At 38.9% G+C, this 144179-nt stretch overlaps 1 protein-coding gene and 2 pseudogenes across 6 annotated transcripts; all 3 read right to left on the minus strand.

The window, feature by feature from the left end:
- LOC149189470 (3-ketoacyl-CoA synthase 4-like) overlaps window positions 1-1012 on the minus strand; it is a 1790-nt pseudogene extending 778 nt beyond the window's left edge.
- A 973-nt stretch (window positions 1013-1985) lies between these two features.
- Window positions 1986-7656, minus strand: LOC149189471 (serine/threonine-protein kinase STY13 pseudogene; annotated as a pseudogene).
- Window positions 7483-99500, minus strand: LOC149189472 (pentatricopeptide repeat-containing protein At3g26782, mitochondrial-like). 6 transcript variants are annotated; one of them, XM_089413225.1, is made up of 6 exons: window positions 99319-99500; window positions 99067-99177; window positions 98668-98739; window positions 98254-98345; window positions 97829-97905; window positions 97679-97737 (listed from the first exon to the last, which is right to left on the minus strand). In XM_089413225.1, the coding sequence occupies exons 1-3, from the start codon at window positions 99368-99370 to the stop codon at window positions 98684-98686; spliced, it is 219 nt and encodes a 72-aa protein (XP_089269351.1). In that variant the 5' UTR covers window positions 99371-99500; the 3' UTR covers window positions 97679-97737; window positions 97829-97905; window positions 98254-98345; window positions 98668-98683. The 6 variants fall into 6 exon arrangements, with proteins under 6 accessions (XP_089269347.1, XP_089269346.1, XP_089269351.1 ...); XM_089413223.1 differs by having other exon boundaries at window positions 97829-97902; window positions 98668-98695; window positions 99319-99480; XM_089413222.1 differs by having other exon boundaries at window positions 98668-98695; window positions 99319-99479.
- Between the last annotated feature and the right edge of the window lie 44679 nt (window positions 99501-144179).

The raw sequence follows: 144179 nt of genomic DNA on the forward strand, positions 1-144179 counted from the left end.
CAGAGTCATCCTCGAAGTCTCTATATTATTGGCTTGAGATGCAAGTTCTTCTTAAGCTCATCAATCACTGCTCTTCCTCCAGCATGAATACAGAAATGCTCAAATGCAAGCTTAAAATCTGGAATATGGGGTTTGATCTTCATACTGAAGACCTTTGCTCTTCCTCCAGCATGAATACAGAAATGCTCAAATGCAAGCTTAAAATCTGGAATATGGGGTTTGATCTTCATACTGAAGACCTTTCTTCCAACAAGGGTGGCAAAGAAAAGTAATCGCTTGTTGATGGGAAGAACAAGAGGTCCCAGAGTTGTGATATTAGTCTTCAATGCTCCTCATGCTATGGCCATAAGTTCTTTGGATAATGACACACCAAGCTTGCCAAGTTCATCTTGCTCTTGATAAACATAGTTGAATTCTTTATCATCTGCTCCTTTATGAGTTTTCGCAACATGGACAAGATTGTACTTTGCACGCTGGCGGTCAGAGCGCTTATTTGAAAGAACTGTAGATCCCCCAACACGAAACAAGCAATTGGTATCAACATTGACTTTTTGTTGCCAAAATACCAATTCTAAGTAATGTTTTCTATGCTCACAACTATTGCATATGTGCTTCTATGAATTTGTAACAAATCCTTGGCAAGATCAATGGCAAGAACTCATGCACTACAACCCATTCCACCTAAATAGAAGCTTTGAATGTTCCCTCTCAACTTATACCTATTCACAATCATAGCAGAGTGTGAAGGAGTTGGATTGAATAGACTGCAGTTCACCACAAGAATCCCAATATCCTTGGGTTTCAACCCTGTTTTCTTAAAAAGATTGTCTAGGGCACCAAACATGACCTGCTCGGCCTCTTCTCGTGCTATGGCCATGGAGGGCCGAGGGGGAATATAATGCACTACAGCAGGAAGATAAGTGTTGTCTCCTAAACTCGATCGTTCTAGTATCTTTGCCCGGAATTCCAAGGATGAATCTTGAAAATATCTCGAAAGCTCAGAGTGTTCCATAAAGCATTGGAAGCTCACTTTGAGGCTTTCAGGGGGCTTGTAGCAGAATTAATCCACAGGAGACACAGGTCGAGGGCAAGACATCATATAGACTGTGCACCCAAAAACAAGAATGGCCAAACAGACAAGAACACTCACGAGATTGAACTGTAAATGGATCCAGAGCTGCCAAATATCTTCCGGGTTCATCCGTCCCACTTCAAGAAGCATACCCACCATGAGAGGGATCAAGAGCAAAGTCAGGAGATGGGTTATAAGATAATGATAGCCGAGTTTGACATATTTCAGATTGACACTTTGGAGGAAATCAGGAAGTATACGTGATGGACTGATCTAGACAGCCACTACATTAGAGACGTGATGGTTGGTTTGGCTTGATGGGTGGTTAGTTTGACCCATTTTGGTATTAGGGTTCAATCAACCTGGGTCTAGAGAAAAACAAATGGGGACCAAGAGAGTCTCAGGTATAAAATTAAAAACTAAGCTATAAATCTAAGATTTAAGAGGACTGAAAAAAATCTGTTAAAAACAAAACAAAGGATTCCTACCTTGGGCCAAAAAGTTTGAGGCTAAGTGATGCCTGTAAGAAGACAAAAGTGATCCCAAATAAACTCAATGGCTACCAATGTCCACTGATTTTCCGTCAAAATCATGCAACCAGAATGGCTAATTTTGACGAGTCCACCTCTGCAAATCTTTCTTTCTTGCATGAACGTTGTGGCAGCTCAAAACAACAACACCTCAATTCAGTCATTGAATCCTAGAAAACAGCCATATATATCATAGCGATCAAGGATTTGAATTGAAGAATCAAATTGCAGAGTCAAGAGTCTGAGTAAGGAAATTACGTAAGAAGCATAGTACTTTAAAAAAGAAAGCAAGTCACCATAAACATAAACTCTAGAAAAGATCAACATGATAAAAAGGGGAAAAGAAGAAAAAAACTGGATAGCAAATCAGGACAAGATCTAGCTTACAACACCATCCAGCAGTATGTCCCAGTTTCTGGAGTCATGCCCTCCGTTTGCACTTCAATTCTAGCAACCCCAAAATCCACAATCTTGACAGACTTGTCTGTAGCTATGAGCAAATTATCAAACTTCAGATCCCTATGAATAAACCCATCAACATGATAAAAAGGGGAAAAGAAGAAAAAAACTGGATAGCAAATCAGGACAAGATCTAGCTTACAACACCATCCAGCAGTATGTCCCAGTTTCTGGAGTCATGCCCTCCGTTTGCACTTCAATTCTAGCAACCCCAAAATCCACAATCTTGACAGACTTGTCTGTAGCTATGAGCAAATTATCAAACTTCAGATCCCTATGAATAAACCCAAGACTCTGCAGATACTCCATGCCCCTTGCCACATCCAACGCCTGCTTCACTGCTAATTTTAAAGGCACTGGGCGGTTTTGTCTCTTTGCCAGAGACTACCTCATAGAACCCTCCTTGGTATACTTTGTAACAATACACCAAACCATAGGTTTCTTACAAACCCCTATGAATCTCACCACATTTTGATGCCTCATAGTGGCTATCATCTTGAATTCTTGTGTGAATTGTTGCTCCAAGATTTGGGCTTTCTTTGTATTATCCTCCGACCTCTCAAGGATCTTCACTACAACATCCTCGCAATTGTAGGTACCTTAATAAAGTTTACCAAATGCCTCTTGTGCAAAAGGAGGACTGTTCTGAGTTTTCTTAAGTCAATGGTCCACTCATCATATTCCTCAAGACCATTAGTAGCGCACCTGTCATCCATAAGTGCATGTGGAGGGACATATTCTCCAAGGGTATGGTGCTCAGTGGGGTATAGTTTTAAAATTTTGTTGGCAGGAAGGAAGACAAATCCATTAGGCAGTCTTGTTGGTGTAATCAAATTAATTCCTTGTAAGAGGGTGAGTGTAATAAATTAGAATGATGAAAACAACACATAGAGCATCAAACTGTGGGATGAATTCTAAATGTTGTTTTAAGAGGAAAACATAGACTGCTTGGCCAACTATATTAGAGCATTTTAAAATGAATTCTGAGATAAATTTTGGTTCAACCAAACATGAAGACAAACATTCATGACATGGAAATAACATAAGACAAACTTACAACATGAGAAAAGCACAACACCATCAAGAGCTGACACAAGAATCCCTGTAAATTCACTGGAAAATCAAAAATACAATATGCACAGTCTTCTTTCTTCTCAAACATGTCCAACCCTTTGCTCAATTACAATTACATCATGAATAGACTAAAAACAATTACTTCCCACCTATAGGGACCGAATTCCTCAAAAGGCTTTTATGTTTCTAGTCAATGCAATGAAAATATAACTGTTTTGAGAAAACTAGAGACTGTTTGACTAAATCTTTTCCAAACATATTTACATTAAATTCTCAGTCCAAATCGAGCCTATGAGTCCTTGGATGCCTCATAATATTTACCATGATCATAAAAACAAATTATAAGAGGTTTTGACTTGAATAACTCGATAAAAACGATGACTATGTGGAAGCGCAGCGCAACCTCCTAGTCCATTAGAAACACAAAAACACAGCAAAAAAGCGTAGCGCTTGTATTTTTTGAATATATCCTAAACGGTAAACCAGATTGAACTGACTTTTTGATAGCAAGTTAATATCATTTTAACCTTTCTCCACACAAATTTTGAGCCAAATATGACTCACGAATCTCAAGGAAATCCAAAAATGGTTGTAGATGACAGTGGCTTGTTTCTCGAAAACCGTGAAGCATTTTGACCTAAAATTAAGTGGGTTTAAACTTTATTCATCTCACCCCCATGCATCTCCTGTAAAAATTTCATGATAAATAGGTACAAGGTTTAAGAAATATGGTGAAAATACAGTGACTATATGAAAACGCAACACTCCAAGCTTATACTATCTCCGACCATCATTTGACATGCTGAGGGTATTGGGATGGCATGGAATGGTCCATACAACATTTCAAATCCATGAGAAACTGTGAAAAATTGGAGGCCCAAATTTCTACTGCAACAACTGATTAAGTTCCTTCTATTTGTTAATTACTGAACAAATTATTTACTGCATCCTACAGCGAATACCGAAACTAATACATTGCAGTCTTCACCAATTAAATTAAATGCGGAAACAAGAAATTGAGCAAGAAAGAAATACACAACACATTATGCCATTATTTTCGGACAAATATCCCCGGAAAAACCCAATGTGGGAGAACCGGTGCAGCAACTGAGGGTTTGTATTATTGAGCAGTAGTTTTATCAATACAGTCTTTGGATGCCTTGTTGGCTATCCAATATAGAGAATCTGATTGACAGAAGATTAGTGAGAAATACCTCACACTATCATTGGCGATCCAACACTGATCCAGCCATTGAATGGCTAGCCCCTAGAAGCCTCTACACAGTTTTTGTGCAATCACTGTGTTGGTCTGCGTCACTCCTTCTGGCTGATTGTTTTTCTTTTGGAACTTCGACTTCTACCATCCCGGTCTCACACCTCGGCTTTCGGCTTCCGCCTTCAGAACTCGACCTCTCCAAAAAAATACGGATCTACCCTCAAGCTCTGCGTTGTTTCTGCATCAGGCTATGCTGCCTAGCATAGCCTTTGTGTTGCCTCTTCTGGATCTCTCTCTGCCTCCTCTGCGATGTATTCCCGAATCAGGAACTTCTCCAACTGAAACTATCCCTGCCCCTCACTGTAAGAAATCTCCTTAATCGATTCTCTAGCAACTATTGCGCTGCCCTCTCTGAGAAATTCGATCTCTTGATCTCTCTCCGATATGTTTTCTAAATGCCCATCAAGTCTCCTCTTATAATCTTCTCATTGAGAACCAAAGGCCCGGATTAGATTCTAATCAATGGCTTAGATAATTTTGGCTTGATCCTCGTCTTCTTCTAGAAGTTTCACCCACAGTTTGATTAATACCCTTTAATTATTTTAATTTCCTAAGTTTAGACTTAAGCACCCATTAAAAATAATCAATTATTATAATAAAACCTTCTACGGGTGGAATTTCCCAAAACGATTTCTTGGTATTGTGGACTACATGTGTCCTAGCCTCCCTGCAAATTTTGAGGCTTAGATCACATCCGATGCTACCAAAAATCAACACTCCTTCTCATCGAGGAATGTGCTCTAGTAATGTATCTTGCTGAAGCATAACCCTTCTTTGTAACATCTCCCTCTGCACTCTTGATGTCTGACATCACTGCCCACCAAATACTGTGCAAATGTTGCATATGTACTGTTGCTAACACTACCACTCCCAACACTGCATCTATACTGCAACCTTCTCCAACTGTTGTTGCTACTGCATCAGCAACAGAAAAGCATCCAAAATTACTGAACAGGTGTTCAGCATGATGCATCTATTGTTGGAGTTTTGACTGTTGCTAGTCTCTACACTGACTCTCTGAAGCCTTTGCGTTGCTACTGTGACTGTGCACTGTTGTTAATCCTACTCTGCGCTGCTCAGTTTCTGGCACCCCTAGCCACTGCAACTGTCATTCTGACACTCCTCAGCAGCAACTGACACTCATCCATCTTGCTACTTCTGATCTGGGCTCCCATAGCAGGGTATTGATCCGAGAGGTGGACTCCTCAACGATCCTGCCCATCCGTAGTTCTTTCAAACTTCCAGTTCTATATCACCCCACCTCTCCCCTGGAGGTATCTAAGCAACCATGGCAAACTCCTCCTCGATCTTTGCGGATGCAACCTTCAGATCATGCTTCTCGTCCTCGTCCTTCTTCTTGAGAGGACACTATGTAGCGTAGTGACCAAGTTCACCACACTAGAAGCACTTGATCTTCGAGAAATCTATCTTCTTATTTCGCTACTCCTTTGATGCAAGGGTTGCATTCTCTTCCTCCTCCTTGGGCTTTGTTCCACTACTACTGCTGCTATCAAGTTTGCACTTGACCAAGTCTCTCCCCATCTCTTTCTGCTGAAGAGCAGCCCACATCTCTTCCTAATCTGGCAACCTTTCTCTGCCTAGGATGCTCTAGACAAATACTTGCCATTCCTCTGAGACTAAATTCAGGGCTAGCCTCACCATCTTGGTAGGTTGAGGTATTGACCCCACAGCTGCCAACGAGTCTCAGATTTCCTGAAGCTTCATTAGGAACAGATCAATGTGTTCCCCTCCTTTCTGCTTTTGGAAAGCTTCAATCTGGACATCGAATTTCTCTATTGACTCACTCAAAGAAATCGGTTTCTCCTCAAAACTTCAATCTTATGACTCAAGGACTGCGCTGCCTGCTAAGGATTCGAATTGTTGCCTCTACAGTAATTTCGAACTCCTCTTCCTCTCTTCTTCTAAGCTCTTCTGCTCATGATCTGTGCTTTGATACCATGTGAAAAATCGGTTACCAGATTCCTACTACAGCAGTTGATGTTAATTCTTCTAATTGTTAATTCGATTAAACAATTTACTTGTTGTGTGCTACGGCAAATATCAAATTAAATACACTCTAACCTACACAAATAAAAACTGCGGAAACTAAATACAACACAGGAGAGAAATAAACATCACACACATCTACATAGTTATTTTTGGAAAAACGAGTGTGGACAACCTGTGCAGTCATTGAGGGTTTGTATTATTGAGCAGTAGTTTTCTGAATACAATCTTTGGATGCCTTGTTGGCTATCTAGTACAAAGATTATGACAGATAGAATATTAGTGAGAAATACCCCACACTATCACTGGCGATCCCCATTGATCCGGCGATAGAATGGCTTGTCCCTTGCTGCCTCTGCACTGCCTTTACGCAATCACTACATAGGCCCAGCGTCACAACTTCTAGGGCCAACGTCACCCCTTCTGCTGATCAATTTGCCTCTGAGACTTCGATTTTGTCCTCCCGGTCTCACACCCCGGCCTTCAACTTCATAAATTGACCTCTCCAGCAAAAATACAGATCTCCTCAAGGCTTTGTGTTGCCTCTGCTTTAGCCTACATTGCCCAACATAGCCTTTGCATTGCCTCTCCCTCCTTTGTTGAGTATTCCTAGATCAAGAGAAAACTCCAACTGAAACTATCCCCGCCCCTCACTGCAAGAAATCATTTCAAACTTTTCTCCAGCAACTGTTGCACTGCTCTCTTCAAAAATTCGATCTTTGATCTCCCTCTTGATGTATTTTCCAAATGCCCATCAAACCTCTTCTTATAATCCTTCTATTCAGAACCAACGGCCCAGATTAGGTTCTAATCAATGGCTCATATCATTTTGGCTTGATCCTCATCGTCTTCTAGAAGTTTCACCCACGATTAGATTAATACCCTTTAATTATTTTAATTTCCTAAGTTTAGACTTAGGCATCCATTAAAATAATTAATTATTTTAATAACACTGATTCTGGGTGGAATTTCCCAAAACGATTTCTGGGTATTGTGGAATACATGTGTCCAAGTCTCCCTGCAAATTTTGAGGCATAGAGCACATCCGATGCTACTAGAAAAACATCCAACTCAGAGCCAGTTTTGACTATATGACCATGAATCTCTTTCCCCTCTTGCAGAGATAATAGCTCGGCACACGCCTTCAGTATAAAGGTGAAGGTGAAATTTTCGGGTTGTATACCTGCCTGCTGCATTTGGCAATATATTGCAAAGGCTTCCCCCCATGATCCATTCATGGCATACCCTCTGATCATCACATTCCATATGAAACATTTCGTTGGGGTATTTTGTCAAACACATTGCGTGCATCCTCTATGCAACTCCACAAGGAATACATGTTAATGATCTTGGAGCCCAGAAAGATGTTTTGCTCAAGACCAGTCGCGATAATTTGGGCATGGACTTTCTTTAGTGTTGTGATACTATTGCAAACCTGCAAGAGAGAAGCATATGTAAAGGAATCGGGTGACTTATCCAGGTGATGTAATCTATAGGTGATCCAGTGAATATCAGGATCACCATTTTGCTTGTGTAGCACGTTTAGCGCTGGAAGAGAATGACAGTTTATGTGATGGATAAGAGCATTATAATGAATAACAGAAATGATTCTGTAAAGATGTTTGTAATGTCTAAATTTGTTGTGGGGATCATACCGCCAGGGAAACAAAAGAGTTGACATTGTTGCTATTGAACATGTAGGCAAAGAAGATATAAATATAAATCGTAATGCAAAGTCGTTTTCGTTGATAAGGTTGACTCGTGAAGCATTTGCATTTTAATGGAAAACTGTGACTTGAGCTTTGCCCTTTTACAGAAAAATCTTAGCAGGAAATAGTAATTATTGCATTTGGTGCTGGGACTGGCCTCTCACTCTCCAACAAAAATGACTTGGCATGAAAACATAAATGATCAAGAAATAACAAATTTTTAATTATTGCAATCATTGTTCATCAAAAAGTTTCACTAAAGACAAAATGTTTTAGTAAAAATATTTTTTTTTTTTACTTCTCACTAAAGTTGTTGGTAGATCTCTAATTGTAACTAAATATTAGCATTACATGTGAAGTATCCCCTATAGTGAGAAGGATGGCTCTTATCACATTCCCAGTTTGTTGATGATAGCCATTTTTATGAGTGAATCAACTATTTAGTGGATAAAAGAGTTTAAATTTATTTTGTTTATGGGTGAATCAACCATTTAGTGGGTAAAATAAGGAAAAATCTCAACTATTTTTCTTAACACTAGGGAAGATATTGAAAGAACTATAGGAAGGTTCACAAATTTTCAAATAGACTCATTTCCTTCCAAATGCATAGATCTACATTTATTTGAAAAACAAAATAGAGACATCTCTTGGGTGCCTCTTATTGAAAAATTGAGAGATAGTTTCTCTAGTTGGACCTACCACCATCTTTCTCTAGTGAGTCAAATTATTCTAGTTAAATCTATCCTACAAGTCATTGTTCTAGTTGAATCTATCCTACAAGTCATCATCTTTATTTGTTTTAGTCTTAGTGGCGCCTTCAAAGGTCTTAGAATCCATTCAAAGAATATGAAAAAAATCCCATGGGAATGGAAAAAGTAGGAAAGGAAGTGACCTCAAGCCACTTGGTTTAAGATTATTCATCCTCGTGATAAAGGACAACTCAACATCTATCCTTCTAGAAGGATTGAACTCAACAATGTATAGGAAGGAACTATGGTTTTGGTTTGAAAACAAAAGGTGGTATTGTGTTGGTTGAAGAACAGAGATGCACTCCAAGGTAAAATATGGAGATCAAAGTATGCAAGGGGAGTAGAGTAAGATCATTTAATAAGAATGAACCAAATGTCTCTAAGCTCCTTCCCGTGGGACAATGTAAGATGACACTTCGCCCTCATTCAACAATAAAGCTTCTGGGACATTGAGGCAAGGGATGTAACCCATTTTGGGAATGATCTCTTGCACAAATGGATCCCTCTTTTAGTGGATCCAAATTATAACTCCATAAGGTAAGGTTTCAAGCTCTATAGATGGAATAAGGTTAAAAGCTACTTGGAGTATATCTATGAGGAAGACATTAATTGTTGGTGGAAGTGCAGGGATTATTGACCGTGGTCAACAACCCCAATATCTCTAGAAAAGAGCATGTTATAAGAGATCCTAAGAAATAATTATAGTGAATAGATGATATATCATTCTTAAATGGGGGATGTGGGCTGCAAGTATATATAAGGTCAAAAGGGCCTATGAACTTCAATAGTGCGGCTTGTGGGACCTAGAGAAGATATGAATCTAGAAATTAATATGGGGGGCTTATATGACCCAAAACTAAGGCCTTACTTTGGTTAGTAGCACCATAAAAGTCTTAACATGAAAGAAATTGTAGCATAGAGGCTATAAATGGCCTTATACATGTCCAAACTAGAAGGAAATAACTTAATGTCATCTCCTCAAGAATTGGGCACTTGCAACATATTTGTGGGAGATGGGTAGGTATATCCTCATTCAATTCCTAGAAGTAGGGGAAAAGCTAGCAAAGTTTTTGGAAGCCCAACACCCATCTACCTTTACCAATAAAATAGCAAGTCATCTCTAGAAACCTTTCCAAGGCTTCTTCTAGAAAGAAAGAAGTGGAAGAACCCACAAGGGTGTACAGAGGGGCAAACAATAAATATGAAAAGAGAGAGAAAAAAACCAATGTGAAATAATGGTAGTTAGCAAATTAGGGAGTGGAGGAACTGAAATTGATAGAGAAAGAACATATATCATCCAAACCATTCACATTAACATGGAATTCAATCCTCAAATTACTTGTAACCCTCTGGTGGGCTCCAGTATTGTAGCAATAATGCTACAACTCGTGGAGCTCCCTATCTCTAATTTTATCAACCCGGTAGTTCGTATAAACTTGGAAGCGACGGTGCTGTATGCACAAGTACTAGCTCTTGTCGCAGCTATCACTTGGTCAGCTGGCACAAGTCCGCTAGGGCTCAAGCCAACTTCTATATGCTGTCAGAAGAAGCTTGCTAAATGATGGACGAAGGCTATCTTAAAGGAAACTAATCTATTTTGCAAAAATGAACTGAAAGCCAACAAAGCATGGAAACCCTAATAAACCCTAATTTGACTAGCTTGACCCTTACAATGCAAAATGTGAATGAAACTTCTACCAATGATGCCATTACTTGCAGCGAGTTGAAATGCATGAATCTAAGCTACTTGCATCTGAAAAGACATGTTTTTTGTATTTTTTTATTAAGTGGTTGGATTTATTGTGATGGTGCTTTTGATTAGGATTTGACTGTGCAGGAGCGGTTCGAAGGGAAGGAAAGCATGGGAAAGGTTAGGGGGGCTAGGAGAGGTCCCAGGGGATCCTTAGCATTAGTCTATAGAAGTCTACAACGTTTGGATGCTCGGCAACCAAGTTTGCAAGCTCCTACAGGATGTCTGCAGGGGATCCTACAGGAAACTCAGGGATTCTACAGAAAGTCTGTGAAATTCTACAGGATGTCCGACCGTGGGAGTTTTAGGTGGTGGTGAGGTGATGGAGTGGTATGGGTGGATAGGTAAGATTGAGATGGAGCTGGTGATGGCTCAGGGGCAGAGAAATATGGTGGAGGATGAGTGCATGGAGTTGGTTGGTGGATGGAAGGATGGGATCAACGAAAGGTCAAGATAATGGAGCTACGTGAATCATGGAAGAGCTGGAAGGTATACGAGCTGAACAGAGGTCGATTAGGTGGCTTTAGGTGTGGTTGACAAGAAGAGGAGGGAAATGGAATGATGTGGAGCAGTGTAAATAAAACAAATTACTTATGAATGTCACCAAAAACGAGAACTCATTAACCTGAGCTACTTGTGATATAAACTCAATGAACAACAATGTAAATTGTGAAGGAAAATCGTGCATGGAAGTGGAATAAAGAAGTGTGATTCAATATCAAAAGTGCATGGATGGATCTTCAATGAAAATGACTAAGTTGCAGCTTGCATGGAAGTGAAAGACTGCGTTCTTTTTGGTGGTTTATATGGACTGCACCCCAATCCCTAAACAGAGAAGGCAGTGAAGACACTAGCAACCCTTTTCTTGGAGCTCCAGTGATTACAAACCTCCTATTCTGATCTAAACAACTGAAAGCAAAGTAACCATAAGCTAATCCTACTCAATCACATAAAAACTAAATCAGCAGACTGTAAATTCGAATTGAATGTCAAAGTAAAGAAACAAAGTGCTGGAACGAAAGGCAAATAACACTACAAAACAGAGGAGGTCTATTGCTCTCAGGTTGGGCCCTAACCTGAGAGCTATAGCTCCCTTAAAAACTCAGAATTAGATCCAAATCTGCTTGCCTTTATTCATAACTAAAAGTCTAATGTCATGCCAAAACAGGCTTACAAAGCAACAAAAACCGAGCTGTAACTCGTGCTCAGAGATTACAATAGTAATTCCAAAAGTCAAAAAGCTTCTAACAAAGGCTACGGCCTTCATATTTATATAAAATGAGGATCAAGCTGGTTGCCTTCATTTGTGGAGCTTGGCTATCCAACTGAAAGTCAAATTGCTGTGAAACTGCTGATCTTGTAGAACGTGTTGGCTGCCTTTAAGCTCGGTGGGGAGAGCTGTTAGAGCTCAGAGTTAAGGTGAAAAGCACGAGGGAAGTCATTTAAAGCTGTAGACAACCTCCCTATAAACATGCAATGCCACCTTTGCTGTCTCCTTGTCTCCTTTTGCGTGGTCTTTTGCTATCTTTAATGCCAAGAACCTGAAATCATCATGTATTAGACACATAGATATAATGTCTGCCCTTCTTCCTACAAACAACACGAATATACTAAGAAATGAATGCATAAGTGGTAAAAGATGAATGGTTGAACAAGGTAAGTGGCCAATATGACCCCAAATTGTACCAAAAAATGGGGCTCATCATCACCCCCCAGCTGAAATATTTGCTCATCCTTGAGCAACTTTGCTCAGGCTCCTCGTCCTTGGCCGAGAACTAGAGCCCGGAGCATGCTCTTCCTTTCCTGTTTTTGGTGGCCCTGCCTTTTCTGCCCCTGGTGCTGACGAGGGTGTCGCTTCTTCCCTCTTTTCCATTTCCTTGAGCCAGGCTTCGGAAGGCGATTGGCCTATTTTTCGTGTCCAGGAAGTTATTTTTGGGCTTCCCTTCTCGGGGGTGGCCGATGGTTTAGAGGGGGTTCTTTCCCTGGGCGAAGTAGGGACATCGCCTGAAATGGTTTGACTGCTGGGTGGAGACTGCGGCTTGCCCGTATTTATTCTCTTACTTCTCCTGGCTTCAAAAGGTAGAGGGATCTCCCTCTCTCTCTTCTCCTTCGGCTTTGGAGGCGTACTGAGGGCTGCCAGCGCAGCGGCTGCCTCCCTTTCAAGAATACCAGCCTTCTCTTCCCTGCGTTTTGCTTTCTCAAGGCTCCTTGTAGAGGGCCCCTTCTTTTCAGATTTCGGGCTTCCTGTAGAAGCCCCTGCTTTACCCACTTCCGGGCCTTCGGTAGAAGATCCTTTCTTTAGCAATTTTGGGCTTCCTGTAGAAGACCTTGTTTTAGCCCCTCTCGGGCTTCCTGTAGAAGCCCCCGCTTTGGAAATTTTCGGGCTCCCTGTAGAAGCCTCTGCTTTGGAAATTTTCGTGCTCCCTGTAGAAGCCTCTTTTTTAATGATTTTCGAGCTTCCTGTAGAAGACCATTTTGCCACTTTCGGGCTTCCTGTAGAAGACCCTTTCTCTATTTTCGGGCTTCCTGTAGAAGCCTTCTTCTGCTTTCCTGTAGACACAGGTGTCCCCACCTTTGCTTGCTTTGCTGTCTGAGTTTTACTTTTTGGTTTGGTTGCAGGTGCTGACGAGGTACTTGGGCTGATGTGGACCACCTTAGCTTTGTTCGTTCTGCTCTTCAACCTGTTTTCTCTTGCCGATAAGATGGGTGTGCCACCTTCTTCTTTGTCATCCTTTTCCTCGTGCTTCTTCTTTTGTTCCTTCTTCTGCACTGTGGTCGGGGTCTTCTGGCCTTTTTCTCTCTTTCCCTCGGCCACGGCTTCTTGTTCCTCACTGCTGGAGGAACCACTTTCTTCAGTGAGCATCCTTATGTCTCCATCTCTGGTTAAATTCCTGAATGATTCCCATGAGAGGGGAACCTTATAGGAATGAAGTGCATCCTCCACAAGAATTTTGATCAACCCATGGTGGGCTATCTGATCTGGTATGCCCTCTTTTAGTTTCGTAGCACACTCCATCAAAGACTGTAGCAGGAAATAAGGAATGCTAAGTTTCTTTTCTACAAGAAGATCAATTTGGTGCCTTAACTCAGTGAGCAACTGAAAGTGATACTCGTAGACGATGCTATAACGCCCTTCACATGTTATATATTTCATGATTTGCAGGCTAACTTCGTCCCATGGTGGCAACAAACTCGTTCTTCGCACTCCATTTTTGTCCTCCGAGAATTCCTCCTCAGGTGGAAAGAATTCTTTCTTGGCTCAGCTTCCGTTCTTCCTTATCCCACGGCAGACCCATTGGGAGTCCAGTGATTCGACTGATATACTGCGGGGTGGGCTTGAGGCTTAGACCCCTGAAAGTCACTGTGGCCATTGTTTTGGATTTCAGCCTCAGAGCCTGGAAGTATTCTTCGGCCACTTCATCGTCATAACCCTGCAGCTTATCACAAAAGGATATCCATTGTGCCTGTGTGAAGAGCTCTACCACCACCTGGTTTTCCCTTAATTTGGATGAATCAGTGGGTTCTCGCCTAATAAACCCACCCGGCATGAGGATCAAGCTGGCTGGCTTCATTCGTGGAGCTTGGCTGTCCAACTGAAAGTCAAACTGTTGTGAAACTGATGATCATGTAGAACGTGTTGGCTGCCTTTAAGCTCGGTGGGGAGAGTTGTTAGAGCTCGGAGTTAAGGTGAAAAGCATGAGGGAAGTCATTTAAAGTTGTAGACAACCTCCCTATAAACATGCAATGCCACCTTTGTTGTCTCCTTGTCTCCTTTTGCGTGGTCTTTTGCTCTCTTTAATGCCAAGAACCTGAAATCATCAGGTATTAGTCACCCGCCGGACCGTTGGGTGATGTCACCCCATCATTCAACTGCGCATTCACTTGCTGCCGCACCAATTCCCACAGATCTGCCACCGCCTCTTGGGTTAAACTCGTTCTCTGCGACGGGATCGTTCTCACGTGCATGCTGCCTATTCTGTTTGTCATGGCCGCCACCCACACATCCAACTAGACCATTAACTGGTCGACGTGGCCGGCCAAATGGCCACACAACCGCTCAACCAATTCACCTTTACACTTAGCAATCAATCAAAGTAAAATTCATGCAGTCTGATGGAAGGAAGGGTCGAGACACCTACCTGCGCGGCTGCACACGATGTTTTGGCTCTTTGGACGTTGATGAGTCGATTTACCTACTGCTGGCGAACTTACACACGCCCTGAGGTCCATGTTCACGAGCTGCCGTCGATGGATGGAATGCTTCAGTTGCATGCGCCCATGTTTCTTTGCATATGCCCTGTGCTGTGAATGGCATCCACTTTAGCAGGCTCAACTGTTACAGGACTCCCGCGGGATGTCTTGAAATAGTTCTCCCTCCTTGGGTGCATGCTGCACGACGATGGATGGCCTCACAATCATGCTCTCAGGGCTTCTGGCTGGCTGTATTGAATATGGTGTGAGATCTCTAGCGCTTTTTTCCATTTACAATTTGCTTTTTCTCGGGACTCGTCATTTTTCTTTGCTGGTGCAGGTAACTTGGTTGCATGTCGACAAGGATGGTGGAGCAAGATAACAACAATGTGCATGGTTGACAAGAGTGGCATGCATGCGTCCAAACCGATCCTTAGCCTTTAGATCTCTTCATGAAATGAATTTTGGGCCGTTATGAGCTTCTACAGGAAGTTTCTTGTAGAAATACAGGGCTTCCTGTAGAAGATCTGCATCTTCCTGTAGAAACTGTGCATCTTCCTGTAGAAGACTCAAGCTGTAATAAAATTGCACATACCTTGAAAAAAATGCGTATTCTTGGAGGGGGTGTTGGTGAGGTGTCCTGAATGCATGATGAGGACCCTTGGCTTTGAGTTGAGAGGCTTCATCTCCTCCATAGAACACCTGCATGCAATTTTACATAATGAATCTGCTGACCTTGTTTTTGCCTTTTCTCTTTTTTCCTTTTTCTTTTTTCTCTCTTTTTGTTTTGAAAGATAACAAGGGCGCCTCAATGAGGTTTTCACCCTTGCCATCTTCCCTAAGTGCCTCGGAGAGGTTTTCACTCAAGGATCTTTTCAAATCTTTATCTTTTTTTCTTTCTTTTTTTGAAAGCCAATAGGGGCGCCTCAATGAGGTTTTCACCCCTACCACCTGCCTTGGGTGCCTCAGAAAGGTTTTCACCCAAGGATCTTTATTATTATTATTATTATTTTTTTTAGATTCTTCAGGGTATGCCCAAAACAGGGGCAGAACCCTTCTCTATGACCAACACTGCCTTCTCCATAGTTTTGATGAACTCTTGTCTTAAGAGAGGCTTCCTGTAGATCTTCAATCGATGCCCATTGACAAGCATGGGGATGGCTTCCTCATCAATGGTCCGAATAAGAACAGATCCATTGTCATGACATTTTTCCACTGAATATGGCCCTAGCCATCTGGTTCTCAGCTTCCCCTTGAAATCTTTGTATCTGGAGTCATACAGCAAAGCCCAATCTCCCGGCTGAAATTGCTTGTCATGCAGATGTTGGTCATGCCACACCTTTCTCTGAAGTTGAACCACTTCCGTGAAGGAGGGCCTACATTCGGTGCTCATCCAGTCCATTCAGCTGCAATAACCTCTCTTGTTGTGCATGGCTAAGATCTAGGTCCAGCTGAGCTGCCATCCTCAAAGTGTTGTATTCAAACTCAATGGACAGCAAAGCTTTCTTCCCATAGACCAGCTCATAAGGTGTGAAGCCGGTGGTGGTCTTCCAAGTGGTGTTGTAAGCCCATGTGGCTTCAACCAGGCGATCTGCCCAGTCCTTTCTGCTGCTGCTCACCACCTTAGTCAAGATCCCTTCTAATGCTCTATTGGTGACTTCCACCTGCCCATTTTCTTGAAGGTGATAGGGGGTGGAAGTCCTATGCTTGATCTTGTGATGAGCTAGTAGATCTTCAACCAGGTTGGATGTGAATTGGCTCCCTTGATCGGTAACCAGCTCTCTCGGATAGCCAAACTTATAGAAGATGTTTTCTCTTAGGAACTCGGCCACCTTTTCTTCTGTTGCTGCTTTGATTGCTTTAGTCTTTGCCCACTTTGTCAAGTAGTCAGTACACACAATGATGTAAGACCTTTGCCTCGAAGGAGGGTTGATTGGGCCCACAAAGTCCATGCCCCACTTCTCAAATGGCTCGAAAGTCACTTGAGGTTGGAGAGGCATCTCATCCCTTTGGGTCGGTTTCCCCATTCTTTGGCATTGATCACACTGACTGACATATCTTCTGACATCTTGATGAAGTGTGGGCCAATAGTAGCCTGCCTGCAGGATTTTTAAGGCAGTTCTCTTTCCTGCAAAATGTCCTCCACAAGGCCCATCATGACAAGTGAGGAGGATGTCAAAGACTTCCTCCTCCCTTACACAACGCCTTAAGATCTGATCGGGGCCAAGCTTGAACAGATTGCCCCCGATCCCAGTAAATGAGGCACTTTTTCTGATGATTCTGCTCTTCTCTCTTGAAGATAGGTGCGGAAGGAATTGTGCTGAAACAAGGTAGTTTGCTATATCAGCAAACCATGGAGAGAGTACTGAAATAGCAAACAGATGTTCATCGGGCATCTGGTCATCCACTGTTCCATCCTCATCTGCAGACAAATCCAATCTAGATAAAAGGTCAGCAACAACATTTTCTCTACCTGGTTTGTCAACAATGGTCAAATCAAACTGTTGCAATAAAAGTAACCATCTAATAATACGAGCATTCACATCTGGTTTATTCATTAAATATCTAATTGCAGCATGGTCTGTATGTACAAAGGTTTGGTAGCCGGTAATATAATGTCGGAACTTGTTCAGTGCATGGACCACAGCCAAGAATTCTTTCTCGATTACAGTGTAATTCAGCTCAGCTTTGGACAAGTTTTTGCTAACAAAGTAAATGGCATATGGAAGTTTTTGCTCAACTTGTCCTAAAGCTGCACCTATGGCTTTGTTCGAGGCATCAGTGTGGATGTGGAAAGGTAGGGCCCAGTTTGGACCTCTCAGAATTGGGGCTGACACCAACTTGTCTTTCAATTCATTTAAAGCCCTCTGACAATCGTCAGTCCATTTAAACTCCACATCTTTTGCCAACAGGCCAAACAATGCCGAGGCTAGCTTGCTGAAATCTTTAATGAATCTCCGGTAATATCCTGCTAATCCCAAGAAACTCCGGACATCCCTTACCTTTTGAGGAGGTGGAACCTTCTTGATGAGAGCAATTTTGTTAGGATCCACCTGTAACCCTTGGCAAGAAATGGTATGGCCTAGCACGGTCCCTTCAGTCATTAGGAACTCACATTTTTCAGGACTAAGGGACAAGTTCATTTCAATGCATTTGGTTAGGACTTTTCCCATATTGGACAATGCTTCCTGGAAGTTGGCCCCATAAGGAGTAAAGTCATCCATATAGATTTCCACTGCATCATGGACCAGCTCCGAGAAGATGCTCAAGACAGCTCTCTGGAAAGTAGCAGGAGCATTGCATAGCCCAAAGGGAAGAACTCGGTAGGCAAAGGTACCCCAAGGACAAGTGAAGGTGGTCTTATCTTGGTCTTCCGAGCTGATTTGGATTTGGTTGTACCCGCTAAACCCATCCAGGAAAGAGAAGAACTTCTTTCCTGTCAGTCCATCCAACACTTATCTATGAAAGGTAGAGGGAAATGGTCTTTCTTGGTAGCTTTGTTCAGTTGTCGGTTGTCCACACAGATTCTCCATTTCCCATTTTTCTTGGGAACCAACACCAGAGGGGACACCCATTCACTATCTGAGATGGGGTAGATGAATCCTGCATCCAACAGTTTTTGCAATTCTTCCTTGACAATGTCCTTAAGAGCTGGATTCATTCTCCTCTAGGGTTTCCGAACCGGTTTACAATCCTCTTTGATGTATATATGATGGGTACAGACCGAGGGATGGACTCCTTTCATCTCCGTATAGCTCCAAGCAAAAGCATCTAGGTGGTTGGCCAACAGACTACACAGCTCCTTTTCCTGGGAAGGAGAGAGGGAGGAGCTGATCTTCAATGCTTTCTCAGGGCCAAACTCCACATTCTTGACTCTGGGAGTAACAGGGTTGGTTGTACAAAAATCCACTAAGGTGCTAGCTTGGGCATCCTCCACCAATTTTTCTAAGGGTAGTGCACTGGAAGGTGGATTCTGGATCAAGGTCTCGATCAAGTCATCCTCGGTTGGGGGGTCTCTTCTAGTGGTATCTAAGGTGCACAGAGGTGCTGAGTACACCTCATCTTCCTCTCCTTCTTCCAACCAGAGTGGTAAGTCATGCTCTTAGGAGAGTTGGGCAGGAGGGTATAGGACTAGCTGCTTGGACATGGGACCATTTTTTATGGTCATGTTTCCTGCACGACAACTTATGTAAGCATCTGCAGTAGCTAACCAAGGCCTTCCTAAAATGAGAGAATATCCAGTAAGCTTTGCCTTTGGTTACAGAACCAGGAAGTCTGCAGGGTATTCCCAAGAGTCAATAGAGACCAAGACATCCTCCACAATCCCTTCGGGAGTCACGGTGGAGCGATCTACTAGTTGCAGTACTGTCGAGGTCTTCCTCAAGGAACCCTGAAGATTGAGTTTGAGCATGGTATCCCTGGTCATCACATTAATGGCAGCCCCCAGATTAATCAAGGTGTGAGGTATGATGGTGCCATTGATGTGTACATCTAATACAGGACTTCCAGGATCTAGGTACTTTGGGCAGATGACTTGTCCTAGCATCAGGTCAGACAGTTGTCCTATGACATTAATGGTTGAAGCATCTTTCTTCCGCCTGCCTGGGTGTTTGAAGCACTTTTCCTTAACCAGTTTGTTGTATATTGGCACATCCTTGATGGCTTGGAGAAGTGGTATTTTCACACACAACTGCTTGAGCTCACCCAGAAGCTCATCCTCCTCTGGGTTGGGTTGTGTGGTGGCTATTAGTCTCTCAGGAAAGGGTGGAATAGCCTTTGGTTCACTTTCCTGTCTATCTTCCTCATCCTCTAGCAACAACCAGAACTCAAACGTCATATTGATAAGGTGCTCAGTATTTAGCTCAAAAATCAAAGTGCTTGGAATCTCTTGAAACCAGAACGATCACATCTGTCTCAGCGAAACGATCCCAATGCAACTCGTTTCACTCAAAATAGAGTTCCTATGAGGAAGATGTCACATTCTGTCTGCTTTGCCAAACAAAAGAATTTTTGAAAAAGAAGGTACAATCACTGCACAGTCAGCAGTCCATACTGCTGATGTGGAAGGTGACTAGGCAGGTCAAAGGGATGGTCAAGGGCCATTAAGGTTTCACTAAGTGCCATACTGTGTTTTGTCGATAGATTGATGATTTGGCTTCATTTAAGTGGTCAGAGGAAGGACCAATGAGGAGGGGACAAGTGGCAAGCCCAAAGGCTGCCACGTGTCCCTCCCCAAAGGTCGGGCTATCGGCGCACAATGAAACAAAATATTGGGCAGGTCGATGGAGTCGAACCCATGACCTCACCTGAATAAACTCCATGCTTTACCATTCTACCATCGCTTGTGACTTAACTATATATGGTTGATGACTCTATTTATGGTGTAATGGTTTGTAGTTTGGGGGAGGAGGGAGCCAGCCCCCTCCCATGTGAACACAACCACTAACCCTGGAAGATATGGTTAAAATTTAGCAAAAAAAACCACAACAAAAAACCATAACCGTAATTGTTAGAATTTATGTCATCATGTGACCTCCTCCGCGAAAACCACAAGCCAATTGTTACCATAACTGCGCTTAATGCTCTAATTACGGATTAGTCTGTAATTAACACAACTTATCGTTAATTAAACTTGGAGTTAAGTTGGCAGAAAAATTGGTGGTCTGATAAATTCAGAGATTCCTCCACTTTTGGCAGGACTAACTAGAGTTCTCCAGTTTTAGTGGAGTTTTACTAGGAGAAACAGTGATTTCCATAACTTTTACAAAATTCGACCAAATTGGGATCATGAAAAGGTGTTCCTAGATGATTTTGATGTTTTGAGCACATTGAAGTAGGTTTCAAGAGCAGTAGAACATTGTAAACATCACTTTTTCCATTTTGATCTAAAACAGATGCATAAGCCATAGACGCTCGACCAAGGAGATGTAGTCTAGGAGGGATGAACTCCTTCATCAAAACATTGTGTTAAGTCATTTTGATGGTTTGTTGTACATTTTATTGCTATTGTTCATCACTTGTTTTTCATTCTATTTTTCTCATGAATTTAACATAAAACTTGACAAAATTACCTGTTATCATTCACATACACCATAAAGAAACCTATGTACATGAAGCAAATGTTTAGAAGTTGTTTTTAAATTTGAAGTTGAAATTTGTACAACAAAACTAAAATTCAACAACAAATCAAGTTGGTATCAAAGAAAAGGTTATTTTCTTGATTTCTTGAGTTTTGTGCAAGTAGGGTTTTAATGGTTGCAAATTTGTGATGCTTACAAGGTGAAAGTTGCAGAGAGGAGAAGGGAAACTATTGGTTGCAACTCATGAGGTAATGCCCAGAAGAAGGAGAGCCACAAGGCCACAATCTCCACCCAAAGTTCCAATCCCAGCTGCACTTGAAACACCTCAAGTTTTACCTTCAATTGAGATTGAGGAGGTACAAGCAGTACCAAAAGTTGAGCTTGAATCCAAAGCCATCATGTATGGAGCAAGAGAGACTGAAGGTCTTTCGGAAGAGGAAGCATTCAAGAAATTGTTTTATGACTTAACTGACATGGTTAGAATCCTCTATGAAGAGATGAATACTAGAATGATTGGAGAGAGTTCCAATCCTCCACATGGAGAGGGAAGCTCGGAAGATAAAAAAATATGAAAAGAAGGATTCAAAGGGTAATGAAGGAAAGCCTCCTCCATCTCCACCATCTTCATCTTCCTCATCATCTTCATCATCCTCATCTTCCACTTCTACCACAAAAATTGTTCATACTAATTCAAAAACCCCAAAGGAAGAAACTCCCTTACTCAAATTGGACATTAAGTTTGAACTTCCCATGTACAATGGTGAGGTGAATGCATAAAAATTAGACAATTGGATTCGACAATTGGAGGTTTATTGTAGAATTCAGATCCTTCAAGAAGATGACGTAAAGATTCAGTTGGCATCATTGAGGCTAGAAGGAGTAACACTAGTTTGGTGGGAAGCAAAGGCTCAACAGGAAATGCGAATTCATGGTAAGATATCCATCTCCTGGGTTGAATTTGCTTCTACAATTAAAGGGCAGTTTTATCCTTTACCCTATATGCAAAAATCCATTATGAGTTGGCAAAATTTAGGCAACTCAAGGGTCAAACAGTTCAAGGCTATACCCAGGAGTTTAGGAAGAGGGCTTTATTGTTAGGAGTAAACTTGAATTCCCAAGATACATTGTTGAAATATATTAGGGGTTTACATTCATACTTAAAACATATTATCCTTATGTTCAGTCCAAACAATTTGGATGAGGTATGTGTACAAGCCACACACCTTGAAACAAGAGGAAAGAACATTCAGGAAGAGGGTAGTAAGAAGAAGCCATTCAAGGGAAAGGAGAAAGAGAAGGGTGGAAAATGGGAAGGAAAGAAGAATGCAAGTGTGAAGAAAGAAAGGGAGAAAACTATATGCCAACATTTTTCCAAAGCAGGCCATGATGAAACCCACTGTTGGAAAGTACGTCTCGAAATAAGGTCTAAGAAACCAAACAATAAGGGAAAACAAAAGACGACAGTTACCACACAACATGATCTTGGATCAAATTCTGGTGATGAGACCAAGATTTCAGCCATGGTTACAAAGATTGATGCATTATTTGATAGTGGATCACAATCAAACTTAATTTCAGAAGACTTGGTCAAAAAGTTTAACCTTAAGATTGCACCTCATCATAAGCCATATCCCTTGGGTTGGATAGTCAATAATGCAAATTTACAGGTTACAAGGAAATGCTTATTCAAGTTTACCATTACTAAAAAATTCATTGATGAAGTTGAATTAGATGTAGTTCCACTTGACATATCAGGAATCATTTTGGGAAGTCCTTATTTGTATGATAGGAAAGAAATATTTTATCACCATGAGAACAAATATCTGTTTCTCAAGGATGGAGTGGAGTACATTGTGAGAGACCATCGCAAAAAGTTAAACATTTCTTTGGTTAATGTAGGGCAGATGAAGATACTAGTAAATGCAAGTAAGAATTTTGTGCTTCTCATGATCAAGAAAAATAATGATATCGATTATGAATCTTTTAAAGGTTGTGATGATAAGTTAAAATCTGATTTGTTTGATTTGGTAAGCAAGCATGGCGAAATGTTTCAGGAACCAAAGGGGTTACCTCCCAAGAGGGGAATTCAACATGAGATATCGCTGCAACAGGATGTTCCACTTCCAAACATTGGCATGTATCGCATGTCGATCATGGAGAGAATGGAAATCAAGAAGTAAATTCAAGAATTTCTGAACAAAGGTATCATACACTCATCTACTTCGCCATGTGGTTCACCCATTGTCTTGGTGCCAAAGAAGGATGGGACTTTGCACGTGTGTGGATTTTCGTGTACTGAACAAAATTATAGTAAAGAATCGTTATCCACTCCCAAGAATTGATGATTTTCTTGATCAATTGAGGTATGCAAAGTATTTCACTATGTTAGACTTATGAAGTGGTTATGATGAAGTTAGAATAGCTGAAGAGGACATTTGGAAAACCACATTTAAAACTAAACAATGATTGTTTGAGTGGCTTGTTATGCCTTTCGGTCTTACAAATGATCCAACTACTTTCATGAGAGTTATGAATGATGTATTGAGACCATTTCTAGATGAATTTTTCATTGTTTACTTAGATGATATTCTCATATTCAACAAATCCAGAGATGAACATATCATGCATGTGAACAAAGTACTTGATGTCTTGAGAAAAGAACAGTTGTTTTTAAAGATGTCGAAGTGTGAATTTGGCAAGACTTTGTTAGGTCCCTATAATACTAGTGATTCCCCTATTACTATTGTCATTGTATCCCTTATTGTTATTGTTGTGCCCCTATTCTTCCCATATTGTTATTATTGTGCCCCATAGAATCCCTCTATTGTTATTTTGGTGTCTTTATATTATTATTGTTAGGTTGGCTTGGTTATATTGTGACCCCTTAGACTCCTATATATAGAAAGGAGGTTTTGTCATTTGAATCATCCAAGAATTGTTCATTTGTGTAATGTAAAGGAGGTTGCCCCTCGAAGAGGCTTATTTCTAAGGCGTTCATCTATCTTTTCTATCCTTTTGTGAGTTGGTTTCATAACATTTGGTATCAGAGCTTTGGATTCTAGGGTTTCGCTACTCCAAACATGTCATCATGGAATTTTCGCTATAACTTTTTGCTGCGACATTTCAGAAGCTAAAACAAAAACCCATTTGAGACAAAATCGCGTTGAACTTCCGGTCCGAATTTGAGATTTTGTCTAGCTATATTTTCGGAGATATGATCTAAGGAAGTTAGGGTTTTTGCAAGCTCTAGAATTTCATCTAAAACAGGTCATCGTGGAATTTTCACTATAACTATTTTTCTACAAAGTTTTAGAAGCTAAAAAAAAAACCCATTTGAGAAGAAATCGTTCTAAATCTCGGCTCCAAATTTAAGATCCTATCTTGCTATATTTTCGGAGATATAATATGATGAAGTTAGGGTTTTTGAAGACCCCCGAATTACATTCCAAACAGGTCACCTTGGGAAAATCGTCATAACTTTCGCTTTGAGAATCAAATTGAATTTTCGTAAAAGGTTACAGAAAGAGAATAGACTGTAGTTGTTTTGGGGATCATTTTCAAAACCTAAGGTTGAAACAGTAACCCGTGGCACGTCGTACAAGTTTTCTCTACTAAACCAGTATATACTCAGGTCATTGTGGGAGATTTGGAATAACTCTTCATTGGAGAATCCAATCTTGATTAGACTTGCGGGGTTAGAAAGATTACTTAGAGGATTACCACAGGAAGAAATTTCAAACCTGGGAGATCTAAAATTACAGAGATACCTAATATTCAATATCGAGCTCCTACAAGGTGAAAAAAGGTGTGTAGTTTTTTTTAAATTTTTGCATAAGATTGGTTTGAAAAATTAGTTTGATGGAATTCAAGGGACATAGTGAAGCCTTATTATCGATAATTGATACCCTGAATAAAGAAAATGGAAACGCCTAGTAAGAAACCTGAAAGCTCTAGCATGACTCATGAAGAAGAGGAAGAGATGCAACATGATATATCAAAATTACGAGACCAAGTGCAACAAATTTCACTCGCACAAAAAGTAACAGAAAATAAGATGGATGGTTTAAAGAAAGACGTAGAAGCTAAGATAGATGGTTTAAAGAAAGGTGTAGAAGCTAAAATGGATGGTTTAAAGAAAGGCATAGAAGCTAAGATGGACAGCATGGAAGCAAAGATGGATGGCGTGAAAGCTAAGATGGATGATTTAAAGAAAGGCATGGAAGACTTGCAAACAAATTTAAGACAGATTTGACAAAGTTTCTACAAGAAATGCTTACTAATGGCGAAAAGGTAGGAAAGGGAACTCATAATGAGAACAAAATAAATGTTAATCATGATTTCATAGACGGTAACGTTGGATCAAAGAACCACCACGTTCCAAAGATCGATATGAGGAAGTTTGATGGCAAGGATCCCGGAACATGGATACTACAGATGGAGCAATTTTTTGATCTCCATAATGTGAAAAACACACAAAAGGTATGCATTGAAACTTTACATTTGGAACCAAATTAGTTCATATGGTATCGCTAGCTTTGCTCTCGTAAACAAATTGTCACTTGGGCTATTTTTACGGATGAAATGATAGAAAATTATGAGGATACAAAAAGCAACACTTTTTTGAGCCAATTGATAAATCTCAAACAAAAGGGTTCAATGATGGAGCACATTAAGGACTTCCAAAAATTGAATATAAGGGTAAAAGATATTCCAGAGGAGCATAGGATTGATGTGTTCATATGGACTTTAAAAGATAACATCCAACATGAGGTTCACCTTTGGGAACCAAATTCATTGGAGAAGGCAATCAGGTTGGCAAGAAAAATGGAAAGAAAAATTATGGCAACAAGGAATCCCACCACTCACAATCATAAAGATGGAAGTGTTACTGCCCCTAGCCATCCACAACCTACAAGGTTGACACCACAACAATTGGAAGAAAAAAGAGCAAAAGGGCTTTGTTACAGTTGTGATAGAAAATACACTAAAGGTCATAAGTGTGGAGAAAATAAATTATTTTACATAGATTGTGAAGAAGAGGAAGAAAAGGAATAAGAAATGTCAAAAGAAGAAGATATACACCAGGAACAAACCCTAGATTGGTTGGAATTATCACTCCTTAAACTATCAAGATAGAAGGGCATATCAAGAAGAAAAAGGTAATAGTGTTGATTGATTTGGGAAGTACCCATAATTTTATTCATTGTAAGATAGCCAAGGAATTGAATTGCTTCCTATATCCAACACTAGAGTGTCAAGTGATTGTTGCAAGTGGAGGAACCATAAATTGCTCAGGAAAGTGCCATAATATCAAGCTATCCATGGGAGAATATGTATTGAATAGCCCAATGCTTTCCATTCCAATGGGTGATGTTGATGTTGTACTAGAAGTCCAATGGCTACAATCCTTGGGTACAATAGCTTTTAATTTTCAAGAACTCTTCATGAAATTCTCTTCAGAAGGAAAGGAAGTTGAATTAAGGGGTATTATAAGGAAACTAGGAAAGATAATCAACTCTAACGGAATGACAAAGCTTCTAAAGAAATAACAACGAGGCATAATTGCACAATTATGTTCACTAGAGGTTCCCACATCGAAATCATCCATTTCTCCAGATCTCCAAAAAGCCTTGGACAATCATTCCAAGGTATTTGAGACTCCCAAAGGCCTCCCACCTATTCGTGATCATGATCATGCTATTAATTTGATTCCAGGAAGTGCTCCTCCCAACATCAGGCCTTACAGATATCCCTATATCCAAAACAGCGAAATTGAACGTATGGTTGCAGAAATGCTAGAGCCTGGTACAATTCAGCCTAGTCAAAGTTCTTTCTCTGCTCTAGTGGTATTGGTTCACAAGAAGGATGGATCATGGCGCATGTGTCCAGATTATAGGGAGCTCAACAAGCTCACTATTAAAGATAAATTTCCCATTCCTGCCATTGATAAGTTATTGGATGAATTACATGGATCAATTTACTTCACCAAGTTGGGTTTTCGTTCAAGATATCATCAAATCAGAATGAAGACAGAAGACATTCCAAAAACAACATTTAGAACTCATGAGGGTTATTATGAATTTTTGGTCATGCCTTTTGGCCTTACTAGTGCACCTTCTACATTTCAAGGTTTGATGAATTCCATTTTCAAACCCTTCCTTAGAAAATTTGTGTTAGTATTTTTTGATTATATACTAATCTACAACAAGTCGTGGAAGGGATATGTCCAACATGTTGACATGGTGCTCAAACTATTGGAGGAGAAACAATTATATGTAAAAAGCTCCAAATGTTTCTTTGGAGTATAAGAGGTGGAATATCTAGGTCATATTGTATCTCATGAAGGTGTTAAGGTAGACCCTAGCAAAATCAAAACCATTAAGGAATGGAAAATCCCAACATCCATAAAGCATCTACAAGGATTTCTCGGGTTGACAACGTATTATCGCAAGTTTGTTAAGAATTATGGGAGAATAGCAGCACCTCTAACAACATTATTGAAGAAAGATGCATTTTCATGGACTCCAGAAGCAACGAAGGCCTTTGAACATCTTAAAGAGGCGATGTGCCAAGCACCAGTCTTAGCTACACCAGACTTCACAAAAACCTTTATTGTGGAATGTGATGCCTTAGGAAATGGAATCGGTGTTGTTTTAATGCAAGAAGAAAGACCCATTGCTTTTGAAAGTCGTCCAATCAAAGGAAAGTATTTACACAAAGCTATTTATGAGAAGGAAATGTTGGCAATACTACATGCACTTAAGAAATGGTGACCCTACCTAATGGGAAGACACTTCAAGGTAAAAACAGATCACGATAGTATTAAATACTTTTTAGAACAAATATTATCTTCAGAAGAGCAGCAAAAATGGGTCGCAAAAGCTGCGCAGAGGTAGCATGGGGATAGTAAAAGAGCCCCTGATCAGAGTATGATCTCCCAGATTAGTGTGAAATTCTTCTCACTAACTTTTTTCCAATATTTTTCTGTATTGGATAGCCAGTTTGGGCATCCAATGGATTGTACTCAGATTTACTACTACATAATACTTAAAACCCTCAACTGCTGCACTAGTTCTCCCAAGTTGGGTTTTTCTGGGAACATTGTCCAAAATCAACTGTGTTGATGTGTGAGTTTATTTCTCTCCAATGCACTATTTAGTTTCCGCACTAATTTATTTTGTGTAGGCTACAATGTATGTATTTCAATATTTTCTGTAGAAAAATGCAAGTAACTTGTTCAAGTAATTTAACAAGTAGGTGAAATATTATCAGTTTGCTGCAGTAGGAATCGGGTAACTGATTTTTCACATTTCCCATGAGGAATCTTCTTTTGGAAGCTTTTACCATTTGATGAGGTATTCTCTAATAGTTTTGGAATGTATTACCTTTTCTCGAGTAGCGAGATTTCCTTTAGGTTCTAAGACAATCCTTCCTTCGTCATGATCTTTTGGTATTTATGTTTGAGCCTATTGGGTTTGACCTATCATTTTTTTCAGACACGATACATGGAATGCATTATGGATTCGACAATTATTTGGAAGTTTGAACCCGTAAGTTACATCATTGGTCTTTCTGGTGATATGAAAAGGGCCATAGAATTTTGGAACCAATTTTTTCTTCCCTTGTTGCTTCAGCGATAATTGTGTGTAACGCTGAAGTCTTACAAAAACCTAATCACCTTCCTTGAATTCTCATTCTGTAAGGTGCCAGACGACCTGCTGTTTCATTCAATTGTTGGTTTTTGTTAAATTTTCCTTCAATATTTTAATTGTTTTTTGGCTTTCCTCTAAATGATTTTTCATTTCTTAAACCTTAGAGTATTTCAGTGCAAAAAGCCTTCCATTTCATAGGTTCGTAACCATGCAAAGCTTGGAATGGGGACATTTTAGCTAAGGCATGGTAGGTGGAGTTGTACCACCATTCTGATAGGTGCAACCATTGAGACCATTTATTTTGCTTATCAGTTACAAAACATCAAAGGTATGTTTCCAAACAGTTAGTCACTATTTTTGCTTGTTCATTTGTTTGTGGATGATAAGTTGAGCTCATGTTAAGGGATATTCTAGCTTGATTGCAAATGTCCTTCTAGAAGTTCCCTTTGAACCTTACGTCTCTAACACTAATGATAACCTTCAAAAGGTCATGCAACTTGTATATGTTTTTACAAAAGACTTATGCAATTTGTTTTGTTGAATCTATCTTCTTAACAGCCATGAAATGTGCATATTTAGTTAGTCTATCCACCACAACAAATATTTTGTATTTACCATCAAACATAGGTAGTATTTTAATGAAATCCATCGATATTTCCTCCCATTTATGATTTGGAATATGTAAAGGGTAAATTAACCCCAAGGTTAGGATGTTCTCACTTTTATTTCTTTGATAGACATCCCATTTAGTGACATACTTTTGAATTTGTATACTCATTCCCTTCTAGTAAAATGATAGGCGAGTGTTGTAGTATGTTTTGAAAAATCCAACATGCCCAACTATAAGGGAACTATGTGATTATTTTACTGTCAGTTTTGAGACGATATATATAAAAAACAAAAAAAATACATAATTTGAAAACTCGTGAAAAATAAAGTACCTCTGTCATCCCATTGTTCTCCTTGTGGAAGAACCATGTCCGGATCACCTCGAAAATCTATTCCGACATACGGAAAGTCCTGAATCGCAAACACCTGGTCCTCTAACCAGTGAAAATAACTGTCAGTGAATCGAACAACTGTCGCACCCTCGTCCGGATGCCGGGCCATCACCGCAACCCATCGTACCAGCTTTGGCTCCTGAGGACCCGAAATATCAACAGTGAGATGCTGAGGGATCAGCATTGGAATCCTCTCTAGGGCAAAGCTCACGACTATAGGCCCATATCCAAAGGTCTTTAGTCTCACGGTCTTTGCCCTGGTCAGTTGGGCTTTCAAGTTAGCCGAAAACGCATCACACCAGTTGAAGATGGTACCTTGGAGACAGTCAATTGCCATCCGAAATTGAGACCCAGTAGCAATATGTAAAGTGGCTGAGCCACAAATCCTGGTCACAGTGAAAGCTAAGACCATGAGTTCACGCCGAGAGACATATTTGATCTCTATGCCTTTCTTATGGTCTCGATCAGGTAGGCACCAATCTGCTCGGAGACTATCAAGGGATTGGCCACCCGGCCTAGTCCCAGCCAGATTGAGTTGCTCACTTCTGTTCGGCAAGCCAGTGAGAAAGTAAATATCAGCAGGCTCTATCTCGAGTTGTTGCCCGCCGATATAAAAGCATTGCTCTTGAACATTCCATCTCTCGACCAGCCACTCCAAGAATCTTACCTGAGCTCTCATGCCGGGTATGGCCCAGTATTTGTATAATCCACATCCTCTTAGGGCATCGAGGGAAGGTTGATGATTGATTGCAGCTTCATCAACCTCCTCATGCTCTCTTTCTCTCCAATCCAGCATGATAAGTGCCCTACACATGAACAAACAGGCATTAAAATAAATTTTGGGTAATTTCAATGGTTAATTTGGGAGCTTGGGGTTTCAAAATCCGTGTTTTGCGGAGGACGCACCCCGCGTTTGGCGCACAGTGCGCCGGGACGCAGGTGGCCTGAAGGTAACCTGCGTCCCCCGACCTTTTCCTTGTGTAGGAAAAAGTCGGGGGACGCAGGCCAGCCTTTAGGAAACCTGCGTCCCCCGCAGAGCGGTTTCCAAAACCCAAAACCTTGCTATCCTATTGAACAGCGTTTTTGTTCAACAAATTTGTCAGAGGTGTGGTAAAATGAGCATAATTTTTTATAAACATTTCGTAATACTCAATTAATCCTAGAAACCCTCTTAGCTTTGATATATTTATTGGTTTGGGCCATTCTTTTATTTCTTTAATTTTAGTGGCGTCTACTCTGACTCCTTATTTGGAAATAATGTGCCCGATGAATTCAACTTCCTATTTTCCAAAGGTGCACTTTGATAATTTTGCATAGAATTGATTCTTTTCCAATAGGGAAATCACTTCTTCTAGGTGATTGAGGTGCTCCTTCCATGTTTTTCTATAGATAAGGATGTCATCAAATAATACTAATACAAAATTCTGCAAGTGTGGATGAAAGATCTTGTTCACAGTTGCTGGGAATGTGGCTAGTGCATTTGTTAACTCGAATGACATCTTCTTAAACTCATAATGTCCTTCATGAGTTTTGAATGTGGTTTTCTCGATATCTTCTAACCTTACTCGTATTTGATAATAACCTTATCTAAGATTTAACTTTGAGAAATAGTCTGCGCCATGAAGTTCATCTAGAAACTCATCTATAAACGGAATGGGAAACTTGTTCTTAATAGTTATCGTTTTTAATCCTCAATAATCTATACACAATCTGAAGGATTTGTCCTTATTTCGGACCAGTACCACTGGGGTTGCATAGGGCTTCTGATTTTGTAATGACTACACATTTTATAAAATCTTGGATTGGTCTTTCTATCTCTATCTTGTGGTGATGAGTGTAGGGATATGGCTTGATATTAGCTGGCACAAAATTTGGTTAACTTCTATAATATGTTCAATCTTCCTTTATGGAGTTAATTTCATTGGTAATTCTTGGAATACCTTATCATATTTTTGGACTATGGATGAAACCTCTGGTGGTTGTACTAATCTTATATTTGTAGATAATAGTTCCAACTGTTGACATTGAGTATTGAATGCAAGTGCTCCCTTTTGAATGAGTTTTTTCATCTATTGTGCTGATACAATCTAAGTAGGAGGGGCTTGAAAATGACCAATTTATATTTCATTCCAGCCCATTTAAACTTTATAAATTTCTTTTGTTGATTTGTGAAGTATGTTCCTAATGATTGTAACCATTGTATTCCCAAGACAACATCAAAAGGGTAGTGTGTAGAAGATAGATTCCATTTTGTAATCACTTAATTTCAATTTGACCTTGTGACATTTTTCCAAATCTATTCTCTTACCATCTTCCACAATAACTCTTATATTTGTTGCAGGGTGTGTAGAAGATAGATTCCATTTTGTAATCACTTAATTTCAATTTGACCTTGTGACATTTTTCCAAATCTATTCTCTTACCATCTTCCACAATAACTCTTATATTTGTTGCAGGGTATACAAATAGGTCTAGTCTCCTTGCTATGTTAACATCTATGAAATTGTGGGTGCTTCCTTCATCTATTAATACCATGCCATTTTCTTTCTTTATATGTCCTTTCAACTTTAGGGTTTGTGGTTATGTTCTTCATGTGATTGTGGCTAGGGAAATTCTTGGCATAGCCTCTTCTTTTGGTTTTGTCTTTGGAGCTCCATTTTACTCATTACTATATTTGTTTGAGTCACTACTCGAGGAGTCCTCTTCTTGTTCTGCTTCACAATTGTAGAGTTTTTGTGTATTTCATTTGTGTCCTGGTGAAAATTTGTCCCCACACTTCCAACCTTTTCCATCCTTCTTCCTTTCTGAGCTTGAATATCAGTTACCTTCTTCTCGTAATTGAGGTGTTATATACTTGTTAGGATTGTCCACGGAATTCCTACTTGGTTTTCCCTTCGATTAGTTGCTTGATTTTTCGAAACTAGTATATGATGACTTATTGAATTTAATTTTGTGTTCAATAAGCTTTGTTTCATGTCTGGCTTCTTCAATAACTTGTGGTTTGTACAATTTCAATTTTGCATGAATATAATATTTAGGTCCGCATCTATACATTTTAAGTAGTTGTTCATCAAAAAATCATCTTTGTCGTGTAGCCAATACATCCCATTCGTGGGTATATTCCTTTACAGACCCCTTTTGCTTGAGATGGGAAAAGTTGTTGTAAACATCATCTTCTTCTTCGTCAAAAACAATTTTTAGTAAGGCATACACAAAATTCTTCCAATGAATAAAACGGGTGTCACATTTTCCAGACCACCATAGGAACCAATCATATGCTTATGCTTCCAAATTGTTGGATGTTGTCATGATCTTTTCATATTCATCTAATGGTGGGTTTGATTCAAATATGACTTCCATTTTATTAACCCAAATAATAGCGCCTTTATGGTCTTTACCTGTTACACTAAAAACTGTCACCATGGCTATTTACAGTTGGTATGGCTCTATCAACAGTCATACTACCCTCTTGAGCAAGTCTTATGCCTCTGCTATTCATGTCAAACTCCAAAAAAGAGAGAAAGTCTTTATAAATATGTTTATCTCTGGGTACGCAGGTTCTCTCAAACCTTGCCTGCGGGTACGCACCTATTGTTCATAAGGTCTGCGTCCAAGGACGCTCTGTATCTAAAGGGGCAGGTGCGTCCCTCTGAAAAAGTTAAAATGCGCAAGTTTTATCTTCAAAAACTTACTTGTGGTCATTTCTAGAGCATTCTAGAAGGTTGTTTGATGTGTATTGAGCGCCTCCAGATGGTTCATGCACTCCTACCAAAGAGGAACTTATCCCATCAATAAGGGAGTGATCCCATCCAAAAAGGGGACTATCCCATTGATGGTGGACCTGATTAACTTCCTCTTGAGCACTATAAATACAGGCATTGGGCCAGAAGGAGAGGAGGATGAAAGCTATAGATTTCTAAGGGTAAATGCTGCAGGAATTAGGACTCCCATTTAGAAGCTTGTGAGGAGAGATTGCCATCTTTACTTGTTCTATTTGGAAGTGGGTGAGCTTTGTCAAAGTAGAAGAAGACTCTTGTGGACCCTGGAAGGAGCTTGCACAACACCAAGGCTCAGGTTGTAATGGTTCCTTTTGATTACCTTCAATGCAAATTGGTCCATTCTTCTCAATAACTTGTTGTTTATGGGTTATTTCATGTACTCCTTGGTCTATGTGTTGAATATGCTTTGTTTTATGTTATAATCAGGTGCTATTTAATTGTTTGACTGTTGGTGATTGCAGGTTTTGGAGAAAAGGAGGAGCTCATCCAGATCAACAAAGCTTGGACTTCTACAACAGCATTTGGACAAAGGTAAGAACGAAACACTTGATTTCTCATATCATAATGTATGTTTAGAGAAGGATAGCTCCAGTTTGTTTTGTTTGTCATTAGAATGTCTTAGACTTCTAGGAAGGTCAGTTGTGTCCGCACCCTTGACTGATTCCGTGTGACATTATCATCGTATTTGGGTACTTCCTTTTTAATTTGTTGATAGTCCTTTATGGAAATTTCGTGTAATATTGGATACTTGAAAAGCATATCTTAGGCAGATAACCATGTTCATGCACATTAACTTGTTGTTTATGGGTTATTTCATGTACTCCTTGGTCTATGTGTTGAATATGCTTTGTTTTATGTTATAATCAGGTGCTATTTAATTGTTTGACTGTTGGTGATTGCAGGTTTTGGAGAAAAGGAGGAGCTCATCCAGATCAACAAAGCTTGGACTTCTACAACAGCATTTGGACAAAGGTAAGAACGAAACACTTGATTTCTCATATCATAATGTATGTTTAGAGAGGTTTTGGAGAAAAGGAGGAGCTCATCCAGATCAACAAAGCTTGGACTTCTACAACAGCATTTGGACAAAGGTAAGAACGAAACACTTGATTTCTCATATCATAATGTATGTTTAGAGAAGTATAGCTCCAGTTTGTTTTGTTTGTCATTAGAATGTCTTAGACTTCTAGGAAGGTCAGTTGTGTCCGCACCCTTGACTGATTCCGTGTGACATTATCATCGTATTTGGGTAGTTCCTTTTTAATTTGTTGATAGTCCTTTATGGAAATTTCGTGTAATATTGAATACTTGAAAAGCATATCTTAGGCAGATAACCATGTTCATGCACATTTTTGTTTTTCGGGATGGATTTTGGTCCTTGAAAATTTTGAAATATTAGCATGTCCACCTTCTCCATTAATTGATTAAGTCGATCGCTATGGTTGTCAAGGATTTTGGTAGTTTCATCAATTTTTTTTTCTCTTTGTAGTATTTTATTCATGATCAATGTTACTTCTTCTGACCTTCATTAAATTCTGTTTGCACTTTTTCTAAGTGTTGATGGTGTTGCAAATCCGTCAACCAACGGGGTCTCCCTGATGTGAAGTCCCAATTAGACCTCACACCATTTGGAGTAGGAACCCCATTCGGAGTATCAACTTGACCACCATAACTTAAAGGTTTTCCTTAGCCGCAATGAAAACATAAGGGAGTGTGAAAATAACCTTTGAGATCAACAAATAAGTTGACACTGTGAAACACCAATTATAATATGTAAACAGAGACTTTCATGAGAGGGAAATAATAGTGAGCCTCTATAAGGAAAGTAATAGTACTATCCTAAAAGAGACACATGATAGAAAGGAAAGGTTCATTAGCTATCGAGCGAAACAATTCACATAGAGACAATGAACATTAAATCAAATACAATAAACCTTCAACAAGATAAGCACCTAAGCCACCGAAATAGTTCAATTTATTTAGTATAGATTAGAACAACATATATCGCAAACATCACAAGAACAACCTTACAACATTTATGACATACACATGAAAGTGTGTGGGCTCAAACGAGCTTCTGATTATTAGGTGAAAAACCCAAGTACACAGTTACAATGGTGATCCACTAGCTCCAATAGTGGAACATTGAGTCATTTGTTGCTTCTCCAAAGAATGGTCTTCTCTCCTGTGCTAAGCTAGAAAATCCAAGGCTAGCTCTCTAAAGGCTAAGAATCCAAAATCCCCTTGCTTGAGTTATGAGGGTGTATTTTTAACAAGAGGAATGATCTTTCATATCCACATGACTCTTTAACTTCCATAATGACTCTTCAACTTCTAATGTGACCTTTGGACTTCTATATGACTTTTGGACTTTTCCTAAAGACTCTTTTGTCCATATATGATTATGTGAGTTTTAATATTCCACATATGACCCTTGGACTTCCACACATTACATTTTTCCCTTTCTTTTGATAATTACATCATTATGTCCACAAATGATGTGGCAAGACACATGGACACACATGACATTGTGATGTCATTGGTACAAATAACAACTTGACAATGCTGATATGAACTTCATGATGAAGTGGAAATGCCAAGATGTTTCTCTCATTTTTTATCTTCAATCTTCATGAGAGGTTTATTTAGTACTTCATATTCATGAAATAATTTCTTTTTTCTTCATCTTCACCCTCCAAGGGGCTGAATGGTATGGAGTTTTCATGTGGTCCTGATCCTTGGTCTTTTGTTGTAAACTGGTATCCCTTCATCTCCTCACTCAATGATCATCTTGTCTTCATAGCTTCCCAAGTGTCTTATAACATTGTCTCCTTCTCCTTCTCTTCGATCATCATCCTGTCATGTCAAGATAAAGTACCTACAACTAGAAATTACTCAAGGCAAAGATGAAATCACTCTGAAAAATCCTAGTCTAACTTGCTTCATGAAAATGCAGATTGAGATGTAATTGGGTGTTGGACTGAGATGCAAACTCAGGGATTGCACATTTGAGGAGCTCAGCAAGGCAAGCTTGAGCCTTGAGACTTCCCTATGCACAACACAGGAGAATGAGGGGTCAGGGGTTTATGCAGTGCATATTTCCAGAGGCCAGGACTAAGGTACTAATGCTTGTGAATTGGGAAGTAAGACTGTACAATTGAGGGTCTCAATGAGGTAGGATTGAGCCTTGAGACTGAAAAATCACAGTTCTGGAGGGAGACTAGTCAGTGGATTGTGCAGTTTCACAATTCAAGGACTCAGGGAGACAACTTGATGACTGAGACTACATAATGCGCAGCAAGAGACAAGATGGTAGGCAGGATTGCACAATTTCTAACAACATGGAGGAAATCCTTTATTACTGTGACTGTGCAACGTGTAGTCCTTAGAGGCAGGAACTATGCATTGTGTAGTCCCAAAAGGCAGGGATGCATGCTTGAGGCTTGCCATGGTGCAATGCACAATTCAGGGAGGCTGAGTGAGTGAAAGTTGATCGGGCAAGAAGTTTTCCATAATTTGACTAAGTCTCGGAATGATGAGGCAGAGATGAAATCAAGATACGATTTAAACATGATCACACACCCAGAACAATCGGAAACACAACATTGAACATTCAACACCCAGAGTCAACATGATCCCTTTGTTGCAACGACAAAACAGCACTTTCCCCCAAGTGTGACACTTAAGATACACTTTGCAATGAAAATGACGACACTAGTACAACAATGCTCAAGAGTTTGGTAATGAATCTAATACATGTCTATATGATAAATAGGACCCATTGACACCAAATTTCCCCCTTGAAATGAATCATAACTCTACCTTTTGCAATGTGTGACACTTCCCATGCAAAAAGAAGACACTTGCAAAAGTAAGTGAAAAGTGTAAACGACACTTGAAATATCTTAAAGAAAGTGGAAGCGACACATTATAAAGCGAAAATAACATGAAAACAACACTTATCAAAGTGAAAGAAAGAAAAAATTATAGTCGTGAAAGTGAAAGAAACACTTGCGAAAACGAAGGTGTGTCGAAGCGACAATTGAGAAAACTTACCGAAATAGAGGTATAATTGCAATCAAAGTGAGAGAGACTGTCAATGGAGAGTGGACACTAACTGTCAATATGTGTTGCATAGTACATTGTTCTTATAGATTGCATAGTCATTGTCATCAGTGATTGTGCAAGCTTTATCTTTATGAGTTGTGCAGTGCCTATGTAAGCTTGCATTGAAAGAAGTGCACTTGTAAATTCTTCAAAAACTGAGCATGCATAAGCAAGTGACTTTGACACTTTGAAGAAGACTCAATAATTTAAAAAGCATTAGATGACCATGAAGTCACCATATAATGATATATCCAAAGATCCTTAGTAGGCTCCAAAATTCAAGTGTAGCAAAATTTTGGAGGGTGTTTGTCACATCGACAACGCTTGGCGACACACTGATAGAACTCCAATTTCTCTGCTCAGGTTTCATCTTTTAGTGCAAGGTCCCAATCTTTAAGGAAGTATTGATTCATTGCATGGATTACCTTGGTTCCCCCATTTGACCCGATTATGGACATAGTCTCTTTTATTCCTTTTCTTGGCTAAACATATTGACAAAGCTTGCCAAATCACAATTGTTTCGATTAAGGAGAAGGGTAATATAAAATTGTGATTTCAAGATAATCAAAGTCTTTGTTAGGCCCCTATACTACTAGTGTAACCCATTATTGTTATTAGTACAACCCCCTTATTATATTGATGTACCCATGTAGTGCCCATATTATTACTCTTGTGTCCCATAGAAGCCCACTATTGTTATTATTGTGCCCTTATATTATTATTGTTATGTTGGTTCTGATTATGTTATGTCCCCTTAGACTCCTATATATAGAAAGGAGGTATTTCCATTTGTATCATCGAAGAATTGTTCATTTACGTAATGTAAAGGAGGTTTCCCCCTCGAAGAGGCTGAATTATAAGGCGTTGATCTATCTTTTCTATCTTTTCTTGAGCTGGTTTCATAACATTTGGTATCAGAGCTTTGGATTCTAGGGTTTTGCTGCTCCAAACAGGTCATCGTGGAATTTTCGCTATAACTTTTTTTATATGACGTTTCAGAAGTCGTAAAAAAAACCCATTTGAGAATAAATCATGCTAAACCTTGGGTCCGAATTTCAGAGCTCTTTGAGTGATATTTGCGGAGATATGATCTGAGGAAGTTGGTTTTTTTGCAGACTCTTGAATTACATTCAAAACAGGTGACCTGGGGAAAATCGTCATAAATTTCTCTCTGAGCATCAGATTGAAATTTCGTAAGAAAGTATAGAAAGAGGACGGACTGTAGTTTCTTGTATATATTTTTCAGAACCAAAGGTTGAAAAATTGAAACGTGGCACTTCATACAAGTTCAATCATCTGGAAAGGTCTATAATCAGGTCAGCTTGGGAGATTGTGCATAACTCTTTCTTGGAGAATCCAATTTGGATCCGACTAGTGGCATTGGAAAGAGAACACAGAGGGCTACTACAGGTAGAAATTTCAGAACTTAAATATCCGAAATTACAGAGTTACAGTCGTTTCAAGATCGAGGTCCTAAAATCAAGAAAAAGCAAGATGAGGAAGTTTGATGGCAAGGATCCGGTAAATTGGATACTTCAGATGGAGCAATATTTTGATCTACATGGCGTACCACTGTTACAAAAGGTATGTATTGCATCTTCATATTTAGAACCAGATCAATTTTTATGGTATAAACGGGTTTGTTCTCATAAACAACTTGTTACATGGTCAATTCTCACGGAGGAAATGATAGCACATTATGAGGATACAAAGAGCAACACCTTCTTTAGAGCAACACCACAACAATTGGAAAGAGTAAAAGGGCTTTGTGACATATTGGAAAATAAAATTATGGCAACAAGGAATTCTACCCCTCACAACTGTAAAGATGGAAGTGTTGTTTCTCCTAGCCTTCCACAACCTACAAGGGTTACACCACAACAATTGGAAGAAAAAAAGAGAAAAAGGGCTTTGTTACAATTGTGATAGCAAATGCACTAAAGGTCATAAGTGTGCCGAGAAGAAGTTATTTTACATAGAGTATGAAAAGGAGGAAGAAAAGGATCAAGAAACATCAAAAGAAGAGGATATATGCCAGGACTCAACCCTAGAGAAAGAACAAAAGAATCAGACCATATCTTGTAAAATATTAACAAGAATGACCACTCCTCAAACTCTCAAGATAGAAGGACATATCAAGAAGAAAAATGTGAAAGAAGTGAAAGATCACGTCAATAAAGATGAAATGAATCCAACCATATCTTGTAATTCATTGGTTGGAATTACCACTCCTCAAACTATCAAGGTAGAAGGACATATCAAGAAGAAAAATGTTCAAGAAGTGAAAGATCACATCGAGCGTCAAGAAATGAATCCGACCATATCTTGTAAAGGATTGGAAGAAATTACCATTCCTCAAACTCTAAAGATAGAAGGACATATCAAGAAGAAAAAGGTTCAAGCAGTGAAAGATCACATCGATCATCAACAACAAGTTCTCCAACTTTTAAAGGATAACGCCGCTTTGGTGCAAAATCAAATGAAACAACAGGTAGATCAACATCATAGTGAAAAATGTTTTGATGTAGGTGATTGGGTATTTTTACTACTACATATAAAGAAAACTATTTATGAGAAGGAAATGTTGGCAATACTACATGCACTTAACAAATGGCGACCTTACCGAATGGGAAGACTCTTCAAGGATGAGGATGTGGAAGCATTGTTTTGTGCTATTTCTATTATCCAACCACATTGGATAAACGAAGCAAGGGATGAATGGAAAAAGGACAAAGAAGTATGACCACTTATTCAAAAGTTGCAAAAGATTCCAATACAAACAATATTGCCAGAAATTGAAGAGGAAGGAAAATCATATTGGAACCTGGAGTGGTCACAGAAACAAGAACCTGACAGCTACGAAATCAATCAATTTCAAAGTATCTCATGAAGTGGAAGAACTTACCTGCTAAAGATTCCACATGGGAGGACAAGAATTTTATACGGAAGCATCAAGAACTACTCAAGCGTTGAGGACAACGCTTTTTGAAGGAGAAGGGCATGTTAGGCCCCTATACTACTAGTGTAACCCATTATTGTTATTAGTACAACCCCCTTATTATATTGATGTACCCATGTAGTGCCCATATTGTTACTCTTGTGCCCCATAGGAGCCCACTATTATTATTATTGTGCCTTTACATTATTATTGTTATGTCGGCTCTGATTATGTTATGTCCCCTTAGACTCCTATATATAGAAAGGAGGTATTTTCATTTGTATCATCGAAGAATTGTTCATTTATGTAATGTAAAGGAGGTTGCCCCCTCGAAGAGGTTGAATTCTAAGGCGTTGATCTATCTTTTCTATCTTTTCTTGAGCTAGTTTCATAACATTTGGTATCAGAGCTTTCAGGTTCTTTACTAGGTGTTTGCATTTTCTTTTATCAGGACATCAGTTACCGATAATAATGCTTTACTATGCCCTTTGAATTCCTTCAAACCAAGCTTATGCAAAAATTAAAAAAAAACTACACACCTTTTTTCACTTTGTAGAAGCCTGATATTGAATTCTTTTCTTGAGCTGGTTTCATAACAGTGTTTGCTTTCATCTCTGGTGTTTCTTCGCTGCGAGTAGGCCTAGACAATACCTCGACGGAGTCATTATAGGAACACACGCATTGCTTCACTGCCAGTGAGCCTAAACATTACACAGACAGAGTTACTTGCTTCACCTCTCTGTGCAGAAAGCCTTTCTCTTCTTTCGCCCTTTATTTATTTATTTATAGGATTGTGCTTATGCACTTATTTATTTCATTAGGGAAAAAGAGGGACCTCGACTTATTGATATTAGAAGAGGTTTTTCCCTTAGAGAAGGTTATATATACCTCTGATATTAGTTTGCTCGCTATTTATTTTCCCCTTTCCCTTATTCTACTCTATTGGTTTAGCAGGAAGAACACCATTTAATCACAACAACTGAGTCAAGGAATGAATATCCTAGAATAGATATGGGCTTTATGGTTCAACCTAAGGCTCTCCATCCAAATGGCTCGTATTTCTCATCCAGACATCATTGAATTTAGAGATATGTAAACCAAAGATAGAGAAGAGGATAAAAAATAGGCTAAGCATTGTTGTTCATCACAATTTCCATTTTCAAGTTTCGCCACATTCTCTTTTGAGCCAAACAAGAGCATCCTTCATGCAAAGAAAAACACAATTAAAAAAAAAAAAAACAAAGAAACAAGACCAAAAAGGTAAGCAAATGGGGGCTAAACCGAAAACAGGATGGGAGATAAAAGTAAGAAAACAAATAAAGGCTATAGAGAATGAGCATAGGATAAGTGTGCAAGGGGAACTAGTATGCAATTAGACCTATTCCTAACCTAAAAATCTAGAAGGTCAAGGTCACTTGTAATGAAATTTCCAATGAAGCCACTGTAACTGCTCCCAACCTGCAGTCACAACAAATTGAAGGTCTTTCCTCTCAGCAGAAAGATGTGTCATAGCTACTAATTCTAGACAACTTGCAATCTTACCTTTTTGAGAAAAACCACAACCAAACAAGCCTCAAAAGCTTCTTATGAATGCATCTTCATCTGTACTATCCTCCTTAGCAAGGATGGTAAAAGATCAAAGCTTGTTATTAGAAAAAGGGCTTGCTAAGTACAATACTTGCAATTGATCATAGATTGGATCATGAAATTCGAAACAATCCTCTTGAAAACCATGAAATCCTTGAAAAGATGGCTTTTCAATTAAAGGTATGGGATTAGGAAGAGAATCTTGGGAGGGAAAATGAATGTGATCATGTTCAAAAGGCTTGTCAAGATAGTAAGGGCTTGACATAATCATCAGCAAGGGCTAAAGTGCCTCAACTGCTTGAAAAGTATCCTAATAGTGAGATGATAAACCATAAAGATCAAAGGATGTAGAAAAATTGTCATCGGATATGCTAGTGAGACAGTGATAAGTTGAATGACAATCATCAGGACCATAATTATGATCAGATTGATTGATTAAAGCATAAGATTCTTGATTAATAAACAATAAAGATAGTTCAGTTTGAATAAATTTACAAATTATTTGAATAATAGAATCATATTCCTCCTGTGATGAATGCAACAAATCATTCCCTTGTAGCTAGTGACAAATTGTACTAGCATCATAATCATTGAAAAAATGGAGAAGGAATGTCAGTATAGCAAATACATGAAACCAGTTAGGATGTAGTGGATGAAAAAAAAGAACTTGATTCACCAAATAACTCAAGCACTCAGTAACACTCATGAGGATTTCTGGTCCGATGAAGAAAAGGATTAGTAGTACAACATTCACAAGAAAAAATAGGAGCTGATTATTTTCAAAAGAACCTTATAAGCATGATTCTTTCGGCTAATGATGATATTTAAAATGATTGACTTCATAGCTCTGTGCATCCATGAAAGGTATACATTCCAAACCCGAATTTTGTAAAATATATTTGCATGAAGATGAAATCACTGAATTAGAATCTTCAATTTGATTAGAAATAAAATCTTGAAAGTTAAAAGGGCCATATCCAAAATACCAAACATATTTCAAGAGACAGTTTACATCCATTGAAACAATGTTGAGGAAATAATTTTGCGAGAAAATCCAAATAGTTCAAGGATATTACCAGAGTTGCAAGAACCTGATATAACCATCAACAAAAGTTGAAGTGCCTCGAATCCTTGATGAGTCCCAGAACTTTCAAAGATTGTAGAATCGCGTTGTGAAGATTGAATCAGATCATGCATGGTGTGTGTACAACTACCATCAATAAATTCAACTAGATCACTACTATCCAAATGACAGTCATCTACATCACTGATTTGATTGGATTTTACAACTTCGACAACCAGCTTACTCAAGTCAAAATATTCTTTTGATTGCACATCTAAGGATGGATAGGTTAGATCAATATGATGAGTAACCCGAACAAAAGAATTTTCTTCGTGAAAGACTAGAAATGACAAGGGATAGAATGGATACTCAATGATTTGATTTCTCACTTCTTCATCATGGATTACCTCACTACCCTGTGACAATTCATAATTTTGCTTATCAAGTGTGAGATCAGAAGAGAAAGACATATAAGAAATATGACAGAAGGAAAGAGGAATTGAAATAGAAGCTTCCATGAGAACATCTTCTTTGACCGAAACAAACTCTTGATCTAAATCTTTCAAATCAAAGTTTTCTTGGGAAATTAAAAGATTAATAGGTGTACTTGGGCATTGATCATCATATACATCAATGGAATCATCATCATTCGAATGGTTGTTTCCCAAGGCTTTATATTGATTAAGAAAACTTATTTCATTTGATTGACTACGAAGATTACTAGATTCAAAATCAGCGAAGAATGGAGAAACACCATATCCACATGGAGTACTTTGAAAAAGAGAAGAAATATCAAAATAATCATCACTTTTTTGCTCTTCTACCTATGTAATGTAACCGCTTGTACTTGATCACAATTTGAACCAACAACTTGAAAATAAAGAGAGTCTGAAGAACTAGCTGGTGGAGTAGATTGAACAATCGAGTCAAGGTACAAAGGTTCATGGCATGTAGATGATAAAGGATGACAAGTGTCCCTTGAAGGAGCAATACTTCCAATGGAACCAAATTGAATATTGGGGTTAAAAGTGTTAATGTCATCTTGAGGAATGGAAGGATTAATCTTCACCCTAGGCTCCAAGAACCATTCCAAGGTTTCCTCCATTGAACCTGAATCATGGGAAGTGGATGAAGGTTGAAGAGACAGATCAACAATCTCATTATTATATTTTTTTGATTTGAATAGGTTCACCACAAGACACAAAAAAGGGAGGAGGTTAGGAAAAAGTAGGTTCATCCTCTGAAATTAGCGATGTCTCATGTATTTAAAAAGTTGGGAGAGCATAATCATCAAGGGGTTTAGACTCTCCATGTAAAGATATATAAACCAAAGACTCAAACATTTATTTAAAGAAATCCAAATCCATATCTTCCATAGGAAATTCATAACATAGGTGAAGGAATCAATTAGAAAAATCCTCAATTGATGCATTAGGCTTCATTCTTAGTTAATTGATTCTTTCAAAAACATCCCCGTAATCATACCTCTTAAAGGATTGATGAAGCTCTTTGAGGAATTGATCAAATGAGTGGATGGAAGAAGATGGTAAGGTATGACACCAACGGTTAACTTGACCTTCAAGGGTGAGGAAGAAATGTATAAGAGTCTCATCTTCATAACCAATTTCATGAAATTCACAACAATAGAGAAAATTAGATATATATATACCCGTCTATGGATATTTCACCCTCACCATCAAACTTTAATTAAGACAAGATATGAAGAGGTTCCTTGGGGATTAAAAGTTGACCATAGGATCTATTTGAAAAACACCCCAAGGGTATGATTTGGGGATGAACCATTTAAGATAAGAGATTCAAAATAGACTCAATGGACACAACTTGTCATCTGGCCCTCCTTCTAGTGCCAATTGTTGAAGACGTTGGAAATTTGTCAACCAAGGGGATCTCTGTGATGTGAAGTCCCAATTAGATCTCACACCATTTGGAGTAGGAGCCCCACGCGAAGTATCAACCCGACACCATAACTTAAAGGTTTTCCTCAGCGACAATGAATAACATAAGAGATTGTTCACATAACCTTTGAGATCAGCAAGTAAGTTGACACTGTGAAACACTAATTAAAAAACGTAAACGGAGAGTTTCCCGAGAGGGAAATAATAGTGAGCCTCTAAAAGGAAAGTAATAGTACTATCCTAAGAGAGAAACATGGAAGAAAGGAAAGTTTTGTTAGTTATCTAGCGAAATAGTTCACGTAGACACAATGAACATTAAACCAAATACAACACACCTTCAACAAGATAAGCACCAAAGTCACTGAAATGGTTCAATTTCTTTATTATATATTAGAACAACATATATCGTAAACATTCAAAGAAAATTATTATAAAATTTATGAAATACACATGAAAATGTGGTGGCTCAAACAAGCTTCTAATTATTAGGTGAAACGTCCAAGTACACAGTTACAATGTTGAGCCACTAGCTCCAATAGTGGAACATTAAGTCACTTCTTGCTTTTTCAAAGAATGATCTTCTCTCTTATGCTAAGCTAGAGAAGCTAAGGCTAGCTCTCAAAAGGCTAAGCCTCCAAAAGCCCCTCGCTTGAGTTATGAGGGTGTATTTATAACAAGAGGAATGACATTTTATATCCCCATGACTCTTGAGCTTCCTTCGTGACTCTCTAACTTCTAATGTGACCTTTGTGACCTTTGGACTTCCACATATGACTCTTGGACTTCCACACATTACATTTTGTCCTTTCTTTTGGTATTTTTATCATTACGTCCACAAATGATGTGGCAGTAAACATGGACACACATGGCATTGTGATGGAACTGGTACAAATCACAACTTGACAATGATGATATAAATTTCATGAGGAAGTGGCAATGCCAAGTTGTTTCTCTCGTTACTTTGTATTAAATATTCATGAGAGGTATTTTTAATACTTCATCTTCATTAAAGATCTACTTTTTTATTCATATTCACCCTCCAAGGGGTTGAATGGTGTGGAGTTTTCATGTGGTCCTATTCTTTGGCCTTCTGTCGTAAATTGGTAACCCTTCATCCTCTCGCTCAATGTTCACCTTTTCTTCACATCTTTCCAAGTGTCTTCTAGCATTGTCTCATTCTTCTTCTCTTCGATCATCATCTTGTCATGTCAAGATAAAGTACATGCAAATTGAAATCATTCATGAAAAAACGACATCAGTTTGAAAAACTCCTAGTCTAACTTGCTTCATGAAAATGTTGATTGAGCTGAAATTAGGTGTTGGACTAAGAGGTGGACTTAGGGATTGTGCAATTGAGGAGCTCAATGAGGTAAGCTTGAGCCTTGAGACAGCCGAATGCGCAACACAGGAGAGAGAGAGGCTAGGGATTTGCCTAGTGCGCAATTCCAAAGGCCAGGGGTTTGCACAGTGCGCAATTCCAGAGGCCAGGAGTTAGGTATTGATGCTTCTGATTGCGCAACGTGTAGCGTTGGAAGCCTGGGAAGAAATATTGCATAGTTGAGTGTCTCAGTGAGGCAGTATTGAGCCTTGAGATAGTGCAATGAGGAGTTCTGGAGGGACAATATTGAGCCTTGAGATAGTGCAATGAGGAGTTCTGGAGGGAGATTGGTCAGTGGATTATGTAGTTGCAAATTTCAAGGACTTAGGAAGACAACTTGATGACTAAGACTACGCAATGCACATCAGTAGACTGGCTAGGAGGCAGGATTGCATAGTTTTTGACGGCAAGGAGGCAATCCTTGAGCACTATGATTGTGTAATGCGCAGTCCTTAGAGGCATGAATTTCACATTGTGTAGTCCCAAGAGGCAGGGATGCATGCTTGGGGCTTGCCACTGCACAATGTGCAGTTCAAGGAGGCTAAGTGAGTCTAAGTTGATCGGGCAAGAAGTTTTCCCTAATTTGGTTAAGTGTGGGATCGATGAGGCAGAGATGAAACTAAGATAAGAATTAAACATGATCACACACTCAAAATAATCGAAAACACAACTTTGAACAATCAGCACTTAGAATCAACATGATGCCATTGTTGTGACAGAAAAACAACACTTTCTCCCAAGTGGGACACTTAAGATACACTTTGCGACGACAGTGATGACACTAGTACAACATTGCTCAAGAGTTTGGGAATGGATTTTCTAAATGTTTATATGATAAATACTACCCATTGACACTAAATTTTCCTCTTGAAATGAATCATAACTCTGCCTTTTGCGATGTGTGACACTTCCCATGTCAAAAGATGACATTGAAATGAATCATAACTCTTCCTTTTGTGATGTGCGACACTTCCCATGCCAAAAGATGACACTTGCAAAAGTAAGCGAAAAGTGCAAATGAAACTTGCAAAAGCTTAAAGAAAGTTGAAGCCACACATGCCAAAGTGAATGTAACATGAAAATGACACTTATCAAAGTGATAGCAAGTGAAAACGATAGTTGCGAAAGTGAAAGCGACACTTGCAAAAACAAAGGTGCGCTAGAGCGCTAGTTGAGAAAGCTCACCAAAATATAAGTAAAATTGCAATCAAAGTGAGAGAGATTGTTAATGGAGAGTGCACATTGACTATAGAAATGTGTTTCACAGTACACTGTGCTTATGGATTGCATAGTCTCTTTCACCAGTGATTGTGCAAGCCTTATCTTTAAGAGTTGCGCAGTGCCTATGTAAGCGTGCATTGAAAACAGTGCACTAATAAATTATTCAAAATTGAGCATGCATAAGCAAGTGACTTTGACACTTAGAAGAAAACTCAATACTTTACAATACATTAGATGACCATGAAGTGATCATAGAATGACAGGTTGCATGATCCTTAGTAGGATCCAAAATTCAAGTGTAAGCAAAATTTTGGAGGGTGTTTGTTACAGCAACAACAATAAGTTACCAAGACGATACTGCACATTATTGACTTTGTCTCTGTAGCGATTTACATCATATTGTAATTCCTCGTTGCTTACCATTTTTTTTCTTTTTCTTGACGGAACCCACCCTTTTATTTAGATTATAATAATAATAATAAATTAACTATGTAATAAGCTATTATATAACTTATTGTAATGAATTACATAATAAAGTATTATATAACTAATGTAATAACAATCCTACAATGACACAAAGGGAGGAGTACGACGTTTACCCACACTACAGCATATGCGTTCAACATCTACAGCATGTAATTTTCTGAAATTAATGGAAATTACGAATTCTCTTCTTCGGAAATAAAAACAACCAAGAAGAGAAAAAAAAACCAAAAAAAAACCCAACCAAAAAAAAAAAAAAAAACTGGCACAAGACATGAAGAAAAGAAGTTGGGGGAGATAGGCAACTGGATGGTCATAAAAAGGGTGGGTGACTTAATGAATGACATGGTTTTGATTTTGAACGATGGTCGGGGGTGTCGGGTGGCAAGGGTTAGGAGGTGGAGGGCATGATAGAGGGACACAAGTGTCAACGTTGGATGTTGTGATCGATTGTGGGGTTATTGTTGTGCATGGTCGAATGGGCAGTGGAATAGATAGAGAATGGTGGAAAGACTTGTGGACAGGGGTCAACAGGATGATAGAATAGAGATTTTTCTATGGAATTTGACAATGGAAAAACAATGAGGGAGAAGTGCCACAATAGTCGAAGGGATGAGTCAGGATGAAAGAACGACGTAGGAAATGGTGAGGATACATGGGAGATTGACACAAAAAGTACAATGGCACAACGAAACACAAGTGAGAGGAATGTTTTCTCTGATACCAATGTTAGATGCAAAAGCTAATTGGAGAACACATTGATGTGCTTGAGAAGTAATATATATTTTATTAATGAATGAATGATGATACAATTGTCTTCGTGACGGTTGCATATATAGGAATTAGGCATTAATTGGTCACGAAGGCGATTGGTCATGTCCTTTGACCTCGTAACCTTTAATAATGAATAGTTATTAACAATTAATCAAATACTTAATAAAAAAATATTTCTTTTATTATTATATATTTTATTTTGTTTTGATCAATTATTATATTAAAAATTATTTTATTTGTAACACACTACGCCCATATGTTCTCCGAAATAGATGAACTTATCTCTCCCTAGAGATTTCGTGAGTATATATGCAACTTGTTGCTCTGTGGGAACATGTTGAAGTTGGCTCTGTGGGAACATGTTGAAGTTGGCTTGATCCATGTTGCACACAATCTCTAATGAATTGGTATCGTATGTCTATATGTTTTTGACCTATCATGGAACATTGGACTCTTAGAGAGCCTGATTCAACTCTAATTATCATAGTAGATATTGGTTGCCTCTATCTTTTGATTGAACAGACTCGCTAGCAGCTTCTTAAGCCAAATAGCTTTGCATGCAGCCATGCTAGCTTCCATATACTCTACTTCTGTAGAGCTCAGTGCCATGGAATTCTGCTTCTTGTTGCACCAAGATACAACTCTTGATCCAATGTTGAAGCAACAACCAAATGTGCTCTTCTGGTCTATTAGACTGCCTACCCAATCTGCATTAGTATATCCACATAACCTGACATCATCACCTTGAGTATACTTCAATCCATACTCGATTGTGCCACACAAGTACCTCAAAATGTGCCTCACTGTTGTATAATGCACTCTCTTAGGTCCCACCATGAACTGACTGAGAGTGTTGACTGCATAACAGATATTTAGCCTAGTGTTGACCAAATACATGAGGGATCTGATAAGTTGTGTATACAAGGTTGGGTCAATGTCCTCGTCCTGTGATGCATCTATTTTCCTCCAGTTTGTAATCATAGGTGTGGGCGTAGGTCTATAGTCCTGCATCTTGAATCTCTTCATAATCTCTATAGTGTATCTCTGATGAAGGTGACAAAGTACTCGTACCCTCCGAGAGATCTAGTGGACATAGGCCCACAAATCTTTGATTGCAGTACAAGCTACAACACATCGTCTGATCTACTGTCACTTCTTGGGAAAGTTTCCTTGGAATACTCCCCAACTACGCACCCCTTGCACACATCATCATGTTCTGTGCTTAATTCTATAAAACCTATTATTGTATCCCTGAGCATCTTGAGTGCTCCTGGTGTAAATGTCCCATTATTCTACTCCATAGTTCATTCAGGTCTCTCCTACTACTACTGCAATTACTATTATTGCTGCTAACTAGTGCCTTTGGAGAATCGAGCTTCAACTTGTACAACCTATTGCTACGAACTCCAATCTGCTTCACCTTCTTTTAGTTTTGGTGTTTGATGAACACCTTCTTCCCTACAAAGTGGACATCATATCCCTTATCATGTAGCTGAGATATTGAAATTAGGAACATACCTAACTCAGGCATATGCAACACATCTATAAAACCAGTAGTTGCTCTAGACTCCCTCTGAATCTTAATGGTACCTACCCCAACTGGAGTACATTTAGTCTTGTTTCCCATCTAAATGTGGAAGTCCATTTGCTCCTCCATATATTTGGAGAAGTAATCTCTAACTCATGTCATATGAGTTGACGCTCCAATGTCTATATACCAGACACCATGTGAAGTTGAGCTAGAGAGGCAAGCTATCTAAGCAAATTCATCCTCCAATTTACAAGACAATTCCATAGCCTCTTGAATGTTAAATCTCTCTACGACCATACTAGAGAAATATGAAAATTCTATTGGATACATCCTGGGTATAATTCAATGTGCTTTCCTCTTCCCATCCCTGCACACATCTGCATCTGAAACGTTCGCTACAAAACTTCTAGCTTAGATTTGCTAAACTAATCAACTGATCTACTCACAGAAACCCTCTATTTGGAAAATCCACTGCCTGCAAATTCTGCTCCCAAGGCTTTTTGAATTTCCTCCACATGGACATGGAAATCGAACCTCACTACCTCTGTAATTCGTACTCCTAGCTGGATTGTGTAGATCTAGAGAAATTGTGCCTAGATCTCCCTTAAAGCCGCACCATTTTTCTCCTCTTGCTTCTGATCCTACAATATGATCTTTAATGCTCTTATACCATGTGAAAATTCCTTGATTGCAATCATTGGAAATTTATCTCCTAATTGTTCTACAATTTTTTTGTTATTACGATAAATATTGATAAACTAACAATTAAAATCTTCACCAAAAATAAAATACTCAGTGGAAAATAAACTGGAAGTTGAGAAAATAATGCACACACACAATAACATAAACACCAATAATTTTGGACTTATAAGTCCTTGGAAAAACCCTGAAGGGAAAACAGATGCACATATGACAGTTTATTTTATTATTATGCAATAGTAAAAGTATGAGTACAATAATATGGATGCCCAATTGGCAATCCTCTGGAAATAATCTGGTAAAAAATAATATGGAGAAAAAATCTCCCTCTACAAAATAACCTAGCCTCCCTTTGGCCTACTCGTTCTCTCTTCCCAGCAACATGGCCTGCCTAAACCTCACACTACTGGTTTGGGAAATTGTATAACCTGCAATTTTACTCCAACTGATCTATCCAACCTCTCTCTGCCTCTGGAAATGACTCACTCTACCTTCTGGGTGATCTCCGACACCTGAAATTACTCCCTTTTTGACACCCACACTAGGATTTTTGGTTGCTCGCACTGGTTATTTGGACTCTCTGCAAAATAATTTTGGCCTCCCTATTACTATCTCTCCAGCACTGGAAAACTGTTGGGAAACTCCTTCGAAATTCTCTCTATTTATCCCTCAATCACTTATGCTCTCCTTCTCTAGCTTGAAGTCACTTCCTTGTTGAATCTCTGCAACTGGATAGCTTGATCTTCCAAGAAACTCACTCCCCTCTTGTGTCTCTCTCCATCCCATCAATTTTCTCTTATAATACCTCGTTGGAGCTTCAATGACCATGATTAGATCCTCATCAACGGTCAAGATCATCTTAGACTTGATCCATGTGAGTCTTTAGAGCATTTTTTGATCATCCTTAATTAATTCTCATTATTTAACTAGTTTTCTTAAGTTAGAGTTAGGAGTAAATGATTTTTTTTAAGTTCTTTCTTTCATTGGTTGTTGATGGGGTTGACACTTATCTCCTTGTTGAGCATTTCATATTTTGCATTAGATTTTGTTACCTCACCTTGTGAGCTAGATTCACCTTCAACAGTTTCATGAAAACCAAAACGAGATTTGATGGCAAGAGACTTTTGACTACTAACAGTATCATCCAAAATCTTAGTACTATCTTGAAATCGTAAAAGTTTGTCATTTTCATCTAGTTTACCTTTTAAGATATTTACTTCAACCTGATATTGCTCTTCCTTTTCCAGAGATTGCTTCTTTATGATTTCTTCAACTTTCATTCCTTCTTCCACTTGTTGTTTTAATTTGAGAATCTCAGTTTCTTGTTCTTCATCTGCTTGAGGTAGTTCTTCATTCTGCTAATTTGAATTTTCAAGATCTTCTTTTAGAGAGACTATCTCATCTTCAAGACTTTTATAGTAATTGGATCTTTCTATAAGTTTCTTGATTGTTGTATCCTTCTCATTTACTTCATTTCTCAATGATGTTACTTCATCCTGCAGCCTTTGACATTGATCTTCCTTTTCCTTGTACTGCTTCCTTACTTTGTTTCCTTCCTCCAACTGAGCTTTTAATCTGGGAACTTCTTCTTTGTAGGCACATTCCCTTTTATCAATTAGATATTTTTGATCTCTAATTGTGTCTGTGATCTTTTTAAATTTTGTCTCTATTTGATTTCTTTCTCTTTCACCCATACGAGAAAATTCAGTTGTTTCGCTGTCACATTCATTATCTTCAAATCAATGAAGAAATGTATCACCAGAGGACAACAAATTCGTACCTAATAATTCTTTTGCTTGTTCATCTTCATTCTGAGGTGATCCTGAATCTAAAGAGTTGCTTCCACATAATGGCCAATCATCTCTCCCACTATCATAGCTCCTTTGAGATGTCTTCTTCTTCTTTCTTCTTTTGCTTCTTTCCCATTTGTTAATACAGATCTTCTTCAAGTGATCAAGCTTCTACCAAAGGACCTGCTTTGATACCAATTGTTGGGAATAATACTGAGAGGGGGGCTGGAGGGGGTGAATCAGTGTTACAAATCAATAACTTTTCCCATTTCATAATCAGATTTATATATGCTACTTCAGTGAAGGGAACTCACGTGTGCACACACAGTTCTTACGGAAACCAGTGTATTTCCAATGAACTTTTGATTCAGTTAATTCATCATATTTTGATCTTTAATTAGTGCATCACTACTCTATTAAACTTTAAATAGTAACCATATGCAGTAATAACAGAATAAACCATCACACATAAGAAACACACATGAACACCAAGATTTAAGGTGGAAACCCAATGCAGGAGAAAAACCACCTGCTGCTCTTGTCTCTGTCTTCTTTTTAATATAAAGAATAATCTGTTTACAATCTTGTACTGGTGCAGACTCATACCAATATGCAGACATCCAATTGTAGAAGGCTACAACCTTCTCTCATTCTCTAGCTTCTACTGGAAGGGAGCTACAACTCCCTAGCTCTTGTACTAGCCAATATGTTTACTAGTAGCAAACGCTGACCTACAGAAGGCTACAATATTCACTCTTTCTCTAGCTGCTACTGGAAGGAAGCTCTAACCCCCTGATCAAATCACTAGCCAATACTGGCAGGAAGCTTCAACTTCCTCACTTAAGGCTCCAACTCTCGATATCCTCCAGGGATGATGTTTCATAAATTTTCAAACTAGATACTCTTGGTACACAACAACACAATATGAAGGCCACAGTTCATTAAATTTTCACATTGGACCCATTTGTAACATTGAAGCTCAAAATCAATCACCACTGTAAAACAACCATCAAATACATCTGCATCAAACAATCACTGAAACCCAATCATTAATCTCTGAATCAACCAAAACTAAATCAATCAATCACTGAAACCTCTGACGCACTCAATCAAACAATCATTAAACCTTTGACACAACTAAATCAACCATTCAATCAAAACCCAATCAACCGTTACTTAATCAAAATTCAACCAATCAACTGGAACAAACAAATCAATGTAACCAGTACACAGATCTAAATCCAGAACACTGTATCAACTACTAGAACCAACTGCAACCTCAAAAATTATGTGTCAGAATGTATACGCTACTTCAATGAAGCCATCCTGCGTGTATACACTACTTCCTTTAAACCAAACTGCATATACCTCTAAAAATGCTGAATCAAAAAAGCATCTGAATCAAAACTATATCAACTAGTAACATTCTGAAGATCTACTGTCAAATTACAGATATCTAAACAAACATCAGCAAAGATCACCCTTCTCACTTAATCAATCAATCAATCAGATTCAATCTCTTTATACATTCAGTTCTACATTCAAATCTAAAGAAGACGACATTGATAGACAACAGTAAAACAACAACACTGATCAAATAGATCAGTGATCTCTGAACAACAGGATTTTCTTTTGCATACACTACTTGGAAGAGTATAACCAATGTGTATACGCGCCTTCACCAAGGCGAACCAATGTATAAATCTGCAAATACAAACATATAACTTCACAGCTATTCCAAACTTCAGATATACCCATATCATAGCATTTAAAGGAAAACACATTTGTTAGCACTCAGATCTAACCTATCCATTATCAGATCACATAATGATAAGTCATTATGATCCTGATCCATCATTAGATCTCATCCATCATCAAAACACTCAGATGCATACTTAGTCTAGATCAAGCAAAGCATCAAAAACCCATAACATGCATATTTTCTTTTGATCTAACACTTCATAAGATATTCATTACTTGTGCACTTATCCCTTTGATCTTCTCCTTCTTATATAGTTTTAGCCTTTCTCAATACTTTGGACCAAAACAACACTTAGAACCTGTGGTATTCTTAGATGGGATCAAATAATCATTACTCCGCTCAAACTTGTGGGCTAATACCATGGTATTGACCCTTGGTATTCTTTACTCTTGGGTTTTCTTGATTTTCCAACCCATACGCGCTTGTCCTCTTTTGAAAGTGCGTGCATACGTATACACTTTTTTTGTTTCGTGAACTAGCGTGTACACGCCGCTTTATCAAGCTGAACCTGCGTATACAACTTAAACTATCTGAAAACATCATCTTCCTTTAACTTCTTCATTCTGATCAGTAGACCTTTGTTCCAACTTCTTGTTCTTCTATACCAATGCCCTGTGACCTCTGAATTGACCTGTTACGCTGTGAGTTTCCTTTTATCAAATCTGAGTTGTCTTGTGAGTGAGTTGCCATCAAGGACAACACCTGTATCATAATACTGACACTCATGATGTCGCACTTGTCTTCTTTGAGGAATATTGTCACACATGTGGGTGGTTATTGGTGGTTAAATGAAGCAGCTTGAATTCCACTAGACCAATACCACTAGATGTCAAATGGTTGTGGGATTTCTAAAAAGTTATTATAATAAAACAATTGACTTAGTTATGATGTTTTTAAATTTATTTCAAGAAATATATGGCCTCATTTTGACCACTCATTGTCCCACTCGATTCCACATGTGGATTGTTAGAGCATCTTCTATAGCACACCTCTTATCTTTGACTACTTCACTCACATTTCAGAGTTAGTGGAGATGGCCATTTCATGATATATTTTTTATTGACCTCACATAAGCTAGTTAGCTCACTTTTAGGAGGGCACATATGTACATGCATTATTTTATTGCCTCATGATTGTTTTAGACATTGGCTTTGTAAATAGCATAAAATTTTGAGGAGTTGTATTTTTCATCCCACATATTATATTATATTTCTCTCTAAGTTTGTTGGAAAGATTCTATGTTGTCCACGAAGGCTTCTAGATCTAGAATAATTTACTCATGAGTTAGTTGAGGTTTTCTCCCATATACGAGACCTTTCACTCATTTGTATTTTATTGGAGAGTAATGGGAAGAAAATCATTCTTGTTTTTCCAAAGATATTGTGTAGCCTTGTTTATCTTGAGGTTTTATTATAGGGTTGTATATTACAAGATACTTTGTTTTTGCAAGTATGCTAGTGTAAGAAGCTACTACAAAATCAAGGGGTGCCAACATGCCACATTGAGAAGGAAACTAAGGTATATCTCTACTTATGTGGTTCCTTGTGTTCCTTTAGATTTAATTTTATTACATTGAATGTAGACATCCCAGGGTTCTACTCTCTTCCACTATACTAGGTTTAGAGTTCACCTTGTAATATTTAGGATTGGATTCTCATAGGACCAACCTCACCAATTATACTTGAGGATTTCAATTATCATTGTTAAGGATTGTATCATAATCATTTTATGATATATATGACTTCAACAATTTAGATTAATTGAGAAATCCTTCAAGGTAGACATGTGACTCCATAGCCAAGTGGGAGTGTCGCTAGTATAACTCACATTTTTTCAAACAAACTTATAAAATTTTCCTTCTTTTCATTTATTGTTCTAGGAATCCAAGGTTTTGCATGCGTACATATAGATATTTAGGATTGGATTCTCATAGGACCAACCTCACCAATTATACTTGAGGATTTCAATTATCATTGTTAAGGATTGTATCATAATCATTTTATGATATATATGACTTCAACAATTTAGATTAATTGAGAAATCCTTCAAGGTAGACATGTGACTCCATAGCCAAGTGGGAGTGTCGCTAGTATAACTCACATTTTTTCAAACAAACTTATAAAATTTTCCTTCTTTTCATTTATTGTTCTAGGAATCCAAGGTTTTGCATGCGTACATATAGATGTAATATAGACTTGATATCTCATGCAAAATTGTTCCATTGCCTTATTATTTCAATTATTTTCATTTTTTTTATTAGATATACTACTTCATATTTTTTTCTTTCATGGATCTATACAACAAATGACTAAATGTATTGAGATAATTCCTCATGAATTATTGATTTATGGTCTTGGATCCATTTAGGATTTATTAATTTGTTGGAAATTATCCTTAAAGGTTTAATGAGCTAATTATACACAAGCTTTGTCTTGTGTTTATGTAGTGTTTCACAATTTTCATGCTTTAACTCATGATACTTAGTAAATCAAAATACCAAATAACTCAATAACTTGCATATAAGATGTAATGATTCATCTTAAATATGGTCAACTTGCTTAAATTTATCATTGTTTGAAAAGATAGATAGATTTGGTATTCTTATCTTTAAACATTTTGCAAAATCTATTGTTTAATTACTATTAAATACCGAAAGGATGTTCTTGAATGCAAAATGATTCACTTTAAATGCATTTTATATTGGTTAGTGTAATAATTCCATAAGGATTTAACGACAAGTTCAATAGTTTAGAACCTAATTCAAGCAACACTTTATTTTTCTCTAAACATCTACCACATTAAATTGGTGCTTAAACTTACTTACTAAGTTGCAAACTCAGGTTTAAGCTTCTTATCCATTTTAGAAATTTAATGTTGGTTATTTCACTGGATTGAGTGTTTTATGAGTGTTCCACTCTTTTTTGTACTCTAGCAGACCATAACACTGTTAATCAAAGCAATGATGATCTATTTGCCTAAAATGTTCAAATACCTATTTCAAATTGCAATATCATTTGCTAGATTTTTTTTCGAACAAAGCTAAGTATCAACAATAAACTAAACTTACTTTGGTATAATCAGTAACTTTTCATTCTCAAGGGATTAATAATAGGATCTAACTCTATCTTACATATGGTGGAAGGTATCATAGTGTAAATGTTTAACAAACTCATTTGAAATCACCTAATCCATGTGATATGACAAATTAATGCAAAAGTACTCAACATAATTCATGCTAGAAATGTTTTCTTTAGATTTCATGCTCTCATCTTCATCATACATTATTAATATGAAATTTTGTATAAAAGATTGACACAATTATTGTTTTGCAAACAAATTTCAAATTTGAAATCTAAATGCTAATTGATACAACTTAATTTTAATATGCCATGTTGTAAGTCTCTTTCAATGATGAATTATAGACAATAACTCTATAACATTGGCAAAATTTCACAATTGGACTATATAATCACTTATTATGCATTTCAAACAATATTTATGGGACAATATAATGATATTTAATGGATGGTGTGTTTCAAATTTAATCACTCTAGTAAATTGATCATGGTCAACTTCAAGGCATTAATGGATGGATCTTAAACTTGGCATTTAAAATGTTCCTAATAATTTTCATAACTTCGTGGATGTTATAGTTATAAAAAAATTAGGCACCGAATGCAAATCCTCACAAGGTGTAACACCCTCCTCATAGATCTACCCAAGTAACCAGCTAACTAGGGTAAACATGCGACGATAGGCTACTATGATTGGATTCACCCTCCTATGTGACCTTATGGTAGTGGAATCAATGGAACACATCAACCAACCTATCCACATTAGCAACAAATAACTCAGGAAACATGTTAACCACTTAGACATCTTGTCCTTGGTCCTTGGATCCCACTGATGTTTTGGACATTTTAAGGCTAAGTCACTCTCATGTTATAGGCATGACAATGTCCAGAAAGCCAAATTCGCTCTCACAAGCTTGTCTGTTAGCGTCCGAGACCCAATTTGCTAGTGCTATGCTAGTGTCCTCGGGATTTGAGCCACTATTTCAATCTTAGAGCCCAGGTCGCTACCCAGAATGGAATGATAACTTAGGAGCAATAAAATAACAGGGAAACAATGATGCATGAGAAATAAGTTAAACAAGACCTTAATCAGACCCCTACTAGCCATAACAGAAATTTCGTCAAACATGTCGCAACCGTGTAACCTATAGGTGTAACAAACATAATTAGACACAAGGATCTTGTACTTATTTGAGGATCACTACGAACCATTGTTCCATCATGCCATTTGCTGCATTACCATATATTAGGCCATAGATACATTATCCATTCATTTATAAGCAAAAACATGATGAGATCCATACATAGATGTTGTCATAAAACACACATATAACCAGCGTAATAACAACAAAAATAATCATGAAAGTATATCCATATAAACCACATATGATCCATCAAAATGCTCATAGAAATACAAGGAGAAATTACCTTTCATTAATGATGCAAAAACCAAATCTGGAATGTGACTTCCACATTCCACCCGGCCATAGAATCACTAAGCCAAATCTCTCTTCGATCATTCACCCCTCTACCATATTCCAAGTATGAATGTGAGACTTAAACCAAAAGAACCAACCAGGGCATACCAAGGCTAAACCACCTCACCCTCATCAATAGAAACCTATTTGTACCGTAATCCATCTCGGATCGCTAGGCCAACACAATGAACACATCATAACAGACTTTACTGTGATTTCCACCCGATCACCAAGTCAAACAAGTATGGACGCCATCGAATTTCTCCTCCTACACCGTGAGGAATTTTCCTGCCTCCTAGTACATCAGGCTTTACCACAATCCAAACTCGGATCACTAGGCCCTAAACCAAGACCCACTCTCCAGGGTTTACGCATATCCCAAACCCGAGATTACTAGGCCCAATGAAGATCAAACCACCACTTGGCTTTACCGTATATTCTGCCATTCACTGACAAGGATTCCTAGACTATTCGAGGAAACACAAAATCCGGCTTTACCACAACCTACAGTCTGGTTCAGGGGTTACTAGGCCATGTGTTTTATCATTTCAGAGATCCACGTCACTTAGTTTCGAATCCATTCGACAATCCAGCTCAACCAAAACATGAGAATCCCATCACACCATGACTATCCGAAAATGGAAAGGCTAGGTCGAAAATATTGTTACCCCTGGCAAACCCATGCCACAACAACAAAAGAACCACATGCAATGCCATGCATGCCAAATCTAGCAATCAAAATACACATGAAAATTGATACCTGCAATGAATCCTGTTGTAGCTGCTTGATCTTGCCTTTCCCTACTTGATCTTTGCTTCCTCTTGTCTTCTTTTGCCTTTCTTGATCCAATGCAAAACTTCTCCAAGAAAACTCTAAGTGTCCAAGAGTGAGAGAGAGAGAGAGAGAAAAAAATAATTTGAGAGCTCCAAAACTCAACTGAAAAAAGGTTACCAACTGATCTTCAAAATCCTTTTATGAATGAGGCCTCTATTTTCTTCATTTTCCATTATTTTCCTTCAATTTCCTCCTCACATGCAACCTATAAACTTTCACCTCCTTTTTCTCCTAATTTTCGTGATTTTTATAAATAAATATATCAAAAATGCCATTTTTCCTTTCCAAAGCCTTAGCCATTGACTCTGCCAATTTCTTTAGCCATAATAAACCAAATGAACACCCCCTAGGACGTCTTTCCCAACATTCAGCTTGGAATAAGTGTCCCCTCAACCATGGTTATTATTTTTGCATTTATTAATTTTTATTACATGGAATTTTCACTAGGGATGTTATAGAACCCCCCATTAGGGAACATCGTCCTCGGTGTTAGATCTTAGCAAAACCATTGAAAAGCGAACATACTGACCATGAAGCTTTATAACATAGCTCAATGCAGTATTTACAATGATCATCCTACTGAAAAGCAAACCAACATAAGAACATAATAACATGACATCATAATGATGTGACACCCATTCCACTTATTAGAGCTTTATAATATAACTCATGACAATATTTACATCCATATACATATGTACATATACATACCAAACATCATCAAAACATATACCAAAACACCATACCAAAACTGCATTGCCTCAACCGAAAAACAAAGAATGACACGTAGCCCGCATCTGATATGCCATCTCCCATGTAGCTTCATCAAGCCCAAAGTGCTTCCATTGCACTTTAACTTGCTCGACTGCTCAATTTCAGAGCATAGGCTCCTTTTTCTGCAATATTGACAGAGGCTCCGTTTGGAATTCTCCATCTGGTTCCACCTACAATATAGATCAGTCAATCACATGATCAACATCCTTAACATACTTCTTAAGCAATGATACATGGAAAACATCATGGACTTTCACTGTCAGAGGTAGTGTAATTCGATAGGCTACTGGCCCATTTGGCTTCATTTTGACCACTAGGTACCTGCTCAACACGTCTGCATCCTCGACCTCCTAGGGGCCTAACCACATAATGTGTGACCATATCAATATTCTTTCACCCAAAAGAATGAAATTGAAAAAATCATCAAGGAACTCCTTGAAGCAGGTGTTATTTGTCCTAGCATCAACACTTATTCATCACCAGTGGTCATGGTTCTCAAGAAATATGGGGAATGGATCATATCTACGAACTTTTGGGCCTTCAACAAGCTCATTGTCAAAGACAAATCCCCTATCCATGTTGTTGATGATCTGCTTGATGAACTACATGGTTCTCAATTCTTTACCAGGCTAGATCTTCACTTTGGCTATCACCAAATCCACATGAAGGAAGTAGACATTCCCAAGACTGCTTTCTGCACTCATCAAGGCCATTATGAATTCTTGGTCATGCCATCTGGTCTCTATAATGCTCCATACACTTTTCAAAGCCTCATGAATCACCTGTTGAAACCATACCTTTGAAAATTTGTCCTCATGTTCTTTGATGACATTCTCATTTACAACCTAACCTAGTAAAAACATCTCCATCATGTAGACCTGATCTTGCAACTGCTCCGGAATCACAAATTATTTGTTACATTGTCCAAGTGCTCTTTTGGAGTGGAATATGTTGAGTATTTGGGACACATTTTGGGTCATGAAGGTGTCAGGGTTGATCCCAAAAAGATACAGGCAATGTAATATTGGGCCCAACCAAAAACCTTTAAGAGTCTAAGGGGATTCTTGAGTCTCGCTAGCTACTATCACAAATTTGTCTGCAATTATGGTCACATTGCTAGACCCATCACTAGCCTTCTCAAGAAAAATTCATTCCTCTGAACTGATGAAACACAACAGATGTTTGTGGCTCTCAAACAGGCCATGTGTTCCACTCCAATATTGGCACTACCCGACTTCACCAAATCTTTTGCGACTGAATGTGATGCTTTAGGTACTAGTATTGGTGTTGTATTAATGCAGGAAGGTCGACCCTTGGCTTTCACCAGCCAACAACTAAGTGGGAAACATCTGGGACAATCTACCTATGAGAAAGAGATGATGGCCATCTTACATGCAGTAGACACCTGGTGACCATACTTATTGGGATGGCGTTTCCAAATTCGCACAGAAAATCAAAGCCTCAAATATTTTTTGGAGCAACGTCTATCATCGCCACAACAAAACAAATGATTGGCCAAAATTATGGGATATGATTATGAGATAATTTACAAGAAAGGGCGTGACAATGTAGTAGCGGACACTTTATCACGCCAATTTGAGGATGAAAGCACCCTACTATCAATCTCTCTTCCCATACCAGCTTGGATTGAAGAAGCCAGCAAGGAATGGTTTTTACACCCCTCTCTCTTCCAACTCATTAATATATTGAGAGTATATCCTAATTCCTCAGTTAGATACTCTTGGAAGCATGAGATTCTTCACTACAAGGATCGAGTAGTGATATCGCCGACATCCACCCTCAAAACTCGCATTTTGGTAGAGTTTCACTCATCTCCCACTATCGGTCATGCATGATTTCAGAAGACTTATGATCGCACACATCGTTCTTTCTTTTGGATAGGCACGAAGAATGCCATACTTACCTTTGTAGCTAAATGTGATGTGTCTCAACACCACAAAGGAGAAAAAGTCAAGTAACCAGTAACCATACAAACATTTCCAATCCCTGCCTCCACCTAGACAAATGTTCCTATGGATTTCATTACTGGTCTACCAAAGTTAGGCAACAAATCAATCATCATGGTGGTTGTGGACAAACTTTCTAAATATGCTCATTTTTGCGCTCTACCCCACCAATTTACCCCCACTTTGGTGGCTCAAGCTTTCATGGACCAAATCTTTAAACTGCATGGCATGCCAACTTCCATTGTGTTTGATCGTGACCCGAACTTCACCAGCAAATTTTGGCAAGAGCTTTTCATGCTACAAGGCATCCAACTCCAACTAAGTACTGCCTATCATCCCCAAACAGATGGTCAAATTGAAGCAGTCAACAAATGTTTGGAGACATACCTAAGGTGTTTCACTTCAGAAAAGCAACATTAATGGGTACTGTGAAACCGGAAAGTGTTCCCTCTGCGGACAGAGGCAACCCCTCTAGCCCTAGAGTGGGTCTAGTCACAAAAAAGGACAAATCAACAACAATTCCCCTTAAATAGTTCGAATTAGAGGCCTACCTCAACCGGTGGTCGATGAAGTTCCTTTGCGTCGTTCCAACTTCCGTTTCCTTCTCCAAATGAGTAATCAACCTGAAACAAAGCAAGGAAATACAACAAAGCACATAACCGGATAACAACAAAGAACTATTTACTCATAAGGTCAAGAAATCATGAGCTATCCAATACATTGCATATGAGATATAGGAGAAAATCATTGATTGTATTAAATATGAAATAAAGTAAGCTTACAACCCAGGTCTTGACGTCACAAGCCTTCTCAAGAGGGTCTAGCCAGCAAGTTCCTCAAGCATTCACCCTTGAAGATAGATCTCCCAATACAAAGTCTCTCTCACTCACAAGCCTCACACAAGATCAAAAACACTTTACAACCTTCCTCAAGCTCTATAACAAACCCACACTTGTCACACCAGCTACCTATCAAGCTCACAATACTATCAACAACACTCCAAACACTAAGAATTCCAACTAGCAGCTCATAGCAATGGTGGAGGCTTAAATAGGAGGAGTCTCCATGAATGGTGGGAAGATGAGCTTATCTCCATGGAAGGTGGCTCAAATGACGAAACAGATATGCCAGAGAAGGGAGTGCGACATAACCAAGACCAACAACCAGGCCTAGAGCTATCTGGAAGGCCGATTGTTAGAACAAACTCGCCCAAACTAGATCAGCGCGAGTACATAACTGCCCTGGAGCGCTGACATCACTCCTCCATAACGAGAAAGGTCGCATTAGCGCGGTAAAATATTGCAACTGTCGCGCTTCTTTGTGAAATTCTATCATCGCGAGAATCACGTGTACTTCCGCGATGACATCACGTCTTTTCTATTTGGGTGCGCTCATAAGCGCTGATATTTTCCAAACAGTAGCGCTGATACACAAAACTTTGGTAAAGTGGGTCATTTGGCAATTAGGGAGCATGAGCATGCAGGATCCATGACACAGTAGGAAGACTGGAGTAAAGGCAGTGATCAATTACTGTGTAACAGATGCCCCCTAAAGTATGAAGCCCGAGAGAGTGGGAGGGGTGAAATGCTTTACGAAACTGACTGAACTGGAACACCACCAGGAAGAACCTGCACGCAAGTACAACTGACATCTCTGATAACAAATTACATGTATTCGATGCATGGGCGCAGCCATCCAAAGACATATGAAATGGGTCTGTGGTATGGATGCAACCACCCAGCTAATGAGACCATAATGATAATGATGGTATGGGCGCAGCCATCCATGAGGACTCAGGTATGGTCGCAGCCATCCATTAACGAGTCATGTAATGATCATAAAACCAATCCACGCAGTCCGAAAATAAGTAAGCTGAGTCCGGGGTCTTGAATCCATCCGTCCCGAAAAGAGTACAAGTCCAAGCATGCGAATACATGAGCTGAAGTCGAACATGTGTGAACATCGTCTGATTACCAGTCAATAAGGGAAATTGTTAACAGACGCGAGAGGTACCACAAATAATGACAATGGCCCTCAAGGTACTACAGGTGAAATCCACAGCGTGTGAATCAATGAGCTGGTGTCGAACACCCGTAGAATTGTTCGATCAGAGGCCAATGATGAAAACCTCGCGTCGAACACGAAGAACCCGCCATTGAGACATGCAGGCTCCAAGGCACCGGAAGGGAGTCTCTAGATCAACTTCCTGGATAATGAGCTGAAGTCGACAGGAAGAGACCTTGATCGAAGGTGGGCCATGGTGCTTCCCACATCATTGACACGAGACAGAGGAAGAATGTTGTGGTGAATCAAAACTATGCGAGGTATCAGAGGGAGGTTGTAACTTTGCAGAGGTCAACTTCTCTTGAACATATCGGCGGCACGACAGTGAATTTGGCAGTATTAGACATCAAATGAGCGGAGGTCATGGTGACAAGGCAATGACCAGATGAGAGGACGAATAAGATAACCCAAACCCACGTAGGCAAGTGTGAAGACAAGATGACACCCAGACACGAAAGCAGAGAAGTGTCATGTTCAAGAGCGACATACTCCCGACTTAACAATGATTGTGACTCCATTTTCCCCACCATTTCTGGCGAGTACCCCGGTTATTTTTGATGAGTAGCTCCCGCCCGGAGCGCGGATTGGGAGCGCGATCGGGAGGGGGAGGGGGGCGCTCCCCCGCAACACTAGATCTAACAGATCAACGGATGAGATCAAGTCGCATGGAATAGAACTATTGATATCGCATCGCAACTTATCACGTGAATGAATAAATCGGCCTTCAGGGAATTGCGATTGCAATATGCGAGACCGTTACTGAATGTTGGATCGAGTTATTGGATCAACAGTGGAGGATCGTTGTTGAATCTCGCATTGCAATAGTCCAATGGTGAGTGATTTAACCTCGGCCATAAGCAATTGCGATATGCGATTGCGATGTCTAATGCGATCGAAGATTTGATCGCATCACAAATATCCATGGGATATAGACCTTAGCCATTAATCAATGCGACATGCGATGTGTGAAGGTGAGATGGAGCGAGCCGATGAATATTGCGATATACGATGTAAGCGGACGAAGGAGCATTGTGAAGTGAGATAGAGTGGACTTGCTAAGGAATAGACACAGTTGTAGAGTATTTGAGGTCTGATTGTGTTATCACATCTCGAATGCGAAAGGAGAAGTCTTAAGAGTCTTGTGAAACCCCGAGAGCGCAATTTCAATAAGGATCATCGGGTAATTTGCAAAGTCTGAGGAATACGAGGAAAAAGGTAAGTCTGCACATGATTTGTGACGATTTCTATTATAAAAGGTATGTAATAGAAATAATGTCCGATGGCAAGAATTAATTAATGGAAACATTGGGCTAGTTTAATGAATCATTTCGTAGAGATTTAATAAAAGGGACCTTAACCATTATCTAATGAAGATTTGACTTAGTAGGTCATATTAGATCCTGTGGCAAAATGGTTTATGCATTTCAATATGCATACTGCGGCTGAAAGCAGGGTTTTCCTGCGTCACTTTCAAGAGCTCCAGAGAAAAAAATAGCGTTTCTAGAGGTGGATCTATGCTGAGGAAGGAAAGATCCACCCTCTATTTTCATCCTCAAGCTCAATTCAAGATCTAGAAAAGGATGTCATATTTCAAGAAGATTTTGGACTATTTTAAAATAAAATTCAACTCCGAAGAAAATCTAAAATTTGTGCAGGGATTTTAAATTGGTTTAAGGCTTCCTTGGTTAAGTTTACCCTAACTGCAATTCTTTATTCCTTCCTTGGCTAGATGCTGGCGTGTTTAGGCTTTGAAGCCCCTACCGTGAGCCCTTTGGGGTTGCTTTCCCTTGCCGCAAGCCCTAAGATTGCCTCCTCTGCTTGTCACAACCGTGATTTAACCCTCCCCTGCCCTCCTTTCCTTTTTCCTGCCTATTGTTACCATCTTTGAGCCATCCTTCCCTTGTTTCCTTCATCTTCAGCCTTCAACAACCCCTTAAATCCTCTCTATAGCCTCCTTTCTGCTTTTCCCTTCCTCCGCGACCCTCTCCTTGCCTTTCTCTACCCTTCATCTGATCCTTTGCCTATTTAGTAGCATTCTATTACCTTTGCCGCACCCTTTACATCTCCCCTTCTTTTTGTTTCTTTGTTCCCTTTCCTTTCTCCTCATCTTGGCCTATGCTAGTAAGAGTTTTATTTTTAGAGTAATTTTCGTTGGATTTTGCGGAGAGTTTGTGCCACAATTTTTCTCTCATAGACAACCATACTATAAGAGGGACTTTGGGCACATAAAGGATCAATTTCTAGGCCAAAAGGCCTGTAGGTTTGCACCTTCTAAACCCTCCTCGTATCACAAATTACCTGCAAGAGTATAATTTTATTTCAACAGTGATTTTTAGCTCGCTTAGATTAAAAAAAAACTCATTTCACATATGCTTTAACTCATGAATAAGTCATTTGCAAGAATTGGGTTTCTATTTGAGTCATTTGTTTTATGAGAATTTTTTACCTCTGAAATTTGAACATAACAGTGGTACAATTGTCTATTCATTTGCATTTCAAGTTGTTTTTAAAGAAATTGAATATTTTGGGTTTATTAAATGCATTTGGCATAAGAGGTAGCTCATTGTTAACTTATTTCTCTCAAGATATCTAATTGTTGTCATAAGATATAATTGTAACTCGTTTAAAGTCATTTACATTTGTTCAAGTTATATTGACAGTAATTGCTCTCTGTGGGAAGGATTTGTTTAATGAACTATTCATAAAAGATTGTTAACATCAACGTTATTAGACTGGGATCTGACATGGTGTTTTCCTTAAACTCTAAAGGCATTGCGCACTAATTGATTCACCCCCCCAAAGAAACTTAACACACTGTTGTCCTAATACTTTCTCATTGTTGTTATAAAGTTGATTTATGTCTCATTGAATATCAATGATCATAGGTAGCTCCAAGTGCTTTCATTGCTCTATGCTATAACTATTAATTGTTTCATGGGTGCATAATATTCACCATTAGAGAAAATTTCATCCCAAAAGTACCCATGAAATTTTCACGTACATAATATGTAAACCAATCAAAACCCTTTAATTTAAAAAGAGGTACATGTAAATATTTTGGAGTGGAAAAAAACTACATTTTTTAATTGTATTTTTGGCTTATCTTCTTCTAGGTTTACTCAAATTTCAAGTGTAGACACTCATTGGATGCAAAATTAAATTTCATATCCAACGCGTACCCATTATGCATACTTTTGAGAAGATCCACATCGATTAAAAAAAATGAAGATACATTAAAACACTGTGTTGCACAGGTTTTTTAATGTATCTTCATTTTTATGAATGTGGATCTTCTCAAAAGTATGCATAATGGGTTACTCATTAAATCTGCACTTGAAATTTGAGTAAACCTATTAACTCTTATTTTATTATTTTAGTATTTTTCCTTAGGAGGCCAATTTTAGGCTGGAATTTCCTCTAATGATTGATTTCCAACTGTTTCAAGAGCACCAACATATTTTTTGTTTCATTGAAGTTTTCATAAGATATCATCTAAATTAAATCACTCTCTAAAGCACATAGATCTAAATGCTCTTTACTTGAAGTCTTTGAATTGGCATTAAAGTAACTTGTTTATCTTAAGTGGCACTCTAATTGGAAAATAAATACTCTAATAAGGTCATTGTCGCCTCACTATTTGTGAATGATAAATACGCAATGGTATTGAGCTTCCAAGTATTTTAAATCTTATCAACTATATCTTAAATAATTGAGTATTATTGGCATTCATCTTTTCTTGGAGTGTCATTAAAGTTTCTAAGTAAGAGAAATGATAATCTTGTGAGAATATTGAGCTTCCAAGTATTTTAAATCTTATCAACTATATCTTAAATAATTGAGTATTATTGGCATTCATCTTTTCTTAGAGTGTCATTAAAGTTTCTAAGTAAGAGAAATGATAATCTTGTGAGAATAATCGTTGGTATCTTATCGAGCATTGGTTAAATCATTCTAAGTGATTCAATTATCATTGAGTAAGTATTATGAAATTTGAGCACATCCTGTGATTGTTGAATAAATGCATATTTTGGGCATCTATTGTATCTTATCAGCACTTGGTAGCTTGGCAGACATTCTTGTGGTTAAGATTGTATTTCATCAAAGTACTTGTTGATATAATTGAATATTTAAATCTCAAATAAGTACTTAAAGAAGCCTTAGACAATCTCACCTTAAGAATCACTCAACTTACCTTGAGTTACATTCTAGAATTAGTTGTGCATTTAATAACTAACCTCCAAGCATAATTTTGGTTGATAAAGAAATAAGAAAATCCTTCATCTTTACTTCAGAAGTCTAGCCCCTCTAGTAATTAAAACAGTGACCTTGCAGTCGTAAGAGTCATAGTCTCTGCAACGCCGGAGGCACCGAATATGTTAGATTTCAAGGAGAGGTATCATTAATCACACCTTCGTGTGCTTCACCTTGACTTCTCTATAGAGTTTAGACTAAACATAGATAAAGATCAAGGGACACATTTAAATTAGGCATTTAATTAAAAATAACCAAGATCTTTGAATCCCACCTAGGTCTTAAGAATTGCATCTCATATAGGATAGTAGCGCATTAAAGCAACAGTGGTCCATTCGGTACTTGGTCTCAATTTTATAAAGCAAGAGTGTTGACTCCATAAGGCACTGGTCTCAAATATATAAATTCAATCTAATCCTTCAAATCTTTCTAGATTTAACCAAGTGTTAGGCCACTCAACTGTGTTTCTCGGACTAGTTGGTTCCCAACTTGTCCTTAATCATTTCATTCCCGTAAGGTCTACCCGCCATACCCTGTTGCTAGGAGATAGCTAAAACAGAGAGGTTGGGGATCAAGGTGATAGACCCGACTTGAGCCATTGTCGCGGTGCCTATACAATTTGAGCGACAACAAGACCCAACAGTGTCTCTTTGAATTAAGAAATAACTGTCAAATGCAATGGCATTACTCGGACAGAGATGACCTCTGCACTAAATTTTTAAGAACTTAATCATGAGATTTACGATTTGTTGGACATTGAGATCATGGGTAGGGCACAATATTTTGAGGGTTAATTACAAGTGGATTCATCAGGTGTTTGACGATATCATGCGGTCAAATAAATTGTTAGACCAAAAGTTTAGAAATCGAGCCAGTGACATGAAGATGGCTACCTTTGAAAATTATTTTGGACTTGGAAACTAACAACACAGAGACGTAAATGATTTCCAAATGAAAATAGAAATCTTGAAACCTTGTCCAATTGTATTGTTTATAGAACAATCTTCAAAAAATTGCAACATTCTCAATGATTGTGACATTATCAGACAATGGTAAAGTCTGAGCGATTGCCTTTGGTGAAATATGGCCCAAAGAATGACATTCCTAACATTTAGATACACATCACAATTGCAGTTTTTAGAGAGACAACCATATATTCTACTAAATTGTATTAGAGAGATTTGAACAAAACAACTTGAAGGTTTGCTTGCAAACATTATGGACGTTGATGAACTCGATGAAATATTGGTTTCTGGAAGGTCAATTGATGCAGAGTGTAATTTTGAGATCTACGATGGCCAGCAAATGGCAGGGATCTTCCTTGTTTCCATAAGACTGGATATGGGCGAGCCTATTCATTGAAGTCAATTGCCTTTTGTATTTGCCCAGCCATTATTCATAGAAGTGATATAAAGCTAATTATTGAGTGATATAAATCCCCAGGGAAGATCTCAACGATCTCCCCATGTAGTAGCCATCTCATCCCTAAAGTTCGTTGAGTTTTCAGGTTTTCTGATGCCCGGGTCCCATGCTAATCTCAAAAGGGTGCCTCCATGTTGTCACTGGGCCACTTTGTCTCCAACAAGCTGCCCATCGTGCACACATTGTATCCTCCTCCCCTGAAACATGATGGCGAAACATCGAAGAAGGCCAAGCTCATGCTGCCCAGGTATCTCTATGATGTCAATATCTACCCATCCATTGTTAATTCCAATCTTGAGATGCAACTGAGAAAAGTTCTCTCCATACAATGGAGGCCTCAACAATCCCCCATGTGTCAACCTCAAAGTGAGCTAGATCACCCTCTACTATGGTCTTGCACCTCATGAAATGTAGTAGCCTCTCAGCCAACTGAATCCCTATGTCCCATAACTAGATTTTTTGTGGTGTAATCCAGAAAACTACTGGAATCCACCTGCCCCACATCTTTGCTCCTGGCATATAAAAAATATAAAGACACCAACACATAAAGAATCAATCTAGTTCATGCAAATTTGCCCTATTTCTACCATACCACACCGTGGGATTTGTTATCCTGTCTCCTGGAAGTGCACCCTAATATTGCCAAGAGACTAAACATTCGCTCATAAGAAAAGTCAACCACCTCTTTTATATGCTCCTGTGGCACCTCGAAGTGCCTTACCCAAAATGTGTCATGCATCCCCTTACGTGTGAACTCAAGGGTGGAACATATGCTACCTCCGCAGCAAACCACGCACTCCCCAAACTTGTACCTGCCAACTCGTGCCCTGACCCAATGCCATCGTTGAGAAGCCTTTACCTTGGTGCACTGAGTCCCATCCAAATATCTTAGGTGAGCTCCCAGCACCCTCCTGCTTGTGCCCATAGTGTCAAAAGGACAACAACCAAATCATTTGTGCCTACAAGCGATGTGGAAGAGGGACAAGAGTGTGAGTCCCCATGGATACCATCAAACATTTCTCATTTGTGTCCTCATCGATCCTCAGTGAACTACACCCACATGTGTGTCTAGTATCTCTGTCCATAAGTCTCCTTAGACGCTCCAAGACCCCACTGTGGAGCACCATATGCCTCGGCATACCACCGAGTATCCTTGTACTCCTTTGCATGCCAATGTACACCATGGCCTATCCCTATATACCACTTGATACCACTTGTTATTGTTGTACCATTCGGTACTCATATCGTGCATGTATCACTGTACTTGACACTGCCTGCATGTACTCAATGCAATGTGAGTCATTCCTCCTACTCCATAACGCAAACCAACACACTACAACACACCACCATCTATCTCCATGCCCACCTACAAACCACTACTCAACGTTGTATGCTCCTACACACCATTGGATGCCATGGCCTAAAGCTAAGACAGTGTGCTCAGTCCACACCCTGTAGATATCATGACCTCCACTATCGCATCATTGTACCCTCTGATGCATGGATCTCTCTTCCAAACTCCACCAAAGAGACCCAAGAGGTGAATCTCTCTATGTATGAGGGGTGATGCCACCACTATGTTGCTCCTCGGTGACCATTATGTCCCAACTAACTGGGGAGAGTCCTTGGTTCCAAACAAGGCACTGTTTGGTGACATGTCGATGCCACCTACTCCGACAAACTCCCGCCATAGTATGTTGATCATCCTATAGTCCCATGTATGCCCAACATGCCCCGACAACCAACGGAGTATGCCCATTGTCCTGTCAATCCAACCTATCACTAGTGCCGATGGAGGGCTAAAAATGTGTGGGCGTTCAGTCACCAAACCCATCGCACCACCAATACCACCACTAACCAAGCCCACGCTACGGCGAAGAAACCCTCCTAGATCTCAACAACAATTTGGCCCTCGGGCTCCACTGGTAACCCACAGCACCCGCCGGATTATGCTCATGGCCATGGATATATCTAGGCACCTAACCGGCTCCATCGGATACCAACTCAATAGCTTTCGCCCTCTAAGCCCAAGAGAGGGATCGAATGCATGAACAATCGTACATGGAACAAGCTCGTCATCCTGTGAATGTTGCACCCTCCACAATTCATGTCACCTTGTCTCACTAGTTTAGTGAACACATATAATCTGCGTAGGTAACGCAACCTCTCTCTCACCAAAGTGTAGAGACAACCCAACAATGTTGCAAGCCCCATTGATGTATGCCTGAAGAGGGTTGTCGTCTGAAAGTACGACAATTTTGTTGGTTTCCAATGCAACTGTTTTCTCCTCATTGATGGCAGAATCCAAGGATGGTTGCTCATTCGCCTCCATCATGGGCTCAACATGAGCCACTAACAGCCCCTCCCATATGGAAACTCTATCATGACTCTGGAAAACATTGTGCCTGTTGGCATCTCATCAATGGATATGTCTCCTGACACTTCATCCATGGGTGGCACCTCATCAACAGGTGGCCCTATGAGTGAGTGTATGCTACACTCTCTCCACTAAGTTGTCAATCAGAGCTAACAAAGGGATATCCAACAAAGGTGACTCCTCCTTCACACTTGGTATTTCAACATACTCACAGTTTTGAGTGCCCTCGGCCTCCTACTCAACCTCCGCGGGCTCATTGTAGCCGATCAGTATACATAAGCCCTAGGCCCCACGATCTGAAATAATATCTCCTCCTATTCCCATCATCTAACTACTCTCATCCTATCCAATTCCTCTGAGGAAGTATGGTGCCCTGATTATGTTGACTTTCCCCATATGGTGTAAATGCCTTCACATACATGACCTATGCACCCCTAGCATCTCTGTCATAATAATGAAAACGGATTTGGTCCATAATCTTCCTCCGTTGGGCCAACTTCTCATCATTCCTGCAAATCCCATCCCAAAGTTCCCACATACTCACTCTCCCTTGAGATACTAGCTTGTTGGTAATTCCACCCAGTACAATGCATGCATGCCCAATGCCTCCATGATCTTGCTAGCTTCCCCACAACTGACCGAGATAATGCTTGGATACAACTGTAATGTTCCAAATTGAAACTTACAGCAAATAACAAAGACATGTACAACGAAGCAACAATAATAAACAAATTCCAAACATACACATCAAAATACACAAGAAACTGAGGGAAACAACTGAGATTTTTTTAATACAGAAATTTGAGTACAAAAATGGAAAGGAATGATAGAACCTAGGCCTATTATGCAACTAGGGCAAACCCCAGGTGAGATTTCACTAATCCAACTACTGGAAATGACTGCCACAAAATATGTGCACTGCACAAAAATTCTACTAATTGCTACTGGAAGGAAACTGAAATTCTAACCTCAATAATGCCTGAATTGATCTGAAATTGTAGCCACAGGCTCCTCTCCTATAACCCAGAGATACTCGTAAAAGGTTTGGTCTAACTACAAGCCAGAATTAAACCCACAATGTGATGCAAATTGTCGAGTTCACCAACAATACACCCTACTATAAGATTGCATAATTCTACCCTGAATATTACCCAAAAAATTCTATAAAATTAGTTATGGACTCCTCACACCCAAACCATTAAAACCCATAAATCGTTTGGCCTAATTCCAACTGACCCAGAATGCCCAAAATAAAGCGAATTTCCAACTACACAGTTTTGCGCCCAAACAGAGAGAAACTGCTAAGAAATGATAAAACTCTCCTATAAATGGCTAAGAAACTATGCACAAATATCGTCCAATAAATAGCTATTACTACCAACTAAAACTCCTTGCGAATACCAACACTAAACAGCAAAAAAAAATTATTTTTTGTCCAACACCTGCGCAACCTCTATAAGAGAAAATTTGGGCCAACCAAAAGATACAGGAACAACTCTGAAAAATGGTGCCAAACTCCTCCTCTAACCAATAGAAAATATCGTGCAAATACCCAAAACCTGTAATAGAAAGAGGTTGCTCCAAATAACCTTTGGGGTTTGTCTTCTATGCCCAGAAATAGCGAATTTCTGAGTGAATATTCTGTAATAAACTCCAATGGAAGTCCTGAACTACAATCCCTCAAAGCCTCACGAGGGAGAGACACACAATTCTCTGAAATGAGGATGAGTTTCACTTGAAACTCTTGAGCTAAGCAACTTTGTTTCTCTTGTGTTGAACAACCTCCAATAGAGAGTTTGATCTTCAGAATTCCAAATGTGTTATCTATAAATGTTGGTCCTTTTTTCCTTGGTGGTCCCCTCTCTCCACAATCTTGAACTCCCCGTCTTTTCTCTTTCCTTCTCCTAGTGCGAATTTTTCGAGGGAGTCGACTTTCCCTCTTTGGTGGTGCCCATATGTCACTTAACAAAATTTATTTCCTTTTTCCTCTAATGTTCATTTCTCCTTTTTTCCACCAAAAATTAAGTGTGGCCTCCATAACCCACTTTTCCTAAGGTTTATATGCCAAAATTACAAAAATGAGGATTTTACTGAGCAAAATTATTTATTAGGGACATGACATTTTGCCACAGGGTCATGACAAGTTTTCTATATCTTTGGAAACAGATTTGAATAATTTTCAACTAGAAGTCCAAGCTCTGGTTAATCACCACAATGAAGGAAATAGATAGCTTAGTAGGGATTTGGAGAGGCAAGTGCTTGAATTTGAGTGAGTGTAAACGACAAGAATTAGAGCAAAGAGAAGCTCAAAATGATTTTCATAAATTGCATATGATTTAGCAATCAAGTGACATGAAGGATCTACAACAATTGTGTTAGAAGAGAGTTGGTTGTGGCACAAGCAACTTGGACATACAAGCTTAGATGACTTGATCAACATCTGCAAGAGTAATGCAGTATGAGACATCCCAAAGTTATTCAAGCCAAATCAAGGAGTATGTGTTCCATGTCAACATGGAAAGTAAACTAGAACCAGCCACAAGACCAAGGAGTCTTCTACGTCAAAGTCTTTGGAGATCATCCATGCTGATTTATGTGGACCAACTAGAACTCTGGCACTCCAAGGAAAAAGGTACTTAGATTTATTTGTTGATGACTATACTGGAATGATGTGGGTATATTTCATAAAATATAAATCTAAAGAATTTGAGGTTTTTAAGAATCTTAAAGCTCTTGTAGAAAATGAAAATGACTCTAAGATTAAGTGTCTCAAAACAGATAGAGGGGGAGAATTCACATCAAAAGAATTTGATGAATTTTGTAAAGTATATGGAATTGAAAGAGAACTCTCTGCTGCCAGAACACCCAAGCAAACTAGGTAAGTTGAAAGAAGAAACCGAGCAGTTCAGGAAATGGTAAGAACAATGTTAATAGCAGCTAACTTGCAGCCAAAATTCTGGAGAGAAGCAGTCGGGACAGCTATCTATACCTTGAATCGAACTCAATTAAGACCAAATAATGAGAAGACTCCCTATGAATTATGGAAAGGAAGACCTGCTTCAATACAATACTTCAAGATTTTTGGAAGCAAGTGCTTCATAAAAATCAAGATGGCTCATTAGGAAAATTTGATTCTCGGGTTGACGAAGGGATCTTCCTTGGATATTCTACAAGGAGCAAAGCCTACAAGTGCTACAATAATCGACTACGGAAAATAGTGGAAAGCATTGATGTGAAGATTGATGAAGACCTTCCAGAAAAAGAAATTGAAGAACATGAAGTTGACCCTCTCATTGAAGAAGAACCTGAAAAAGAAGAAAAAGATCAAGAAAACCCCAACGAAAAAGAACCATCTCAAACTCCTTCAAAGATGAAGTTTCTCCAAAAACATCACCCAAAAGAGCAGATTATTGGCAATATAGATGAAGGGGTGCAAACCCGAAGAAGGATGACATGTACACCAAAGAAAAATGATATTGCTCTTCTATCCATGATAGAACCAGAAACATTTACTCAAGCAAGGATCCTCATTGGGTAAAAACCATGGAAGAAGAAATGTCTCAAATCGAGAACAATGAGACATGGGAGCTGGTACCTCGTCCAAAGGATAAAAATATAATTTGAACCAAGTGGATGTTCAAAAACAAAATGAATGAAGATGGAAAAATCATTAGAAATAAGGCAAGGCTTGTTTGTAAAGGATATTCACAAATTAAAGGAATTGACTTTGAAGAAACCTTTGCACCAATAGCTCCTATGGAAGCTATCAGGATGTTCTTGGCATTCTCTTGCTCAAAAGGATTTAAAATCTATCAAATGGACGTAAAATCAGCATTTTTGAATGGTGAACTCAAGGAAGAAGTCTACATGGAGCAACCAGAAGGGTTTAATATAGCAGAAGGAAAAGACTTTGTTTGTAAGTTGAAAAAGGCATGATATGGGTTGAAACAAGCTCCTAGAGCTTGGTACGCAAGATTGGATCACTATCTACAACAACAAGGGTTCAAGAAGGGGGTGGTAGGAAGTAATCTCTACATAAATACGGATGAGGATAAGTTACTAGTCACACTTGTCTATCTTGATGATTTGATTTTTGCTAGTAATAATAATGAGATGAGCCATGATTTTGCTCAACATATGCCAAAAGAGTTCGAGATGTCGATGATAGGAGACTTATCTTACATCCTTGGACTACAAGTATCTCAAACCACGGCAAGCATGTTCATATCTCAAGCCAAATATCTTAAAGACATGCTTAAAAGATATGGAATGGAAGATTGTGCACCCATGAGCACACCTATGACCAAAGATTACAAAGTAAGCAAAGATGATGACTCCCCCCCAGTAGATGCAACTCATTACAGGTCAACAATTGGAGCCCTTCCATACTTAACAATGAGGAGACCTGACATTATGCAAGCAGTAGGAATGGTGGGAAGGTTTCAATCAGCTCCTAAACAATCCCATTTGTTGGCTGTAAAAAGAATTCTCAGATACTTGAAAGGAACTCTTGATTCGGTCTTTAGTACCCTAAGAGCTCAACTCTCACTGTGACTGCATACACCGATGCTGATTGGGCCAGATGTGTCGACGGCCGAAAAAGTACTAGTGGAAATGCATTCTTCCTGGGAGACTGTCTAGTATCTTGGCTCAGCAAAAAACAAACATCCATATCACTATCTACAGTTGAAGCCGAGTATATAGTTGTTGTAGATTGTTGTACCCAAATATTTTGGATGAAGGAAGCTCTGAAAGATGTCAACATAGGTACAAATCAACCAATCACCATCTATTGTGATAACACAAGTGCTATCAGCGTCAAAAAAAATCCAGTGATGCACTCAAAGACCAAACATATACCAATCAAGTATCATTTCCTTCGTGAACAAGTAGCTGAACAAAACATCATCTTGGAATATATCAATACTAAGGAGCAGATCGCTGATATTTTCATAAAAACCCTTCCTCGAGAAGCATTTTAACATCTTCGTCAAAAGATGGGGGTTATTTCTTTAGAATCACTTTAAGTTGATTCATAAAGATGTTGCATGACATGGGGAGAAGTTCGACAAGGGGAGTCCTTGTGCACTCCTTTGCCACTGATGTCAAAGGGGGAGAGAAGAAGAATATTGCCATCAATGACAAAGGGGCAGATTGTTAATCTACATTCTCATTAATGTCAATATGGCAATATTCTAGCATACTAAATGATGATAAGAAATAGGAGCAAGAAGCCAAGGAGCAAAGCCATCAGGAAAGCCATCGGAAGAGGTCATTGGAAGCCACGAGAAGCAAAGAGGAACACATCGGCGGAGGTGCATAAACAGTGTTAATGGAGGAGTTAACATGAAATATCGGAGAAATATCAAAGGAGTTAACATCAGAGGAGCCATATCAGAGATATCACATGAAATATCAAGGGAATATTGCAAAGTATCAGTGGAGCCATATCAGAGATATTGCATGAAATATCGAAAGGAGCAGAGAGGAACACGCAGCGAGGAAAGACCCAAAAAGAAGTCACAAGAGAGAGAACCCAAGAGCCATATCGAAGGAATTAAGGAGAAATATCAAAGGAAGGAACAAACTGTGTAAACCCTTCAAAAGTTCACAATGCATCAGAGAAATCAATATCGCCAATATTCAGCGACGATATGTACTGCGGACCCGAAACATGTTATGGCAACACGCCCTAATTAATATCGCATCGCAAGGTATGAAGGCTTGTCACATTGAATCCCCCACTGCGATATAAGGTGTGGACTTGATCACTCCATTATAAACCGTCCTATTGTAATATCTCATCAGCGTGTATCGGAACCTTCACATCGCTGGTCTCAAAAATCCAATTTTGGGCCCTTTTTGGACTACTATAGGAAGACCGTAATTGCTACAAGAAGATCTTGTCGCACTACAGGAAGATCCCGAAAATCTACATGTAGGGGATCTGATTGAGAAAACCACCAATAATGAACTGGTCAAAGGTAAATGAGGGTATCCCACCTTGATCCACCACCCATCCATCCTTCAAACATTCATGTTCACAAAAAAGTCAATATCTTTTAAAACTAACACTAAACTCTGTCTCATCCTTAAAATTTCTTGAAAAAAACAAAGAGAACATTCCCTCCATTTCCACAACCCTACACTACTCAATCAAGGCCCTAACATCATCCTTCACAGCCTCTACACTATTCCTCATCACTCCCCTGAAGTTAAAAGACCTTGGAAGAAAAAAAAAAGGCTGCTACAAGATTCTCCTGTGATAGCCTATGCAACCATTACAAAAAAAGCCAGAGGCCTAGTTTTTTTCCATCCCATCAAGTTGAAGGGATGATACCATCTCATGAGGCACTCTGCCACTCCAAGCAGGTCTCTATAGCAGCAACAGCAGCACCTGGGATATCAACAAGGGACCTGCACACATAGCAACAGCAATAGTCAAACGCACAGGAGGAAAGAAAATATACACAGGAGCATAAAAGACGGCAAGACAACTCCCTGAGTAAGAATAAAAAGGACCAACACCCCAGCATGCACACCCCTACATCAATTAAAGACGAGATAGGCACAGGCATGGAAACCTCTCAGCTCCTCCCTGTGTAAGATAATGAAAAATGTATGAATGTCGAGGTAAGGTATTTTTATAAGTTGGAGGTGTCCAGTTAAAAAGTGATTTATGAGTTACCATGTAACATGGGATTGTCACATCAGTCAAGATTATATAACAAAGAGTGGGTGTTGATTACGAGGGACGAAGGAATGATCACTCCAGGTGGGGCAATGGTCCAAAAGAGGAAAACTCGTGCCTCTACCAAGTCATCATAATGCTCTGAGCCGTGGGCAAAAATAGCATATAACATATTGAGGTTCAAATTCTCTTGCATCTATACTAATTTCAAAAACAGTTAAGGTAAGGATGAGCCTAGGGAGCCATCCAGGAGAGTCTAACCTTACTCTGTTATTTTTAGAGGAGGAGGCTACAAGAAGCTACAGTAACCCTGCAAATGCTACAAGAAGCCCGAGAAATTGCGATAGGAAGTCTTCAAGGGTGAAAGAACGCTTCCAAGGGTCGATTTGGTCACCAATTATCCTTATCCAAGGCCATGTGCTGAAAAGTAAGTGGCCCCTCGCATTCATATGTCCATAATTTACATGTTGGTGCACCCTAATGTCTACAAGTCATAGCAGTCATTTTGTGAATTGAAAGAATTTTTCTAGCTATTGATTAGAGGGAATATACATAATTGTCATCAACTAGAGATTCCAACCCTATGTTCCCATTGAATTACACATCGACGTTATTACAAGAAGCAACCATCCTACACTTAGTTGAAAACAGAGGAAAATATGGGAGGGGGGTTCAATAGAAGGGAGCCTACAGACACTAAAAGAATTCATCTCCACCCTCCCGTATTGGACATTTTCGGAAGGCATCAATTGTTAGGTTTCTTTGAGCTACTGAAGGGATATGATGACGACATTACATATGAATTTTCCATGGCCCTAAAATCTAAGACAAGAGTCAGTGCCACCACTGTGGTAAGGGAATTAGCCATTTCCATCAGTCGTGAGTTAATTAGCAAGGTGACAACCCTTCCCCTAGGGATTCAATGAAGGAGAGAAGACAAGAGCAGCAATGCCATTGCCAAAAATAACTTCTTCACTGCTGATGAGAAACCTATTGCAGATAAAATGGAGTCAGAAGGGAAAGCCTACCCTATCCTTGAGATGAGGTGGCGTACCATATCATCAAGTGCGTCTCTTGTTTAGGAAGACAAAGTGTAGTGTATGGCTACCATTTCAGAATGCTCCATGAAATGAGGTTTCAAGCAAAATTGTCCCTAGCCCAGAGACTCGATGTACCTTATTTCCTCTTACAATCCATCAAGGACATGAGCCAAAAGGTGAGAGAGAGCAAGCACCAACACTTAGGCCACCATGGCCTCATGAAGCTGATAGTGGTAGATGCTTTGAATAAACTAAGGATCCCTATCCTCTAGTCCAAATTCAGGGATATGAACAGAGAAGCCTTCATTAACACTCAAACCCTCACACCAAGTGAGATCCCAGCCTCTAGTGCTAGAGGAAGAGAAGGGAAAGAAGAGAAAGAAGAGGTAGAGGCAGAGAAAACAAAGGAAGAACCAGAGCAAGAAGAAGTAGAGAAAGAGAAAGATGAAGAAGAAGAGGATGAGCAACAAGAAGAACCAAGCCCTATGAAAAACACTACATCTAGAGAAGAAGAGGTATCCCTAGAGCAAACAAGTTTGTCTCTAGGGCCCACTGAAAAAGAGGTCGCTTCCACCTTAGCTACCTTGAGCACACCAATCAAACCTAAAGCGAAAAGCCAAATGAAAACTCCCCTACTTCAAAACCAGGAAAAGCACGAGGATTAAACAAGGGAGGCCTCAAACTCCCACAAAGGCCCCTATTACAATTGAAGAATCCCCAAGTAAAAAAGAGGAGCTAGGACCCACTGAAAGGAAAGTTGAGCAGGTCATCTTTCCTGCAATCATATCAAAGACTCCCATAACATATGTAAGGAGCCTACCACTAGATCAACCTCCTCTAAACAACCCAAGGCTCCTACCACACTCCAACAAAAAGGTAAAGGGAAGCTACAGGAAAAACAAAGCATTGAACAAGAAGAACATGAAATGGTACAGGAAGATCAGAAGGAGCAGCATGAGGGAAAAAGGCAGCACGACAATTATAGGAGGGGGCAGCTTCCCCAAGAACATTTGAAAAGGATTTCCCAGAGCTACAAGAGCCTAGTCCACAACGTAGTTTGAGCTCCTTCAGAGTGATCCCATAAAAATTTGCAGTCCCACTTTTCTTTGAACTTGAAGCAGAAAGAGGAAGGACCCACAGATGGATGCAGATTGCTAAATCCAAGAAGGTGGAAGATGTGGGCCTCATGGAAGAGAAGGTCCTCAAAATGGGCAAGGAGTTAAGTGAGTTAAGGGAAAAGGAGTCCACAATGAGAGAACGACTGCAGGCAGAAAATATATGGTTGAGGAAAAAATTACAAGAGAAGGAAACCCAATTGGCCACAATGGCAAGCCTCTCCATGGAGGCACTACAATGCAGACTTCCATCCAAGTCTTATGCACTCTTCCTCAAAGAACAATGGATGCAGTTCCAAATCAAGACATTAGCACAACATGGATCCATGCCATTTCAAGATTACAAATAGTTCATTGAGTTGTGTGACCAAAGTAGCATAGAAGACAAAGCCAAATTAGCTGAGTTCTACCTGCACAACCTCACCTTAATTGATATGAATGTTTGGGATCCTAATGCAAAGTTGGGAGACCTGCAGCTGATGGCCCTTGCATCTTGGATGACTCATGAGGAGGCCAGAGCTGAGGAGGTGAAGAAAGTAATGACAAAGGAAGAAAAAGAACCCTCTATATCAGAGCAGAGCAGATAAGTCCCATCGTTGTAATCAATACTCACAACATCATCTCCAATGATACTAAGCTATCGCCTAGATATATTGCCACTCAAGAGCAAGCCACCTCCCATTTTGAGGAGACTCTCAAGCTATTAGGGACAAAGAGCCAACAAGCATGTCACAGAAGATGGAATGCCTTGACACACAGTCTCCAAATCAAGGAGTATCACTCTCTTGAAAGGTAGAGGAATGCATTGGAAAGAACACCCCTGTACAAAGGGTTATGCAAGGATTAAAGGTCAATTGGATTGGACTCAAGTTCAATCCACCTTTGTTGTTGGGTTTACAATTAGGAAGGAATGAAGAAGAGAAATGGAGGCAGTGGAGAGACATAGAGAAGGATGCAAGCTTCTATCCTCGAGAGGGCACACCATCTCCAGAACCTTGGGATGTTTGAGAGGCCACCAGGGCCATGAAAGACATGGACATAGATGACTGAGTTGCTCAGAGGATGAGCAACAGTTTCAGTAGGGGGGTGATGATGATGCTCATCAATAGTTATATCATGATGGTCACAATGCCATCCTCCAACTTAATAAAATACCTTTTTCTCACATTTATCTACAAATTTTGTTATATTATGCTTAGTGTAAGGAGAAAAAGATGTTTTTCTATGTCATGTGGCCAAATGTGTGTTAAATGCAGGAATTGGAGCAATTTTGAGATAATTTGAATGCAAGAGCTCGAAGTAAACAACAAAGAGAGATTTTAGGAGGTTGTCCACCTCCTTATAGCAAAACATCACCACTCCATCTCTCATCAACTCGAGGTCAATGGCAGCGAAGCCTATGCAGTTCAAGAGAGATCTAGATGCACCTATTCTCAAGTTAGGGAGACAAACATCCCTATTTTCTAGGGAGTTATTGCTAGCTCCCCTTTTGGATAAATAAACATGCTAAGCAACTCATTAGGATTTGAAGTTTTATTGCAGAAAAGAGGTCATTGAGATGAACCACTTATGACTGTTATTTTGCTGATGTATTTGACATTTCTGGAATGATAATGAGAAGTTTTATCTTGATCCATCATTGAGTTAGCTCAGAGAGCTGAAGATCTTGGGTTTCAACCCAATCCTAATAGCCTAGGTCCCTCTTGTGCATTTCAATTTCCCTTACCCTAGAATGTTGATTAGTTGCTATAGTTCACTAGAGTTTTGACGAAGCCCCTGGGAAAGGTCAAATTCTTGACTTTCCGAGAACGACTTGGTGTCGTTCAGAGAACCTCTTATGAGAGTCAAGTATGATGTATTGAGCTCTGGGAGCTCCAGGGGGTGCGGGGTACTTCTTGGAGCGACATGCTACCACAGGGCGACTCACCATCCCCTGGTAATGCACTATGTACAACGTGAAAGGTTCAACCTTCCCCTCTGACGCCCTGTGACGACTGTGGAACAGGATGATTAGTTCTCTTGTGGCGACTATTCAATAGGATGATTCATTCTCCTGTGGACAGGATGGTTAGTTCTCCTGTCGAGGCATTCAACCAATGCAGTCTGGGACTCATGGGAAGTACCTCTCATCTGATCAATGAGTAGGGAAATGGGGTTAGGGACCATTAGTAGTACTATCGATGGGCGCATCATTGTATCTACCGTATTCCCTATGTTAGGATGACCTCCATTGATTTGGGATCAATGATACTGATCTGGGATCAGTGAGAGTGGTATGACACACTCGGAGACTAACTTCGGGTCAGTGAAGGATGGTATGATACATCCTCAACCATTTCTTATTTTTCATAGTTCGAGCATAGAAGATCAACGCAGGGCCAAGCAGTGCAGGGCAGTGCATTTGATGGCTGGGATAGCAGTGATGGTCAAACGGATTGCAAATGGAGTTCTCCCTAATTGAGAGAGAGTGTTAAAATTGGCAACTAGGGCCAAACTCCATGTGGGTCACCTCATTTATGGCAGCTGATATTTTTCCTAGATTCCTCTCGTCGAGAAGTGTAGGATTGATCTAAAGATCATCTAATTCCAACAAGTATTTATGGAGATATAAATTTATTTGTATTTACTTGCCAAATTGTCAAGGTCGGCCAACAGTTAAATGTGTGGCACACATGCCCAGTGAATCATATAAATACAAGAGAGGTTGACTCATTTTCTCATCATCTCATCTCACTCATTCTTCTCCCTCTCTCCTTAGTTTTGGGTTATACAAGGAGTAGCTCACCCGTGGGAAGGGGGACGAGGTATTAGGGCAAGGAGGACACTAAAAAGAGGACACAAAACCTACTGAAGGTCTCTTTGACTTGCGTTGACCAAGGGTTGATTCATCAAGGGTGCAGTTTTGGTGTGGCTGCCTCTCCTAAGAAGGCGCATATTTTGGCACAAAAATCGAGGCAATCCATCCGGAGGTTTGACCAGCATTTTAGATCATCTAGTTCTGAAATTGCGACCCGCAGTAGCCCTCCGCGTCCTCTTTCCAATGCCACCAGTCTGATCCAAATTGGATTCTCTAGGGAAGAGTTATGCCAAATCTCCAACAATGACCTGATTATAGACTAGTTCAGTAGAGCGAACTTGTATGATGTGCCACGAGTAATTGTTTCGACCATTGGCTCTGAAAATATATACAAGAAACTACAATCCATCCTCTTTCTGTACCTTCTTATGAAATTTCAATCTGATGCACAGAGAGAAAGTTATGACTATTTTCCCCAGGTCACCTATTTGGAATGTAATTCAGGAGTCTACAAAAAGACCAACTTCCTCAGATTATATCTCCGCAAATATAGTGCGAAAAGCTTTGAAATTTGAACCCGAGGTTCAACGCGATTTCGTCTCAAATGGGTTTTTTTAGATTTTGAAACGTCGCAGAAAAATTATAGCGAAAATGCCACGATGACCTATTTGGAGCAGCAAAACCCTAGAATCCAAAGCTCTAATACCTAATGTTATGAAACCAACGCACAAAAATATAGAAAAGATAGTTGAACACTTTAGAATTCAGCCTCTTCGAAGGGGCAACCTCCTTTACATTACACAAATGAACAATTCTTCGATGATTCAAATTACAAAACTTCCTTTCTATATATAGGAGTCCAAGGAGTCACAATATAACCCACCGGACCTAACAATAATAATATAAAGCCACAAAAATAACAATAGAGGGATTTTATGGGGCACAGTAATAACAATATGGGGACAATAAGGGCACAACAATATTAATAAGGGATACAACTGCAATAGTAATGGGGTAATCACTAGTATTATAGGGACCAAACACGTTCACTGCACTAGTTTTGGGCAACATGTTGACTTCAGTCAATATCAGTTTGATTGTGTTTTTGGGGTTGTTCAAGGGCTATTTCTTCAAGCTGTTCAAGGGCTAGTTGACTAGAAATTGACCAAGCATATTGGAGGTCAATTTCAACTCGTTTGACCAAGTTTGACTTTGTTGATCTAGGGTTTGCTACTGTTGATATAAAATTACAAAATTCTGATTTTGTACTATTTCTCTTTGCTGAACTATTGATGATAAAAGAAGATTTGCCGCATTGGGGTTTGTCCCTGGCTAGCCGCCACATCTTGTGTCTTGTCTAGGCTTGTTTTCTGTTGATCATTTAATGTTCTATCTACACTTAATGTATATGTGATTGCTAATCTGTGGCTAATAAGAAGAAAAGAAGTAAACTTCTCTACAGCATAGAACATACCATAATTTAACATGGTATTGGAGCTGAAGTGAAAAAAAAGCCCAAGCAAGAGCAAGAGCAAGAACAATCACTGAAGAGAAGGTTGGCAAGGCTATCCTAAAGCTTCATGGGGTCCTCAACATTCTTCCCCGCCGAAGAAAGCTCCATGAGAAGTCTGACTATCACGGATGGAAGATGTCTCTCGATCTAACTTTAGAAAATCAAGAAGTGTTGGACCATGTGAGAGGCAATGTTGTTGCGCCTTCATCAAATGCATCTGCTGTTGCCAAAAGCAAGTGGTCCAAGGGAGAAGTCAAAGCAAGGAAGATCATCCGGGACTCTATCGACAAGCGCCTAGTGGCCTATGTTTCCACGCTGACAACCTCCAAGGAAATCTACAATAGACTGGTGAGTTTATTTAAAGTTAATGATGCAAATCAAGTTCTGTTCCTTAGAAATAAGCTGAAGGAAATTAAGAAGGGCAAAGATGAGAGTATGCGAACATATTTCTTAAGGATCGCCGAGATCAAGAATGATCTCCTATCTATTGGGGAAGTAGTTCCTGACAGGGAAATGACTATCACAACTCTTGGAGGACTGCCACCTGAATGGTATATATTCAGGACTACTCTTCTCAACAATAATGTCATCCCAGGATTTGAGGAATTGATGGCTAGATGTATTCAAGAAGAGACAAGGATGGAAGAGCAAGAAATGCCCACACTTAATGGCCATCCCTCTGCCTTTTCTTCTCATGCTAAAAGACGAAACAATTCTGGGGCTAAATCCAAAGGAAAGGTTGGACCAAAAGGTGGAAGAAAAGGACGATGTTACAACTGCGATAAAATGGGCCACTATGCAAGGGAGTGCGTTGATAAAAGGGACTCACACCATGAACGATGACCAAAATCACTCTCAAGGCAATCAAAGGAATGGCAGGTCCAATGGCAAAGATAAAAGAAATGTAAGAAATCAAGGTAGAGGAAAACCCTTCAAGAAGGCAAAAAACTCCAGGTATGAATCTAACGTTGTTAACAATAAGCAAGATGAATATTGCCTACCACCCTCTCTACTACTACTCCCCCAGACACGCTGGGAAATTGGCTTATTGATAGTGGTTCCTCAAGGCACTTCACTGGTTTCGAAGAAGCTCTCTCTAATCTGATAGAGAAGGAGACCAACCTAGAAATTGTTCTTGGGGACAACGCTAAATATCCCGTGAAAGGTATAGGGAATGTCACTCATCAATTGAATCAGGGTAATACAATCCATTTGCAAGAAGTCCTATATGTACCTAATCTCAAAAAGAACTTGGTGTCTGTTTCGGCAATGGAAGACAAAGGCTACAAGGTAACCTTCATCGATGGCAAGGTACCTGTATGGAAAAAAAAATTAAAGAAGCGTTCACTCTTGGGTTTCGAGTTGATTCATTATATCAGGTCGGAGGAAGTTCGTTGGGTGTCATGTCTTGTGACACATCACTTCAGTCTGAACTATGGCATCGGAGGTTTACTCACCTTCATTATAAAGCTCTACACAATGCAAGACAAATGGTGACAGGGATGCCCGAGTTCCAAGTAGAGCAAGAAGGTGTATGTCCGGGATGTGCCAAAGGAAAGCTCAAAAGGGGAATCAGGGATGTGCCGAAGGAAAGCTCAAAAGGGGACCATTCCCCTCAATCCTAAGCAAGACCTCCAATATATTGCAGTTGGTTCACTCAAACATATCTGGTATGATGCTTGTGAACTCCTTGGGAGGATATTTATGTTACCTCACTTTTACAGATGACTATTCTCGGAAGGCTTGGATATGCTTCTTGAAAAAGAAGGATGAACTATTCACTTGGTTTCGTCACTTCAAAGCCTTGATCGAGAATCAAACTGAAAAGAAAATCAAGATCTTAAGGACTGATAATGGCACTGAGTATGAATCCAATGAGTTCCATGACTTTTGTAAAGAAGCTGGCATTAAGAGGGGGACTACCACACCATATACTCCTGAGCAAAATGGTGTGGCCGACAGGAAGAATCGTACGATTGTGGAAGTTGTCCGTGCTATGCTTCATGATCAAACACTTTCGAAGTTTCTATGCGCCAAGGCTACAAATACCGCTGTATATGTGCAAAACCATTGCCCTCATCAAGCATTGGGTTCCAAGACTCCCAAAGAGATGTTCATTGGCAAGAAACCTGACGTATCTCATTTTAGAATTTTTGGAAGTCCGATATATTTTCATGTGCTGAAGGAGAAGAGGAATAAATTGGGTGCATCTGAAAAGAAAGGAATCTTCGTGGGCTATAGCGAAAACACTAAGGGCTATAGAATCTATGTGGCTGGTCAAAGGGAAATCGAGATTAGCCATGACGTCACCTTTGACGAATATATGGCTCTTAGCAAAGTTGACAATCTTCCTACCCAAAAGGGATCTAAAGAAGCTGACACCAAGGAACCAAAGGAAAAAGAAGATGAGACGATGCACAATGTGGAAGAACCTATGGATCCTATTGATCCCCCTCCGCAAGAGCCTTCCTCTTCTAGGAAGAGGGCTTCATGGCTAAGGGGGGACACTTGATGATGATGAAGGGCATGTTGCACCGAGGGGAACCTTCCAGGAAAGTAAGAAGTCGACCAGGTATCAGGGATACTTGATCATCATGAGCGTGATCATTCAAAATAAGACTTCATCATTCACAGAAGTTGTCAAGCATCAAGTATGGAAGGATGGTATGACTGAGGAATATGAGTCCATGAAAAACAATGTCTGGGATGTGGTCACCAAACCCCAGGATAGAGCAGTTGTCACTTCAAAATGGCTTTACAAGATAAAGCATGCAGTTCATGGAAGTGCGGAAAACTATAAGGCTTTTTTTGGCGCTCGTGGCTTCTCTCATAAGGAATGTATAGACTATGACGAGATATTTGTACCTGTTGCCCGATATACCACCATTCGCTCGATCATAGCCCTTGCTGCTTCGCAAGGATGGAACCTACATCAGATGGATGTCAAGACCGCGTTCTTGCATGGTTCGATCAAAGAGGAGGTCTATGTGGAGCAACCCGAAGGATTTGAGATTCATGATCGAAAATCTCACGTGTGCAGATTGAAGAAAGCCCTCTATGGGCTAAAGCAGGCACCCCGAGCGTGGTATGAGAGGATCGATAGCTACCTGATGAAGTTGGGATTCACTAGGAGTGAAGTCCACCCTAACCTTTACTTTATGGTTGAAGATGACAAACCTCTCATACAAGTGTTGTATGTTGACAACCTCTTTCTAACAGAGGCAAACCCTCTCATTCTCAAAAGTAAGAGGGAGTTAGCTTTCGAGTTCGAGATGAAAGACCTAGGACTGATGCACTATTTCCTAGGACTCGAAGTCTGGCAGAAACTAGGGGAGATTTTCCTATCTCAAGGAAAATACGTGGTGAAAATATTGGAGAGATTCGGTATGGTGCACTGCAAGCCCATGACTACCCCGATGGAGCTTGACTTCAAGAAGTTAAGTAGTAGTGCTGCCTGACCTATTTTATGAAATGCTACCGAGTATGGTCAACTCGTCGGAGCATTGACGTTCTTGGTGAACTCCCGTCCAGATATATGCTTTGCAGTGAACATATGGTTGAGCCTCACCACATACATTGGATTGATGCCAAGAATCTGTTGATATATCTTCGTGGCACAATCATTCATGGGTTGAGATACATTGCTGGAGATGTGAGACTACTTGGATATACCAATGCTGAATGGGCAAGTAGTGTGATGGACCGAAAGAGCACTTTCGGGTGTTGTTTCTCTTTGGGATCTGCCTCGATATCCTAGATGAGCAGGAAGCAGAATTCGGTGGCTTTGAGCAACACCAAGGCAGAGTACATTACTGCTACTATGGCCTCCTGTGAGGCGGTCTGGTTGTGAAAGCTCTTCAATGAGATGTTTGGATTTACATTAGATACCACCGTGATCCTGTGTGACAACTAGAGTGGGATTCGTTTATCAGAGAATCCTGTATTTCATGATTGCTCCAAGCATATCGATATCAAGTACCACTATATTCGAGATATGGTGCATCGAAGAGCAATAAGGCTCCAACATATCGGTACATATGAACAAGTCGCTGACATTTTGACGAAGCCCGTGTGAAGGGTCAAATTCTTGACTTTCCGAGAACGACTTCGTGTCATTCAGAGAACCTCTTATGAGGGTCGAGTATGATGTATTGAGCTCTGGGAGGTCTAGGGGGGTGCGGGGTACTTCTTGGAGCGACATGCTACCACAGGGTGACTCACCATCCCCTAGTAGTGCACTATGTACAGGGTGAAAGGTTCAACCTTCCCCTCTGACACCCCATGGCGACTACGAAACATGATGATTAGTTCTCCTGTGGACTACGATGATTAGTTCTCATGTGGCAACTATTCGACAGGATGATTTGTTCTCCTCTGGACAGGATGATTTGTTCTCCTATCGAGGCATCCTACCCATGTAGTCTGGGACTCATGGGAAGTACCTCTCATTTGATCAATGAGTAGGGAAATGGGGTTAGGGACCATTAGTAGTACTATCAATGGACACATCGTTGTATCTACCATATTCCCTATGTTAGGATGACCTCCATTGATTTGGGATCAATGATACTGATCTGGGATCAATGAGAGTGGTATGACACACTCAGAGACTAACTTCGGGTCAGTGGAGGATGGTATGATACATCCTCAACCGTTTCTTATTTTCATAGTTCGAGCATAGCGGAGCAAAGCAGGGCCAAGCAGTGCAAGGCAGTGCATTTGATGGCTGGGATAGTAGCGATGGTCAAACAAATTGCCGATGGAGTTAGTTGAGAGGGACTATTAAAATTGGCAACTAGGGCCAAACTCCATGTGGGTCACCTCATTTATGGAAACTGATATTTTTCCTAGATTCCTCTTGTCGAGAGGTGTAGGATTGATCTAAAGATCATCTAATTCCAACAAGTATTTATGGAGATATGAATTTATTTGTATTTACTTGACAAATTGTCAAGGTCGGCCAATAGTTAAATGTATGGCACACATGCCCAGTTAATCATATAAATACAAGAGAGGTTGATTCATTTTCTCATCATCTCATCTCACTCAGTATTCTCTCTCTCTCCTTAGCTTTAGGTTATACAAGGAGCAATTCACACGTGAGAAGGAGGAGGAGGCATTAGGGCAAGGAGGACACTGAAACAAGGACACAAAAGCTGCTGAAGGTCTCTTTGACTTGCATTAACGAAGCATTGACTCATCAAGGGTGCAGTTTTTGTGTGGTTGCCTCTCCTAAGTAGGCCGCATATTTTGGCACGAAAGTCGAGGCAATCTGTCCACAAGTTTGACAAGCGTTGATTGCCCTAGTTTTGGGCAACAAGTTGACTTTGGTCAACAACAATTTGACTGTGCTTTTAGGGCTGTTCAAGGGCTATTTCTTCAAGTTGTTCGAGGGCTAGTTTAGCGGAAATTGACCAAGCATATTGGAGATCAATTTCAACTCGTTTGACCAAGTTTGACTTTGTTGATCTAGGGTTTGTTGCGGCTGATATAAAATTATAAAATTCTGCTTTTGTACTATTTCTCTCTACTGAACTATTGAAGATAAAAGAAGATTTGATCAAAGGGTTTCCCTGCAATGGGGTTTGTCCTTGGCTAGCCGCCACATCTTGTGCCTCTTGTCTTGGCTTGTTTTTTGTTGATCGTTTAATGTTCTATCTGCACTTTACTTAATGTATATGTGATTGCTAATCTATGGCTAATTAGAAGAAAAGAAGTAAACTGCTCTAAGCATATAACATACCATAATTTAACACACATCCTTTTCCATCACAACTCATCCTCCTTTAGAAACAATCCATAGAGCTGGAAAAAGGGAGCCATACTCTAGATAGATTTGGAGACCTCGTAGAAAAACAAACTAATATTGCATAATTTCCATGGATTGGAGAGTAACGAGATCATTTATTACAAAAGAAAATGTATTTGTTATGGCTATGCACATGATTCCAAGAAAAACACCTATGCAAGAATTTGAAGTTACATCGTAATTGAAGCTATAAATTTCAACCAGTGTTGCGGGGGAGCACCCACCCCCTCGATCCCGCTCCCAATCCATGCTCTGGGCGGGAATGAGTCAGGAGCGCACTCTCGAAATCGCTCCCGAGAGGGATCGATTTCGGGAGCGCATTCCCTGCCATTTTGGGGAAATAATAAGGGAGCATTGCTCCCGTCGCTTCGAGAGCGAATTTTATAACCCTAACCGCTCCTGGGTCATAAAAAAAAATTTGCTCCCGGAGCGACTAAAACGATGGGCGGGAGCGAATGTCGCAAGCCAACTACACAAACAAAGAAACAAAAATATTAAAAACAAAATAAATTTAAAAAACACAACAACAACAAAACAAAAAACAAAACAAAGAAAACAATAAACAAACAACAAATAAATTAAACAAAGACGAACAAATTAAAAAACAAAGAAAGAAAAAAGACAACAACAACAATAACAAAAAGAAGACAAAAAACAAAATCAAAGACAAAAACAAACAAACAAAATCGTTTTTTGTTATAAATTGAGGGAGGGAGAGCACTCTCAAAATCGCTCCCGAGAGGGATCGATTTCGGGAGTGCATTCCCTGCCATTTTGGGGAGCTAATAAGGGAGCATTGCTCCCGTCGCTTCGGGAGCAAATTTTATAACCCTGACCGCTCCTGGGTTATAAAAAGAATTCGCTCCCGGAGCGACTAAAACAACGAGCGGGAGCGAATGTCGCAGGCCAACTACACAAACAAAGAAACAAAAACATTAAAAACAAAAAAAATTTAGAAACACAACAACAACAAAACAAAAAACAAAACAAAGAAAACAATAAACAAACAACAAATAAATTAAACAAAGACGAACAAATTAAAAAAAAAAAAGAAAGAAAAAAGGCAACAACAACAATAACAAAAAGAAGACAAAAAACAAAAACAAACAAACAACAAAATCGTTTTTTGTTATAAATTTGAGGGAGGGAGGGTAAGAAGGTTTCATTATCATTGTGAGAGTTAGAGCTTAATTGAGATTGAGAGAGAGAGAGATTGAGAGGGTGAGAGTGAGAACTAAGGAGCAAGGAGAGAGTGAGGCTGAGAGAGAGCAAGGAGCAAGGGGAAATTGGATGCATTTGAGGTAGGCTCATCGCTCTAAAATATTGAATAGAAAGTCTAGCAATTTTTTTTTAATGTTTATTAAATTATTCCTAATTTCTAAATAAATAAATAAATTTTTCTCTATTTGCCATTCCCATTCCCATTCCATTTTTTTTAATTTTACAGATTCAAAACTTCAAATTTCAAACATCATGGTTATATTTCTTGGCATTTTCTTCTTCTTGGTTCCTTTTTTGGTTATTATGGTGCTGGAGAGTAGAAAAATGAGGTTGAGTAGAAAAATGAGGTTTAAAAATGAAGAAAGGCATGAAGAAGGGGGACATAGTGGATTTTATGAAAACCCCGGTGAGGAGGAGCTGGAGGAGAGTGAACATGAGTCGGCTCAAAAAACTAAACAAGACCAAACCCCATTGTGGAAATATGTTAACAGGCCTGAAGCAGGGAAAGCGGGTAAAACCACTAAATTTCATTGCCCCCATTGCAACAATAATTACACAGGTTCATGCACCCGTGCCAGAAAACACCTCTGCGGGAAAATGCCATGGGATGGAGATAAACAAATAGGAATCAAAACTTGTACATGTGTGTCAACAACAGATAGAGCCAAATACACAAGGGAAGAGGAGGAAGCCCAATGCAAATCTAAAAAATCTAAGGGTTTCTTTGAACCGAGCTCACAATCACATGCACAGAGAACTCCTTCAGCATCCTCCCAACGTAGTGGATATGGAGGCACAGGGTCACCAGGTTTAAGGCGTAGAACTATATCAAGTTTCCTTGATGAAGGGTGTAGGGATGATGTGGATTCAAAAGTTTACAAGTTTCTCTATGCATGTGGGATACCATTCAATGTTCTTCGCTCACCTTATTGGCACGAAATGGTTTTTGCCATAAATGATGCCCCTAAAGGATACAAGAGCCCTAGGTATAACAAGGCAAGAACTGTTGGACTTAGATCATGAAAAAGCAAAAATATCACATTCTTTGAATATAATGACAAGTTCTTGGACGGACCATGGGGTGTCCATTGTATCTGATGGATGGAAAAATGTAAAAGGCAAGCCATTGATAAGTGTTCTTGCTGTGTCTGTTAGTGGTGCCATCTTTCTTTCAGCATATGATTACTCAGACAAGTTCAAGACCGCCATCAACATTGCAGAACCATTACTTGAAACAATTGACCGTATTGGGCCATACAATGTCATCCAAGTCATCGCTGATAATGCTCCTAATTATAAGGCAGCGAGAGCAATTATTGAGGATAAATACCCTAACATATTTTGGTCTAGGTGTTTGGTTCACACAATGAACCTTTTGATGCATGATATTGTTAAGAACAAAAACGAACATTACAAATGGATTGGTGATTTGTACAAGAAAGGCAAACAAATGATAAAATTTATTACAAATCATAGCAATACCCATGGCCTTTTCCACAGTCACTAAGATTGGAGTTGTTGAAGATTGCGAGGACTAGATTTGGTAGCTATTACCTCACCTTCAGGTGCCTTTTGAAGGTAAGAGAGTCATTGGCTAGCACGATATCAAGTCCACACTGGCAGGTATTAAAGGAAAGGGCTACAAATGCAACTGACGGGCAAGGTTTTGAATTGGTGAAGGATGTTGCTCTTGATGGTATGTTTTGGGCACGTGTGAGGCAAGTATTGGATTTCACCAAGCCCATTTATCACATGATTCGGTTTGCATATACAGATAAACCAGTGATTGGCGAGGTGTATGAGCAAATGGATTCCATGTTAGGTCAAATAAAAGATATTGTTCATAACAATGATCCCAACTTGTACAAACTAATTCGCGATTGTGTGTGTGTACGGTGGGATAAACTTAATGTTCCACTACATTGCTTGGCATATATCATTGCGCCAAGATACTACTCTACATCTTGGTTGGGCCAACCTGCACCAGGTGGTGGGGTTAAGACCAAACCCCATATAGATGAAGAGGTATCTAAAGGATATTTGGAAGCATTGGAAAAGGTGATACCTGACAGGGAGGAATGCGCTAGTGTGGATATTGAAATAGGCAGATACTTCAGTTGGACTGGTTTGTTTGGTACCTTTCATGCAATGGAAGATGGAGACAGATTTCATGCTCTCACATGGTGGGAATCATATGGCAGCCATGAACTTTTTTCAAAATTGGAAAAAAAAAGTTCTCTCACAGGTTGTAAATACTTCTTCTGCAGAGAGGTGTTGGAGCACCTACAACTTCATACATAATGTGAAAAGAAACAGACTCAATGAAAACCAGGCAAAAAGCTTGGTTTATGTGCACTACAACTTGAAGTTGTTGAGTCATTACTGTAATCGAGCTTATGAGGATCCAACATATAAAATTTGGGACAACCACCCAGAGGATGATAATTTGGAGGATGGCACTATACATCTTGAAGAACTAGAAGAGGAACTTATAAGAGAGGAAGATGAAGCAACCACCATGCCACCTCCACCATCCAGTAGCAGTGCTCAAGTTCCGAGTCTTGTTCCTTTGTTGTCGCCACCTCCATCTACACCCTCATGTGGATGGGCATGTGCCTTCTAGTTCTAGTCGTCGGTCTATGCGGGAGACTCTTAGAAGACCACCACGACCTGCTCATACATTAGACACTTCTCATGGCAAGGACCACATGTAGTAGTAGATAATAGATTTACAGTTTACTTGTCTTTTATAGTTTCTATTAGTTTTCATAACTGTTGAGTCTTGACTCTTTCATATCATAATGATATTTTTTGTAAACAATATATGACTGTGACAATTTAAGTTTGAAGTTTGAAGTTGGCAATTATAACTCATTGGTAATGATTCTGAATTATAAATATGATGCTTCGTGAAAGTTGTTTCATTTCATTTCATAATTCATTTTATAACATTTCATTTCATGTTAGATATTATTTCTTGTAATGGTTAAACTTAGCTTACAAGTACAACTTTGGTGATCAATGATGATAAATGTTATATATTGAATTTCAATTTTGAAAGCTTGAAGTTGAAATTTTAAGATTGATGAATCATGATTCACGAGACTCAAAATGTTGTAAAATGTATGTTACTAACTTGTGGACGTGGTTGATGAAGATTATAACTTCTAGATGATTGATGTTATACGGTTCAATGATCAATCTATCTTTTTTTATATCTAATTCATCATTCTATATGTTTTTGTTGACATATATGTATCGAAATATAAAAGATATATATATATATATATATATATATATATAAAGCTCCGGGATTCGGTCCCAAACTGGGAGCTTTTGAAAATGTTGCTCCAGCTCCCGCTCCCCGCCTTCACTCCCGCTCCCAAGTAACACTAATTTCAACTCTCTTGTGATTGGAAAATACTTCCATCTCCAATTGAATTGGTATGATCAATATATAGAATATGCACTATGCAAGCTTCAGCAATATTTGTGGATCTCATTTGCAATATTTTGAAATGATATTCTAGTGTAATGTAATTTTATTAGCATTTTTTCTATTTTCCTTTACATGGGAATGCGTTTGACCAAAATACAATCTCTATGCTCAAGTTATTGTGAAAATGTTCTATTCTAGTTTCCAAATGAAGTCACAAAACCAAAGTATTATATTAAAATGGTTTAGAGAACTTCACATATGCTAGCAAAGTATGATATTAAAATGATTTAGTGAAATTCACATATGCTTTGCCATAAAAATACAAAATTAAAGTATGAGATCGAAGCGAATTTGGAAAGGCATTATGCCATAAAAATACAAAATTAAAGTATGAGATCGAAGCGAATTTGGAAAGGCATTATGCCATAAAAATACAAAATTAAAGTATGAGATCGAAGCGAATTTGGAAAGGCATTACAACATTTGGTATCCATATTTCATCTCATGATTCCTACAATTGGATAATACTTGTTAATATGATAACTAGTCTAAAATTCTCTAAATAAAATTTCTTTCCCAAAAAAAATAATAGGTATCCTTTTGACGATACTTTTAAACACTTGAACGATATAATACCCCATCCAATTGATAATCATAACTGGAATCTCTTTAGAAATACGTGTTTTAATTGTGAAAAAAACACATTCTTAACCCTATGAATAGTTATAACTATGAGTAAATACCTAGAGCAAAGATGAATTTACAATAGTAGTATGTTTGGAAGTTCAAATGGAATCTAGTTCTCCCAATGCACAACATAATCCAAGATAAACCTTAATAACATAATCCAAGAGAAGCATGCTTCGACACAGAGCAGCACCAACTCATGTTATCCAAAACATGACATCAAGGAATCTTCTTGAAAACAATCCCCAAAAATAAGGAGCAACATGAAATTTGACATACGTAGTAAATAACATCAATGTGAGTGTAACCATCTATAATCATTTTGCTTATAGGAAACGCTGCTTCTAGTGTCATGTAATTCATTTACTGAAATTTCAGAAAACAAATTTCTAAATAATAATTTTGAGCATCATCTAATTTAATAGAGAACTGGCAATATAGAGAATAACCATATAACCTCTGGCGTTAGCTAGGGTTTACTATTTTTTTTAGAATAACAAACAGAGAATATGAAGGAAGGCGTATCCACCTGGTTGAGACAGGTAGTTTGGTCGTATGCTTTATTGTCTCCCCTTCTCCGGCATGTTCTCTCATCTCTCCAAAGACTGCAAGCAAAGATTGAAAAAACAATCAATGGCTAGAATCATTCTGTTTATATATGAATGATAAGAAAACCAAACAAAGAAGCAAACCCACCCAGGGGAAAAAATTGGAGAACTGTTAAGTTGAAACAACATTCCTTGAATCATCGATCCCTGACCCTTAATAACCTGCTGCAAACCAGAAGCTCATTTCTATCCATAAATCAAAACAAGACAAAAATCATGCAATGCTATATAAATCGTCACCTTGAAATCGAAATAATCAATAAAAAGTTTTAACCTATGACCAAAATAACCAATAACCTGAAACCTCGATATAAAAATCATCGGAGTATTTATCTAAATTAGAATGGGAATCATTCGAACCCAGAGCCCTGGAACAGAATCATCGGAATTTTTATCCACGTATTAATCGGAATCTGAACCCGAAAACCAGAATGGGATCGGAAACCTGCTGGACCAGAGCCCGGATGGTATTAAAAAAGGTTTAACCTCTCCAAGACAATGAAACACTCTTACAAATAAAACGCATCAAGGAAAATCATCTATAAAGCTCCTCCACTCCAACGAATTTCACCTCTACCGGTCGTTCTTCCGTTTTTTTGTACATCCTGCAACAAACCAAATCCCCCAAGTAAACAACGCAAACACACAGGTAAGCAACTTCCAGCGAAGCTTGCTTTTTAGTCAAATTGGCGGAACTTATCTCTAAATAATTATTTACTTTAATTTAGCAAGACTTATTCACTAGATTAACCGCACCTTTTACAGGGTTAGCGGTTTTACCTAAATGGAAAATGTATGAAAACGGCCAACTGCACATATGAAAGTACCTCATGTAAACTACAAAGACGATATGATCTGATACCCTATCCGCACTCTCCTTGAATTCACTGACAAAATAAGTATTAAAGGCATCATGTCCTCTTTTACCTACGCAAAGTATTCTTCACACTTTCTCCTGCAATTCAACTGCAAACGAGTAAGTACTTTTGGTTCTTTCTCCTGCAATTTGACAGCAAACCATTTGTGAGACGGAGAGTAGGAGATAAAATCACGACTTAGATGAACCAAAAGAAACCACATGTCGTCATCTTCAATTCGTTGTGGCATAACTCTCTTAACTTCTTTTACATGTTTTAAATAATTAACCACTTCCAAAAAATATGTTAGAAGGCGCAAACGATCTATATCAATAAGATCATAAAACAACTATTGCCGGTATAATAATAAATAATAACTATTTAATCTTTCTTAACAATTATGACGGCTCCATCCATCAAAATAAAACATAAATGCCGAGACAAAGGATGCAAACGCACAGGGGGATACCTTGATTTTCTATGATGTCAGCCCCTTGCGTAGGGCATCCTTGTCTCCACTGTATTTCACGGCAACTCCTATTTCTTACCCGTGAGGCAAAAGCCTCCCCACCACAGTCAGCTAAGATGAGTATATAGTAATCAGCTTAACGAGAGTTAGGACAGATAAAAAACTCTAATCATGAACAGAGCGCAAAGACGAAAAGATACATTCCCATATCAAAACGGCATAAATTAAAGCGTATGATAATCAGATACGTACCAGGAGGCCGCGGGCGCGCCCGAGACGGAGAGCCGAGGCCAGACACCACCATGAACGAAACAGGAGCAACAGGGAGGCAGAAAATATGGCTTCCAGCCGGGAGAGGCTGGAAGAGGAAAACCAAAAGGATGCCTTAGAATGGGGATATATAGATGGGCTGTGATTTCCGCCAGAAGGTGGCCATGTAGCAGCAGAGACGTGATTCAGCTTGACAGTGGCACTTGGAAAAACGACAGCAACCGGAGCATGAGGAACGCCGGGTGTCCAGTGAGAGAGCAGCTGATAAACAGACAGGTGGGTTCCCCTGATGGAGGTGGTCCAGTGAGAGACCAGCTAATAAGCAGACAGGTGGGTACCTCTGTTGGGTGGGTTGGTAGCTATTGGTGGTTGCTGAGGACTTCCTGTGTAGAGGCGACCCCCATGATTTCCGAGGCTTGGATCTACAGATGGCTGGGGGTGTGTGGCTGCACCGTCTCGACGCTCTCTTAACTTCTTTTACATGTTTTAAATAATTAACCACTTCCAAAAAATATGTTACAAGGCGCAAACGATCTATCTCAATAAGATCATAAAACAACTATTGCCGGTATAATAATAATAAATAATAACTATTTAATCTTTCTTAACAATTATGACGGCTCCATCCATCAAAATAAAACATAAATGCCGAGACAAAGGATGCAAACGCACAGGGCATCCTTGTCTCCACTGTATTTCACGGGATCTAATGCACATAAAGCGGATAAACTTAGAAATGATCGAATGCGTGCCTGGACAGAATTCGTACCTACGGAGAGTATACCGATTAAATGATCGCACGTGCCTACATTTGTACCTGCAGTTTGCTAAGAGTATGTCCAGAGAAATCGGTCCTTGCATCAACATATGACACGTAAACACCCACACAGAACATTGTTGTTACATCAATCTCGTATTCTCTTTACATATTACTTGATGTGAAGAGAACATGCTGAATGTCAATTGAAAAAACATTTTCGTATGGAGTACTCTGTAATGCGACCTTTTAGAGATGAATGTGACATTGCTATGGATGATGGCTTATGGCAAAGATGATGGGGTCTCAAATTTTCCGGCGGCTCCAATTTCCCTGAGGTACGTTTTCATCTCGGGGAGGTCTGACAACGAACAGGAACCGTCACCACCACTGTCCTGCCGGAGTGATACGTACAGTGTGCTGCATTCAATTTGATATTTGATATTTCAAATTTTAACGCGCCCCCGAAAACACTTCGTGTTTGATATTTCATATTTCAAATTTTAACGCGCCCACGAAAACACTTCATGAATTCAAATATCTAAAAAAAATTACTTGTCGCTAAAATTAAGTCAAATTTACTTGAATAATAATTAATAAATTCACACCAATAAATAAAAATCTTAATAAATATATATAGATATGAATTGTCTCCATAGTTAAAGCCTTAACTATTTACCATAACATTAATGCAAAAGATATAAAAATGATTTAATCTGTACAAAAATTAAACCATGAAATTATGATTAAAATTATATGCATAACTATTAGAAATATAAATGTTGAATAAAATGATTTAATTTCTCCAAAGATTAAACCATCAAATTATGATTAAAATTATATGCATAACTATTTAGAAGGTGAGTTATATATATATATATGCCTTATTTTAATGAGTAACATTATAAAATATTTAAAAATTATATGATTTTGTTTTCTAGTGTGTAGTGTGTATGAGGCAATAAAATAAAATTATATATTTAAATAACTAATTAATAATAAAAAAAGAAAATAATAATAATAAAAATTTGTAAAAACTAGAATGCATGATTTTGTAAAAAACATAACTTAATTAAATTAAAAAATAATAAATCACAAGAATAAAACGACAAATAAAATATTGTACTGTTGAATGCCAATCACCTAATATTGTTTATATATATATATCCTTAAATTGAAAATATGCAGCAACAACAAAACTTATAATTCATGAAAATAGAAATAATAGAAAAAGGGAAAAATCAAAATCAAAAAGTTAAATAAAACAAAAAAGTAACTAATAGATTAGAAGTTACTAAAAACCCATAATATGACATCACCTAATCACCTTACAAATAAATAAATTGAAAAGAAATAATAATAAATAACAAAAATTCAATTCTTAGTGTTAAACTATGGATAAAATGGAGAAATTTTAGGTTACAAACTATACGTAGTCAAAACAAAATTGAATATGTAATACCATGCCACATATAATAATAGAAACCAATGTAATAAAGAGTAGAAATATTAAATAAAAGATGAAAGTGGCATCATACTAGATTTTATGTTTTAATTATTTTTAATGAAGGAATGCACATTTTTTGGGAAATTTACTAAACACTTATTCTTAATTTGAGGATGGCATCTTAAGTAAATTAATTGATTGCAATTTTGGCAATCTAACTCTATGAAAACATAGAGTAAGATCCATAATACTCACAAATAGACAACCAATCTACGAACTAAACCACCCTCAACAACTTTCTTGTACTTCACACAACTCAGCCACTAAAATCAAACGTCAACAACGCAGAGAACGATGTTATAAAATCAGGGTGATGCTTTAGTGGGAGGCATTGCTAGAGCACATATCTCGCAACAAGGTAGTGTTGATTTCTGGTAGCATCGGATGTGCTCTAAGTCTCAAATTTTGCAGGGAGGCTTGGGCACATGTATTCCAAAGAACCTAGAAAACGTTTTGGGAAATTCCACCCAGAGACAATTTTATTAAAATAATTAATTATTTTTATGGGTCCCTAAGTCTAAACTTAGGAAACTAAAATAATTAATGGGTATTAATATAACTATGTGTGTAACTTCTAGAAGAAGACGAGGATCAAGCAGAAATGATCTTAGCCATTGATTAGCTTCTAATTTGGGCCATTGAATGTCAATGAGCAGATTATTTGAGGCTTGAAGGTCATTTGGTAGACACACAGAGAGTTGATCAGTCAAATCGAATTGATGAAGCTACAGGCAACACAGTGATTTGTAGTGATCACGTAGAGAGGTGCAGAGGGAGTTTTGGCTAGAGGATCTTCTCCGAAGCCAAGAATACGCAGCAGAGAGGCAGAGCGACACAGAGAGGAGGTAGTGCAGAGGCCAGAGAGGGTGACGTAGAGTTAAGAAGGGCTCACGCAGACCCCACGCAGAGTAGCGCAGAGCCTCCTACACAGAAGTCTGAATTTGCTGAGGAGGCTGACGTTTCTGAGCCAGGAGAGCTGGAAATAGCTCCAGAGGGAAAATCAATTCCCAGCAGAGGTGATGTAGTGCCTTAGAGGCTAACGCAGGGCCCACACAGGGGTAGCACAGAAGTAGTTGGGGACTCGTTGGTTCAACTGTCAGATCAGTCGGGATTTGCAATGTAGAGTGAGGTAATCTCACTAATTTCTTCTGCCAAGTGAAATTCTCTGTACTATATTGCTAGCTAGGCATCTAGAAGTTGTATTAAGAAATAACTTTAGCTTAATAATAAAAAGCTTAAGATCTGCTGCATTGATTTTCCCACATTGGGTTTTTCCGGGGATGTTTGTCCAAAAACAACTGTGTCATTTGTGTGTATCTTTCTCTATTGTTCAATTTCTTGTTTCGGCATATTATTTTAATGGTGTAGGCTACAGTGTATGTATTTTGATGTTTGTTGTAAGAAACTGCAAATAACTTGTTCATGTAAATCTAACAAGTAGGAGAAATATCACTAGTTGCTACAGTAGAGATTCTCAAGTTTGAGGAATTTTCACATGGGACAAGAGCACAGACCTAGTCCACTCTTTCCGCCAAATCCCCCCATTAATTCATGCCTAAAAGTTTCCATGATAAGTAAACTACAATAATCAATTACCAAATGACAAGGCATACCTTTAGGTTTGGGAGGCCCACCTTCAAACATACGGTCATGATAGATAGGTGAGGGACCACATGGCTGGCTTAGGTGGCGGAGAAGTGGCATAACGAACTAGTTGGTGGGTGTAAGGGGATATTGGTTGTTGGATGAGGACCATCTTCTAGAAAAAACATTCCTAGGGATATCACCCACAAAATGGTGGGTAACAAGGTGGTTGCAAGGGACGGCTGGTTACCAGTTGAAGACAAATCTCGGAGAAAAAAATCTTCTATATGGGTCACCCACTAGTGTCAGGTAAAATCTGGCTCCAATTGGGACATGAGCTCTCAGTAGAGTGCACGAACCATGTACTTGAACGGGAGGTCATGAGAACACCAACAATATTTTGGGACCTCAGATGTATTACCTGCACATCAAAGATAAAGCAAATGGGGTAGCATGTGTTGATGGCATCATTTGATCGCCCATGCTTTTGTTAGTCCATAAAATCAAACAGGATATAAAATTAGTACAACTATAGTCTAAATGCACCTAATCTAGCATGAAACATAATATTATATTAAATTCTAATGCGAAAATGAGTATGCTATGCATCTTACTCAAACATGCATATTATGCTAATACTACGTGTAATCACGCCAATGCAACCAACATATCATTATATCAATACGAGAATAGTTGCCCATATGATTACTCATGCAATAAATCCAAAATCCAACATAGAAACAATCATATGGAAGATGATGTGAGTGGGATTTAGGAAAATATGATATCCATATGTTTTAGAAGGGAGTCGCGAATGAGGGGAAGGACACCAATTTGGAGATTCAGAGCCTTTCCTACAAATAGAGAATGTAGGATTGAATGGCCAGTCTGAAGAACTCCCTGTTACGATCGTTCTTGACAATGTGATGCTTCATGGTTACCTCGAGGTCATGAGGGGAAGGAAAAAGGGGACTAATGATACAGAGAGACACAACAAGCAGGTTGCTCGATATGATGATTATGTTGAAAAGGGACAACCATTGAGTGCTCATGATCTTGAAAGTATGACTGGGAAGAAGTGATACATCTAACATGTGGCTTTTCCTCAATATCATATTTATGAGGGGGAAAGGGCTCATCAATATGATGGTATGATGCAATGGTTCATGAATAACTCAACTATACTCCTGGGATCCTGGAGAAGGTAAGGAAGAGGAAGACCCTTGTCGATGTCATCATCAGTATCATAAATGGGGCTTTTGTCAAAATGACAGTTACTTGCTTCCAATAGCCTTCCATGTAGGGGAAATAACGATCTTCCCTTTCAAGGGTGTTAATAGGTATATCATTATGAGTAATGCCCTGAAGGAAGGGAAAACCAACCTCAACCTCATCTTTCTTGTCAGTATCATAAATAGGGTCACGGTCAAATTGAGGACCAACGATTTCCCATTTCCCCTCTTCAAAATGCAAGTAATTCCCAATATTAATGCTCAAGGGATTAATGGGATCACCTTCTCTAAGGTCTTCAAAGAGTGCATTATCAGAAATAATATCCTCGAAAAAGGTGGGGTTAGCCTCAACTTCACTTTTCATAGACTCTCAAAATTATTTTCATGACCTTTTTCATCATGTGGGCCCAAGGAGGATCTGTGTTCCTGCTCATCATCTAGATTCCCAAGGTCTTCTTCAACCTCTTCATATTGTTTGATGAGACCCTCCCTTTGGAGGGCTATTCGAGGCTTTGACAAGCAATTTCATTAGTTTGGAATTTCGGCCCCTTATACTTCAAGAATTTTTTGATAAACTCGATGAAAGATGAAATTCTTTCGTTTCACATGAATCGAGCCAACCTCAATGTTTATATTCAATAGATATAATAAATAACTCGATGAGGTTATCTAGGTGAATCACATTCACATTGAGCATACCTGATGAATTTTGCTATGTGATCAATTGTTGAACATAGAATTCGATCAGGAGGCTTAACTGAATACCAGAAAATTATTGAACATAGAATTTTTCTCCGCAACCCACCAGAAAATCTACATCTGCTCCACCCAAAATCCTCCACAAAATAACTGAGAAATCACTGAAAGGTAGTGCTGAAAAGATAGAATGAAATTCTAGCTATTTCCTAGCACAATATTGCAGCAATTGCTTTAGTAGAAATGGCCCAAAAAACCCTTGCGCAGGCCCTAAGGAAGAATAGTTCGTCCCACACAAATGCAACAGTCTCAGGCTCTAAAACTCCACATAGAAATTCGTCTTCCATGCAAAATTCCTACAAATTCTCAAGGGAAATCTCCCCGGCAATCTCTTCCTCCAAGCCACTCTACTTCTTCTACTGCGCCCCCCTAAAAAAACATCCTACTTTTTGTAGAGATGAAATGGATCACAAAATACAGGAAAAGAAATATCCAATCAACTCCAAATTTTCTCTCCTAGGGTGACACTCTAAGTTCACTAAACGAAAGTTGCGATTCTCTGCTTGGAAATCCATGTGCTAAGCAACACTGGTTGACTTAGCTCAACAGCTTAAGAAAATCTCCAATTTAGAAATGAAATGCCAAAGTCGGTTAATAATCTAATTGGGACTCTTGTAGGTGAATTTCCAGAAACGATTTTTGGGTTTTGGAGATCTCATATATTCTAGCCTCTCCAAAAAATTTCATGGCTAGAATACCTTTGATGCTACAAAAACTAACACTTCCTCCTAGCGAGGAATGTGTTCAAGTGCTACTGCACACCCTGTCTATGCATCATCTCCTGTCACACTACTAATGTTTGGCTGTACTACCCACCAACCACTGTGCAACTCTGATATATGTTGCATTTGTGTTGCTGTTAACACTGCCATACTGCTGCCAACACTGCATCTGCACTGCAACACCCTTTCATCTATTGCTACTGCCACTGCAACACTGCATCTGCATTGCAACTCCCTTTCATTTGTTGTTGCTACAACTGCAACATTTGCAACTGAAAAGCATCCAAAATAGCATGTCGTTTCTACTGAAACGAGTTCTCCACCATACGCATTTGTTCTCTAAAATAGAAGAAGTTAGCTCTCCCTAGAGCTCTCATGAGTATATCTGCCACCTGCTCTTCTGTGGGAACATATTGTAGCTGGACTGCTCCACATTGTACACAGTCTCTGATGAAGTGACACGGAATATTGATGTGCTTTGACCTATCATGAAACAGTGTATTCTCAAAGAGCTTTATGCAACTCTGATTATCACAATAGACACTAGTCGCCTCCATCCTTTGCCTAAACAAGCTCACTAGCAGCTTTCAAAGCCATATAAATCCACACGTAGCTGTGCTCACTGCCATATACTCTGCTTCTGCAGAGCTCAGTGCTATTGACTTCTGCTTCCTACTACACCAAGAAATCATCCCTAATCCAACACTGAAGCAGTATACAAAGGTACTTTTCCTGTCCACTGAACTGCTTGCCCAATCTACATCTACGTACCCACAAAGTCTGACGTCATCCCCTCAATTATATCCCAATACATACCCGACTATGTCGCGAACATATCTCAAAATATACCTTGATGCTGCCCAATGTACCCTCTTCGGCTCTACCATGAACTGACTAAGGGTATTGACTGCGAAGCAGATATCTGGCCTAGTGTTGACCAAATACATGAGAGACCTAATAAGTTGTCTATACAGGGTGGAGTTGACATCCTTGTCATTTGATGCATCTATCTTCTTCCAGTTGGTGATCATGGGTGTAGACATGGGTCTATAATCCTGCATCCTGAACCTATTCAGAATATCTGTAGCGTATCTTCCTTGCCCAAGGAAGATCTCCCCATCCTTCTACAACACTTCCAATCCTAGGAAATAGTACATCAACCCCAAATCCTTCATGTCAAATCTTGCTGCCGAGTTCCTCTTGCAATCCTCTATAAGCCTTAATGATCTTGTGAAAAATAGATCATCCACATACAAAACTAGAATGAGTGTCTCACCCTCTACCATAAAATCGTAAAGGTTTGGATTTGTGTCACTCTTGACGAATCCCCTCTGCTGCAAGTAGCTGTCAATCCTACCATACCATGCATTGGGAGTGTGTTTAAGTCCATATAGAGCTTTCTTCAATCTACACACATTTGTGTGCATCTCATGAGTCTCAAAGCTCTCTGGTTGTTGTATGTACACTTCTTCCTCTATCACCCCATTCAAAAAGGTTGTCTTGATGTCCATCTGAAGAATCTTCCATCCCATCTGAGCTGTTAGAGATATTACTGATCAGATAGAAGTGTATCTCACAATTGGGGCGAAGGTCTCATCATAATCTGTCCCTTCTTTTTGTGCATACCCCTTTTCCAAGAACATAGCCTTGTACTTTTCCACACTTTTGTTCGGCATCTACCGCATATTTGATTTTATAGATCCATCTAGAACCTACAATTGATCTGCCTTTCGACCTTGGAACTACCTCCCAAACATCATTCGTCATGATAGAGCTATAGTCTTCTGCCATGGCATCAACCCACACCTGATGTTGTGCGGCCTCCTGAAAGCTGGAAGGTTTTGCAACTTGAGCTACCAATGCTTGGTACCTGTCAGGCTGTCTACGCTATATTTTGCTCGTCCTAGGATTTCCAATAAACTCCTCTGCATATCTCAATGTATGACGAACCTCTTTGCTAGATTGACCACTAGTCGTGGGAGGTTCTGCCAGCTCTTCCTCATTGTGTCTCTACTGCTCCATTTGCTGAGAACTCCCTGGATTTCCTACACCTAAGGAAATACTGGTACTAGTCACAGTACTTGATCCTTGTGATTGTCGTCTTGCCTGTCCCATTGGATGCCCCTATGGCTGCCCGTGCTGTTGGACTAAAGGAGCTTTTATTGACTGATTTAGATCACCTGAAGGCATTTGATGAGATCTCTTGAAAGCTCAGTCCTCCATGAAATTCATGTCTCGCCTTACTATAATCTTCGTATTGGTAGGAAAGTAGATTCTATATGCCTTTGAGGTTTTACTGTACCCAATGAAGAGCCCCTTCTCTGCAATCTGATCCAGTTTGGTCCTTTTATCATATGGCACTTGGCAATAAAAAATGCTACCAAAAATTCTAAAGTGGCTTACTTCTGGCTTTTTCCCTGTGAAGATTCCTTCTGGTGTTTTCTTCCCCAGTGCTTTATGGATCATGTTCCCAAAGGATCTCCAACAAAAAATGAATCATATCCAAATAATGATATGCATGTTGGGTTTTGTTATGTTCTTTCCACGACTAACCCACGTAGTTAACTGGGGGGTTAGAGGGGGGCGGGTAGCCCCCCTCTACGGGGTCCGGGGCAGCGCCTCGGGAATTTTTTTTTTGGACCCTATATTAGGTTGGGCGAACCTACCTATGGTTTTGTGCATGATTTTCGCACATGGTTTTGGACGCGATGGTTTTAGGTCCATGGTATTGAATGCTTCGGCATGTATAAATATGTATTGTAACATTGAAAGGAATATAATGAAAAATCAAGCTGGTAGTCCCGGTTTTGGGATCCAGGGGAAAATCTATGTGCATATGTGTTTTATGTGTTCTGCTCTCGCATTGTTTATTTTCTTTGTTTAAGAATTCGTATGCAGGTAATTTCTGTACAGGGTTAAAACCTACAATGCATTGTCTCCCCATCCTTTTTCGAATCCTATTTCTTGTAACTTACCCACATCAGATTCAAGTAACAATCAATCAAAGGCATTGACATTGTTTTTATTTTTTATATCTATACACTTTGAATCTGATTTGTTTCAAGAACATATTAATTCATATTTAAAGTCACATGGTCATGAGAAGATATCAATCAAGTAGGACATCAAAAAAATCAACCTCAATGAAGTGTTGGAATTTCTAAGTCTAATAGTTAGAAACCCTCCATGCACTTTACTAATTTATTACCTACTTGTTTTGTTAACTAACAAGTTATTTACCATGTAAATACTGAAAATAAATATAGTTGCATGCTCAACACATTACAGATCATCAACTGAAGGAGACAAAAACAAGTACACAAATGACACCGTTGTTTTTGGACTAATGTCCTTGGAAAAACCCAATGCGGGAAAACCAGTGCAGCTATTTGAGGGTTTTATTATTAAGCAGTTATTTTCTGAGTACACCAGGTGCCAAACTGGCTAACCCGACAGAGATAAAAAAATATGGCAACAATACCTCTCTTCAGAAACAGGTATTTAGAAAGCCTGCTCCACGAAATCACTCTCCAACATAATCTGAATCTCATCATCAGCCCTACTGGCTTCTGCGTCGGCCTATTGAGGCTCTACACGACCTCTTTGGATCTTTGTGTCACTCTTGCAGCCTTTGCGTGGATGACGTAGGCCCTTCTGGCCCTGCGTAGTCTCTGCTGCCTCTGCGTGGATGACGCAGGCCCTTCTGGCTCTACACAGTCTCTGCTGCCTCTGCGTCTGCCTCTCTATGTTTCTACCATGGTCTCTCGGAATTGTCCTTGCCTCTCTATGTTTCTGCCCTGGTCTCTCGGAATTGTCCCTGCCTCTTTGCCTCGTACTCACTACCCCTCGCTACAACTGATCACTGATTCTATCTCTCTTAGCAAACCCTGCTCTATAGAATAGAATGACTGATCACTCTGGTGTGTTCTCCAAGTGACCCTCAAACCTCCTTATATACTTTTCTCGTTAACAAATCAACGGCCGAGATTAAGTCCCTAATCAATGGCTAAGATTAATTCTCGCTTGATCCATGTCTTTTGGACCATTCTGAAACTGTTTTATATTAATTCACATTAATATTTTAATTTCCCTAAGTTTAGACTTAGGGACTCCATTAAAAATATTAATTATTTTAATATCTCCCAAATTGTTTAGAATCTGCCCAAACCCTTTTTGGGTCTTGGATATCTCATTGTGCGCTAACCCATCCACCAAATTTTGTGGCTAGAGCACATATGATGCTACCCCAAATCAACACTCACTCTTAGTGAGGACTGTGCTCTAGCAATACTCCTTACTGAGTATCACCCTGATCATCTAGCATTGATCCCTGTGCTGATGCTAGGCCTGTTGCCTATCATCCTCTACAATGTTGCATCCTGTATTGCTTCCTATAGCTCTGCCACTACCATTGCAGCATCTGTACGACAAATCCCTCTGCATCTGTGTTGTTTCCCACGGCCTTGCTACTGCCACTATTGCATTTGCATTGCATCTCCTCTCATCATGCTGCATCGTGCTGCCCATAGCACTACCACTGCTAACTTCTGCACTGCAACTCAGTTACTGAGAAGTAAGTAACTAATCTCCCAACTTTGACCTCTTTGTCAGGCTAGGGTACTCCTGATGTTGAATCTCCCTTTGCCACTGAAATGTGTTCCCTCTCTAACCTCTTTTCTACAACAACAATTCCCTGCATCTCGCACCGTTGCACACCTCTCTGTGCCATCCTACACTCGTGCAACACTCATGTGCCTCTCGCACTATTACAGTTTGCTAGCCTTGCGTTGTCTTGGAAATTCTACACTGTAGCTCTCTCTGTCGCTTCATCTGCATCCGTCTCTACCCACATCCACCAGTGCTGTTACTCCTCTTTGGGGCTCCCGTAGCATGGTCTAATCCAAGAGGCTGGGTACCTTGAGGATCCTGCCAATCATTACCTATAGTCCGTCTAACTACAGCTCGATGTCTCCCCACTTCCGGTCAAGTGGTGGTGTGCACTCACGGAACAGTCATCGTCTGTCTTCACTTCATTCTCTGCCCTTTCTGGCGCTACTTGGTCTCAGAGACCTCTCCCTCTTTCTTCTTCCTTGGACACTAGATCGCATAATGACCCAGTTCCCCACAGTGGAAGCATTTGATCTTGGATAGGTCCTTCTTCTTTCGTTTCTCTTTCTTTCCCTCAGATGCTAGGGCAACATTCTCCTCCTCCTCCTTGACTTTGATCCCCTTGTCATTGCTTCCTTCCTTGCTTAGCCTTCTAATCTCTTCTTGGCGAAGAGCTGCCCAAATTTCCTCCCAATGTGGAAGGGTCGCACATCCCAATATACTCTGGACAAATACCTCCCAATCTTCTGAGACTGCATTAAGGGTTGTTCTCACCATCAATTCTTGATCCAGCGTGGCCCCTATGGAAGTCAGCTGATCCCATATCTCATTCAGTAGACCGAGGAAGGTGTCCATCGGTTCTCCCTTCTTCATCTGGTATGACCGCAATTGATTTTCTAGTAACATCCTTCTTTGCACATAAGTATGTTGGTACAATTTCTTTAGGGCCTCCCACATCTCATTTGTCGTTTTCTTCTCGACAATGTGTGGTACTACATGGTCCTTGACCCCATCAAGGATGATGTTGTTGGCCCTTTCCATTGCCTCCTCGTACTTGTCGTTGTCAGCTAGGTCAGCTGGGATCACTATCGTCCTCAAGGTGAAGTGCTTGACACGATTTCTGTCAAGTACAGATAAGATTCTGGCCTTCCAAACTGTGAAGTTTGAGGCTCCATTCAGTCTGTCCTGGTCTCTTACTTTGTGCAGTGCCATGCTGCTCTTCTACTTCCATCTTGGAAGTTCTTGATGTGACTCCATTTGAAACTTGATTTCCCTCCTAGAAACCCTTTTTCCGATGTCAAGATTCCCCCTACTCTGATCGTCTGTGCAACTGCACCACTGATCCGGAATTCTCGACTAGAAACCCTCGATAGCACCTCCCTCCTCCTTGGCCTTGCCCTGTTAGGTATTTTTCTGACTACAAAACCCCACCATCTCCACTCTGCAACTTACCCACAGCCTCCTAAACCCCAACAACCTAAAGGTGAGAGCTCTTAGGCTCAACACAGTCTCGACATCAACGAACTAGCTCCCTCAGCGAACCAACCCTACTAGCCTCTGCGTGAGCATGTCTTTGCCTTCTTCAGCCTTTGCGCAACCTCTTCTTGGCTCAAACTTGATGATGCAGGCCCTATGTCACCCCTTCCTTGCTACTTTGTTGCTAGGAATAGCTTATGTCACTAGGAAGGTAGCATGAAAGAAACAATTTTCATGCAAATTATAGTTGGCAATGCTTTCAATGTCTCCTTTCCTTAAATATTGATGAATAAAATCAATGGGTTGACCCACTCTTATGATGAAAGGGGTGATTACATCAACCCTATTTATTATTGGATGGAGGAAGTTTGTAGCATTACCAACCAACCTTGACAAAAAATTGGCTTCATACGTCAAGCTCGCAATCCCACTTTGGTTCTAAACCCACACGTGATGGAGATTCCATGTTATACTCACAAGATGGTTAATATATCTCTGCTTTGGTGCACAACCAAAACCAAGGGAAAGCCTCCTGATGTTGATGATTTCATCAAGTGTTTGCACTAGCTCTATGACTTTACCTCGAAGTGCTAGTCCCTAGTTATCCAATATGATTAAGAAGGAACTAAGCACTTTTGAAAAATTGTTTTGTAGTTGTTTAGATGCTCAAGTTTTTCTTTCCATGCATTTAGTTTGAATTCTTGCTTTACTTTCTTGAATTTGATTTCTTTAGAATAAATTTGTGTTTTTAAGCATTTTCCTTAGAATGATTACATGCTTTCTTTTTATATCTTAATTATATTTAGATAAACCATGATTTCACGCAAAATAATTGTTTACCAAGGTATCTCCTAGTAAAGCCCCACCATAAGCCAAATTCATAATAAAAGCAAACCATGAAATTTATGAGTATTTAGCTAGGCAATCCATGAACAATATAATCATCTACCAATGAGGTAGCATAGTACCAAAAAGCATCTCACAACTATCAACCAAGTAATCAAGTGGAACCATATACTTATAATATACAAAGCTCCTTCAACCAAAAATATATAACCCTAAAGTGGGCACTGTGAACTAAGAAAATCCACCACAGAAGCCACTTCTCATCCCACACTACTAGTGTCCAACCTTAGGGTGCCATAATTAGCATATATGAACCAAGGATTAACATCTTCTAGTTTGAAAGAACAAGCACCATAATGTAACAACATGATGAGATAACAGACTTGATAATTATAATTTTAAATTAATTATTATTATTTTATTAATAAATTACTAATTATATAAGTTACTCTATTTTAATAATTGATATGTTGTGTTCAATAATGATTATATTTTTCTTTTATGTTTTTCAACTATTTGTAATAAGTTTAGATTCTTTAATGAATTGTCCTTTTTATTTTCAGTTTCTCGTCTAGATTGGTCTCTTTAATGGCTTTTTTGACAGACCTTGTGATTTTAGAGATGGTTTTTCTTTCAAGTTTTTTGTAGCTACCACTGTTATATAAGTGGTCTTTCAATTTACTTATTTTATGTAGTCCCCACGATCCATTACCACTGTGGTGCGACCTTTGTCGGCCTTTAGAATGATAATTTCATTATTATTTCTCAGACTTTTTATGGCTTTAAGTTTCTCATGGTTTAGATTTCTTTTAGGAGGTCTGGCTTTCCTTAGGATGGCAATGCAATCTTGTCTAACGAGCTCTTTTTCCTCATCATTGAGAGTCTTGATTCCATCTTCAAGACTGCAGATAATTTCTTTGTTAGGGATTCGTTTGGGGGCTAGGGAAAAATTGAGACCTTTGTCAAGGACCTTAGCTTCTTCCATTTCCAACTCATAACAATAAAAAAGTTATAAACATATATAAGTGTATTTAATTAGAATAAATTTAAAATAAAAAAGACAAACTTATTACAAAAAGGTGAAAAACATAAAAGAAAAATATAATAATTAATGAACGCAATATATCAATTATTAAAATAGACTAACTTATATAATTAGTAATTTATTAACAATAAAATAATAATAATGAATTTAAAATAGGAATCATTAAACTGGTCGGCCTCCCAACTTGACAACCTCACCTAATCATATTTATTACTCCAGTTCCTCTTCTTTGTAAATTTGTCTTGTTGATGAGTCTTGGTCTAGACTCAAAACATCTACAATTTAAAGATGAAAATTGTGGAATATCCAAATTCATTGTCTCAAATGCCAAGCATATTGAAAAAGTAAGCAAAGTTATGAGGTAATTTTACAAGATTTGAATTCTTTAAAATTTGTCTATCAAGCCTTTGTTCTGGACAATTTTTGAGTGATCATAGTCTCAAGTTGAAAGGCGTGTGCTTGAGTCTCTTTTGGAAGCCCTAAAAGGTTTTCCATTGTCACCTTTTCAAAGGGAGTCGAAAGTGCTTTTGAAAGAGGATACACCTATACATAAAAGAGATCCAAGACTGATGGTATGACGACCTCATTTTGAGCTTAATCCTTGTTGAAAAAATTCCAGAAACCATACTATACACCTATGCATAAACACATTGAAATTCTGAGCACGTAAAGAGACATATAACAATTATTCATTAACATATAACATTCATTCATTAATCATAGACACAAAAAATTTATCATCAAAAATATGTTTTCATAATATTGTACATGATGTTTTTAATGATATAACTAGTAAAATCATTTATTTTTCTTTCTTTTTGATGGTCTAGTCATGTACTCATGACGTTGCCGAGGATTCCACAAGATGGGTGGATCATCAATTGTAACAAGAAAGAAATGTTAAATTGATATTTTTGCCATTATTCATTAATAAAAAGAACATTAGAGTTTTCTTTACCTCATGCACTAGTGGACATTGTTGGAATCGTTGCCCCGTGCTCCTCTTTTGGCTTCCATGTGGTGTTTGTATGTTGTGGTGTGATCTCTGCCAAAAAATCTTATATAAGAAAGAAAATGATTTTTCGATTAGATAATGTAAAATTTAAAAAACAAAAATTCGTAATTGAACTTATGACATAAAAAGATAACTTTAAAATATGAGTATTACCTGATATCTTTGAAGATGTTGGTTGAACATGTTGATTCGATATTTAATGTAAGGGATTTTATTTCTAATGTGAATCAAATGAGCAAGTTCTTCGTTTGTTCTAACCACAAGCTTATGGAATGTTACTATTGGGCTAGGAGGCATGTACAACTCATCATCATCAAACCAATTAGGATCATTAAGCATTTCCTTAGCAGCATCTGTGGGATGATCTAAGGATGGTACCTTCCCATTATCACCCTGTTTATCAAATAAGTGTAATTTGTAATTTTATTCCACCATCCTCAGCTATAAACATTCAATGATTTGAATTTGATGAAACATTTTATATCAATAAAAAATTCCAATTTAATGAGTTAGCTGAATTGAATTGGGCATCATTTGGTTGAGAACCATCATGAGGTTACTAGAAAATGGAATATAATTTTTTTTTTAATTGAATTTACTTGGATTAGTTCTATATTAGGAGGCCTAGTTAGTAGTACTAAGTGAGTCAATGGTATATTTTAATGTGAATCTTATCTTTTGTTGATCATGATTTTTTCAAATGGATAGCTGAGTTAATTATCACATAATTGAAGTCATTATGTAATTAAAAGGGGCACATGAAGATGAACAATTTAATCACAAGGAAAATGTTTATAAGTATCTCATCCCCAAGACTAAAATGGGTGTTGGATTTAACAAATGTTGGTACGCTATAAATAAGTTCAATGCAAGGTAGTTCTATTTATAAAGCTTATGGAAACTAGTGTTATAACCTATGAAAGATTCCATGGTTTTCCTAGTGGTCATATGGGTTGTACATATTTCAAAATGACTTGTATATCAAGATGTTTAAAATCCATAAAGTTTATATGATACAAAATAGTAGAATGTGTCTTTTAGATTTTTCCCCTTATTCAATTTACATGGGTTTTGGTTGAGCCTCTAACAATTGCTTGCATTATAATTTAATCATAACCTCAATCTAGAGTTGGATAAAGAAATATCACAAATATATGATGCCTTTAAGTGTGTCATCATTCATTCATATATCCAAAAAATATTTTATTTCAATAAATTTTATCACAAAAAATATGTTTACATAATATGAAACAAAATGGTTCTAATTTTTTCCAACAGAAAAATTACAACTTTTTATTAAGATAGTTTAAAGTTACATGTGCACATGCCATGAGGCATTCAACCTCTTAGTAAAAAATGTGGTACTAAAAAAACAGGCTCTAAATAAACAAGTGCAGTCATTTTTTATCAAGTTTCTTTCTCCTTTTTAATATGAAGTTTTTGATGATGTCTTGATCTTGGCCCCCTTTAGTTTTTGTGGTCTCTAGTGTAAAATGTCTTGTTTCTAACCTAGTCCTACAACTATGCTACTGCAAGTGGGGCTGAGCATCAACTGAAATAACAAAGAAATGTTAAATTCTTATTTATAGTTATTATTATTACAAATGTTTATTTAATAAAAAGAGTAGTATAGTGTTATTTACCTACTTCAGTAGTGGAGGGAAGCTGAATACTTTCGGATATGGCCAAATGTTCCTTCTCTTCTCTAGCCACATCATGTACATGCTTTGGTGCAGAAACAAGAAACGTTATAATTAATACACCATTTGCATTTAAATATTTTTAATTTTATTCCATACTACAATTTTTTTACAACACATGAAATACCTCCAGTATCTAGTTGAACATCAGTCTCAAGATCAGGCACTCCGTCATTAGTAGGCTCATGTGTTGTATCTACATTGCTTGCCTTCTTTTTACAATCAATCACATTACTTTATGGCAAAAAATAAGAATGAATATATTGTACAAGTAATTATTTAGAAATGTTATTCATTGGTTTTATTTTCCTATGTGTTATGTTGGATGGTGGAAGATTTTGAAGACGCCAAGCTTGTCCTCTATTTAACCACAACTTGATAGTTGTACTTGAAAGCAAGCTTTAGGTATTCCTCTGTGGGAGCCTCTTTGAATTGTGACCCCTATAATTTTGCATTAGAACATGAATTTTTCTTCCTTTGTGATATTAAATTAAAATTATTAACAATTTATAATTTGGATGCAATTTTTTTTTTATATACTTACAATTTTTATGGCTAGTTTTGAGTAACCACCCAGGCCAAGATGATGTTTCCCATGTTTGGTTATTCTAGCCATTGTGGCTTTGAAAGTATCTGGGAGCCTATATTTAAAACATTGAAAAACTTATTTAGATGTCACAATGATGATAAAGTATCATAATTACATTATTAAAAGTGCCTCATACCTTCCTAATTCGGGTGGAGTCCTCCCTTCTTTTTGAAGTGTCTTCTCGTGTGCATCTGCCACGAGCACTCTCCACTCCATCTTTGCAATTAATGGAGGGCAGTTATGCAACCTGGCCCTTTCCAATTGAGACCTATACTGGTCCCGCAAATATTTTAAATCTAGGTCTGCCTTTGAGGTAACTCTAGGTTTGTCGAAGGTACCCTCACTAAACAGGGAAACCATCTTGTTAATAATTTCATCTTTTAATTTGGAATTTTTTCATTTCCAGTTTTTGCAAATGGTCAACCCAAATATTTCCAAGGTTATGTCATACAAACACCTACAAAATACATCACTTCCTGCAAAAATATATTATCATTAGTTTAAAATAATCACAGACTATATGTTAATTTCATTTAGGTTGTACTTAATATTTAAAACACTTTTTAAATACTTATAAGTTTCTCTATATTCATGGGGACATTATCGTCATTTACCAAAAATGTGATCAATAGTGATCCCATGCTAGTAACACTGGAAGTTCTAGCAAATGTCATTTCAAATTATGCATTTGGATCATGCTTTGCATCCACAACATCATGTGTAGAGCCTAACGTACATTGTTCAGGGGGTACATATCTTGTTGTGGGTGTTTGAGTAGTTGTACTAGCCTTAATGACTGGTGACTCACTCACAGGTGCAGTATTGGCGCTGCTACCAATGTTAGCCCCCATAGTCATAACATGAGGATCGTACTCCACCAAAAAATCCTGTAAAATAAAGAGTTTTTTTATAAAGGATGAAATAACTAAATCATAAACAAATAAATGGGATAATTAATTGAGTTTCTCACCCTATACCGATGAACTTGTTGCAACAAGGTTATCTTCCATTCCTCCTTTGCTTCGTTTATCCAATCTGGTTGGATAATAGAAATGGCACACAACAATGCTTCCATATCCTCATCCTTTCTTGAGAGTGCATCTGCCACCACATTTTGCTTCCCTTTTTTGTAGATGATTTCAAAGTCATAACCCAACATCTTTGTGACCCACTTTTGTTGCTCTTCAGAGGATAATCTTTGTTCTAAAAAGTATTTAAGGCTATCATGATCCGTTTTTACCTTGAAGTGTCTTCCCATTAGGTAGGGTCGCCATTTCTTAAGTGCATGGAGTATTGCCAACATTTCCTTCTCATAAATAGCTTTTCTTAAAAACTTTCCCTTGATTGGACGACTTTCAAAAGCAATGGGTCTTTCATCTTGCATTAGAACAACACCAATTCCATTTCCTGAAGCATCACATTCCACAATAAAGGTTTTTGTGAAGTCCGGTGTAGCTAAGACCGGTGCTTGGCACATTGCCTCTTTAAGATGTTTAAAGGCCTTTGTTGCTTCCGGAGTCCATGAAAATGAATCTTTCTTCAATAATTTTGTTAGAGGTGCTGCTATTCTCCCATAATTCTTAACGAACTTGCGATAATACCCTGTCAACCCAAGAAATCCTCGCAGATGCTTTATGGATGTGGGGATTTTCCATTCCTTAATGGCTTTAATTTTGTTAGGGTCTACCTTAACTCCTTCATGAGATACAATATGACCCAAATATTCCACCTCCTGGACTCCAAAGAAACATTTGGATCTTTTTGCATATAATTGTTTCTCCTCCAATAGTTGTAGCACCTTGTCAACATGTTCAACATGATCCTTCCAAGACTTGCTGTAGATTAGTATATCATCAAAAAATACCAACACAAATTTTCTAAGGAATGGTTTGAAAATTGAATTCATCAAACCTTGAAATGTTGAAGGTGCATTGGTAAGGCCAAAAGGCATGACCAAAAATTCATAATGACCCTCATGAGTTCTAAATGCCGTTTTTGGAATGTCTTCAATCTTCATTCTGATTTGATGATATCCCGAACGAAGATCCAACTTGGTGAAGTAAATTGATCCATGCAATTCATCCAGTAATTCATCAATGACAGGAATGGGGAACTTATCTTTAATAGTGAGCTTGTTGAGCTCCCTATAATCTGGACACATGCGCCATGATCCATCCTTCTTGTGCACCAATACTACTGGAGCTGAGAAAGAACTTTGACTTGGTTGAATTATACCAGCCTCTAGCATTTCTGCAACCATACGTTCAATTTCACTTTTTTGGACATATGGATATCTGTACGGCCTGATGTTTGGAGGAACACTTCCTGGAATCAAATGAATAGCATGATCATGATCACGCATTGGTGGGAGACCTTTGGGAGTCTCAAATACCTTGGAATGATTGTCCAGGACTTTTTGGAGATCTGGAGAAATAGATGATTCCAATGTGGAAACATCTAGCGGACATAATTGTGCAATTACACCTCTTTGCTCCTTTTTTAGAAGCTTTGTCATGCCATTAGAGCTGATTATCTTTCCTGGTTTCCCTGCAATACCCCTTAATTCAACTTCCTTTCCTTCCACAGAAAATTTCATGAAAAGTTCTTGAAAATTAAAAGCTATTGTACCCAAGGATTGTAGCCATTGGACTCCTAGTACAACATCAGCACCTCCCATTGGAATGGAAAGCATTGGGCTAGTCAATACATATTCTCCCATGGATAGCTTGATATTATGGCACTTTCCAGAACAATTTATTGTTCCTCCATTTGCAATCATCACTTGACACTCTGGTGCTGGATATAGGAAGCAATTCAATTCTTTTGCTACCCTACAATGAATAAAATTGTGGGTGCTTCCTGAATCAATCAACACTATTACCTTTTTCTTCTTGATTTGTCCTTCTATCTTGATGGTTTGAGGAGTGGTAATTCCCGCCAATGCATTACAAGATATGGTCGGATTTATTTGTTCTTCATCTAGGCGTTGTTCCTGGAATATATCCTCTTCTTTTGACCTTTCTTGCTCCTTTTCTTCTTCCTCTTCGCAATCTATGTAGAATAATTTCTTCTCACCACACTTATGACCCTTTGTGTATTTGCTATCACAATTGTAACAAAGCCCTTTTGCTCTTTTTTCTTCCAATTGTTGTGGTGTCAACCTTGTAGGTTGTGGAAGACTATGGGCAACAACACTTCTGTCTTTATAGTTGTGAATGGTATGCTTCCTAGTTGCCATAATTTTGCTTTCCATTTTTCTTGCTAACCTGAATGCCTTCTCTAATGAATCAGGTTCCCAAAGGCGCACATCATGTTGGATGTTATCCTTTAAAGACCCTATGAACACATCAATCCTATGCTCCTCTGGAATATCTTTTACCCTTATGTTCAATTTTTGGAACTCCTCAATGTGCTCCATTATTGAACCCTTTTGTTTGAGACTTATCAATTGGCTAAAAAAAGCGTTGCTTTTTGTATCTTCATAATGTGCTATCAATTCTTCCGTAAAAATTGCCCAAGTGATAAATTGTTTACGAGAACAAAGCCATTGATACCATACAAACTGATTTGGTTCCAAATATAAAGTTGCCATACGTACCTTTTGTGTGTTTTGCACATTATTGAGATCGAAGAATTGCTCCATCTGTAATATCCATGTGGCGGGATCCTTGCCATCAAACTTCCTCATATCGATTTTTGGAACATGGTGAGTCTTCGATCCAACATTAGAGTCTATGGAATCATGATTAACATTTCTTTTGTTCTCATCATGAGTTTCCTTTACTACCTTTTCACCATTAGTGACCCTTTCTTGTAGCAACTTCTTCAATTCTTCCATCGAATCCTCCATCTTAGCTTCCATGCCCTTTATCTTAGATTCCACACCATTTATCTTAGATTCCACGCCACTTATCTTAGCTTCTGTTAGCTTTTGTGAGCGTGACATTTGTTGCACTTGTTCTTGTAATTTTGATATATCATGTAGCATTTCTTCCTCTTCTTCATGAGTCATGCTAGAGCTTTCAGGTTCCTTACTAGGTGTTTGCATTTTCTTTCCTCGGGGCATCAGTTACCGATAATAATGCTTTACTTTTCCCTTTGAATTCCTTCAAACCAAGCTTATGCAAAAATTAAAAAAACTACACACCTTTTTTTTTTACTTTGTAGAAGCCTGATATTGAATTTGGTGTATCTCTGTAATTCCGAATCATCCACTTCTGAAATTGTGACTTGTAGTAGCCTTCTATGTCCTCTTTCCAATGCCACTAGTCTGATCCAAATTGGATTCTCCAAGAAAGAGTTATGCACAATCTCCCGCAGTGACCTGATTATAGACTAGTTCAGTAGAGCGAACTTGTATGAAGTGCCACGTGTCACTGTTTCAACCTTTGACTCTGCAAAATATATAAAATAAAACTACAGCCCATCCTCTTTCTGTACCTTCTTACGAAATTTCAATCCAATGTTCAGAAAGAAAGTTATGACGATTTTCCCCAGGTCACCTGTTTTGAGTGTAATTCAGGAGTCTGCAAAAAGACCAACTTCCTCAGATCATATCTCCGAAAATATCACGTGAAAAGCTCTGAAATTCGGACCGAAGGTTCAGCGCGATTTCTTCTCAAATGGGTTTTTTTTTCGACTTCTGAAACGTCACAGAAAAAAAGTTATAGCGAAAATGCCACGATGACCTGTTTGGAGCAGCGAAACCCTAGAATCCAAAGCTCTAATACCAAATGTTATGAAACCAGCTCAAGAAAAGATAGAAAAGATAGATCAACGCCTTAGAATTCAGCCTCTTCGAGGGGGCAACCTCCTTTACATTACATAAATGAACAATTCTTGGATGATACAAATGAAAATACCTCCTTTCTATATATAGGAGTCTAAGTGGTCCCAATACAATCAAAGCCTACATAACAATCATATTGTAGGGCACAACAGTAACAATAGTGGGCTTCTATGTGGCACAATAGTAACTATATGGGCACTACATGGGTACATTAATATAATAAGTGGGTTGTACTAATAACAATAAGGGGTTATACTAGTAGTATAGGGGCCTAACATTATCTCATCTCTTTAAGGCTCAATCAAAATTAAAGAATTAAGCTTCTTGTTTTCTTTTATTTTAAGCTTCTTTATTGCTTGGATTGGATTGATGAACATAAAAATTGCTTCATTAATAACCGCTTCCTCACGAGAATTTGTGAACTACTCCAAGGTTGGTGCCTTCCCCTTATCACCATGTTTATCAAATAAGTGTAATTTTCAATTCATCCATAATTAATCATAATTATATTAATAAGAAAAACATTATTGACATATGTCAAAAATTATATAGAAACTTCATGTTATATCATGGCCAATATAAAAGGTTCTAAATTGTTAAAAACTTCATCATGTTGAAAGGCTCTTGGAAGAGGAATTATGACAGGATCAGTATGTATTCCATATTGTATATAAACAATACTTTGGAAAGAATGAAGGAATGCATTTTCTCAATTGGTCATATTCATAATGAATCTTTCATTTAGTTATATGATGCCTACAAATATCAATTTGACTTACTCTATAATGGATAAAATGGTACTTGTATATATATATATATCTTGTGGTTATATTATTTTATGTACAACTACATTGATGTTTACATGTTGTGAGGTTGGTTCCCTTTGACCTTGGTCAACCTGACACAATATTTTAACCATTATGTATTAAAATGTTTCCTCAACTTACAAGATGTCTAACAATATATCGCAGTAAATGACAATCATAACATACAATAGATATTGCTTACAAGTTGGGTAAAATTGAATACATACCACCCCCATAATAGAATATTTGTATTTATTTTATTCAAATTGTAATCAATGAGAAAATATTCCCCTACAGTTATTGATTTAATGACACATACAATACACGGTTTCCTTCACGTCCTCGAATATGCAAGGTTGCTTATTTGTGGTGATGGTTTGTGTGCTATTTATAAACCCTACAATATTCCTTGTTGCTTTTGGCTTTCCATCAATATACATAGTTGCACCTTAATTTTCATCATTGTCTTTTAGTTGTGTATAATTTGTAGCCACTCTATATCTTCGCATACTTTTGGTATATTTGACTAGTCATACCCAATCATTGTAGTTGTAACAGGGTCTGATATACTCCATCAATTCAATTAATCCTTTGTAACATACCTTTATGCCATCCATGGAAAATAGCCCCAAACCCTATAATGAAAATGGGGTAATGTGGTATCTCCGTTCATTGACAAAAAAACCAGTGTTTATTTCAAGAAGATCCTTGGGTGCCCATTGTTTAACTAGATGTTTGTACCTCAAGGGCACCTCGATGTCATCTATGTTCTCGTTATCATAATAAAATGACCCCCCTTTAGCGAGAAAAATTTCCATGCGTCTATGGAATTTTCTTTTAATATTTTCACCTCTAGTTGATATTCGCTTGCTAGACGACGTAGTAGCTATTTGGTCAATTTCTTCTATCCTACTTAAACTTTTGTCACTCGACGAAGATAGATCTGAAAAATACCTGTTTGGTTGAACATCATATAAAACTCCATCAAATGAGAGAAAATGTTAGTGAGTGTCATAAGGAATGTTGAGAAACGTCTTGACAAAACCATAAGAACATTATAATAGTACAAATGATTTACAAGGAAGTTCTTTGAGTTTAAAATATTCAAGTAATATTTAAAAACTTGAGAAGATATTCATCCTAACCAATGAACTCACTCGATAACTTGAGAACTCAACATAATGTGATAGCATTTAATATTTCATTATAATAAATTACGCACATACTTCGATATGTTGAAGAATGTAACTAGTTTCCATCTTCATAATTGTCATATGACTCATGTCATGATGTAATCCTTATGTATCTATCAAAAGAATAAATAAAATTAATGTTGTAACACATGGGTTTCATGCTTAAGTCACTTTGTCATTAAGCCAAGCATTCATTGAATGCTCCTAGGTTTTTTCATGAGTCTATAGTCCTTGTCATATTCTAAAATACCCTTTCGGGGATTTGTATCAAAGAAATAAAACATATTTTGAAATTATAAATGTCTAGAAGGCTCCCAAGAACAAGTCAGCTAGCCAAAGAAAAGTCGACCTAGAGAGGGGTAATGGAGCCTCTTGGAAAGGCTATATAAATATGTATCTTTGACCTATTGAGAGACACATCATGATTTAAAAAGTTTGTAAGTTGTACTCTAATGTTCACAAGTGTGAATACCATAGGGTTTCTAGGGTTTCCTCAAGTCCAAAATTGCAAGAGGTGTTGTAGGTTGCCTTAGTGAGCATGAAAGGCTTAAAGAGCCATCATCTTGAAGAGATATTGTTTCATTGCCCTTGTAGATATTGTTTCACTGCACTTGAAGGATTGGACAAATATCATCATGCAACATATATCATGAACCATAGTTCTCTTGTTGTCATCATGTATCAAATGAAACTTTGTCCCAAAATGAGTGAGAAACTCAAAAAGGAAACATAATTGGTGTTTCTCATATGGCTTAATTGAATCAACATGCTCCTATTTGTTTGGAAGCATAACTAGTTTCGGTCTTCATAATTGTCATTTGTCTCATGCCCTGATTTAATTATTGTATACTGATCAAAAGAAGAAAGAAAATTGTAAAAAGAAATTTTTATAAAGCATGGGTTTCACACTTGAGTCTTTGGTTAATATGTTAGGCATCCATTTTCTATCTTTAAAATTAATAACACATAAAACATGATAAAATTATGTCCGAATTTTCATTAGACTTATTGTTTTTTATTGCCACAATTTGAACGTCTATGTGATTCTAGAAATCAATTCTCATTTCTCTTGTGCACATGTACCTCATACTGAGATAGAATAGGTGAGGAGGGTTGACAATTGTATTAAAATTAAATATATTATATGTTCTCTTACTTATGGCTACTTTTCCTTTTGGTTACAAAGAAAATGCCTAATAGCCTAAGCTTTTTGTGGGCATGATCCTCATACTCATTTTTATAGAGGTTTTTTCCCTATATGATTTGATTGTGGGCATTATTTTATCATCCCAAGATGGTTAGTCAACAAATGACTAATACAAGTTTATAATTGAAAATATTTGGCTTTTTGGATTTGAAGTTTGTAACAACTATAAATCCATATTGGGTTTCGTTCTTTGTGTCACATAAAATTATTTTAATTTGCTTGCTCTTTTTAAATTGTTTTGTAAAGGGTTTGTTACTCTAACTAGATTTACTTGGGAGAGGGAATTATTTGTTCCTTATTTAATTGGATATTATTCAATAATAGCCTACTCTCTCTCTCACTTTCTCTCTCTATCTTCTAGCTTCTATATTCTTATGTAGGAAGCATCATTACACTATATCTATAACTATCCCTTTGATGCAATCAAATGCTTTTGATTTATGCAGAATAAACCTTAGTTATGTTGTTATCTGTCCCTTAGATTTCATTGGTATTTTGATGATTTAGATCCAATGTTTTAGAAGTTCATAGGCATTTATTTCGGTAACAAAAATATTTTTAAAATGTTTTTATACTGAATTTTCTTTCATCATTTAAACATAATGTTGAAGGTGCTCAAAATGGTAACTAGCTTCAGTCTTCATAATTGTTTATGTACCATGACTTGATGTAATTTTTAAAGAAAAAGGAAAAGAAAACTATATTTTGCAAAAGAAAAATTGTTTATTGAAGAATAGGTTTCTTGCCCATTTATTATTTTATTAGTGTTGTCACCCATTGTGTGCCCTAGGGTTTTGACAAGGTCTAGGTCAAGGTCATGATGTAAAGTCCCTTGGAGGGCTTTAGGATCAATGTAAAATAAATTATTTTTGGATGTAAAAAGGACAAGAAACCACCAAGTGATGGGTTGTCCAACCCACCAAGTTAGCCCCACAAGGAGGCAGTTGCACCACACCAAGAGGTTATATATAGAAGATTATTTCGACCTCCAAGGACACTAATCAAGTTCACATATCTTGATAAGCATGAGATAAATTAGAGCGAAGAAGAGGAGAAAATCAGTGAGGAAGAAGAGAAGTCTTTTGATTTTGTTTTAGGTATCTTTTCTTGTTTTGGAAAGCTCGCATGTGTGAGAAGGGAAGCTAATTTGGTTCAGATTTCAACCTAGAAAATAGGAGTCATTCAAGTTGAGGAGAGAAGCATTGTTATTTGGATGGCTGGCCTATCACTTGGTGAGTTGTTTAGATCAAAGGTCTAGAAGCCTTCTTTGAGAATATATAAGAAGATAATTTTTTTGGTTTTCCCCTATGGAGGGATCTTGTCCTGGTAAATAACCTATATCTGGTGTCCATGTTTTAATTGTGATCTTCTTTAATTGGAATTGTCTTGATGATAACAAACATAATATAATAATATTGATGTTGGGCTAATAATATCACTTCATCGCTGCATAGTCCATCACACATATATGTTTACTACATTTTGCGCGTGTTCTTACAACTTAATTCCATGACCCACATAAGAAGTGATCGACATATATATTACAAAAAAGTCCATCTAATTTCTTAGGGCCAAAGAGGTGGCTTTGAGCAAGACTATTTTTTTAAAAGAATAACAAGCATTGGTAAGGACTGGTGATTGGAAATTCTTTCTTATTATATGGTTGGTTAATTCCAAAAGGATTTAGGACCTTCATTGGTATGGAGGGATTTAAAGGCATAATAATCACTTTACTCTAAGCTATTATTAATTATTTATCAATGATTTTGTTTAGACATTATGTGTGAAAGTGACCATTATTTATTATGATATTGTTGACATGTAATTTATATTTAATATTGCTTATATATATTTTTAAAGAGAATTGGATATAGAATGGGGAATAAATAAGGATGTATGTCGCGCCTCTACTTTTATAATAACGATTAATGTTTCTTAATTATGTGAAAGTAATTGTAGTTTATTTTGAAATTGTGTACCTATCATATAGAATGGATAGTATTTACATATTCATTATTAATATGGAATTGATTATAAAATGTGGAATAAATTAGTATGCATATCAATGAGTCATGAATGAAAACATCGCTAAAAAGAGAAATGTGATATTCTAAATCATGAATAAAACACGTAATGACAAAAATGATATCTAAATGAGAGCTATGTTCGATGCATAGGTCTTAATGATTAATATTGGATTAATATTGGCATATATGTGTATGTGTGTGTATTATGAGTGTTATAGACATTTTTGTGCCTCGCGACATGGAGCATGAAATGTCAATAATTACAGGGATCCTCAGTCCCTAAACATGTTGTTCTTACCCCTAAAAGAACAAGGTCATCAAACCACAGCACTTCCAATCAGTTCTCCACCTGAAAACACTCAAAAACAGGCCATTTTTGGATCATGTCAGCTGCTCCACTGAGCATCTGCGCTGGAATGCAACTGCTCCTCCTTGTACCTGCGCTGAGAGTCAAATCTAATGAAGGCTACCTGCGCTGGGCGAGATTGGCCAAGTGGCACAGTCATTCTGCAAGGTGTCAATTGCCCAGGAAGCTTCCAAACTGACATTTGGTTCATGAGATTCGCCCTGTGATGAGTAAGAGGTACTTGATCTCCATGTGTAAGCAAGGATCTCCAAGTGGACTCAAGAACTGAAGATTAACTGAAGAGGGAGAGGACACTAGTCAGCTCTATGCCAGCCTCAAGCTGACTCATCCTCTCTTCTTCTCTCCTATATATAGAGCTCTTCTATGAGGTCTAGGGAGGCTGGAATTCTGTGTAAAGAAAGGAGGTGCTGTTGGTTTACAGTTAGAGCTATTGGGTGATTGCTTATATAGAGGTGAAGAGGAGACTTCTTGCTGCTGGGGAGGTGCTGCTGGATTGGAGCCATTGATGGTTGTAACCTTCTCAGAACCCTGTTACTTTTATCAATAAAGCTTTGAATGTTCTCCTATATACTTGTATTGCATTGATGTATTGTATTTACTTGTATATTTGATTCACTCTAATCCATGCATCAGTTATGAGTACATGTATCTTGTAGTTTTCTTCTCTCGTTTGTGCAGGATCTGTGTGTAGCTGGACCGGCAAAGGGAGCAAGGAGCTGGGAACGAGAGACAAAGAGAGAGGATAAGGATCGACAAAAGTGAAAGACACCGGTTGGTTAATCTTTTCTTCCTTCTCTCTGTACTTTCATAAAGGAAAATATCAAAGCTTTACTTTCAGTTGTTGCTAAAGACTGTCACCTTTAGAGTAGGGATAGGGTCATCCGAGTCGGATACTTTTCCCCACAACAAACTGGCGACTCCACTGGGGAGCCTAGTATCTTTTTGGTGTTTGTAGTATCTTTGCTATTCATTTCTTGAAGAAAAGAGTACCAAATCGAAAAGCTTTTGACTATATCAAAAGCGAAGTAGAGGGACTGCTACTCTTGCTCGTTTGCTGAGCAGATTCAAGATTCGAATAGCTGATCTACAAAAAGACTCTTATACTCTTTGTGATAGCTCTTCATCCTCTTGATCATCCCTTAGCCTGTACTTGACCTATAGCTTTTTATTTCAGCAAAAACAGTGCATTTTTGAGCTTTTTATGACCCGGAATTCCTTGTAAACGCAACTCTCGTGTCTCAGTGCAGGCTGTCCACAGGCAGTCTGCATTTCAGCGCAGGTACTCCCTTCGGGAACTGCGCTGAGAGTCAAACTGACAGACCAGAGCCTGCGCTGGACCAGTTAACCAGTGTCTTGCTGAGGTTTCCCATTGTGTCTTAGCCCTGTTTTCACTGATTTTTTGCTGCTGCTTGCTGGTCATTGTACTTGCTATAAATCAACTTTCCTTGACATTATTCCGCCTCAGTTTTGTGATGAAACTGTGAATGTTCTTTAAGTATTTCTTGCTTCAGTTACAGTTTCCCATTGTGAAAAGCGAACCAGTATAGCTGTGACCTCTTAGATCCTGAACTGTAAAAGTGTCTGTGTGATCTTAAGAGCTAGTTTTATTACTGTTCATGGCTGTTTGAGTTTGTTTGTTTTTCATTTTATGGTTTGAATCTATACATTTCCAGTGTCTAAACAAGTCGATCATAAGGTGTCTTTTTTATTTTGGACAAGCTTGTTTATTTCTACTTGAAATTAGATTCAAAATTATACAACAGTTTCCTTTCTGTCTTACATCAACATTAAGGACAACGAAAAGAAATACATGCATTGTGCATTTTGCATTTGACTGTGTGCTTGACGATTTAGGAAAATGTGCATTTTAGTGTGTGTTCTATGATCTGTGGAAAAAGTTGTGTCTTTCTTTTCCCTCAGTAGATTAAGGTTTTCAAAGTTGAAAGATTGAAAAGTTTTGCTTCTCATCTTAGATTGCATTTAGGAAGTTGTATATATACATCTCGTGGCGATCCTTAAAGGCAAACTGTTAAGAAAGATCAACATTAAAATAAACTCAATTTACATAACAACGCTTTGTAACATAATGCAAACATCTAGAGGTCTAGGTAGAGATGTGTTCCGACGTCGTTAAACATAGTGACTGTCGATCTCTACGAAGGTGGGTGATTCCTCCTGAGAGTCGGTGGCACTAACACGGACTTGTGCTCCCGCGTACCGTCGTGTATATTGGGAGACCCCTATAGGCAATTATCCTTTATCCTTAGGAAACCGTGTCGGACGCCCTACTGATCGCGATGCAGTGAACACAGCATTCACGAAGATCGACCACCCGTACCGTAAAACGTATTCTGTGGTTTCGCGAAAGGTTTGGCACACCCTCTGCCTAGATCTCCAGAGCAGTTTCTTTTGGCCTTTTTCAAACTCTATAACTGAAAAAGTCCAACCGAGCATTTGTCACTTCGGGCTCGTTAATACATCGAAGGCGACTAGAGTCATCTTTAGCTTTTTCTTGACTCTTAAAACATGAAAAAGCAAGTTTGTGTCTAAAAGCGTCGTTAATAAAATTTATTTTAAGCGGAACATAATCACCTTTTATTCCCACGTTGATCTTTCAGTTGAAAAGTATGGAGCCCACCAACCAAGGAAGTAACCTTGGCGGAAGTCCGAATCCCTTCTCCTCTTGGGGAGATGTTGGTGCGCCTCATATGGCAACATTGTCACTTCCAGGATTGACAATCGGCCTCCCTGTATGGCTCTTTTCAACTAATGTAGTCCAGATCGCCACTAATCCTGAGCAGTCGAATCAACAGTCAGAACAATCTAGAACTACCCACCAGCCTTCCACTTCTTACGATACTTCCTCTGATCCTTCATCTTCGCGAGGTAGAGCTGGCAAAAGTCAGCCTCCCAAGGAGAAGAAAGAAAAGAAGAAGAGAGAAAAGAAGCAGAAGGAGCCTATGGCGAAGGCGACTGGGGGCAAGCAGGAGAAAGCTGACAAAAACCCACACACTGCACCGACCGGGCCTAAATCGCCATGTGTCATTTGCAAAGGGATCCACTTCCATAGTGATTGTCCTTGTATTCCCCGGATACTAAGGGACTGGTCCCCAAGGTTGCACAATCCGGTAGCATCAACCTCTGGTTGTCATGTTGATTGCAGTCCGTCAACTAGCGAGAGTGAAGGACGAAGAAGGGGACCAAGATCACCCTGTCTATTGTGTGAAGGCAATCATGCCATCCACAAATGTCCATTCTTAGATGAGACAAAGAGAGTTTTGGAAGATCGCCCGGTTTCACCGTTGCGACTTCCTCCTGGATACCAAAAACTCGCGCCTAATCCCTCGATAGTTGAAAATCCAGTTGACCCGCTCAAGTGGTCAGCTGAAGTGTCGGTCATTGAGAATGAACCTACTGAATCCAGACCAGACGAAATTCTAAAGGTCGAAACGGCAGTTGACCCGGTTCTTCCTTCAGAGGTTTCATCATCCAATGACTCCGTCATTGAAGACCCATCTTCAAATGACACCGTCGCCGAAGAGTCATCTTCATGCGACACCCTCACTGAAGAGAATAAGGATGACACCGTCCAGGTTCTTTTCATCAGCACCGACTCTGATGAGCGTCAGGGCAATGCGCCCATTCCTTTATCGCAGGAAGGAACATCATCAGGGTCATACCCGGCCGTATATTCGGTCCCACCACCAAGCAACCTGGTTGTATCCTTTGATTGGAATCAACTGGGCAGACCCCGGTTACCAGCCAGTATACCATTCAGAATCATTGTCCAGATCTATAGAATGATTATGGCTGGTACTATCATTGATGAAGGGGCGTCTGTGAGTATCCTTTCCTCTGTTGCTTGGAAAGCACTGGGTTCCCCAGCGCTTTTACCTGAGTTAAGAAATCTCATAGGTTTTGATAAAGGAACCAGTCGACCATTAGGAATCCTCCCCAATGTACCTGTTACATTGAAAGGGAAGACCGTTAATATGAACGTGTTGGTCGTCCAAGGACCCTTGGATTATAACCTACTCCTCGGACGCGACTATATTTATTGCATGGGAGCGATAGTCTCCTCACTCTTTAGAGTAATGTGTTTTCCACACGAAGGAAGGATGGTCAAGCTCGTAGACCAACTTTCATTTCCGGGATCTCGCATCGCAAATAGTCAAATACCAATCCTAAATGGTCTGTTCACTCAAGATACGCCTCCACCCCCAGTCCTCCTTCCCGATGAGTGCGAGTGATTCGGAAAGAAAGACTAGGACCCAGGGGGCATGCACCCTGGTCTGCTTCGGGCAGAAGAAACCCCGGGTATAAGGAAGAATTTCCGCAGAAGAATATGACTAGTCCGTACCCCGTCCGTGGAAGGAAGTGGGTTTTTTCTAGAATAATGTTCTTTTGTCAAAGTTATGTGAGTGAGATAATTGGCTTCTCGCTCCCCTTGTCTAGGTAATAGGGATACCGAAGATGAAGACCGTTTGCGGTAACAAGTAGTAACCGTCTTTGAATTCAAGCCTCGCCCATTAAAACAAATGTTTTGAAGGATAAGCAGGGGCAGCCTTCAAAGAGATTCTATTGCTACAACAGGTGGTCACCATCTTTAGTAACCCAACGTTAGACATCGCCAAAGAAAGAAATTGATTTGCGGCAGCAAATAGAACCCTCTTCGGATAATAAGAAAGAGGCAAGCCTCCCTCAACAATAACAATGTTTTGTCTTTGAGTAGTGTTCTTCTCTTGTCACAAATAGCTGTTCATTAAAAGTTGGGCCGACGGGAAGACAAGTACCGCATAAGACCCCTTAAAATAACGAGAAGACAAGTATCGTTAACATTAGATTGGCAAGATGACAAGTAGCTGTGAACACCCAAAGAAAAACAGAGGTAGGGGAGAGGAGGGGCAGCCTCGAAATTCTATCCTATACCTGGGGGCATGCAAACTTTCGGAATGCAAGCAAGGGACGACTATTTATTTTTTAAATTTTTAGGTCCTCCCTTTAAACCCGTAGGTCTAACCCTTTAAACTCGTAGGATTAGCCGTTTCCGACCTTGCATGAAGAAAGCCTGTGGGGCAAAAGTAAAAATTTGCCAAAATTGGAGCATAGCTTCGTGAGGTAAAGCTCCTTAAAAAATAGATATCTCACAGGAGGCGTTCTTATTATGACTGGTATATCGAGCAGTTTTAGCATAGTTCATGCTCGTTAAAAAATAAACGCAAGATCCGAGCAGTTTTAGCAACATAGTTCATGCTCGTTAAAAAATAAACATGAGTTTATGAGCAGGCTTTCCTTTAGAGTTCAAGCTCATTCAGAAAAAATGAACCGGTAAATAACCTTTTGAGATCGTAAATTCATCAGCCATAAAAGCCTTGGTCGTGTTTGTGTTGTCACCTCCACTGTTCATTTGGCCGATCATTCACCTCCATTTGTGTGTTTACCTCTTTTGAGAAACAGCTGCGAAGAGTGATTTCACCTAGCCATCCTTGTGACACTGCCGTGATTGGAAAATTCCAACCTGTACCTGGAATCTGCTGCTATCCCTGTTTATCACTCGTTCCTCAAAAGACGAGTCTTCTTTGAGCTCTTTTCACTGACTCGTAAAATATGAAAAGTTTGCCGAGTTTTGGCCTTCCAGCTCGTTAAACGACCGGAACGCTATCCCTCCTCTAGATTTTAATCTTTTTTGGACCTGAGGGATTATTGCACAAAAAGATCGAGCTCTTGTCTTGTTCGGCTCGTAAAAGTACCGAACAACCATCCCTTCTGTATTGTTTTATACTTTTTCGGACTTAAGGGATTAGATGACGAAAAAGGAATTATGGAGTTAACTTTCTGTACCTTTTCAGACTCTCTAAAAATGAAAAGGACTGAGTTTTCCTTGTTGTTAGACTCGTTAAAATGATTAAATAGCGACAAACTTGTCTTTAGACGAGAATGAGTTTCCCTATCGGTAGGCTCGTTAAATCATAGCGATGGGCTTGCCCGAAGGGCAGGTTATAGAACAAGCATATGTTATCCTCCTCAAGCTTCACAAAAATAAAGAGGTACTGGTCAGAAATGACTGGGGAAAAATTGGGAGAACATCAAAGTTTAATGGTAGCAAGTCACTCTTGAACATGACACTTTTCCTCCGTACCACATCGGGTTGGGTTGTTTCATTCACCGGTCTCATCACCATGGTCCTCGCCAAACCATCCACATTTGGGGTAATGCTACCGATCCATCGCATCAGTGTTGTTATATGTTCAAGAGGGGTCATTCTGAAAGTGTCAACCGTGTCCCATCCACTGCCATACATTATCCTTCATCCATTCATGATCGCCACCCTGAATCATATGTCACAGTTTGTTTTCACCTCCACTAAAATCATTAGCTCCGTTCCGTGTCATTGATGTGGGATTCATTAAGGCCCTCCTTTGACGGATCGCTTCTTGTCGACTTCAGCTCATTATCCAAGAAGTTGATCTAGGAACACCCCCATCAGTACTTTGAAGCTTGCATGCCTCAATGGCAAGTTTCTCACTTCCTGTGACAGGTATACATCAATGACCTTCGACCAGAAGATTTTGCGTGGCGTTCGATGCCAAGTCCTTTATTCACGCCACGTGAATTGTACTGCAGTACCTTGAGGGTCATTGTCATTATTGGTGATTCCTCTCGCGCTTGTTAACAATTTTCATTATTGGCCGGTAATCAAGCGATGTCTTTCCATGTTCGACTTCAGCGAAATTCTCACATGGATCGACTTGTACTTAGAGTGAAGATCGAACGAGTTTGAAGACCCCGGATCTAGTTTCATCCATCCGGGCTGCGATATATATTCAGGAAATATAAAAGCATTTGTCATGTACATCATTACAGCAGATGATCATCCTATTCAGAGGATGATAATTTCAGCAGAAAATTATCAGTCTACCTTCAGACGATCGTCTGTTATATGTACCAAAATGTATTTATAAAGCTGAGCATGGGAATGCCCGCCTCAGCTAGATCATGAAAATAGAATGAAAAATAATGTATTGTATTGTATTGTATTACAGGGCGCCTCCTCAGCACTGGAATGAACTTCGGACCCTCTAGATAAAGCATTTCACCCGATAAACGACCTCATACTTTAGGGGGCAACTGTTATAGACATTTTTGTGCCTCGCGACATGGAGCATGAAATGTCAATAATTACAGGGATCCTCAGTCCCTAAACATGTTGTTCTTACCCCTAAAAAAACAAGGTCATCAAACCACAGCACTTCCAATCAGTTCTCCACCTGAAAACACTCAAAAACAAGCCATTTTTGGATCATGTCAGCTGCTCCACTGAGCATCTGCGCTGGAATGAAACTGCTCCTCCTTGTACCTGCGCTGAGAGTCAAATCTAATGAAGGCTACCTGCGCTGGGCGAGATTGGCCAAGTGGCACAGTCATTCTGCAAGGTGTCAATTGCCCAGGAAGCTTCCAAACTGACATTTGGTTCATGAGATTCGCCCTGTGATGAGTAAGAGGTACTTGATCTCCATGTGTAAGCAAGGATCTCCAAGTGGACTCAAGAACTGAAGATTAACTGAAGAGGGAGAGGACACTAGTCAGCTCTATGCCAGCCTCAAGCTGACTCATCCTCTCTTCTTCTCTCCTATATATAGAGCTCTTCTATGAGGTCTAGGGAGGCTGGAATTCTGTGTAAAGCAAGGAGGTGCTGTTGGTTTACAGTTAGAGCTATTGGGTGATTGCTTATATAGAGGTGAAGAGGAGACTTCTTGCTGCTGGGGAAGTGCTGCTGGATTGGAGCCATTGATGGTTGTAACCTTCTCAGAACCCTGTTACCTTTATCAATAAAGCTTTGAATGTTCTCCTATATACTTGTATTGCATTGATGTATTGTATTTACTTGTATATTTGATTCACTCTAATCCATGCATCAGTTATGAGTACATGTATCTTGTAGTTTTCTTCTCTCGTTTGTGCAGGATCTGTGTGTAGCTGGACCGGCAAAGGGAGCAAGGAGCTGGGAACGAGAGACAAAGAGAGAGGATAAGGATCGACAAAAGTGAAAGACACCGGTTGGTTAATCTTTTCTTCCTTCTCTCTGTACTTTCATAAAGGAAAATATCAAAGCTTTACTTTCAGTTGTTGCTAAAGACTGTCACCTTTAGAGTAGGGATAGGGTCATCCGAGTCGGATACTTTTCCCCACAACAAACTGGCGACTCCACTGGGGAGCCTAGTATCTTGTTGGTGTTTGTAGTATCTTTGCTATTCATTTCTTGAAGAAAAGAGTACCAAATCGAAAAGCTTTTGACTATATCAAAAGCGAAGTAGAGGGACTGCTACTCTTGCTCGTTTGCTGAGCAGATTCAAGATTCGAATAGCTGATCTACAAAAAGACTCTTGTACTCTTTGTGATAGCTCTTCATCCTCTTGATCATCCCTTAGCCTGTACTTGACCTATAGCTTTTTATTTCAGCAAAAACAATGCATTTTTGAGCTTTTTATGACCCGGAATTCCTTGTAAATGCAACTCTCGTGTCTCAGTGCAGGCTGTCCACAGGCAGTATGCATTTCAGCGCAGGTACTCCCTTCGGGAACTGCGCTGAGAGTCAAACTGACAGACCAGAGCCTGCGCTGGACCAGTTAACCAGTGTCTTGCTGAGGTTTCCCATTGTGTCTTAGCCCTGTTTTCACTGATTTTTTGTTGCTGCTTGCTGGTCATTGTACTTGCTGTAAATCAACTTTCCTTGACATTATTCCGCCTCAGTTTTGTGATGAAACTGTGAATGTTCTTTCAGTATTTCTTGCTTCAGTTACAGTTTCCCATTGTGAAAAGCGAACCAGTATAGCTGTGACCTCTTAGATCCTGAACTGTAAAAGTGTCTGTGTGATCTTAAGAGCTAGTTTTATTACTGTTCATGGATGTTTGAGTTTGTTTGTTTTTCATTTTATGGTTTGAATCTATACATTTCCAGTGTCTAAACAAGTCGATCATAAGGTGTCTTTTTGATTTTGGACAAGCTTGTTTATTTCTACTTGAAATTAGATTCAAAATTATACAACAGTTTCCTTTCTGTCTTACATCAACATTAAGGACAACGAAAAGAAATAAATGCATTGTGCATTTTTCATTTGATTGTGTGCTTGACGATTTAGGAAAATGTGCATTTTAGTGTGTGTTCTATGATCTGTGGAAAAAGTTGTGTCTTTCTTTTCCCTCAGTAGATTAAGGTTTTCAAAGTTGAAAGATTGAAAAGTTTTGCTTCTCATCTTAGATTGCATTTAGGAAGTTGTATATATACATCTCGTGGCGATCCTTAAAGGCAAACTGTTAAGAAAGATCAACATTAAAATAAACTCAATTTACATAACAACGCTTTGTAACATAACGCAAACATCTAGAGGTCTAGGTAGAGACGTGTTCCGGCGTCGTTAAACATAGTGACTGTCGATCTCTACGAAGGTGGGTGATTCCTCCTAAGAGTCGGTGGCACTAACACGGACTTGTGCTCCCGCGTACCGTCGTGTATATTGGGAGACCCCTATAGGCAATTATCCTTTATCCTTAGGAAACCGTGTCGGCCGCCCTACTGATCGCGATGCAGTGAACACAGTATTCACGAAGATCGACCACCCGTACCGTAAAACGTATTCTGTGGTTTCGCAAAAGGTTTGGCACACCCTCTGCCTAGATCTCCAGAGCAGTTTCTTTTGGCCTTTTTCAAACTCTATAACTGAAAAAGTCCAACCGAGCATTTGTCACTTCGGGCTCGTTAATACATCGAAGGCGACTAGAGTCATCTTTAGCTTTTTCTCGACTCTTAAAACATGAAAAAGCAAGTTTGTGTCTAAAAGCGTCATTAATAAAATTTATTTTAAGCGGAACATAATCACCTTTTATTCCCACGTTGATCTTTCAGTTGAAAAGTATGGAGCCCACCAACCAAGGAAGTAACCTTGGCGGAAGTCCGAATCCCTTCTCCTCTTGGGGAGATGTTGGTGCGCCTCATATGGCAACATTGTCACTTCCAGGATTGACAATCGGCCTCCCTGTATGGCTCTTTTCAACTAATGTAGTCCAGATCGCCACTAATCCTGAGCAGTCGAATCAACAGTCAGAACAATCTAGAACTACCCACCAGCCTTCCACTTCTTACGATACTTCCTCTGATCCTTCATCTTCGCGAGGTAGAGCTGGCAAAAGTCAGCCTCCCAAGGAGAAGAAAGAAAAGAAGAAGAGAGAAAAGAAGCAGAAGGAGCCTATGGCGAAGGCGACTGGGGGCAAGCAGGAGAAAGCTGACAAAAACCCACACACTGCACCGACCGGGCCTAAATCGCCATGTGTCATTTGCAAAGGGATCCACTTCCATCGTGATTGTCCTTGTATTCCCCGGATACTAAGGGACTGGTCCCCAAGGTTGCACAATCCGGTAGCATCAACCTCTGGTTGTCATGTTGATTGCAGTCCGTCAACTAGCGAGAGTGAAGGACGAAGAAGGGGACCAAGATCACCCTGTCTATTGTGTGAAGGCAATCATGCCATCCACAAATGTCCATTCTTAGATGAGGCAAAGAGAGTTTTGGACCTTTAGTCAGAGCATTAGACCTTTAAGCACATCAACCTCATCCACAGCAGTTGTAGCCAGTGTACAATAGGCATGCTAGGATTTGGGCCTCCACTGAAAACTCGAGCAAATCCTCAATTTCGTAGCACGCTACGAAACCACTTAAACAGGTAGCGCTGCGAAACTGCTAAAAACGAATTCAGGCGCTGCGAAAACATCTAGTCTTTAAACTAGGCTAAAAAATTTTTGGCAACAGCATTTTCAGTGATAACAGGAAGGATACTCCATTTTCAATGTGGAAGACATTGAAGGACCTCTACCAGAACAATAGCGACTAGAGGAAATTGGCGCTCAAGGATAAGCTTCGAAGAATCAATACAGAGAAGGGAAATACTATTTCCACATATCTGAACAAGCTCACCACCTACAGAGATGAGCTTGGCAGTGTGGGAATAACTACTACCGATGATGATATGGTGAGCCTCGCTCTCCTTGGCCTTCCAAAGAGTTGGAATAGTTACCAAGACTCTATGAATGGAAGGGAGAAACTGCCGGATTGGGAACGACGGTGGTCGGATCTTTTGTAGGAGGATATTAGGAGGAGCAAACGAGATGGTTCTTCATCCAAGAATGATGGTGAAGAAAATATGGCCTTAGCAAGTAAGGCAAGGAAAGGGAAGGGGAAGGCTTCTCATTCCAAATCAAATTCTTCTCATGGAGGGAAGAAGGGTGACATGTCTAAAGTAAGATGCTTTAATTATCATGATATGGGACAATATGCAACTAAATTCCCATTGAAGAAGTCCAAGAAGGGATCCTTGGAAGGATCGGAAGGCGAGGCATTAGCATCTTAGTTCGAAATGGACTTTACCCTCATCGCATGCATGGTGTCATTGAGGATGGGTTGTCTTTGGTATCTTGATAGTGGAGCCTCATTTCCACATGACTGGTGATAAAAATTTATTCAGTGCCTTGGAGGAGAAATACCTCAAGATGCGCATAAAGATGGGTAATGAAATAAGGTATAGTGTTTCAAAAGTGGGCATGGTCGCTTTTTAGAGGGAGCATGGAGCTCCTCTCACCTCGACAGATGTGAAGTATGTGCCTGGACTGAAGAAGAATTTTGTATCATTCGCGATGTTGGAGGACAAAGGCTACGATGTTGTCTTCAGTAAAGGAAAGGCGTTCCTAAGACACATAGCCACGGGTTAGACCAAGAGGATAGGGATTCGGGTGAAGAATCTCTATAAACTAGAGGTAGATGATTGTGCAGCATTGAGTGCGAAAGTAGAATTGGTGCAAAGCCAAAACATTGACGAGTTGTGGCACAGGCAATTGGGCCATTTGCATCATGGGGCTTTGAAGATAATGCAACTGATATTTATAGGACTTCCCAAAGGTAAACTTGAGCAAGTTGACACATGCAAAGGTTGTACCTTGGGAAAAGTACACCAAGTCTTCCTTCCATGATCGAGAAAGTCGAGCAGAGGCTATCTTAGAGTGAGTTCATACTGATGTGTGTGGACCATTCTTGACGACATCCACAACAAATCAAAGGTATTATTTTATTTTCATTGATGATTATTCTCATAAATGCTAGATTTATTTCATGCAAAAGAAGGACCGAACCTTCACAAATTTTTGTGAGTTCAAAGCTTTGGTCGAGAAAAAGTCAGGGAATAAGATCAAGGCCTTGAGAAGTGACAATGGTGGAGAATATTTCTCTTAAGAGTTTAAGGACTTCTGTGCAACAAAAGGAATTAAATAAGAGTTGACGACACCTCATAACCCACATAGCAGAATGGAGTGGCCGAGAGGAAGAACAAAACTATTGTAGGGGCAGCACATAAAATGTTGCATGACTAAGGCCTACCACTTCACTTGTGGTCTGAGGCATGAAACACAGCAGTCTATTTGCAGAATAGAAGCCTACATCACATACTTGGGATGAAGACACCAGAGGAAGCTTTATCTCACAAGAGACCCGATGTGGGTCACTTCAGGATCTTTGGCTCATCGGTATATTGCCATGTGACAAAGGATGCATGGAAGAAGCTTGAGTCAACAACAGAGTTTGGGATATTTCTGGGGTACATTGATACACCTCACAACTATTGGGTGTACTTGCCTACTAGTCGGAGGATAATGGTTTTCAGAGATCTCAAGTTTGATGAGCAGAAGGCCATGCGAGTTTCCCTTGAGAGGGAGCTCCAACTACAGGTTGTGGAGGAACTTTGGGTTCCTAAGGAGGGGGAGCCTCAGACTGATGCAGAGTAGCCACATGCAGAGGTTCCAGGAGTGGAGACATCCACTCAAGAAGAGTCTTCCAGAGATGGACGGAAGTGGACAAGAGAAGTTGACAGATTGTTGAAGGATGCAAGAGAGAATATGGGAGCACCATCTTCTCAGCGCAAACAGAGGAGGTCACATCAGAGGTACACTAGATACATGGCCCTTGCTGGGGAATGTGTTGAGATCGAGCCATCTTCCTTTGAGGAAGTAGTGCAGCAGCCAATTTGGGTTGATGCTATGGTGGAGAAGTATGACTCCATAGTTCGTAATAGTGTTTGGGACGTGGTTTTGAGACTAGAGAACAAGTCAGTTGTGAGTTCCCGTTGGCTTTACAAGGTAAAGCAAGTTGCTGATGGTAGTGTGGAGAAGCATAAGGCAAGATTTTTTGCCCGTGGCTTTTCACAGATTGAGGAGGATCATGTTGCTGCAGTGTATATTTCAACAGAGGAGAAAGATGCTGACATTTTGACAAAGGCATTGTCAAAGTGTAAATTCGAGTTCCATAGAGACAGGATCGGGGTGGCAGATAATCCCTTTTTTGTTAAGAGGGAGTGTTGAAATGTCGTGACAAGAATATTCCAATTTAATTTGTCCTTGAATTAAATTGTGAATTAAAATTGAATTTAGTCTTAATAGCTACTTGGAAATAAGTAATTAATTTGTTTCAAATTAATTAGTTGGAGAAATTCAAGTTGGAAATCTTTCTGAAGTCATGCAAGAGTTATCCCTTATATTAAGAAGATAATATTGAGTTATATTTGAGTTGTAATTAGTTAACTTAGTTTACTGAGTTAAGTCGAGTTAAATTAGTTCCAAACCGTTTGAGGAACTAATAGAGAGTTAACAGTCAGTTGATGCATGCATGCATCCAACTAGTGCTACTCAGTTAACTAAAGATTCCCTCATCAAAAACTCATGCATGTCTATTCTGGGAGAATGCTTGTGGATGATTTTCACCTCACCAAGTGAAAAACCTCTCTCACACACTGTCAAAACTGTGCAAGGAAATAGGAGCTTAGAGGGCAGAGAGGAAAGCTTGAGAGAAGCCAGGATTGCCTATGAGCATCTGTGAGGATTGTACTGTGTTATGAAACCAGCTCACAAAAAGATAGAAAAGATAGATTAACGCCTTAGAATTCAGCCTCTTCGAGGGGGAAACCTCCTTTACATTACATAAATGAACAATTCTTGGATGATACAAATGAAAATACCTCCTTTCTATATATAGGAGTCTAAGGGGTCATAACATAATCAAAGCCGACATAACAATAATAATGTAAGGGCATAATAATCACAATAGTGGGCTTCTATGGGGCACAATAATAACAATATGGGGACTACATGGGTACAAAAATATAATAAGGGGGTTGTACTAATAACAATAAGGTGTTACACTTGTAGTATAGGGGCCTAACATGCCCCTCTCCTTCAAAAGTGTTGTCCTCAACGCTTGAGTAGTTTTTGATGCTTCTGTATAAAAATTTTGTCCTCCCATGTGCATTCTTCAGCGGGTAAGTTCTTCCACTTGATGAGATACTATGAAATTGATCGATTTCCTAGCTGTCGGGTTCTTGTTCCTGTGACTACTCCAGGTTCCAATATGATTTTTCCTTCCTCTTCAAGTTTTGGCAATATTGTTTGAATTGGGATATTCTGCAACTCTTGAATGAGTGGCCACACTTCTTTGTCCTTCTTCCATTCATCCCTTGCTTCATTTATCCAATTTGGTTGGATAATAGAAATAACACAAAACAATGCTTCCACATCCTCATCCTTTCTTGAGAGTGCATCTGCAACAAAAATTTCTTCCATTTTCTGTAGATGATGTCAAAGTCATAACCCGACATATTTGTGACCCATTTTTTATGTTCTTATAATGATAATATTTGTTCTAAAAAGTATTTAAGACTATCATGATCCATTTTTACCTTGAAGCGTCTTCCCATTGGGTAAGGTTTCCATTTCTTAAGTGCATGTAGTATTGCTAACATTTCCTTCTCATAAATAGCTTGCTTGAGATGTAACCATAAAAATACCCAATCACCTACATCAAAACATTTTTCACTCCGATGTTGATCTACCTGTTTTTTCATTCGATTCTGCACCAAAGTGGTGTTATCCTTTAAAAGTTGGAGAACTTGTTGTTGATGTTCAATGTGATCTTTCACTACTTGAACCTTTTTCTTCTTGATATTTCCTTCTATCTTGAGAGTTTGAGGAGTGGTAATTTCTTCCAATGCTTTACAAGATATGGTCGGATTCATTTCTTGATGATCGATGTGATCTTTCACTTCTTGAACATTTTTCTTCTTGATACGTCCTTCTATCTTAATAGTTTGAGGAGTGGTAATTATGGCTAATGAATTACAAGATATGGTTGGATTCATTTCTTATTTCTCGATGTGAAGTTTCACTTCTTGAACCTTTTTCATCTTGAACCTTTTTCTTCTTGATATGTTCTTCTATCTTGAGAGTTTGAGTGGTAATTCTTTCCAATGCTTTACAAGATATGGTTGGATTCATTTCTTCTTTCTCGGGGGTTGGTTCTTGGTGCATATCCTCTGCATTTGATGTTTCTTGATCCTTTTCTTCCTCCTCTTCATACTCTGCGTAAAATAATTTCTTCTCAACACACTTATGACCTTTAGTGCATTTTCTATCACAATTGTAACAAAGTCCTTTTTTCTTTTTTCTTCCAATTGTCGTGGTGTAACCCTTGTAGGTTGTGGAAGGCTAGGAGAAACAACACTTCCATCTTTATAGTTGTGAGGTAGAATTCCTTGTTGCCATAATTTTTCTTTCCACTTTTTAATAAAGGCCTTTTTCTCTTTTTTCTTCCAATTGTTGTGGTGTTGCTCTAAATAAGGTGTTGCTCTTTGTATTCTCATAATGTGCTATAATTTCCTCTATAAAAATTGACCACGTAACAAGTTGTTTACAAGAACAAAGCCCTTTATACCATAAAAATTGATCTTGTTCTAAATATGAAGATGCAATACATACCTTTCGTAATAGTGGTACACCATGTAGATCAAAATATTTCTCCATCTGTAGTATCTAATTTATCAGATCCTTGCCATCAAACTTCCTCATCTCGTTTTTTCTTGATTTTAGGAGCTCGATCTTGCAACAACTGTAACTCTGTACTTTAGGATCTTTAAGTTCTGAAATTGCGACCTATAATAGCCATCTGTGTCTTCCAATGCCACCAGTCTGATCGAATTTAGATTCTCCAAGAAAGAGCTATGAACAATTTCCCAAGATGACCTGATTATAGACCTTTTAAGAAGAGAAAACTTGTAGGAAGTGCCACATGTCCCCATTTCAACCCTAGGATCTGAAAAATATACACAGGAAACTACAGTCTGTCCTCTTTCTGTAACTTCTTACAAGATAATTTCAATCTGATGCTCAAAACAAAAGTTATGACTATTTTCCCTAGGTCACCTGTTTGGAATGTAATTTGGGAGTCTACAAAAATGCCAACTTCCTCAGATCATATCTCCGCAAATATAGTGCGAAAAGCTCTGAAATTCAGACCTGTGGTTCGGAATGATTTCGGCCCAAATGTGTTTTTTTTTGGCATCTTAAATGTCATAGAAAAAGGTTATAGTGCAATTTCCATGATGACCTATTTGGAGCAGCGAAACCCTAGAATTCAAAGCTCTAATACCAAATGTTATGAAACTAGCTCACAAAAAGATAGAAAAGATAGATCAACAGCTTAGAATTCAGCCTCTTCAAGGGGGCAACCTCCTTTACATTACATAAATGAA

Source organism: Pinus tabuliformis, chromosome 3_1 (genome assembly GCF_031772625.1).
Source record: "Pinus tabuliformis cultivar Carrire ecotype Pingquan chromosome 3_1, CPIR1, whole genome shotgun sequence".
Classification (NCBI taxonomy): Eukaryota; Viridiplantae; Streptophyta; class Pinopsida; order Pinales; family Pinaceae; genus Pinus; species Pinus tabuliformis.

Excerpts from the sequence above, each read along its gene's own strand:
- LOC149189472 (XM_089413220.1), bottom strand. The coding sequence starts at position 98,061 with ATGATTTTTATATCGAGGTTTCAG. Across the intron at positions 97,906-98,037 it reads TTTTTATATCGAGGTTTCAG|CAGGTTATTAAGGGTCAGGG; the intron begins GTTATTGGTTAT and ends TCTGGTTTGCAG. Across the intron at positions 97,738-97,828 it reads TCTCCAATTTTTTCCCCTGG|TCTTTGGAGAGATGAGAGAA; the intron begins GTGGGTTTGCTT and ends CTTTGCTTGCAG.